At 42.0% G+C, this 114430-nt stretch overlaps 2 protein-coding genes across 3 annotated transcripts; one reads left to right on the top strand and one right to left on the bottom strand.

Annotated features, from left to right (window-relative positions):
- Positions 1-3337: 3337 nt before the first annotated feature.
- Positions 3338-84067, bottom strand: snx17 (sorting nexin 17). 2 transcript variants are annotated; one of them, XM_060917661.1, is made up of 16 exons: positions 83363-84067; positions 55465-55539; positions 48473-48590; positions 45281-45345; positions 43703-43813; positions 40594-40684; positions 25435-25557; positions 23506-23593; positions 14455-14524; positions 13850-13942; positions 13514-13717; positions 11134-11262; positions 7042-7119; positions 5835-5903; positions 5705-5746; positions 3338-5626 (listed from the first exon to the last, which is right to left on the bottom strand). In XM_060917661.1, the coding sequence occupies exons 1-16, from the start codon at positions 83420-83422 to the stop codon at positions 5507-5509; spliced, it is 1536 nt and encodes a 511-aa protein (XP_060773644.1). In that variant the 5' UTR covers positions 83423-84067; the 3' UTR covers positions 3338-5506. The 2 variants fall into 2 exon arrangements, with proteins under 2 accessions (XP_060773644.1, XP_060773645.1); XM_060917662.1 differs by lacking the exon at positions 25435-25557.
- Positions 84068-89713: 5646 nt separating this feature from the next.
- Positions 89714-107138, top strand: atraid (all-trans retinoic acid-induced differentiation factor). Its single transcript, XM_060917663.1, has 7 exons — positions 89714-89847; positions 89946-90067; positions 90150-90218; positions 100408-100479; positions 100559-100680; positions 100801-100901; positions 104164-107138. The coding sequence occupies exons 1-7, from the start codon at positions 89743-89745 to the stop codon at positions 104293-104295; spliced, it is 723 nt and encodes a 240-aa protein (XP_060773646.1). The 5' UTR covers positions 89714-89742; the 3' UTR covers positions 104296-107138.
- Positions 107139-114430: the final 7292 nt, after the last annotated feature.

Here is a 114430-nt window from a genome sequence, read left to right on the forward strand (position 1 = left end):
GCATTTTTGATGTCACCCCACAAGTTTTCTATCGGATTAAGGTCCGGGGATTGGGCTGGCCACTCCATAACTTTCATTTTGTTGGTCTTGAACCCTGATGCTGCTCGCTTACTGGTGTGTTTGGGGTCGTTGTCTTGTTGAAACACCCATTTCAAGGGCATTTCCTCTTCAGCATAAGGCAACATGACCTCCTCAAGTATTTTGATATATGCAAACTGATCCATGATCCCTGGTATGCGATAAATGGGCCCGACACCATAGTAAGAGAAACATCCCCATATCATGATGCTTGCACCACCATGCTTCACTGTCTTCAGAGTGTACTGTGGCTTGAATTCAGTGTTTGGGGGTCGTCTGAAAAACTGTCTGCGGCTCTTGGACCCAAAAAGAACAATTTTACTTTCATCAGTCCACAAAATGTTTTTCCATTTCTCTTTAGGCCAGTCGATGTGTTCTTTGGCAAATTGTATCCTCTTCAGCATGTCTTTTTTTTTTAAACAGTGGAACTTTGCGGGAGCTTCTTACCGATAGATTAGCTTCACACAGGCATCTTCTAATTGTCACAGTACTCACAGGTAACTTCAGACGGTCTTTGATCACCCTGGAGCTGATCATTGGCTGAGTCTTTGCCATTCTGGCTATTCTTCGATCCATTCGAATGGTAGTCTTCTGTTTTCTTCCACGTCTCTCTGGCTTTGCTGTCCATTTTAAAGCACTGGAGATCATTTTAGCCGAGCAGCCCATCATTTTCTGCACTTCTTTACAGTATACGTTTTACCTCTCCAATCAACATTTTAATCAAAGCACGCTGTTCTTCTGAACAATGTCTGGAACGACCCATGTTTCTCAGGTTTTCAGAGAGAAATGCATGTACAACATGTGCTGGCTTCATCCTTAAATTAGGGCCACCTGATTGACATCTGTTTTTTCACAGAATGAATGATCTCACTAATTGAACTCCACACTGCTATTATTTTGAACACGTCCCTTTCACTTAATTATTCGATTACACAGACTCAGGAGCATGCATATCATGAATGTTGGGTCTGTTGGTTTTCTATGACTCTACTACACCTACTGGTAAATTATTTGCCATGTAGTAATATAATTTCCACCAAAAACAGTGATTGATCTGGTTAGTCGTGTTGGACTGCTATTATTTTGAACACAAGTGTAGCTGTCCGTGTTTTAGTTTCTGGAGCATAACTCAAGCCGTTGCGATTTTTCATGAAACCTGACCGTTAAGTGACTAAAGGAGTTTTGACATTGTGTGACATGATTTATTTATTTTTTTCCATGGCAACCAGTTCAACTTAAAATTTGAAGTGGGGGCCGGGCAGGGACGTGTCATCATCTGATGACTTTTTGGTTTTAGTATTAAGAGTCAAGTTTTTGAACCATTCTGCATTACAAACCAATGCGCGGCCTTGTGGAAAAAAAATTTGAACCTGTCCAGGGTTTACAGATTTATTCTGTGCGGCTCATGGCCGAAAGGCATTCTTCTTCAACAAGAACCTGTCACTACAGTGGGGCAAAAAAGTATTTAGTCAGTCACCAATTGTGCAAGTTCTCCCACTTAAAAAGATGAGAGAGGCCTGTAATTTTCATCATAGGTACACTTCAACTATGAGAGACAAAATGAGAGAAAAAAATCCAGAAAATCACATTGTCTGATTTTTAAAGAATTTATTTGCAAATTATGGTGGAAAATAAGTATTTGGTCAATAACAAAAGTTCATCTCAATACTTTGTTATATACCCTTTGTTGGCAATGACAGAGGTCAAACGTTTTCTGTAAGTCTTCACAAGGTTTTCACACACTGTTGCTGGTATTTTGGCCCATTCCTCCATGCAGATCTCCTCTAGAGCAGTGATGTTTTGGGGCTGTCGCTGGGCAACACGGACTTTCAACTCCCTCCAAAGATTTTCTATGGGGTTGAGATCTGGAGACTGGCTAGGCCACTCCAGGACCTTGAAATGCTTCTTACGAAGCCACTCTTTCGTTGCCCGGGCGGTGTGTTTGGGATCATTGTCATGCTGAAAGACCCAGCCACGTTTCATCTTCAATGCCTTTGCTGATGGAAGGAGGTTTTCACTCAAAATCTCACGATACATGGCCCCATTCATTCTTTCCTTTACATGGATCAGTCGTCCTGGTCCCTTTGCAGAAAAACAGCCCCAAAGCATGATGTTTCCACCCCCATGCTTCACAGTAGGTATGGTGTTCTTTGGATGCAACTCAGCATTCTTTCTCCTCCAAACACGACAAGTTGAGTTTTTACCAAAAAGTTCTATTTTGGTTTCATCTGACCATATGACATTCTCCCAGTCCTCTTCTGGATTATCCAAATGCTCTCTAGCAAACTTCAGACAGGCCTGGACATGTACTGGCTTAAGCAGGGGGACATGTCTGGCACTGCAGGATTTGAGTCCCTGGCGGCGTAGTGTGTTACTGATGGTAGCCTTTGTTACTTTGGTCCCAGCTCTCTGCAGGTCATTCACTAGGTCCCCCCATGTGGTTCTGGGATTTTTGCTCACCGTTCTTGTGATCATTTTGACCCCACAGGGTGAGATCTTGCGTGGAGCCTCAGATCGAGGGAGATTATCAGTGGTCTTGTATGTCTTCCATTTTCTAATAATTGCTCCCACAGTTGATTTCTTTACACCAAGCTGCTTACCTATTACAGATTCAGTCTTCCCAGCCTGATGCAGGTCTGCAATTGTGTTTCTGGTGTCCTTTGACAGCTCTTTGGTCTTGGCCATAGTGGAGTTTGGAGTGTGACTGTTTGAGGTTGTGGACAGGTGTCTTTTATACTGATAATGAGTTCAAACAGGTGCCATTAATACAGGTAACACGTGGAGGACAGAGGAACCTCTTAAAGAAGAAGTTACAGGTCTGTGAGAGCCAGAAATCTTGCTTGTTTGTAGGTGACCAAATACTTATTTTACCGAGGAATTTACCAATTAATTCATTAAAAATCCTACAATGTGATTTCCTGGATTCTTTCCCCCCATTCTGTCTCTCATAGTTGAAGTGTACCTATGATGAAAATTACAGGCCTCTCTCATCTTTTTAAGTGGGAGAACTTGCACAATTGGTGGCTGACTAAATACTTTTTTGCCCCACTGTAAATCTTTTCTCTGCTCCACCGCCTTCATTCCCACACAGGAAGGGCTGTTTATTGGCAGAGTTTGTGAAGACTGTGTTAGAGCAGGAGGAAACATGAAGTACAGCCCCACACACCCCTTATTTAAGCGGTGTGATATGACTGTAAGTGACACTTATCAAATTATACATGACTTGTGAACATTACATAAATGCGCACACACACGGAAATGATTTTTGGCACCTACATTTATTGAAATCCATGACATTGCTTTTAAATGTTTAAAGAACGGCTAGGCTCTGTGCGACATTAAGAATATATACCATTAACCCCTTGTAGATATGCTGGTGAACATACTGAAGTTGACACACACATCATAATAGGGCAGCGAACACATTCGCTCTTTACAATTAAGATGAGGATGAGCTTTTCACACCTCCAGACCTAGACAAATCTCACAACTTGGGTGATTGGGTAAACAACTCCCACCGGAGTACACGGCTCTGGAATGAAGCTTCTCATTTGCTCAGATTGACTTTATTGGCCATACAAGGATTTAAAAAAAAAAAAAACCCGACCAGGCTGAAAAATAAAATAAAATAACCCCCCCCACCTCCTTTTCCACCTGGTCCTCTGAGATGATTGCTACAACATATTTTATAAAGCACAAACTGGTCTAGGATTTAATTTAAAAAAAAAAAATTTCAAATGTGGAATTTGTAAACACTTTCAAATTCTACTCGATTTTCTACAGTTCTGTAAACAGCGGTATGTTTTTATTTACTCATTTTTACACAGCTTAGATATAGTTGGTCTACTGCATTTGATTAGAATATACTAAATGATAATACATAATTAGTAAAACGAATACTTTTTATTTGCATGTACACATTCATAAAAGTGACTACCATGATTTTTAAATGTTTTTGTGCAAAATGCTTTTAGTAAACTAGAATTTTGGCATTTATGAGAAACCTTGTACAAAATATTGGTTGCAAAGATGAGAGAAGGGGGGAAAAAAACAACAATACGCTTCAACACCATGCGCATATGGTTCTGAAATGTTTTCCATGATGAATCACGCCATCTGTCTAGAATATTGTGCAAAGTCATGGGTTCAGCATGTGCAAGCGGTTCGGACCGACACCAACAGAATTTTCTAAAAATTCTGCAAGATTTCTCACCAGCGCTTACGTTGACGAGGACCTATCACTGAAATTACTTTAAAACGGACGAGCTTGAAATGTAAGGCGGTTCAGTCACTAAGGCAAAGGAGTCGGCGCAAAACAAACAAACAAACAAAAAAACGGCTATGCTATGGCTTTGTGTGAAGATCTAATTAAATTTATATTCAGAACCCGTATAACAATTTCTACTCGCTACTTATGAAGCCGTGACGAGTTTGGAAAGCTCTGAAACGCCCCTGTTCGATAATGGCAGGCCCAAAGGGGGGGAAAAATAAAATAAAATAACCCCAGGCGAGGATTGCACACTGCAGATGAAGGCTGTGATTTGTTCTGAACTCTGTAACGGATGAAATACAGAGTAGACTTAAACCGAAATCTGCATGTACAGCTTTAGGCAGCTGAATTGATCAGGTTTGTACTTCTTCGAATCAGTGTTCTCAGATCTACTTTCATTGCAGCCATCTTGAGACAACATGAAGCTCGTTAATGCTTAATCATTGGTTACAGCATAGAGGATGAGAAAGCACAGCTTTGAGTCTCGAAAAACGAAGTACTGTTCAGTAGAGGTTAATGTTAGGAAGCAGCTTTTGTTGCAGCCAATAAATATTTCTTCGAGACACTTCTTTCACGGATGCAGGAAATGATTTGACACTCAGACTATGCAGCTCTGCGTTTGATTAAAGGGTGCAACAGGTAAAAATACTGAATGTAGTTTGGTTTTTTTTCCCTGGAATGTATGGATTCAACACTGAGGCTGATGAACTGTAATGGATTTGGATTGGATTTTGCAGTCTGATTCACTCATGGACAAAATGTATTACCGTGAACGCACGCGCGACCTTGATTGACGGCCGATCCTGGCAACAGAAGCTAACGGAGACACCAGAGGATGTCAGTAGGATTACCATCACACTATGACTTTTAATATAGCTTATGTCAGTCAGTGCATCTTTGATATCTCGATTTTGCTTACATCATACTGTGTATACGGCGTCGGGTACAATGTATTGTGGTTGTGGTACGCCTATTTAAAATTGACCTCGCATTACATGCAGACCCTTAGCCTTAATTTGTGGCGTGTAAGGATGTTTTGGACCGTTGGAGAAATGCTGTAAGTAAGTGTGTTCGAATCTTGCAGAATCGGAAGCGTCCCCTCCACTCGAACCTGCTCGGCTTGGCTCAGCTGTCCTGTGCTTCAGTCCGAGAGGAGCGTCACAGGTCATCGTCCCCAATGCCCTCGAAGGCATAGTTTCCGTGAAAATCGCTGCCACTGAGATCGTTGGCCGAGTTTGAGGCGCTGATCCCGCGCAGGGAGACAGAACTCAGCTTGGTCTGAAGCGTAAAAGATTAAAGGAGAACACAATCATCATGCCAAAAAAAAAAAAAGTTAGATGTGCACGTTGAACTCACCGAGAGCTTGACCACTTGCTCCCGATTCGCATCAGGAGAATCCTGGAGACAAGACCAAAAAAAAAAAAAGTTAAAAGCAGCCCTTGTTTTGACAATCAAAAAGCATGCTGTAATTAACAAGCTCTTTCACCAGTAATGGAGGAGATTTCACAGCTTGCTGGCTGTTGGATCGATGGATGGAGCCATTAAGACGTTTCTTCTGCATGTGATGAATACATAACCACGTTAGTGCAAGTGTCTAAGAGACCATACTTGCCTGCACCACCTTAGACCAAGACAGAGTCTAAACTCTATTGATGAGAGAGGATTAGAACAACGAGGTCCTTTAAATAAACGCAGTGCTTTTTCAAGCGTGTGTGAAATCCCTGCTGTACACTAGCTGTGCAGAGACTTGTAGTTTCTGCCTGATGACAGTTTATTGCTAGTCTGGCTATCACCAGACCATATCACAAGTGAAATATGGTCTGGAATCCGCCTATTGAATTTCTCGTAGGGGAGGTGTGGTTTACGATTGTCAACGGCCGTTTATTGGACATTGCGAATGTCTATCATTTGGCGTATACGTAGCCCATGGCCAATCATGGCAGTTGTACCTGGTGACGTAGTTAGAGCGACGAAGAGAAGGAAAGAGAAAGAAAAACAAAAATAGGAAAACAATGGCACCGAACGATTACTGCTCTAAACTATTCAGAACAGTGTCTAAAGCTTGATCGAAAGTTGGGTTCGTATCGCTCGCCGCCATGTTAAATGTGATCCGTAAACAGTCCCAAATAAACTTCAAGCTTCCGTTTGTCGAGTAGTACACGTCACCGTCTTTCCACCCCTCCCCACTCTCTGATTGGCTCCCTAACTCAGGCGAGCCTTTCCAGGGGTCTTCAATCCTATCCACAAAGGGCCAGTGTGGCTGCAGGCTTTCATTCCAACCAAGCAGGAGCTACACCTGATTTCACTTGTTTAATCATTTCACCCTCGTCTCCAGTCAACAATCAAGTGAGCCTCCAATTTGGCTGTAATGAAAGCCTGCAGCTACACCGGCCCTTTGCGGATAGGATTGAAGACCCCTGCTTTAGACCATAGTTTCCATGCTGTCTTTTCAGATCGGAACAGTTGTGCAAAGCAGCATGGGATTTCCCAGGCTAGTTTACTGCAAGAAAAGAATGATTAAACACAATGAATTAGATATTTAGGGTTGAATACGCGCTTCAGTCCAGAATAATCGCTCGAGTTTGAGTGTACACACAGTTATGCACAAACACCACATGCATTAAATCAAAACACAAGGATCTTTTAGAGATTTGGCAGAGAGACAAGCAGTTACAAAAAAAAGAAAGACTGACTTTCTTAATGCTTCCCCCAGACTTCTTCACCATCAGTTCATCCACCATGGACTGGAGACAGATGCTCATCATGATTGCCTAAAAACATGAACCATGTGAGTTTATTTAAAAACGCCACATGCACAAAAAAAGCTAAGGGTTACCTTGTTACAGTTTGGGTTTGGTATTAAAGGTTTTTTTGGACTATCGAACAGCACAGCTCATCAACAAAGCCAAACTCATGTTTGCTTTAATGCCAGTAAGTGCAACCGAATGAACAGCCAATGACCCTGGTGCCACTACAACAGTTATATGGGGGGGGGGGACACTGAGTAATGCAACTGCTCTGGGAAAGAACCAGTTCCTCAGTCTGGTTACAGTGGTGCTCGAGTTTGTGAACCCTTTAGAATTTTCTATATTTCTGCATAAATATGACTTAAAACATCATCAGATTTTCACACAAGTCCTAAAAGTAGATAAAGAGAACCCAGTTAAACAAATGAGAAAAATATTATACTTGGTCATTTATTTATTGAGGAAAATGATCTCAAAAGTATGTGAACCCTTGCTTTCAGTATCTGGTGTGACCCCCTTGTGCAGCAATAACTGCAACTAAACGTTTGCGGTAACTGTTGATCAGTCCTGCACACCGGCTTGGAGGAATTTTAGCCCATTCCTCCGTACAGAACAGCTTCAACTCTGGAATGTTGGTGGGTTTCCTCACATGAACTGCTCGCTTCAGGTCCTTCCACAACATTTCAATTGGATTAAGGTCAGGACTTTGACTTGGCCATTCCAAAACATTAACTTTATTCTTCTTTAACCATTCTTTGGTAGAACGACTTGTGTGCTTAGGGTCGTTGTCTTGCTGCATGACCCACCTTCTCTCGAGATTCAGCTCATGGACAGATGTCCTGACATTTTCCTTTAGAATTCGCTGGTATAATTCAGAATTCATTGTTCCATCAATGATGGCAAGCCATCCTGGCCCAGATGCAGCAAAACAGGCTCAAACCATGATACCACCACCACCACCATGTTTCACAGATGGGATAAGGTTCTTATGCTGGAATGCAGTGTTTTCCTTTCTCCAAACATAACGCTTCTCATTTAAACCAAAAAGTTCTATTTTGGTCTCATCTGTCCACAAAACATTTTTCCAATAGCCTTCTGGCTTGTCCACGTGATCTTTAGCAAACTGCAGACAAGCAGCAATGTTCTTTTTGGAGAGTAGTGGCTTTCTCCTTGGAACCCTGCCATGCACACCATTATTGTTCAGTGTTCTCCTGATGGTGGACTCATGAACATTAACATTAGCCAATGTGAGAGAGGCCTTCAGTTGCTTAGAAGTTACCCTGGGGTCCTTTGTGACTTTGCCGACTATTACACGCCTTGCTCTTGGAGTGATCTTTGTTGGTCGACCACTCCTGGGGAGGGTAACAATGGTCTAGAATTTCCTCCATTTGTACACAATCTGTCTGACTGTGGATTGGTGGAGTCCAAACTCTTTAGAGATGGTTTTGTAACCTTTTCCAGTCTGATGAGCATCAACAATTTTTCTGAAGTCCTCAGAAATCTCCTTTGTTCGTGCCATGATACACTTCCACAAACATGTGTTGTGAAGAACATGCTTTGATAGATCCCTGTTCTTTAAATAAAACAGGGTGCCCACTCACACCTGATTGTCATCCCACTGATTGAAAACACCTGACTAATTTCACCTTCAAATTAACTGCTAATCCTAGAGGTTCACATACTTTTACCACTCACAGATATGTAATATTAGATCATTTTCCTCAATAAATGACCAAGTATAATATTTGTGTCTCATTCGTTTAACTGGGTTCTCTTTATCTACTTTTAGGACTTGTGTGAAAATCTGATGTTTTGGGTCATATTTATGCAGAAATATAGAAAATTCTAAAGGGCTTACAAACTTTCAAGCACCACTGTATGTGGGTGTACAGGGTCCTGTACTGTCCTCCTGAAGGCAGACAGGTGAACGTTATAGCTGGGGTGGGTTGGGTTGGATTGGATATTTGGAAAACGTTAGCGGGCGAACGGGTGCAGCAAATTCTGCAGATTTTTTCCAACGTGGAATCTCTGATCCGGTGTTTCTTTGTGGCGTTTTGAAGAAGCGTTGGAATGCTTTCCTTTCCTTGGAGGTGCAGCATGTGTATTGTTATACAGAATGAGATCAACTCAAATGGTGCACTGGTGGCTGTTCAGGAGGAGCTGCGATTTTCCTTAGCCTTCTTGGATTCCCCCCCCAACTATTGCTGTTAAAACAAAGAAACACCCATCAACTGCCTCAACCTTTTCACCACTGGTGCTGATAAGATGGTGAATACTTTTGAGTCCAGGATCAGTTCTTTGCCTTTTTGGAGTTGAGACAAGTTATTGAGACCCCACAAGGGGAGTTGAATGAATGAACGAACGAACAGCACTTTAAAGGAACAGTCCACCGTACTTCCATAATGAAATATGCTCTTATCTGAATTGAGACGAGCTGCTCCGTACCTCTCCGAGCTTTGCGCGACCTCCCAGGCAGTCAGACGCGCTGTCACTCCTGTTAGCAATGTAGCTAGGCTCAGTATGGCCAGTGGTATTTTTTGGGGCTGTAGTTAGATGCGACCAAACTCTTCCGCGTTTTTCCTGTTTACATAGGTTTATATGACCAGCGATATGAAACAAGTTCAGTTACACAAATTGAAACGTAGCGATTTTCTATGCTATGGAAAATCCGCACTATAATGACAGGCGTACTAACACCTTCTGCGCGCTTCGGCAGCGCATTGATACGGAGCTCAGATATCAATGCGCTGCCGAAGCGCGCAGAAGGTGTTAGTACGCCTGTCATTATAGTGCGGACTTTCCATAGCATAGAAAATCGCCACGTTTCAATTTGTGTAACTGAACTTGTTTCATATCACTGGTCATATAAACCTATGTAAACAGGAAAAACGCGGAAGAGTTTGGTCGCGTCTAACTACAGCCCAAAAAAATACCATTGGCCATACTGAGCCTAGCTACATTGCTAACAGGAGTGACAGCGCGTCTGACTGACTGGGAGGTCGCGCAAAGCTCGGAGAGGTACGGAGCAGCTCGTCTCAATTCAGATAAGAGCATATTTCATTACGGAAGTACGGTGGACTGTTCCTTTAAGGGACGTCATTGCGAAATGGCTGGTTAGAGAACCAGCTCTGGGACCAAAAGGTTGCTGTTTTGATTCCCTGAACCAACAGGACTGGCTCAAGTACCCGAGTAAGGCAGCTAACCTCCGGACTGCTCTGGCGAGAATGGTGGCGGCACACCTTGTGTCTGATTAGCCAAAGAAAAACTGATGATGCGATTATTAGTTCGGACAAGAACCTGGCCATAACAGCAGCACTTTCCCTTCCCTCTGTATCATGGCTGAAGCGCTCTTGAGCAAGGCACCAGTGTGTTCACTGCTTCAGATGGGTTAAATGCAGAGGAGGAATTTCTACATGTGACAACGGCTTCTTCTTCTTCATGATGGTATAATCTGTGAACTTGATGTTGGACTTCTGGATGGGTTTGCAGTTCTCCAGTGTTTGGTGTAATGGGGAAGATGAACAATTTTCCCCACACTCCCCGTTTGTGGTCTGCTGGTTTAAAAGTCCAAGTCCACGATGGTTTATTGGATCAAGTGGAAAGAATAAAGCATCAAGTTAAACAACAAAGAAAATCACTGGCTATAAAGGAATAAAAGTGAATCAAACATTTAAACCACCGTTTAAAACTGACTCGCCTCGTAATTCTTGCAGAATAATAGGGGCTTTAAAGAGTAAGAAATTTCTGGCAGACGATCACCACGCAATATTTCTATGCCAGTAGAAGAAAAAGTCATTGCATTCGGAGATGTTAATCACGATGACTGTATTAGAACAATCATTGGTTTGTGCCATTCTTTAGCTCCACCCATATGACCTGGCTCAACTCATCCAGTGGAAAGGCTCCAGTCTTTTTTTTTTTTGGGTGTTGTACATTTAGTTTGAAGCACTAACATGGAAGGCACCTCCTTAAATTAACTCTAGATTAAATAATTTAAAACATTGCTCCAAAACGAGCTGGCTGAGATAACGTTCTAACCTGTGGACTTGTGATGGTGACCCACTGCAGACGGTCTTTGCTCATCAGGTACTCGAAAGCCAGCTCCAGTTTGATCTCGCACTTGCTCGAGGTGCAGGGATTGGCGGTGCCGTTGGCCACTGGGACTTGCTACAGAGGGAAAGCAGAACCACCACCACTATTATCCTGCTTATCATCATTATCATCATGGTCCTTTACATGTTAATTAGCATCAAATCCTAGAATCACCATCCTCGGTATCTCCACTAGGGATAGCATTTTAAAAAGGGGGGGGGTGCAGGTTTGGTTTTATTTTACCCCCATTTTCCAAAACTGTTTCAAGCTGCAAATATCAGAATTCTCCCAAAACAAACTAACACCTAATAAGGTTCTGCTCCCAAGAGGGTTCCCCCCCACAGCTCTCTGATGAGCGGAGGCTGCTTCATTTCGAACTTCCCTTCAGCTAATGGAATGCCTGACCAGAAGATAAATATACCAAGTGTTTTTGCATCCGTTTCTGAAAACCTCAGAGTAATAACGGGAGCCAGGCTCTGCGTAGGAGGTCACTGTCTGAAAATACTTCCTTCGAAAAGATAAAATGAGTACTGCAATAGTTTTCATCTAGAAAAGCAAGACCGGGGGACACGTCCACACAACAAGATCAACTGTGAGCTACTGCTCACTTACGCATCACCCCACTCTCACTTGTATCAAAATGCGAGCAATTGAAGGAAGAGGACACTTATGAACGTTGACTTCAACAAATAATTAACCCTGAAACAAGTAAAGAGCAGTGTCTCTCCCCAGGGATTTCAAATAGCATCCTGGTGAACTGTCATTTTGAAATGGTGTCAAAATCCACGCTATGCGTTTCATAAATACATTGTCGGTAAACAGGAAGTTGATGTGCGACAGACCTGAAAACGGTACACGTGGTATAGAACCCCAAGCTGAAGCTCGGTACCAAATATCAAGCGGTTGTGATTTGTAGTTGCTGAGAAAAATGTTACGTAAATTTTCTAAATCCACTCCATAGGTTTCGTAAATACATTGTCGGTAAAAAGGAAGTTGATGCGCGACAGAGCTGAAAACGGTATACAACCCCAACCTGAAGCTCGGTACCAAATATTGAGCAGTTGTGATTTGTAATTGTTGAGAAAAATGCGACGAAAATTTTGTAAAGCCACCTCGTGTTTCGTAAATACATTCAGTCAGTAAACAGGAAGTCGATATGCGACAGACCTGAAAACGGTACACATGGTATAGAACCCCAAACGGCTATGATTTGTGGTTGCTGAGAAAAATGGCGTTTCGGATGGACGGAGATACGGACAGACAGAGGTAAACCAGTATACGCCTCCAAGGAACAGGGGTATTTAATTTAAAAAAAAAAAAAGCTTGCATAGATGGTATCGAACCCGGCGGCACGGTGGTGTAGTGGTTAGCGCTGTCGCCTCACAGCAAGAAGGTCCGGGTTCGAGCCCCGTGGCCGGCAAGGGCCTTTCTGTGCGGAGTTTGCATGTTCTCCCCATGTCCGCGTGGGTTTCCTCCGGGTGCTCCGGTTTCCTCCACAGTCCAAAGACATGCAGGTTAGGTTAACTGGTGACTCTAAATTGACCGTAGGTGTGAATGTGAGTGTGAATGGTTGTCTGTGTCTATGTGTCAGCCCTGTGATGACCTGGCGACTTGTCCAGGGTGTACCCCGCCTTTCGCCCGTAGTCAGCTGGGATAGGCTCCAGCTTGCCTGCGACCCTGTAGAACAGGATAAAGCGGCTAGAGATAATGGATGGATCATATCGAACCCAATCCAACCTGAAAAAAAAAAAAAGTATGAGAAACAATCTCCAATTTGTTCAACGTGGCTGTGAGATGAGTAATATAATCCACAGTGACGTGCCAATACGCTGAGAGTGTATTGGAAGGCAGAAGCGTTGTGTTGAATAGAACAGCAGTGAGGCAGATGGAGGATTGCCTAAATGCCAGGACTAAGATGGATGGATAGCAGACTCACGTGGGTGTTTACTCCTTAACGAGAGACACTGCTTTAACCAGCACCTATTTTGATGCAGACTGTCCTCTCAGCCTGGCAGAACAGAAATATTTGCACCACTGCCACCTAAAGCGAGTCACACACTCATTATAACTGCAGAAAAATATGATGGAAACTGATAGAAAGCCACTTTACATGCCTCACGTCAAGGCGAGTTTTCTAATTTTACCATTCTGCTATCTTGGAGGAGTCAGCTTTCAGAACATGATTCAACAACAATAAGCTAACACGCATTCGAGCTCAAACTGAACAACACGATGCACGAATTAATGGTTATTTTTAGAACCCTTTAACACAAAGCTGGTCCTGTTAGACAACCAACCCTTCGCCGTCGACAAAGCTGACACTTACAGATGAAGTGACTCGCCAGCACCTCATGCGTGTGACTTTAAAGCTGCCTTCCTTCATGTGGTTGTTGGGTAGTTTGACGTGAAAGTTGAGCTCGTTGTTGCCGGCGCTGACGATGACGTGGCAACCTTTTTCGGGAAAATCCGTGATGCAGGGATCAAACTTTATATAGCCAAAGTACTTCAGGGTCTGAGCCAGTCTGATGAACTATGAAAGCAACATGGATTAAAAATAAATAAATAAACAAACGACAGCCACTAGCTTAGATGAAGTTTCTAGACCAGGGATATAAAAATGCTGGAGATCAGACACATCTGTGCTGAGCAGTCTTGCTCTCACCTCTTTCTTCGAGCCTTTCTCCTGCAGTGATTTCAGCTGCCTGTGCTGGTCTTTGTTGGCAAGAATCCAGCCTCGCTCAATGTCAGACACCGTCTAAAGACAAGCTTTACTTTAGTGTCCAAATAGTAATACTGTGTATAAATGTGCCTACACACAGAGGACTACACATCAGCTCAAAATCAACAACAGTACAGATGTGCAGGCAGACTAAAAGGATACTTGCTCAGAGTACGTCAACCATATTCATGAAGGGTTTTTTTTTTGTTTTGTTTTTAAAGACCGTGTCAGCGTCTGGCTTTCAAACAGGCTGAATCACATAAAGGCATTTTACTTTGACCCAACATAACCTTAAATGCCTGCAATATTTTGGGCTCTGTGTGTGTGTGTGTGTGTGTGTGTGTGTATTTTAATAAACCTCAGGTCTTCGATAACGTCAAAATGAGCAATACTGTTGTGGCGACGGGAAAAAAAGATTTAACATCTCAAACACATTTAAAGCACATGTATGCATCTTCAAAATCAATATTAGCTATAAAACAGCAGAAACCATCATCGAGGGAAAAAAAAAAAGTTTAATTTCAAAAAGGGATAAAAACATACCATACCTGAGAATATAACAAGTTAAGACCCACACTATCCTCCATTACATCACTGTCGTATGCCATGTCCCAATAACTGTAGAAGAAAACAAGACAGTCATCTACATCCCCCGCCCTGTATACCAACTATATACCAAGCTTCAAAATATTATTAGTCACATTTTTCAAGTTCTGCTGCAGGAAACCAACCCTACCTCTTTACCCTGACCTCAGCAGCCCATGGCATAAACCCACCGGACCTTTGGTCCAGGTGAGCTAAAAATTAAAATCTCACATTTTCTAGTATCAAAAGGCACATATACATTACTTAATCAACACATATACCAACTTTCAAGACCATACCACTCAGTTTTCAAGTTCTGCTCCGGAAACAAAACCTACTCCTAAGACTAACCTGAGAGACGAAGTCTGAAATTGTTTCCATGGAAACATGAACATTTTAAATTTCTCAAATTTCTTAGGATGAAAAGGCACAGCTACATCACCTTGTTAACATGTATACCAAGTTTCAAATCCGTATCATGAATAGTTTTGGATATATGCTCCGGAAACGAACATGGCTCTTAGATTTTGACTTTGCTTCTACAACCCCGATTCCAAAAAAGTTGGGACAAAGTACAAATTGTAAATAAAAACGGAATGCAATAATTTACAAATCTCAAAAACTGATATTGTATTCACAATAGAAGATAGACAACATATCAAATGTCAAAAGTGAGACATTTTGAAATTTCATGCCAAATATTGGCTCATTTGAAATTTCATGACAGCAACACATCTCAAAAAAGTTGGGACAGGGGCAATAAGAGGCTGGAAAAGTTAAAGGTACAAAAAAGGAACAGCTGGAGGACCAAATTGCAACTCATTAGGTCAATTGGCAATAGGTCATTAACATGACTGGCTACAAAAAGAGCATCTTGGAGTGGCAGCGGCTCTCAGAAGTAAAGATGGGAAGAGGATCACCAATCCCCCTAATTCTGCGCCGACAAATAGTGGAGAAATATCAGAAAGGAGTTCGACAGTGTAAAATTGCAAAGAGTTTGAACATATCATCATCTACAGCGCATATCATCATCAAAAGATTCAGAGAATCTGGAAGAATCTCTGTGCGTAAGGGTCAAGGCCGGAAAACCATACTGGGTGCCCGTGATCTTCGGGCCCTTAGACGGCACTGCATCACATACAGGCATGCTTCTGTATTGGAAATCACAAAATGGGCTCAGGAATATTTCCAGAGAACATTATCTGTGAACACAATTCACCGTGCCATCCGCCGTTGCCAGCTAAAACTCTATAGTTCAAAGAAGAAGCCGTATCTAAACACGATCCAGAAGCGCAGACGTCTTCTCTGGGCCAAGGCTCATTTAAAATGGACTGTGGCAAAGTGGAAAACTGTTCTGTGGTCAGACGAATCAAAATTTGAAGTTCTTTATGGAAATCAGGGACGCCGTGTCATTTGGACTAAAGAGGAGAAGGACGACCCGAGTTGTTATCAGCGCTCAGTTCAGAAGCCTGCATCTCTGATGGTATGGGGTTGTATTAGTGTGTGTGGCATGGGCAGCTTACACATCTGGAAAGACATCATCAATGTTGAAAGGTATATCCAGGTTCTAGAGCAACATATGCTCCCATCCAGACGACGTCTCTTTCAGGGAAGACCTTGCATTTTCCAACATGACAATGCCAAACCACATACTGCATCAATTACAGCATCATGGCTGCGTAGAAGAAGGGTCCGGGTACTGAACTGGCCAGCCTGCAGTCCAGATCTTTCACCCATAGAAAACATTTGGCGCATCATAAAACGGAAGATACGACAAAAAAGACCTAAGACAGTTGAGCAACTAGAATCCTACATTAGACAAGAATGGGTTAACATTCCTCTCCCTAAACTTGAGCAACTTGTCTCCTCAGTCCCCAGACGTTTACAGACTGTTGTAAAGAGAAAAGGGGATGTCTCACAGTGGGAAACATGGCCTTGTCCCAACTTTTTTGAGATGTGTTGTTGTCATGAAATTTAAAATCACCTCATTTTTCTCTTTAAATGATACATTTTCTCAGTTTAAACATTTGATATGTCATCTATGTTCTATTCTGAATAAAATATGGAAATTTGAAACTTCCACATCATTGCATTCCGTTTTTATTTACAATTTGTACTTTGTCCCAACTTTTTTGGAATCGGGGTTGTATTTTCTATGTAAAAATTTGAAAATTTTTCCAAAATAGCAAAAGGCACCAGTTCACATGTTGCTTGATATGTACAGTGGGGCAAAAAAGTATTTAGTCAGCCACCAACTGTGCAAGTTCTCCCACTTAAAAAGATGAGAGGCCTGTAATTTTCATCATAGGTACACTTCAACTATGAGAGACAGAATGGGGGGAAAGAATCCAGGAAATCACATTGTAGAATTTTTAATGAATTAATTGGTAAATTCCTCAGTAAAATAAGTATTTGGTCACCTACAAACAAGCAAGATTTCTGGCTCTCACAGACCTGTAACAACTTCTTTAAGAGGCTCCTCTATCCTCCACTCGTTACCTGTATTAATGGCACCTGTTTGAACTCGTTATCAGTATAAAAAAAAGACCTGTCCACAACCTCAAACAGTCACACTCCAAACTCCACTATGGCCAAGACCAAAGAGCTGTCAAAGGACACCAGAAACAAAATTGTAGACCTGCACCAGGCTGGGAAGACTGAATCTGCAATAGGTAAGCAGCTTGGTGTGAAGAAATCAGCTGTGGGAGCAATTATTAGAAAATGGAAGACATACAAGACCACTGATAATCTCCCTCGATCTGGGGCTCCACGCAAGATCTCACCCCGTGGGGTCAAAATGATCACAAGAACGGTGAGCAAAAATCCCAGAACCACACGGGGGGACCTAGTGAATGGCCTGCAGAGAGCTGGGACCAAAGTAACAAAGGCTACCATCAGTAACACACTACGCCGCCAGGGACTCAAATCCTGCAGTGCCAGACGTGTCCCCCTGCTTAAGCCAGTACATGTCCAGGCCCGTCTGAAGTTTGCTAGAGAGCATTTGGATGATCCAGAAGAGGATTGGGAGAATGTCATATGGTCAGATGAAACCAAAATAGAACTTTTTGGTAAAAACTCAACTTGTCGTGTTTGGAGGAGAAAGAATGCTGAGTTGCATCCAAAGAACACCATACCTACTGTGAAGCATGGGGGTGGAAACATCATGCTTTGGGGCTGTTTTTCTGCAAAGGGACCAGGACGACTGATCCGTGTAAAGGAAAGAATGAATGGGGCCATGTATCGTGAGATTTTGAGTGAAAACCTCCTTCCTTCAGCAAGGGCATTGAAGATGAAACGTGGCTCGGTCTTTCAGCATGACAATGATCCCAAACACACCGCCCGGGCAACGAAGGAGTGGCTTTGTAAGAAGCATTTCAAGGTCCTGGAGTGGCCTAGCCAGTCTCCAGATCTCAACCCCATAGAAAATCTTTGGAGGGAGTTGAAAGTCCGTGTTGCCCAGCGACAGCCCCAAAACATCACTGCTCTAGAGGAGATCTGCATGGAGGAATGGGCCAAAATACAAGCAACAGTGTGTGAAAACCTTGTGAAGACTTACAGAAAATGTTTGACCTCTGTCATTGCCAACAAAGGGTATATAAAAGTATTGAGATGAACTTTTGTTACTGACCAAATACTTATTTTCCACCATAATTTGCAAATAAATTCTTTAAAAAAAATCAGACAAATGTGGTTTTCTGGATTTTTTTTTCTCATTTTGTCTCTCATAGTTGAAGTGTACCTATGATGAAAATTACAGGCCTCTCTCATCTTTTTAAGTGGGAGAACTTGCACAATTGGTGACTGACTAAATACTTTTTTGCCCCACTGTATACAAAGTTTCATAAAGATATCTTCAGTAGTTTTAAAGATATGGTTCGGAAACGAAAACTTGACCAGACAGACGGAACCCGTTTCGATCTATATCCCCAACCACACTTAGTCTTAACAATATACCTTGGAAATTTAGCCCTATGGAAAGAGAACCCTCTAAAACAGTGCTTTGTTTATATTTAACCTAAAATATTTCACTATTTCAATGGAGTACATGGGGATGAAATTATAGAAGACTAATGCTGTCTGAAATCACTTACTACATAGTGAGCTCGCCATTTTGTAACGCTGCCCGAATGTATAGTGAGAATTATTACACCCTACAGGATATAGTGGACTTGTAGTATCCCACAATGCACCATGAAAAGTAGTGTACAACTGATGGTGACTCACCAAGCAATATACTGTATACACCATCATGCATTGCGGTCATATGAGACAAATTTATAAAATTGTGGCATGAAAATGGCAATAATCTTGTAGTGTGGAGGAAGAAACACATAAAAGGGGTATTGAAGTACAATTAAAACATTTTAAGAGAATAGAAAATAAGCTAAAATAAAAAGTTGAGTTAATAAAAGGCAGCGGCAAAGAAGAAAGTATTCAGCCTTGATTTAAGAGAACTGAAAGATGCAGCAGACAAAGACCTTTGTATTTATTAAAGGTGGACTGCATTTCAGATTTTAAGTGCAGGTCATAAAAAAATAAATAAATTAAAATAATTCCCTGACACCCAATTATTTGTTTAGTGGACCGAAAGCTACTGAATTCGAGCCACAGACTCAATTTTTTTTAAAACTAGAACAATTAATGAATTTACGGCCACGTGGCCCTAAATTCTCCGTGATGCAATACAAGAGACTACATCACGCATCACCTGGTGGGCTTTCCCCATTTGTGCAAGGCACTGTGGGATACAAGAGAGGAAAATGGAGGACGAGTGTGCAAATGAAACGTGAAAGACCGACTACAGTAACGGAAAACAAGAAGAAAAAGACGTTGTGCTGCGGAGGAAAGGAAACGCAGGACCAAACTAATAAAATATCGGCGGTCAGTGATCAGCTGTTCGTTTAGCGACAGAATGATGTAACGGTCAGTGCACGGTCAAGGTAAACCTGCGCATGTGCAAATGGACTTCCTGACTGCATTAAGCGAGCGATTTCACGCACATTATTTGCTAGGGAATCCTCTCAAATTAAAATCACTTCCCAGCCACAGAATGGCTGGGTTTTTTTTTAAAGATATTACATAAACAAACATGCATCGCAATGACCAAATTTCAGAGGGAACCAAATTTGACCAATTTTATGAACTTGAAAGGCCATCTACTTTTAACGTCGGAAATACGCTCAGTATAATATGTATTTAATCACAAAAATACATGCATCATTCTGAAAACCCACCAGCCGACTGATCTGGCACGTTTTAATTGTGCGACAGTAATGATGTGCCGGAGTAGTATCCATAAGTGTTTTTTCATTTTCCTCAATGAGCTCACTATATAGAATTCCCTAGATAGTGAGTAGGGAGTAGTGAATGAGAGTGATTTCAGACACAGCATAAAAGTTGTTTTAGTAGAAGAGTATCAAGTAGGGCTGTCGAAGTTAACGCGTTATTAGTGCGTTAACGCAATTTAATTTGATCGCGATTTTAAAAAATGACGGCGTTATTGGAGGGTACAGTGAATTGGGCTCATCTTGGTAAGGAACAATGCAGATTTTCGCAGGTGACTAGCATGCAAAATAAAGCTAGTTATAACATTAACTTTGTGGTAAAACGTAGCTCTACAGCTTGTCAAATAAACCCGCAACATGGTCAGTTAAATTGTAGCCTGCATATGCGATGCGGCGCGAGTTCCGTTTACTTTTCACTTTACCGGGTGAAACGTGTTGATATCTGATGGGCTACGATCGGGAAAGCGCACATTCCCTTTTCTCCACCTGTAGATTGTAGGTAGCCTAGCGATTTCCAAATAGCCTACTGCTTCACTTGAATGAACTTGCAGGAGTCAAACTACTTCCTCTTTACTCTTCGAAGTGTAGCTTGCAGCCATTACAGTTGAAAAAGAAAATATATATATATCTTTTGCACATAGCCTACAGTATGCCCAACAGATGTCTGATAGGCTACATTGGAAAGAATATGCTGCATGCCTAGATCTAATATCAAAACCCGAATGCCAAATATTTGTGCATTAGGCCTATATATTGTCTATCATAGAGAAGATGAGCCTTATAATTGACATGGAGCATCAGAGCATATATTCAAATGTTTGCTCTGATGTAGAAAAGTACAGTACAACCCCGATTCCAAAAAAGTTGGGACAAAGTACAAATTGTAAATAAAAACGGAATGCAATGATGTGGAAGTTTCAAAATTCCATATTTTATTCAGAATAGAACATAGATGACATATCAAATGTTTAAACTGAGAAAATGTGTCATTTAAAGAGAAAAATTAGGTGATTTTAAATTTCATGACAACACCACATCTCAAAAAAGTTGGGACAAGGCCATGTTTCCCACTGTGAGACATCCCCTTTTCTCTTTACAACAGTCTGTAAACATCTGGGGACTGAGGAGACAAGTTGCTCAAGTTTAGGGATAGGAATGTTAACCCATTCTTGCCTAAGGTAGGATTCTAGTTGCTCAACTCTCTTAGGTTTTTTTGTCGTATCTTCCATTTTTTTCTATGGGTGAAAGATCTGGACTGCAGGCTGGCCAGTTCAGTACCCGGACCCTTCTTCTACACAACCATGATGCTGTAATTGATGCAGTATGTGGTTTGGCATTGTCATGTTGGAAAATGCAAGGTCTTCCCTGAAAGAGACGTCGTCTGGATGGGAGCATATGTTCCTCTCGAACCTGGATATACCTTTCAGCATTGATGGGGTCTTTCCAGATGTGTAAGCTGCCCATGCCACACGCACTAATGCAACCCCATACCATCAGAGATGCAGGCTTCTGAACTGAGCGCTGATAACAACTTGGGTCGTCCTTCTCCTCTTTAGTCCGAATGACACGGCATCCCTGATTTCCATAAAGAACTTCACATTTTGATTCGTTTGACCACAGAACAGTTTTCCACTTTGCCACAGTCCATTTTAAATGAGCCTTGGCCCAGAGAAGACGTCTGCGCTTCTGGATCATGTTTAGATACGGCTTCTTCTTTGAACTATAGAGTTTTAGCTGGCAACGGCGGATGGCACGGTGAATTGTGTTCACAGATAATGTTCTCTGGAAATATTCCTGAGCCCATTTTGTGGTTTCCAATACAGAAGCATGCCTGTATGTGATGCAGTGCCGTCTAAGGGCCCGAAGATCATGGGCACCCAGTATGGTTTTCCGGCCTTGACCCTTACGCACAGAGATTCTTCCAGATTCTCTGAATCTTTTGATGATATTATGCACTGTAGATGATGATATGTTCAAACTCTTTGCAATTTTACACTGTCGAACTCCTTTCTGATATTGCTCCACTATTTGTTGGCACAGAATTAGGGGGATTGGTGATCCTCTTCCCATCTTTACTTCTGAGAGCCGCTGCCACTCCAAGATGCTCTTTTTATACCCAGTCATGTTAATGACCTATTGCTTAGTTGACCTAATGAGTTGCAATTTAGTCCTCCAGCTGTTCCTTTTTTGTACCTTTAACTTTTCCAGCCTCTTATTGCCCCTGTCCCAACTTTTTTGAGATGTGTTGCTGCCATGAAATTTCAAAATGTCTCACTTTCGACATTTGATATGTTGTCTATGTTCTATTGTGAATACAATATCAGTTTTTGAGATGTGTAAAATTATTGCATTCCGTTTTTATTTACAATTTGTACTTTGTCCCAACTTTTTTGGAATCAGGGTTGTATTTGAGTACAATTTAAACAGATGTTTAAAGATTTTTTTTTTTGCAATTAATCGCGATTAACTACATAATTTTATGAGATTAATCGCGATTAAAAATTTTAATCGTTTGACAGCCCTAGTATCAAGTAAAACAAACTACGAAGCAATTTCAGAATGCAAACGTAGGAGAACCTGATTTCCATCACAGGAGGTTTTTATAATTAAATCTTTTTCCATTTTAACGGCCAAAAATTAATGGCAAACCTAGGAACTTGACCCATGATCAGAGCTGATAAGACCAAACAAGCCTAGTTTATTCAGGCTGTACGGTACATACAGGCCAGGAAAGTACAGCGCATCAGAACGAATTTACACACTGCCAGCAAGCTCACAGTAATAAAACGAGAACACGGCCAGTATTGTGTTAATTAGAAGGCTTTACACGCATAGTCTCTTGAAATGCTCGGCTGGAACGCATTGTAATCGTTAAGAAATATTGTTGAAACTGCAGCTTTGGTCTGTACGTTTCAAAAATGGGCAGGTTCAAACATTCTGCACTGGAAACTTGGTCAGTCAGACTAAGCTACTTCTACACGGTTAAACAGGGGGAAGGAAAAAAAAGTCGCCGTTTCTCTCTTTCAGGAGGATTCTTTGGGGAAAGTGGTGTGTGTGTGTGCGTGTAGACAATGAGTATTGTGCAATGGTGAGAGGAAATGAGTATAAAACTATTTCACAATACAGATGAAGCCTGCCAGAGGGCAAAGTGTCAGCACACCAATATTTAAACTAATGTAAATATTTATCGTCTGGGATAACTTGCTGAAAGAGGACACCCAAAAAAAAAAAAAAGCCACACATTATCCTACAGGCTTGATGTGAGCAAGTTTTCCTATGCTAATGCAGTGTTAAGTTTCAGAAGGAATGCTTAAGTCATGCTGCTTCAAACTCAAAACCCTTTTGGACGCATGCTTTGAGAAGCAAGCTGGGCTAATGGAGTTGGAAAGTAAGCGTACATACCAAGTTTAAGAAATTTAGAGGAAAGGAAAACCAGACAGCAAAACAACAACTTGGTTATTCTTGTGAAGAAAGACCTCAAGGGAGTCTCACTCTGGTTCCACTACTCTGTTCTTTCAATTTGTGTGCACGAGTACAAAGGAAGGCCACAACGTTCAATATGGAACTGAAAGAGTCTTCTTGAACTTCCTGAACCACAATTGAACTTGCAGGGAGTGAGGATTCAGCATGTCCTTGTGACTGCAACATGGGAGAAACAACAACCTGGAAAAATGATTTACTAAACCAGAAGTAATGTGTGCTGCGAGTAAACGCTGAGGTCGTGTGTACCTTTTGCGGAGGACGATGTGGTAGTCGGGATTGTGCAAACTGGTGACCGACACGTAGGGCAGCTCAAACTCCTGCAGCTTTCTCACAACTGTGGTGCAGTGGGAGAGACAGACAAGAGAGAGAGAGAAAATGAATAGCCTCAAGGACATTCTGATTGTAAAAACAAAACAATGAGAAATCCATCTGACCAAATGACAGCTTTATTAGTTGGCAAGCTGAGGATATAAGAGAAGGTGTTTAAGGTTTCCTTTTCTCTGGAGGTCAGAAGACGAGCGCAACTGAAGGATAGAAATAATCAAAGTGAACTTCAGGATCGAAGAAGCTAATGTGAGAAACAGCAGACCAAAACAACACTGGGTGGGGAGGAAGGAGAGTGTTGCAAGTCTACAAGAGTCTAGTTTAAAAATCCCACAAACATACAGCAATTTCCTGGACCAGCTTTCTATTTCAGGGCTAGCTTGTTTACTGGCAAGTTACTCAATGCGTCAGCACAAACATTTCCATTTACACTTAGTCATCTGTGTCAAGCCTCAATGCCAAGCATTGCATGAATGCCCTGTCTGCCCGACCAAGACGCTTGGGCAGAAATATTTTGGCGAGTTAGGCCTGTTCGGGCACACCTACGGTCCGCTTCTTTAAGCACAAAAATGATTCGAGCAAGTACGTTAGACTTAAAGGACATGGGACATGGATTTTTTTCTGGGTATACCGTATTTTCTGGACTATAAGCCGCTACTTTTTTCCTAGGTTTTGAACCATGCGGCTTATACAAAGGTGCGGCTATTCTGTGGATTTTTCTTCCACCGCTAGGGGCGCTCTAACCGGAAGTAGAATCAAAAATAAGATAGACGAAAAATCAATGCAAAGAAGAATTATCAGATCTTTAGCAGATAGAACACGCACGACAAATTACTAACTGGTAATTATTTTCAAATTCAGCGAAGATGATTAAAGTGACTTGTGGTTTCAAACACAGGAGAAATGAAGGTAAATAAATACCGATTATTTTCTCTTGGTTCTGTTCCGTTTTAATCAGCAAAGTTGCTGCCGTGTTAAAAGGCACTGTTCGGAAAGAATCTGTTCAGGTACATACATGTACATTTACAGTACAAAATCGTTCTGTACATGCAGTAAATATCTAATTTTTCAACATAGATATCTGCGGCTTATAGCCCGGTGCGGCTTGTATATCTTTTTTTAAATTTTTTTTTTAAAAATAGAGCGGATGCGGCTTATATACAGGTGCGCTCTATAGTCCAGAAAATACGGTAATTATGTATAAAGGACATAAGAAATGCCATCTAAATCACTGCAGGGCGTCAAAAATGTGAAAATCACCACATTATTCAACTTTTTTTATACATCAACGTAAAACAATGATTCGTTAATTAGCTAAGCGGTCACGTGACCCGTGACGTCACAAAAACTTTTCAAGGAGCCAGCGCTTGGGTATCTAATGTAAACAGGTTACCGAAATGGACACCATCGACAGTGATATTCCCGATGTTTCACAGAGATGTGAAGTTAGACCCTATCAATTCGAACCGATAGCTGGAAATTCACATGAACATGGATCTTGTCTTTACTCTGACGGGTCAGATGATTCTGAGAGTGAGAGTTCATTCAATCCCCATGAAACCTGAAAGCGGTCGGCTCGATAACACTTCCTGGCAAGTTAAAAACAATTCTGCTCAAAGGCTAATGATCTGTTGAAAGACGTATTATTTTTGTATCATACATTGAAAGTTCATCATAGATCTAGCTAAAGTCCGTTGCAAGCTAGTTTTTTTTTTTTTGCTGATATTTTTCGAGATTGATTGAGATACAATGCTTCCAGAGTCCGAGATGAAAACATTCAAAATGGCGAAACGAGTCAGAATTATGATAATCAATAATTGATACACCCAAAATTATAATACTAATCCTTACCGCATGAGGCCCATGGTAAAACCACACTTCCAGGAGGGGCTGCCGTCTGCCTCCCAAGCCGGCCGAGAGCGTTCCTCGTCGGGCACGGCCAGGCGGGCGAATGCCCTGGTCCGTCCGCCCTGTCTAAAAAATAATGGTACAACTCCGAGTGAAGGTATCAATGCGCTGTCGAAGCGCGCAGAAGGTGTTAGTACGCCTGTCATTATACTGCGGACTTTCCATAGCATAGAAAATTGCCACGTTTCAATATGTGTAACTGAACTTGTTTCATATCACTGGTCATATAAACCTATGTAAACAGGAAAAACGCGGAAGAGTTTGGTCGCATCTAACTACAGCCCCAAAAAATACCATTGGCCATGCTGAGCCTAGCTACATTGCTAACAGGAGTGACAGCGCGTCTGACTGACTGGGAGGTCGCAATACACCATGATGTTCAATGTACGTTAAACACTCTAAAAACAAAACAATTTTCTTGTCATCCAAGACACAAACTATTTTGTCGCATTCGTCATCACGATTCACACTTCTCCATATTCATCTACCCGCTTGTGCTGTACCCGAAAGTTTGTGTGACGTATGATCACGTGACAGCGGCTCTTCCGGTTGTAAAATATGCATATCGGAGCTCGAGCAGAAATGCCATATAATCATCACGAATATAACGATTTTGCTGAATTTAATAGACAATTTTGTATTTGTTGATGCAATTATTTCATATTTTTAATGGAAAGAAACTGATATAGCGTGCATTTATGTTTCATGTCCCATGTCCTTTAACCAGCATCCTTGCCTCCCCTGTAAACCACTGGGTTGTCCCCCCCTTCCCGATTTGTAACGGCGATCCTGATTGGCTCACTTCAGGCATAAATGCACATTTGTGCCTTTCATCACTACGAGTGGTCGCTGGTGCCCTCGACGTTTTCCCAGGTTGACTTCGGGTACATTCAATGAACAGAAGGACATGCTTGTGTGTCTCAAATAATAAACCACACCCTCTACAGTAAATCATTTACATAGTGAATTATCCCACAGATAAATCTCTCTGGGCGGCACGGTGGTGTAGTGGTTAGCGCTGTCGCCTCACAGCAAGAAGGTCCTGGGTTCGAGCCCCGGGGCCGGCGAGGGCTTTTCTGTGTGGAGTTTGCATGTTCTCCCCGTGTCCGCGTGGGTTTCCTCCGGGTGCTCCGGTTTCCCCCACAGTCCAAAGACATGCAGGTTAGGTTAACTGGTGACTCTAAATTGACCGTAGGTGTGAATGTGAGTGTGAATGGTTGTCTGTGTCTATGTGTCAGCCCTGTGATGACCTGGCGACTTGTCCAGGGTGTACCCCGCCTTTCGCCCGTAGTCAGCTGGGATAGGCTCCAGCTTGCCTGTGACCCTGTAGAAGGATAAAGCGGCTAAAGATAATGAGATGAGATGAGATAAATCTCTCTTACTTGACGTGACCAGACGTCCTGGTTTGACCGGGACAGTCCCGATTTTGAGTTGCGTGTCCCCGGTCCCGACAAAGGTCCGTTGGGACGCTGAAATGTCCCAGTTTACACCAAACACTAACAAACTGCCCCAGTTACAGCGATCATATATAGCCAACGAGATGTCAATAAAGCTTCTAGCAATTCAGCATCAATGAGCGTGTGTGCGCAGTCAACCTTACAATGTATCTATTTGTACAATGTTGCAATATAGAGGCCGCGTTATAACTTTTTTTTTCGCTAGCGGCTGTCAACTACTGCGCGACAATGCCGAAAGGATGAGCGCTGGGCGGAGATGTTCGCGCACTTCAAGAGTGGGGAGATTCCTTACAGCAATGTCAGCCAGCTTTGCCAGTTTGCCATGTGCCTACCTGGCACCAATGCTCCAGCTGAGCGAATATTTTCACTCATGAGCAACACCTGGACTGACGAGAGGAATCGCATGACCGTGTCTACTCTCGAAGCCTTGCTCATTACCCGGGCCAATTTCGACAATACTTGCTCGCAGTTTCACAACAGGCTCTCGGGCAATAAAGCGCTACTGGAGCAAATTCACTCATCATGTAAATATAGGCAATAAAATGGCATCTTCTTTAGGGTGGGTGGGTTGGGTGGCTGCGTTTCTGAAACATTTTTTTTGTTGCCTTTCATCTGTATCACAGATTGTCTTGACTTATTAGATGCTGTTGTCAACTCAGGGTTCACGTTTTCAAAATAGTTAATAGCCGACACTGGTTAAGATTAAACGGAGGCATTTTGGGTAAAGGTTCGGAGGTGACAACGATTAGGCTCACGCGCTCGTACCAGTTACAATGCATAGCCTATAGAGATCTTGCAGTCACGTGACCGGAAAGTACACAACCGCCATCTTGTCGGTCAAAAACACCGCTGAATACTGCTGCACTCGTGTACAGAATGGATCAATTTCAACCGACGGACTACACGGCTCATTTTTCTAATGAACAGATAACTAGATATATGTCTAAAATAAACGATCTACAGATTTGTGACCCTTATGGCTTTCCGGACGGAGTTTTCACGACCGGATTTTGAACTGCCAGCGGAATACCCGGACATGTATAATTACCTCATTAACTTTCCCTCGCTGTTCAGTGGTGAAGCACTGCGTGCTTATAAATCTCTGGACAGTTTTCTTTACAGAAATTCAGGATTTGTCAGCGACTCAGATGTGGCATCTTGTAAACAAGAATCCTCATTGGATGGGTAAGTCACTTAAGTATTGAGTATAGCACTGACCAGCCGATTATAGAATAGAATAAGGTAATTCCAGCTGTAATTCCAAATCGTCCGTCTTGTTTACATGGATCTGGCGTTGGAGAGGTAGAGGCTTGGCAGTGGAGATTTGAGTGGCTGTTTTCTGAGCTTAGTCAACAAGCCGGCTCTGCAGCCTCGCTTTTGCTTCCGCTCCCGGCGCCGCCTCCTTCGCTTTGCTTCCGATAACAATCCACGGAGACCCCGCTGGTCTCGCTATCTCGTCCGGAATTTTTTTTTTTTTCTCGTCCGGAATGTTGTGCATGCGATGGAAATCGCTACAAACAGTCATTTTCTGCTGGAAACCAATGTCCAGTAAGTCCATACGGTTGTAGTGGATATTGAAGTCCGGTACAGACGAACAACACGCAAAAATACACACAAAAAACATAAAAAACGTGCACAGGTAGGGAGAGCTTGTAGCCGCAGCCGTTGTAGTAGAATTGTATATAGTAGGGTTTTCCAGAAGAAAAGGTAGAAGTAAAAGCAGAAGTAGAACCAGAAGTAGAAGGCGGAATATGGCGTTTGACCGACAAGATGGCGTCTGTCACAATCTGGATCGGCTGTGACGTCACATGCAAGTGCTCCATTGTTTAAAAAAAAAAAAAAGTTGATCGCACAAAATATTGATGTTAATATAGAAGCAATGCATTTTCTTGGCGTTTTCACAAAGGTGAAATAAAATCAGTTGAAATTTAGACTATTGGTCTATTCCCCATCACATCTGTTGTCTGATTTTCTTACTTTAACTGAATTGTGAGAGAAGTACATGTAGATAAGAAAATACTTGATTATTCTCTGAAATGTTGATAAAAGTGAGCTTCTACAAAATGATAAAAGCACCTGTCTGAGCCATGGTTTGAGCCGGCGCATGTTTACATCAAAACGCGTGTGCGTGCACGAGTATCACGGTCACGCGCAAAAGTGTCCCAATTTTAGACTCAGGAAATCTGGTCACCCTACTCTTACTCCATTTATCATTGGCCGATCATGCATGTGTAGATGGAGGACAGGTTGTTTAATTTCCTCCCAAATGCAGTGGCAAACTGAATGATAAGACAGCACTGCAGTACAGACTCCTGTTTTATAATTCATCTTTGCAATATTGCTAGTCATTGTTAGGCAGCACAAAGTGTGTTCTGGGTCCTAAACTCTACATAAAGCGATATTATGTACTAGCACCGTACGCAAGTCTTACATATATGATCTCAATTTATGTTTCATGTTTTCAGGGCTTGTCTTGTTCTTCTGTTACAGAAATAAAAGGTTTTTTTTTTTTAAAAACACGTACTTTTATCTAAACTCAATTATACCCCTAGAAAACATCAGTATTGCCTTGAACCGTGCACTTGAAAACTTGCCGAAATGCCGCAAAATTTTTTTGAGGCCATTTAAGGTGTCAAAAAAGTTAACGTTGAGGTCTGTGTATGTCAAATACTTTGCTCTGCTTAAAGCCTTTTACACTTCTTGACTTTCCAACAGCCCATATGCTGCCGCTGAGGACACTACAGCTGCTTTGGGCTCCTATAGAGCAGCGTTGTCTCATCTGACAGAATCTTGACTGTGCTCCCAAAGCACTGTTTGGCAAACAGATGAGTGGGAGAAAGAAAGGGAGAGAAAATAAAAAGAGAGATAAGAAGAAGAAAGTATGAGAGAGAACAAATTCCCCCGAGGAAATGTGCTCAACACTGCATGGCGGACACAGCTTGCAAAGTGGCCATCAGACTTGCATTTATTAAAAAAACAAAACAAAAAAAGGACAGGCTGGCAAAGTCAAAAAGGAAAACTCAAAACTGGCAAGAATGGAAATCTGACTTTGCTACTAGTATACAGACATGAAGAGATAGGAGAGAAAGAGAGAGAGAGAGAGAGAGAGAGAAACTAAAAATCAAAAGAAGACGTGCAGAAATAAATATATTAATCCAAGAGAAAGCAAGTGAAACTATATGAACTGGCTCACAGCTTGCAATTCCTGCACTACAACTATTTAAAAAAAAAAAAGTTATACATAAGAACTGTCCACTGTAGCATCAGAACCCTGTTCTTGGTTGACAGAAGTGGAACCCGATGTGGTCTTCTGCAGTTTGACATGCAGAAGAGATGCTTTTCTGCTCAGCATGGCTGTAGAGAGTAGTTGTTTGAAGTAAAATAAAAAGCATCAGACTTTGAATGCAGTTCCCCCCCCAAAAAAAAAAAAAAAAATTTGGAAGTTATACGTAAGGGAAGTGAGAAAGGCCAAAAGACAATAGATCTAATCAGTCAATACACTTTGCTGTGCGTATTTTTGAGTTTCAGTCACCTGACTTTCACTTCTGCTAAAACAGCTGGTGGTCAAACAAACCAAAGCGGCTGCTGTAGTGCAAACAACTAGCAATAACTTAGAGTATGCTTGTAATCTTGAAGCCACTGCTCGCTTTAGATATATTCAGAAGATTGCTATGTGCAATGGAATCGACCCCTACAGTCTGGGAAAGGAGGATTTGTCATACGATCTCGAAAACTACCCTTCAGTCGAGTTCCCCGACATCTCCAACTATCTGGTGTTGCAGACGTCCTTCTACACCGCAAAACACATGAAAGCGTGGAAGAGCATGGAGGCTTACTACTTTTTTTTTGTATGTGGCTGGGTAAAGGACCTCGGGATCAAGTAGCTGCTGAATGAATCCTGGATTGTTTTTACCCGTATAAGTATGTTTGGGTTTTTTTTTTAAGCTTTTCGTTCACGTCTTTACAACGAAACGCTGCAAGTTGAAGTGTAAAGAAACAGTTTGCTTGATTCTCACTTGTGCTGGCTTTTATCTCTCAGGTAAATCATCCACAAAGATCAGAAACCCCTTTAAAAGACCTGGATCTTACAACCCCGATTCCAAAAAAGTTGGGACAAAGTACAAATTGTAAATAAAAACGGAATGCAATGATGTGGAAGTTTCAAAATTCCATATTTTATTCAGAATAGAACATAGATGACATCAAATGTTTAAACTGAGAAAATGTATCATTTAAAGAGAAAAATTAGGTGATTTTAAATTTCATGACAACAACACATCTCAAAAAAGTTGGGACAAGGCCATGTTTACCACTGTGAGACATCCCCTTTTCTCTTTACAACAGTCTGTAAACGTCTGGGGACTGAGGAGACAAGTTGCTCAAGTTTAGGGATAGGAATGTTAACCCATTCTTGTCTAATGTAGGATTCTAGTTGCTCAACTGTCTTAGGTCTTTTTTGTCGTATCTTCCATTTTACGATGCGCCAAATGTTTTCTATGGGTGAAAGATCTGGACTGCAGGCTGGCCAGTTCAGTACCCGGACCCTTCTTCTACGCAGCCATGATGCTGTAATTGATGCAGTATGTGGTTTGGCATTGTCATGTTGGAAAATGCAAGGTCTTCCCTGAAAGAGACGTCGTCTGGATGGGAGCATATGTTGCTCTAGAACCTGGATATACCTTTCAGCATTGATGGTGTCTTTCCAGATGTGTAAGCTGCCCATGCCACATGCACTAATGCAACCCCATACCATCAGAGATGCAGGCTTCTGAACTGAGCGCTGATAAGTTGGGTCGTCCTTCTCCTCTTTAGTCCGAATGACACGACGTCCCTGATTTCCATAAAGGACTTCAAATTTTGATTCGTCTGGCCACAGAACAGTTTTCCACTTTGCCACAGTCCATTTTAAATGAGCCTTGGCCCAGAGAAACCGTCTGCGCTTCTGGATCATGTTTAGATACGGCTTCTTTGAACTATAGAGTTTTAGCTGGCAACGGCGGATGGCACGGTGAATTGTGTTCACAGATAATGTTCTCTGGAAATATTCCTGAGCCCATTTTGTGGTTTCCAATACAGAAGCATGCCTGTATGTGATGCAGTGCCGTCTAAGGGCCCGAAGATCACGGGCACCCAGTATGGTTTTCCGGCCTTGACCCTTACACACAGAGATTCTTCCAGATTCTCTGAATCTTTTGATGATATTATGCACTGTAGATGATGATACATTCAAACTCTTTGCAATTTTACACTGTCGAACTCCTTTCTGATATTGCCCCACTATTTGTCGGCGCAGAATTGGGGTGATCCTCTTCCCATCTTTACTTCTGAGAGCTGCTGCCACTCCAAGATGCTCTTTTTATACCCAGTCATGTTAATGACCTATTGGCAATCAGGCACGGTTTTAAGGGGTGGCAAAAGGTGGCAGTTGCCACTGTAAAAATGTGTCTTGCCACCACAGTTGCCCCCCTATTTTAAAAAGAATTATTTATTAAAACACATTTTTGAAATTCAATTATCTATCTACAGAGATACTAAGCCCTCATCTCATCTCTACCTGCCGTTATTTACGTTATTTCACACCCCACCCCCGGAATTTTGAAATGGTTTCACCCAGAGAGAGATGTTCTTCTGTTATGATTCTTCCTAGCTCGTGTTTTCGCCTGTGTGCTATTCAGTTTAGTGATATACTTAATTTGTTTCTTTTAGTTTTACAGAAATCGAGGATGAACACATCTGTACAAGTCTGAAGTCTTCAGTAAAGATCCACAATCTAAACCGTTCGCTATCTATTTTTTGATACATCGCTAGGGCAGAATAGTTCCATTCATTGCTTGGGAATATACTTTCAGAAAAGATGGTTTAGATGGTTGAAGCCGTTTTCCTTGATGGTACAATAGCTCAATACATATTTGACAAGATGACTTGATTGTGAGCCTTTCTTGAGCACAAGTAAAAATGACTTCTACGATTTGCATAAACTGCTGCATTGACAACCTATGCCCCCCTCCTGGAACCTATGCCCCTCCTTTGCCACCCTAAGGAAAAATCTCTGGAGCCGCCACTGTCGCCAATTGACCTAATGAGTTGCAATTTGGTCCTCCAGCTGTTCCTGTTTTGTACCTTTAACTTTTCCAGCCTCTTATTGCCCCTGTCCCAACTTTTTTGAGATGTGTTGCTGTCATAAAATTTCAAATGAGCCAATATTTGGCATGAAATTTCAAAATGTCTCACTTTCGACATCTGATATGTTGTCTATGTTCTACTGTGAATACAATACCAGTTTTTGAGATTTGTAAATTATTGCATTCCGTTTTTATTTACAATTTGTACTTTGTCCCAACTTTTTTGGAATCGGGGTTGTAGTTAAACAAGACGGAGAAGTGATCACAGCACACTGTAACTGTATGACTGGGTAAGAATTTTGTCGTGACCTTCATGCATATGGACTTGGTGAGGCGTAAACAAAGAAACAGCTGGGGACTTTAGCGCTTCGTGACTAAAAGTACTGTAAAATAACACATAGCAAGAAAAGTACTTGGAAAAAACACTAAGGACAGAGCTGAGAGGGAGATACAAACCTTTCACCAAGTGATCACTGGAAACTCGAGCATGCTTCGACTCGGCTCCCTTCGATTTCAGTGAGCCGTTCAAAAGCCACGTCTTTTGTGAAATCCTGTGTTCGTTCGCCCTTTTTTTTTTTTTTATTAGTTCACAGGGAACCCTGAAGAAACTTCAGTTTCACGGTTTGATCAAGTTGAACAACCTAAAACAACGCAAGCGTAAGGCATTTTTCATGCGAGTAATGCACCTTCTCAATACAAACACTTTGCCAACTGAGCTTTGGTAGACCACCAGCTAAAGTTTTGAATAACTAATGAAGTGGATGTGGCGTCACGTGAAACCCAAGAATTGCCGAGATTGCAGGTTTGGCAGCCAAGAATAGATTTTTAATGTAATGTAGTGACGGGCTCAAGACAAGCAAACCTAAGAAGTCCTGGAATAGAGAACCTTCCTGTCTACAGCCTATCATCCTATAAAGCCTTGGTTCTCAAATGCCCCTTTTCCACCAAAGCAGTTCCAGGGCTGGTTCGGGGCCAGTGCTTAGTTTGGAACCGGGTTTTCTGTTTCTACTGACAAAGAACTGGCTCTGGGGCCAGAAAAACCGGTTCCAGGCTAGCACCAACTCTCTGCTGGGCCAGAGGAAAGAACCGCTTACGTCAGCCGGGGGGGGGCAGAGTTGTTAAGACCAACAACAACAACAAGACCGCGAAAGATCGCCATTTTTAAGCAACGAGAAGCAGCAGCTGTACAAACGCAAAAAGTCATCCATTATTATTATTGTTGTTCTTGCCGCCGCTGCTGCTGCTTCCGTGTTCATGGATTAAAGCGCACAAAAAAAAAAAAAATCACCTGACTGAAAAAAAAAAAAAGCTCCATGTCGTTGGCCCCTACCACGTCAGCGATGCGTCAAATTTTAAACGCCGTGTTGTCCATTATCCCCTCGGCCCCTACTTATAGTACATTTACATAATTTTAACAATGACTAAAGCTAAGGGAAGACTTTACCATTGTCATTACTGGCTATAAATGATGAAACATCAAGTTTTCAGCGCAAAGTGCAAATTTATTTCAACAATACTTTAGTAATGCACAGCAGTGGTTCAGAGAAAAGTGCAAGTGCAGTCGAACTTGAACCATGCTTTCAGAAGAGTGGAACAGAAAGAAAAATAAAATCTGTTGACATAAAACCAGAAAACAAGAAAAAGGAAAGTGAAAGTTCACTTTTTCTGCTTCGCAGTGAAGCCAAAGGCATCTAGTTTTTTGCCATTGCTTCCATAGATTTTTTTTTTTTTTATGGCAAACTACACAAAAGCACACACCTGCCATTTTCATCTTTTTGCAGCATGAACTAAATGGCTTGCCATTATCGCCCATTTCATTTCGCCAAGCCCATCTCCACTTATTCTTTACCGTTTTGTCGATGTCTGACACATCTGTGCCTTCATTTAAAAGAAGCGTGTCCATGCTGGCAAAACCGAAAGTAATTTGACGCACTCCGGCACCCCCCTTCTGAAATAAAAATCTCAAATCATCCCCCTTATAAAACGGCCATCCCCCCCATCCCTTGGAAATGCCTTCAAATTAGCCTACTATTATTTTAACAAATATTACTACTATTTCAACATTAGAGGCTTTGCGCAGTGATAGCCTACATGTAGCCGGATAAAAAAGACGCGCATATATATATTTATTCGGTTGCACCTCTCATTCACACCTATACGGAGGTTTCAGTCACTGAAAACAGCTACTTTTGCAAACTCTGGGCAGAGTGGAGATTTCTGAAAACTCCATCTTCAGACACGCGTGTAAATCGGGAAAACGAAGCAACAGTGGGCGAGAGGGCGCGCATGAATATAATGAGTCATAGGTGTGAATCTTTCACCGAATGCCAATTGTCCCGGTTCTTCATGAAATCGCACGCGCACGCACAAATTCATTAGGTTAACTTTCAAATAACTGTTCTTGTGCACTTGCGACACCGGAGCCACTTTTCTGAATTTTGAGCTTCAGAGTATTGGCTTCTTTATCTATTTAATCAATGAATTTGTCACATACATTAAATTACTAATGTAAAACATTAGTAGCCTATTTAAGCAATCGCTGTTTTCTCCACTGTTTTCTGACCTTTTGTGCTTAGTGAATGAGACACTTCATTACACTCCACTGACTGACTTCCAATTCCGGACTTGTTTGAAAATGTAAAATATATGCCTACGAGATGTTTTTTTGGGACTTAATTCGCGTTGCTCCTTCACTATTAATTTTTGAGACTGACGAGGCACTAAATACTGTGGAATTATTTTCTCCTTACTATGAAGTTTGGCATCTTAAACAAGTGTCGGGAAATCTTGCAGCCCGACTCTGGAGCCTCCAATGTTTAAACGAACTGCTGAAACCATAAATGTTTAAAGATTAAATCGTAGGCTAATCAAACCAAAGAAAAACACAGCCTTTCCAGAACGTTGTCTGCCGAAGCCTGTTTAACCTACAAAAGGCTTAATAGCAAAGGTCTTGCTGCGGCTTCACCTTTTCACCTGATCACCTTTCAATAGGCAAATATCATTATTACTACTACTACAAAAGGCCTAGTATTAGTAGTAGACAAGTAACCTAGTTGCCTAGTAGTAGGACAGCCAAATAGTTTCATCAGTGGCCTACGCTGAGCCTCCCCGGGACTAGACAGTAGCGGAGGCTGTATTTATTTATTTAGGCCTATCTAGCGCAACAACTTATTCCTTTACATATACTCAAACATAGCACAAGAAAGGGTTCAACAACAGGCAATCATAGCAGCTTAGTGAAGTTCTAAATCACATCGGTGTCAGACCTATGGGCCTACCCCCCCTTTTTTTTCTTCCTCGGATCTGCATCACTCATTATTGACCTTTAGCGCTCCCAGTTGACGGAAATCCGTCACAGCGACAGAAAACTTTAATCCATGCATGTTGTTTTTGCTTTGATATTCGCGCCAAGGTTTATGTAAACGTAGCGCCATAACTTCCGTATACAGCGACGTAACTGACGTGGCTCCGCTTAGCACCGCGAGCGATGGAAAAGCAAACTGGTTCTCAGCTGGCTCGCAAGTTGAACGAGTTGTGAACCAGCACCGGCCCCGAACCAGCCCTGGAACTGATTTGGTGGAAAAGGGGTAAAAGTGACTTTTTGATCGTGTTACAGGGTGGAAATCACAATCCATCATAATCATGTCCACTGAAATTTAATGACAATTTTAGACAAGTTCAGAAAATAAAACACCTCTTGGGCTCCAATAAAAACAAACTATTATTGTACACATTTAAATAATATACCTTTAAATTGTTTCTTTGAAAACATAACTGAGGCAGTCAAGGATTTTCAAGGTTAAAGGGGTCCCTGACTGTTTAAAATGTGTTTTTTTTTTTTATTTTACGAACACAAAATTAGTGCCTTCATCATCAAGGTAAAGTACATTAGCTCGTTAAACAGTCAGTAATTAGGTGATGAGCCAGCAGCAAGGTTGTTCATGTCATACTAACACGAGCTTATTATAACTACTCCTCTGGAACGCTCATCTGGGAATAAACAGCTTTGTTCAGACGCCAGTCTCCCAACTCCGTATAAACATGGCACAAGTTCAAATCTCTCCTATATTATATGAACTTGTTTCAGAAAATAAACTGGGGGGGGGGGGGGACGGGGGGGGACATGCTGCAGATGAATTGGAAGTAGAATGTATCACCACTGTATGCACATATTAATATGAGGTCATCTGACGATCATATTCCAATTTACCAACCTAACACACTATGCAAAAGTATAGAATATAGATGGATAAACAGACGTTGGTCATTACACAGTACAGGTACTCAGCAATAAAATGCAGTTTAGCATCTAGCAGAAGGGCAAATGAGAAGTACATTATGCAAAGTTAAATACGTGTACAATAAAATCGCCTCATTTTTATGTGCTATATGTGCAGTAGCTTGTTGAGCAGATATGTATGGTATTACATTAGGTTAAAAATGTGTTCCATTTCTATCTCTACTATAGATTATAATATAACCAATTTTTCATCAAAATACACTGCCTGGATTTAAAGTCACTGCTTGGATTTAAATAAGCAAAGAGTTAAAGGAGAACTGAAGGCAATTTTTTTTAATCAAAATTCTATTTCTCATTTTATTAAATATAGGAATGCATTTTGATCGCTATTTTGTCACTGCAATGGCAAGTTATGAGTGTTTGAAATATGCTATGGAATATATCAGTCCATATGTCAAAGCAATGGCCGTAAACAAGATTCGTTGAGACCTGTGCGAGACATCGTAGGACGGAAGTAAAACGTACAGCGGAAATCAAAGTGACCAACATCTGCCAACGTTGTCAAAAGACGCGCGCGCCCTCTTTCGAATGCTGATGTAATCAAGCCGGAAGTTGTGTTTGTTTTGATAGCAATCAGGAAAGTTTGAAAAAAAAAAGTAGGCAGTAATCGTCATTTAAACTCGTTTTTTTGCATTTGGAAAACAGTTTTCAAAATGGTGGCACTGACACCTGGCTGACACTTCACGTTTCGAAGTCTCGCACAAGCCTTGTGAAGCTCGTGCGGATAAGCGACGCCTGCCGTGGACCAAACGAGCTAAATTCAACACGGCTAAAAACCGAATAGGCCGATAAGTATAATATTTAATTGCAATTAGTTGCCAATATGAGACACGATATAAGGTTACTAAAACCGAAAACGCAATTGAATAACACGTTAATTAAGAAATAAGGCAAGTTTAAAATGACCTCAGTTCCCTTTTAAAGGAGTCTTTGATTGGATAATTACTGCAGCGATGAATACGTTTCAGCTGGCGACTATTCTTTTTACCCTAACTGATGCAGTGAGTAGCTTCTCATTTCTTAAACAACCATGTTGGAAGATGCATCCTGTGGCCGTGGAAAAGATGTTCCTGTGTTTCATCTCATCTCATTATCTGTAGCCGCTTTATCCTGTTCTACAGGGTCGCAGGCAAGCTGGAGCCTATCCCAGCTGACTATGGGCGAAAGGCGGGGTACACCCTGGACAAGTCGCCAGGTCATCACAGGGCTGACAGACACAGACCACCATTCACACTCACATTCACACCTACGCTCAATTTAGAGTCACCAGTTAACCTAACCTGCATGTCTTTGGACTGTGGGGGAAACCGGAGCACCCGGAGGAAACCCACGCCGACACGGGGAGAACATGCAAACTCCGCACAGAAAGGCCCTCGCCGGCCACGGGGCTCGAACCCGGACCTTCTTGCTGTGAGGCGACAGCGCTAACCACTACACCACCGTGCCGCTTCCTGTGTTTCAGATGAGTCAAATTATTGACCTGCATTAAGCAAACAACTACAGAGATTACTGCAATGACTGGCCAACTCATGATCAAAACATGGAAGGATGGTGAAGAACTTCACGGAAGAAATGTGGTCCAAAAAAAAAACCTCCCCACAGTGATGTTTTAATAGTGAAAATAAGAGCTTTTCCACATGCACAGTACAGCAGGGGGAGGGGGAGGGGAAAAAAAAAAAACTTCACAGGACTGGGACTAAATAGCTGCATGTCCATCAGAAAACCACGTTAGAGAGACTAATCAGAAGAAAAGGCTCCAGTTTGCTAGGGAGCATAAAGATTAGACTCTGGAGTAATGGGAAAAAAAAAAAAAAAAAAAGTCATGTGGTCTGAGGAGTCCAGATTTACTCTATTCCTGAGTGATGGGCATGTCAGGGTAAGAAGGGAAGCACATGAACTGATGCACCCATCATGCATAGTGGCCACTGTACAAGCCTCTGGAGGCAGTGTTATGATCTGCGGTTGCTTCAGTTGGTCAGGTCAAAGCTCAACATTACGTAGCAATAAAATGAAGTCAGCTGACTATCTGAAACGTACTGAATGACCAGGTTATCACATCAATGGATTTTTTCCACCTCCCTGATGCCACAAATGGTGAAAGAGTGGTTCAGAACGTGAGGAATCACTTTCACACATGAATTGGCCACCACAGAGCCCGGACCTTAAAGGAACAGTCCACCGTACTTCCATAATGAAATATGCTCTTATCTGAATTGAGACGAGCTGCTCCGTACCTCTCCGAGCTTTGCGCGACCTCCCAGTCAGTCAGACGCGCTGTCACTCCTGTTAGCAATGTAGCTAGGCTCAGTATGGCCAACGGTATTTTTGGGGGCTGTAGTTAGACGCGACCAAACTCTTCCGCGTTTTTCCTGTTGACATAGGTTTATATGACCAGTGACATGAAACAAGTTCAGTTACACAAATTGAAACGTAGCGATTTTCTATGCTACGGAAAGTCCGCACTATAATGACAGGCGTACTAACACCTTCTGCGCGCTTCGACAGCACATTGATGCGGAGCTCAGATATCAATGCGCTGCCGAAGCGCGCAGAAGGTGTTAGTACGCCTGTCATTATAGTGCGGACTTTCCGTAGCATAGAAAATCGCTACGTTTCAATTTGTGTAACTGAACTTGTTTCATGTCACTGGTCATATAAACCTATGTCAACAGGAAAAACGCGGAAGAGTTTGGTCGCATCTAACTACAGCCCCAAAAAATACCATTGGCCATACTGAGCCTAGCTACATTGCTAACAGGAGTGACAGCGCGTCTGACTGACTGGGAGGTCGCGCAAAGCTCGGAGAGGTACGGAGCAGCTCGTCTCAATTCAGAGAAGAACATATTTCATTATGGAAGTACGGTGGACTGTTCCTTTAACCCCATTGAAAGTCTTTGGGATGTGCTGGAGAAGATTTTACAGTGGGGTTCGACTCCCCCATCCTCAATACAAAATCTCAGTGAAAAATTAATGCAACTCTGGATGGAAATAAATATGCCACAGTGAATGTGCACCATAATCAACGCTAAAGGCGGTCCAACAAAATATTAGCATGTCCAACTTTTTTTTTCCCCCTCTGAGCAGTTTATATGCAAGAGATGTGTACACTGTATACACAACGGTATGCAGATAATCCAGCACATGATGAGCTTTTACAAATGAAAACATCTGGTGTACTAATTTTTTTGTAAAAACACACACCAAATGAAGGTTGTGTACTCACATGTGCAGCCACCGTTCACCCCATTCTGAACCAGGAAGAGGCTGAAATAGCCCACCAACTCGTCGGGCAGCTCCAGTTTCGATGCGACTGCCTATTGAGGGGGGGAAAGGCACAAGAGAGAATTAATCTTGTTGAACACCACGACAAACATCTCACGGTGTTTCGAAGATATAAGCCTAACAAACGTGGATCAAAAAGCATGACAACCCGCCTGTTGGAAATATTCTGGATTTTATAACAAGTCTCACATAATCATGAAGTTGAACATTCAAAACAAAAGTATACATGAACTCATTAAATTGAAAAGGCGTGACCGTTTCGCTAGCAACTCTAACATGACTAAAGTCCAGACACGGTCCACTACATAAAAGACTAGGCACAGAAAAAACAACCTGCTTCACAAGTAAGAATTGTGAAACATCAAAAGATCACAACAAGACGACCTCATGATTAAGTCACCTATCCATATGTTTACGCAGAAAGCCACTTGGATGCATCTACCAGCTGCCGACCATCAACTACCTTGACATTTTGTCCTTTTCGCTCAGAATGCGAGCTTGCGAAATTCATCTGCAGGGTCAAATGTGCTTTAATGGAGGACTGAGCATGACTGAGACAGCTGGGACTCAATAGCACAAGGCCACAGGAGAGACATGAAGAAGGTCCTGCATAATAACACCCCCTCGCCCTGCAATGCATCATAGCAAGTGTCAATCGGAAAAGGCCAAAGATTTTTCACTCGAACGTTGATTAATAGCGGGAACGTGTGGGTCACCTACATGCTTTCTGACAACCAGAAATGCTTCAAATGACTACATCCATTCTGAAAGCATTGTATATGGTGTAACATTAAAACTGTAATTGGTTTGCTGACTCAGTCTGGCAGCTACGCCAACTCCAATCTTCCCAACTCAGCTGTATAAAAGGAATACTTTTTTTTTTTTTTTTGCTGAAAGTGCAACTCTCCTAGGCTGCATGCCAAGTCTGAATCATTCAATCACTCTAGAAACCCTTAAATAAGCACAAATTTAACACACAAGACATACGTGGACAAATTCAGGAAATATCCCATTTTTATTGAAAAAAAAGGTCTGAAAAGGAACAGTATACAGGAAATAGGCTGTACTCTAAACTCTAATCAAGAGGAAGAAACTTAGCATCTGCAATGCAACTGAAAGTGCGCGAGCAAAGAGAGAAGACGTGTAACACGTTTTCTCCAGAGAGCACTCCGCTGTGCTCTGTGCCTCCCAGTTAGAAATAAACTGAAACAGAAATGAACAAGCGCCAGTCTGAAAACACGACGCTCCCAGAAATTAATCTTGTTTTTCTGGATTATAGGTTTGGCAGGAATCTTAAGCCCTCAGCAAGAAGTCCTTTTGTGTGAACAACTAATTTGGAGTACATTCTGTCCAAGAGACAGTTTCTTTCCAAAGACATGTGGCAATGGAGTGAAAGTGACGTCTGGTAGGATATTCTCAGCAGGCTTTGAACGTGCCATTATGGTTATTTAAATTTAGGTCGGCCTCATTACTGGCAAAATCGTAAGCTTGCTATCAATTTCTGTGCAACAAATCACTCAAGCCTAGGTCACAACCGGACATACGATTTTTTGGCCGTGCGATTTTTGGCGTTTCCCAAATCGCTGGGGTTTTTTGTTCGTGGAGAAAGACGCACGTTGGCCGTAAGTTCGTCTTGCAACCTGAAAAAAAACGTAAGCGCCCGTAGAGTTTGTTTGACATGACAAAGAACCTCTGCGGCCGGTCTGCGGCCAGTCTACGGCTCGAAAATCAGCATGTCACACGCGCGCCCTCTGTGCGTTTCTTGCGTTTTTTGCACGTAGACCAGCTGTAGGAGCACGTACAGCCGGTTGTGACCGAGGCTTTAAAGAATCCCCAATGGAATAGAACAAACCTAGTCAGCTATCAGAATGCCTTCAGGTGAAACTGTCTGCCAACTTTAGCTAAACTTCCAGCTCGAGTACTAAAACGGCATAATGGATCCAGTTCGGAGCACAGCGGTTTGGCCGCACAGTAGAGCCCTGCACTCCCGCGGGAGTCCCGCGGGACCCACCGCAAAGCAGTGCGGCGCGGGACAAATTTTGAAAGCTCATTACAGGCGTGGGCGGGACCGGAAGTGCACATATGCGCGCGCGGGCGGGAGCGGTGATAAGCTACAGTCCCACTAACTAAAAATGTGTTTGAAATAAAATGCATAAGTTATTAATTTATGTCTACGATATATAATTTGTGCTGGATATTTTATTTGGCATTAATAAAAACATTTTAAGATGCCTAAATTTGCAGAGAGAGTTAAATTTGCTATAACGGGAAATCCTTTGATCACTCTAATGACTCGCAGTTCACACCCAGCTAGCAAGAGAACCATGAGTGAAGTGATTTATGGCTTGCGTTAGTCTACAACTTTAATCAGAGAGACAGGTTACACAGTGACGGTAGGCTTGACTCAATGCTATCCCAGAAATCCTTCCTGTAATATGCAAATTTGGCTGTCCAATCAGAGGCGGCCAAATTTGCATATTACAGGAAGGATTTCTGGGATAGCATTGAGTCAAGCCTACAGTCACTGTGTAACATGTCTCTCTGACTAAAGTTGTAGACTAACGCAAGCAGTAAATCAATTCACTTCTCTTACTAGCTCTGCTTTGCGGTTAAAAAAAAAAAAAAAACAAAACCCACCACTGGTACAAAGCAAGCCCATTCACTTTATGCTGATCAGAGAATTACAATGGTTTCTCATATGATAAAAATGTGTGATTCACGATTAAATATTTCAATTGTTTGACAACACTAAATATTATTATTGGAGACAGTACATGCTGAATTCCGAAACAAGGTAAATAATAACAACGTGAGCTGTAGATATTTATGCTGAAATCCATTCAAAGTAGGGGGCGGGGCACCATCACGCTGTGTCAAGACAAGAACTTTCCTGAGAAATAACGCGAACGTCTGCATCATGCAGGATTTGCGGGCGGGAGCGGGACTGAAAATCATAATTCTTTGCGGGCGCGGGCGGGACTGCACAATGCGGGCGCGGGCGGGACTGAAAAATCCGACCCGCGCAGACCTCTACCGCACAGCGCCTTTACCTCAAGGACATCTTCAGTTTGGTCAGACGTCAAAATGTTGACTTTGACCTTCTGGCTGTTGGATAAGTGCACCTCCAGCTGGACCTCTTCAGTGGGGATCTGTTGTGTCTCCTGTGGTAAAAAAGAAGGGGGGGGGAAAGCAGGTGTCCGAACAGCGTGGTTTTGGAAAGCTGCAGATAAATGCATCAAACATTGAGGAGACACAGACATCTTACAAATATTTGAAAAGAGGATCAAAAAAGGGAAGAGACTGAGGCCAGAGTAAAGCCAAATATCAACTGCACTTCTTTCTAGCCTCTAAAGTCCTTCATATGAGGATAATACCCACGACCAGGTGTCCTGAAACACTTTTTTTTTTTTTAAATAAAAATGTCAGGAATGCCTTGGTGGAGGAACAAAACCCAACGCAACCCGTGAGTACAGATACATTTTAGAAACCACTAAAAATTAAGCTGTTAAACGTAAACAATTACAGTTTAGCTATTTAAAATGGAAGTTGAGCGGTCCCCCCCCCCAAACAGAACACATTTTTATTAATAATTAATTAAAACGCACATCAAACTTCGATTCCAGTTGACACAAATTATAGTCATAACCAAAGCGTCAGCAGCTCACACGGACATATAATGAGAAACCAGACTCGTTTATAATTAGCCAAGTTGCTCTTCATGAAAACAATTTGATCTAGACAAAACGATCAGAATCAAAATCCAGTGAAAGCTCAGGAAGGAGTAGCGATTTTCCTGAATGTTTGTTAATCTGCCTAATTAGCAACTTGCTAATGAGAAAATTCACATAGTGCTCTGAGAGCACAATATCCCCCGCTACAATATACTGCAAACAAAATTGCAGTATGCGCATTACTGTTAACACAATGCCTTTTACCAAGTTTCGTGAAATTCGTCCAAAAATTGTGAGGAGTGGATTTCAGAAGGCGAGAACCTTATCTGGGACGGACAAACAGACAGACGGACGGACTTCAGCCAGCGGGGGGGATAAAAACCAGGAAGTAAACTTTTGTGCAGACTGATTAGATCTTCCAAACAAAATCAAAAATCCAGTGAAAACTCAAGAAGCAGGAGCAATTTTTGTGAATGGACAGACTGAAGGACGACAGACGTCATGTGATGGCGATAGCTCACCAGCCTATGGCCGTGTGAGCTACGACTAATAACTTTGACACTCTGGGGGTCCACAGACCCCCACGATGAGAACCGAATCTTTTGCCGAATACTACAGCTTATATTGAAGGCATAAACGGTTTCTTCTGCTAATGTGGGCGGGTGTTAAAATAGCCGCTGCTCTCTGTGAATCAGATGAAATGACAAAAGCAAAGCCTGACTAAGCCATCATTCTGTTCCTCATGCAGAAGTGCTAAGAAGCACAAGAAAACTGGTCTAAAATAAGACATAATGAAGCGGAGAAACCCGTGACCTCACACCTACAGAGAGGCACAAAAGTAACAAGAGGAAGCAAAACCAAATCCGCTCAACAGAGCAGAGCAGTCTTAAAAACGCCTCGCTTTCATGTGCATAATATTCAAAAAAAGACATTACAGCGCAGAATGACAGTTTGTACCTGTTGAGCTTTTCGTAAAAAGCTGTTGAACATTTCGCTGGCTCCCAGCAGAGGATCCTGACGCACTGCAAGAGGGGAAATTTTATTTATTTATTTTAAAAAAGTGTCAGATTCTGACAGGAACATTGTAATACCGCATCTAAAACCGTACGCACAGATTTAACGACATTAAACAGGTTCAACATCTAGCAAAACACCTTCAGAACAGATTTCAGGGGAAAAAAAAAAAAAAAAAGGACATCTGGACAATATCACAAATTAGTTTATACATACATTTCAAACAAATCCTGCATCTTTTACTTTATATTTAGTGACAATTTATAATGTGGTTGCATTTATGTTGATCGTATTGCCTGATAAAGTCAGCTGATATGATGATTCATGGATTTAATTACCTTGACAAAGCACTATAAAGTTGTACAGGAACACATTAATAAACGCGAGGCTATCCTGTACAATGAACAAATATAGTCAAAGAAACGGGTATAAATAAAGCCCCATTTCACTAATGCTGTGTTCACACTTATACCGGTACGATAGTGGTATAACTGTATCGATACAAAGTATACCGGTACAGTTTAGTGCATCTGTCCACACTAGCGAGAAATGTTTGCGGTTTTCTTTCACGGTAGTTGAAATGCGCGTGCGTGAAATGTTTCCGTGGTTACCAAGTAACTTCCTTCCGAGAATATATGGCAGCCGTTATTTCAAGATCTCGAGAAAACAAAATTATTCTGTGATCTCGAGGAAACAAAATTATTTCATGATCTCAGCTGGATCTAGTCTGGCTAACGCGACTTCAAAGCTCTGCGAGCATTTGGTCTGGCAAAGATATTAAGCCCAACCGTTTCCCAAAGCGCATGGTTGACCCGCCTCCCTGAAATGCCTCAGTTTGCTACTGGTCGAAGCCAGAAAAGGCTGTGACGAAGCTTAAACCAATCACATCACTCTTTCCTCTGACGTATGTGACGTGACGGAAACTGCTTGAGTAACAGGAAGAAGATAAATACCTCCAGGGCTGCTCTTTGCTCCGTTTTCAATGAGAACTTCCCGTTGAATGCTTTCAATACAGCATCTACCGCTGTGTCAAAGGCTTGCCGCTGCTCCATGTTCATAATGTTTCTAGTGAATGAAGCGCTTCCGGCATAGATTCTGTAAACAATCTATGGCTTCCGGTCGCAGTTCTACTACGTCGCTGCCTTGAACACGCCTCTACCCAGGGCCGTTGGAGATGCTCAAAGTTGATTGGCTCCCGATTTTTCGGGAGCTTGGAAGAGCTGGAGATAGCTTGCCTTGCCAGACTAAGCTCGCAACAGGCCCTCGTGTTGCGTCACACTTAGGATGGGCGGGCCCAGGCTAAACTGGATCACTGTATCTCCGTCGGTAGAGACGAAGCCGGGCCAGTCTTCTGCGGAGGTGCCGCGGACTAATTTTGAAATTATCCCTTATTAAAAGACTTAATGCAATCTCTCCCTGTGTCAACCCCTGATCAAAATATTGCCTTATTAGGTAATCGATTATTCCAGACATTCTAATGACCAAAGTTGCGTCTATACAGAATGAGAAATAGCCCCAAAGTCAGCATATCACAAGTCTCTTGGCACACCGGAATGAACCATTTTCTCAGCTGTTTACTCGAGATCATGAAATAATTGTTTTGTTTTCTCGAGATCATGGAATAATTGTTTTGTTTTCTTGAGATCTCGAATTAGTTGTGTTGTTTTCTCGAGATCCTGAATTAATTATGTCGTTATCTCGGGATAACAAGGTGAATTTAAAAAAAAAAAAAAGGAGGATTATATGAAGGGCCTCTCTCGGCTTCCGTACGGATGAAACAACGCATGTGTGCTTTTTGTTGTCAATGTACAGTCTGTATTTCTGGTGGTCATTTATTCAGTCGAATTGTATAAAACGCGCGAGGCAGTTCAGAAAGAAACAAATGAATCTCCGTTCTTCACCATTTTATTCAGCAAAGACATCGATTGAGGTGTGTGACTTTGCACATGCGCATTATATTTGTATCGATACAGCGAAGCGCTACAGTACCGATACTGTACCGGTACGAAACCCATACATTTGTGGGTTTCGTACCGATACAGTTATACCGCTACAGTACCGGTATAGTTGCTAGCGTGGACAGGTGTTGTGGTACGAAAGTAGTTTCATATCTGTACAAAATCCCTAGTGTGGACAGGGCATAAAACTACTGGTGTCCATTTTATTTGCCTCAAAAATAAGCAATTTTTTTTTTTTAAACAGCAGCTCCTTATTCTTAAAATCAGTACGGCGATCTAAAAAAAAAAAAAAAATTCTGATGAACACATGGGTCCTTTTTAGAGAAATAATGATGCATAAAATTAATTGTCTTTAAAAAATAATTTAAAATTTTATGCATCATTATTTCTCTAAAATGGACCCATGTGCTCATCAGAATTTTTTTTTTTTTTGAGGAACTAGAAAAAGTTTTGGCTGGAACTAAGCGTTGGATAAAACCCAAATGCTTCCTCATTTACAGCACTCTGGCCATCAGCAACCCTCAAAGACAAAATATCTGCATAAACAAACGTGCGCTCTGAAAAGACGGTGTGCACGCAGTGGTTAAGTTTCCATAACTGCTTTAAACCATGATGTAACGGTGCAAGTGGCCAGCCAAGAACATCCTGTGTGCTCTCAGGCTACGAGCAAATACACTCAAACAAGGCTCGGCTTGTTCGGCTGCATGTGCCAGGACCGAAATGGATTAGAACAAACGGTTCATGGTGTTGCCATGCACCAGTGATTTGCCTTTACATGCACAGAATGTCACCCCTGGCTGACTCAATCCAATGACTACGTCCCACCCTCCTAAAGGTGGTTTGGGAGCGAAGTTGAAAAATACAAACGACATCAGAAAAGTATTTCTGTACAACGTTAAACCTAATAGCACTCTGAGCCATGATGGCAGAACACTTGTTGCCACGTTAAATAAACAAACTCGCTCAAACATCGTCCTGCCAGTTTTGGTTAAACCACAAGCCTAGAAATATCCAAAAAACAGTACAGGTATCCATGCAGTACTTGAAATATACACGGTAAACAGGATCAGCACAAGTAAGGGACTTGAAACTCCTTTAGAGATTTTCTGAGAGTGCAATTTGACTCTCTGCATGGAGGACAGAGATTAAGAAGAGATTGTCATTACGTCAGACTCACCAGCTTGCATGTACTTTTCCAGCTGCTCTCTACGCTGCTCCACCTCTGCTGGCGTGAGTGTGAAGATCTTCTTTGGGGGAAAGGCAGGTACCACATTGTTTCCATACTCTTTTTTGATCTGTCCCAAAAGTAAATACAATAAACCATAAAGCAGTCGTTATTCTAAACATGCCACGGAAAAATGCAGGCAGAAACGCACCAAACTTTCGAAGCAACACTGACCAGCAAACCTCACCGAATCCATTACATTATAAACGTATGTGGACCATGACCTCCATAAAGTCACTTGGAAGACATGTAGTTACTGTCAAAGCATTTAATATAGCAGCAGCAAATCTTATTGCAGCTGGGCAGACAGTTTAAGACGCATCTGAAGCTGCCTCCTTTTCACTGGGTTCAAGGAAATTTGAGCTTTTCAATGTAGCAGCCACCTTCAGCATAAAACTACTGAAACTGAGAAACAGGAAGTTGTCTGAACTGTGACACAAATCAACTCCTCGTGTCATACACGGTGAGCAGACATACTTGCTATATAGACATATTTGCTATATAGTAAATATCATTTCGTCTGATCTCGTCGTCCTCCTCGTACAAGTGAAACGTTCATATTTGTTTTAGCAAGAAGTCTCAGAAAGACATACAATCCACAACATTCCCAATTTTATACACAACTATGAGGCAATATACTGATACAATGCACGAATGTTTCTCCAGATTTATATATTTAAAAAAAAAAAAAAACTCCACATGCATTTGTGTACACATTGTGCATTTTGCATGTACAACTACAAAACCAGAAAAAGTTGGGATGGGATGGAAAACGCATATAATAACAAAAAAGTGACTTCTAAATAGGGCAATTAATCGAATTTTGATCACGATTTCGATTTGTGTGTCAAACAAACGATCTCAAAATTCATAATCGAGTTGAAACGATTTTGCCATTTGTCAGGGACGCGCACACGCAATACATTTCCTTCCCGCGGGCCCATGCGCAGACTTGCCGACAACACTCACGCGGCGGAAGCAGTGCGTGTGTGTCTCTATTGCCCCTTTTCCACCAAAGCAGTTCCAGGGCTGGTTCGGGTCCAGTGCTTAGTTTGGAACCGGGCTTTCTGTTTCCACTGACAAAGAACTGGCTCTGGGGCCAGAAAAACCGGTTCCAGGCTAGCGCCAACTCTCTGCTGGGCCAGAGGAAAGAACCACTTACATCAGCGGGGGGGGGGCGGAGTTGTTAAGACCAACAACAATAACAAGACCGCGAAAGATCGCCATTTTTAAGCGACGAGAAGCAGCAGCTGTACAAACGCAAAGTCATCCATTATTATTGTTGCTGCTGCTGCTGCTTCTTCTTCTTCTGTGTTGTTTTTGCTTCGTTATTCACGCCAAGGTTTATGCAAACGTAGCGATGTAACTGACGTATACAGCGACGTAATGACGTGGCTTCCCTTAGCACCGCGAGCGATGGAAAAGCAAACTGGTTCTCAGCTGGCTCGCAAGTTGAACGAGTTGTGAACCAGCACCGGCCCCGAACCAGCCCTGGAACTGATTTGGTGGAAAAAGGGTATATGGCTCTCCACTCACGCAGCTGAAAGGAAGACAGATTGTGAATTGTTTGGCGCGAGGTAGGCTTGCAAGATGACAGAAGGAGGGCAGAATCGGTTGGTTGACAAAAAGGGACGAAAAACGTCTGTAATACGGGATCACTTTGGATTCGAAGAATCCGACGTGGAACAGAAGCGCATCGTGTGTAAGATTTGCAATAAGGTAGTATCTGTGCCTCTTGGCAAAACTACAAACCTCTTCAACCACCTGAAACTGAGCCATAAAGTTATTCATGACGAAACAAAAAACAAACAAAAAGATAAAGCCGATGGCAGTTGCTTTGCACCCATGCAATAGTGGGTGTTGTTTACAAAAATGTTTGATTTGGAATTTTGTAGTATTGCACTAAAGTGTACCAAAGTTTATTTTTGGATATTCTTTATATAAATAAGTACATTTATTTTATTTTTTTAAATATAGAGATTGTGGACAACTGGATAGAATATAAATTTGTTTTTCTCTGTCTTATGTCAAAAGAATATTTTTATTTTGTTTTATACATCGCAAACTTAAGTTTTTCTAGACTATATTTTCAGTTTGAAAGAAAGGTGAACGTAAATGATCAATAACAGAGGTTTTTTTGTTTTAGAGAGAAATGCTGAATAAATGCATTGTTTCAAAAAATCGTTTGAATAATCGTGATTATTTTTTCCATAATCGAGCAGCCCTACTTCTAAATTTACTTTATCCTGTATTTCATTGCAGACAATATGACCCCAAGATACTTCATGTTTTGTCTGGTCAACTTTAAACATTTCAGTGAAACGAAAACAAAAACGTTCCTCAAACCCTACAGTGCATATCAAACAACTCAAGGAATCTTGGTGCACATCGAGCCAGGGCACAAGCTGAACACCCGTGATCTCCGATCCCTCAGATGGCACTGCATCAAAGAACCGTCTTCATCTACATGGGCTTGGGATTACTTTGGCAAATGTTTATCAAGCACTACAATACTCAGAGTTATATCCGCAAACGTCAGTTAAAATCTGTGCAAAAAAGGGCGACTTGCGTTAACTGTGTCCAGAAGCACCATCGACTTCTCTGGGCTTGGCGGCATCTGGGATGGACCATCACACCATGGAAACGTGTATTGTGGTCAGATAAATCCGCATTCCAGGTCTTTTTTTTGGAAGAAATGGACACCATGGACGTCAGACCAAAGATGAACAGAACCATCCAGACTGTTACTGGTGACAAGTCCAAAAGCCAGGGTCGGTCATGGTATGGGGTTGTGTCAGTGCCCTCGGCAAAGGTAATTTACACCTCTGTGATGGCGCGTTAATGTAGAAAAGTACATTGAGATTTTGGAGCAACATATCCTGCCTTCAAGACAAAACCTTTCCTGGGGAGATTTCAGCAAGACAATGCAAAACCACATTCTGCACACATTACAAAGGCAGGGCTGTGGAAGAAGAGGGTGTTTGTCGCCCTTGTCCCAACAGAAAACGTGTGGCAAATTCTGAAATGAAAAATGAGAAAAACACCTAAAACGCTGTATCAGTTGGAGTCTTCTAAACATATTTAATTTGCGCTCATGGAAATTGTTACTCTCACTCAGGAATCTTCCTACTTTATTAATCATCTTCCTCCTCCTTACATTTTTCAAATCAAAGTCCTTCCCACGCCATGTGGCACCGATCTCTGTTTCGTAGCCCTCGGCCTCTCGCCTATTACATAGCTAGGGTTACAGTGGGAGGCTAGTCCTCTGGTAACCGTGAGAGTTTGACTCCCCACATGCATCTGTATTGCAGCGTGCCTTGCAATACTGGTACCATTTTTATGATGGTCTTTGGTATGACCCGACCGCGAGTAGAACTCGCGATCTCCCGATCGAGAGGCGGACACACTAACCACTAGGCCAACTCACGGTCTCCTGACTTTTTTTTTTTTAGGATGCTATTTCTCCCAGAGACTCAGATTGTTGGTGCGCCCGCGTCTAAGACGCACCATTTCGAATAATGAACGCATTGTCGAGAGGGGCAGGGGGCCAATATGGACGCGAGCATTTTATACCCTATTTGGAACGTTTCATGGCGTATTACAGAGCCTCCAGGATTTCGCGATGTTGCGATTTGCAACTTCAACGCAAATTCAACCAATCCCCGTGAATTCAGGGCGGTGTTGCAATTATACCCAATCACCACAACTTTCCCGCAAATTTGACCAATCGTTGGTGTCGTCTTCAGGTGACGTCGACAAACTACTTTCCGCCTTACTTCCAGTGTTGCCAGATTGGGCGGTTTCCTGCCCAGTTGGGGGGTTTCAAGTGCATTTTGGCGGGTTTTGAACATATTTTGGGCTGGAAAACGTCAGCAGTATCTGGCAACACTGCTTACTTCCATGTTTCCGTTCAAGAGAAGCAGCATGTGCAAGTCAGTGTTTATATAGGCTTAAATTCTGTTACTGAAAGTGTGTTATGTTTACAGTGAAGGACTGTGTGCACTTTATTTTTTTTACTTAATACAAGAAATTAATGGATGCCAACATTTTTGCCAAAATGGTATTTTATTTATTTTCCATTGTTTAGGCAGCTTCAGCATCATACTGTGAGATTCTGTTCAAATTGTTTTTTTTCTTCTATGAAGCCTGAGCCATTTATTTTATTAGTTTATAATTATTGTTTAATTTAGTCTTCAGGAGAGACTGCCTGCACACAGTACTAGTATTAATAGTTTTTTTTTCTTACATGAAAGCTGAGGCATTTATATTATATTTTAAGGTAACTTCATGTTGTGCTGTGAGGTTCTCTGCACTTTAACTTTTGAACCAACAGGTGCATTTGGATAAGTAAAGCCTATTTTTCTGCATTTTTGTAGTCCTGGTAATATTTTATATTGGTAAAGTTGTTTATAGGACCATTTCTCAGTATCTTTGTTTTTTTTAAATCAATAGTTTTTCAGTAATAACTTAATATTTAACATATCACTCAATTTTAATCACAAAAAGAGAAAATCGCAACAATTTCTCGCAACTTTCACTTCCTCCCGCAATGTGATCGCAACAAAAACCTAAAAAACACCGCAACTTTCATCGCAATTTTTTGGAAAACCCCCTGCAACAGACATTTTAGCCCGCAACAATCACAAAAAAGGCCCGCGGAATCCTGGGGGTTCTGGTATTACTTGATTTCATGGTCTCAATATCGAAAATCTTGCACAAATATGCAACTTCCAACATAATTATCTGGATATTCAACAGATTTCAGCATCGGATGAATTTGTTTTGACCGCCGCCATATTGAATATACTTTGGACCCGTTCGTGTATTTACGCCGCCCCGTTTGTAGTGTCCCAAGCGAGTAAAACCTGATCCAAGTCTTTCGCTAGGTGGCGTCTTACGGTCTATGTACGAATATTCGAAAGAGTCAAGAAAACATGGATAAGAAAAAAAAGAAAAATACATCTATTTTGTCATTCTTCAGCAGAAAGAGTACATTCACCTGAAAAAAATGATACCCCTGATACCCAAGGTAATTAGTCATACTAGATTTACAACTACTACTGCAACATCAACTACTACAACAGCAACCACTACTACTACTACTACTATAGACCTACACCAAACTGAAAACAAGTTAATAAATTATAATTTATAAGGAGGAGATAATATAGATGTGATATATAGTGGCCTGTGGTTGAATTCTAAAATATTGCCACTGATTAAACAATATCTCAATATATTTGGTTGAAGCATTGATTTTTGTCATCTACATTGCTTCATATGGCTTCCAATACCAAAAAAAAAAAAAAAGAATTGAGAAGGGAAAAAAACAGCCCCTGGGCTGTCCCAGCTGTTCATTGGGCTCGCTTCGCTCACTAGGTTCGCTTCAACTGAAGGATAAATCACTGGGCCGCCCATTGTAGAAATGGGCCCCTGTTTTTTCCCCCCAGGAGGGGCCCTGTGGGCCCCTTGACCTGCAAAACAATCCGAGTCTCTGTTCTCCCTCAGTTTTCAACCAGTCATCACCAAATGAAGAATACCTCTGGGCTGAATTAAGTTGCTATGACTTTTGGTGCTAATCTGGATCACCGAACTGGAATGATCCATGAAAAACTGGCTCCCCACCCCACCTTTTACTGTTCTGGATCTACAGGGTACGGCGACCAGACGTCCCGGTTTGTAAGAGCGAGTGCAAATCACTGTAACTCAAGTTCACAGTGACTCTAGTTTGTGTTGTAGAAAGGAATGGTAACATTATAAAGTGGCAAATGGTTTACTGTCCCAACTTTTTTTTTTGAAAAGGTGTTGCAAGAATCAGATTTGAAACAAGTGTTTAATTCATGGAGGTAAAACAACAAAACCACAACTTTGATTTGGGGGTTGTATTTCTGTGTACTGAACCACTACTATTTAGCATTGCACCCTGGTCCTGGGGAAAACGAAATGTTGTTCCAAGGCATACAAGCTATACAGAGGAACAACAACCACTTGACGTGACATGTGAACATGTGCTAATACATCAGCGCGCATTCCAAAAACAGTGTGTCACTAGATTTTACCAATAAAATGCAAAAAGGGAAAAAAAAAAAAAAAAAGTAAGAAAATATCTTCACATTACATGGAGGTCATTAAATTTTGGGCAAATCAGAGCAAGTCGGCTGCACACCTCCACCATGGCAACCTCAATAACCAGGGCACATGTGACTGCACATGCCTGGTTACCTAGCAACAGCAGCAGCCAGAGTACTGAACGTGGCTTTTTTGGCAAAAACACTCACATTCTCGCCATTCATTAACAAATCATAGGACCTTCACATGACTTGGAAGTTCTTTGCAGTAAGCTTATTCAAAAGGTTAAAGAGAGGCATGAGTAGGCTCAGCTTCCCCCCCACTACAAAACACTCAACTGTTCATCTCATATCATCTCTAGCCACTTTATCCTGTTCTACAGGGTCATAGGCAAGCTGGAGCCTATCCCAGCTGACTACGGGCGAAAGGCGGGGTACACCCTGGACAAGTCGCCAGGTCATCACAGGGCTGACACATAGACACAGACAACCATTCACACTCACATTCACACCTACGGTCAATTTAGAGTCACCAGTTAACCTAACCTGCATGTCTTTGGACTGTGGGGGAAACCGGAGCACCCGGAGGAAACCCACGCGGACACGGGGAGAACATGCAAACTCCGCACAGAAAGGCCCTCACCGGCCCCGGGGCTCGAACCCGGACCTTCTTGCTGTGAGGCGACAGCGCTAACCACTACACCACCGTGCCGCCCACACTCAACTGTTTGTAAATGAAATCTTACAATGTTGTAAGGAACTGGATCAGATTCTCCCAAGAGGGTGAAATCATAAAATATCTATCTACTAATCTACACTGGGCATCATTACTCCATTCCAAGATCCCGTCAATAAGGTCCCCGAAGAGTTCTTTACCTGTTCATGCAGGCCTAAGAGCTGGCTGTAGCGCACGCGGCAGTGCAGGACCCCGTTGACATGGATGTTGTAGGCCTGAGTAGGAGAGAAGAGAAAAAAAAATAAATCAGATTCTGGAGAAATACAACTGCACAGCGTAGAGACGGGTGTGACGGCCTCAGCCACACAGGCTAAGATCATCCCACATTCTACCTTTGCATCTTATCAGTCTCCTGCACAGTCTGTCATCTACAGGTAACCACGTGATCAAAATGCGCTACGTCATGAGCGTCCGCCATGATGGCGGATATACAAAGCAACTAGGACGGCAGCCACCGAAAGCGTGTCTGTAAACAATTCTGAATTTTCTCAGTACTACCACGACTTGACCGGCCGAGCGAAGAGTTGATACAAAGAGAAGATAGATGTGTGTGGTTTTGACCCATATTTTAAAAAGTCCGACTTTTCTGAAGATAAGACGCGTCTACCGACCATCAAGTACCCAGATATCGCATTCCATCTGATTTGGCAGCTGAAGAATCAAGTCCGACCTTGGACGAAACATAGCCCATTTTCTGAGTGGGTGCCCAGTCCGGATTGTTTCTATCATATAATTTTGCTGGCGCTCCTAGAAGCGAAATGGTAGCACACACGTTAAAGGAACAGTCCACCGTACTTCCATAATGAAGTATGCTCTTATCTGAATTGAGACGAGCTGCTCCGTACCTCTCCGAGCTTTGCGCGACCTCCCAGTCAGTCAGACGCGCCGTCACTCCTGTTAGCAATGTAGCTAGGCTCAGTATGGCCAATGGTATTTTTTGGGGCTGTAGTTAGATGCGACCAAACTCTTCCGCGTTTTTCCTGTTGACATAGGTTTATATGACCAGCGATATGAAACAAGTTCAGTTACACAAATTGAAACGTAGCGATTTTCTATGCTATGGAAAGTCCGCACTATAATGACAGGCGTACTAACAACTTCTGCGCGCTTCGGCAGCGCATTGATATCTGAGCTCCGTATCAATGCGCTGTCATTATAGTGCGGACTTTCCATAGCATAGAAAATCGCTACGTTTCAATTTGTGTAACAGAACTTGTTTCATATCACTGGTCGTATAAACCTATGTCAACAGGAAAAACGCGGAAGAGTTTGGTCGCATCTAACTACAGCCCCAAAAAATACCATTGGCCATACTGAGCCTAGCTACATTGCTAACAGGAGTGACGGCGCGTCTGACTGCGTCTGACTGACTGGGAGGTCGCGCAAAGCTCGGAGAGGTACGAAGCAGCTCGTCTCAATTCAGATAAGAGCATATTTCATTATGGAAGTACGGTGGACTGTTCCTTTAAAATAACAATGACCGAGTGAACCACGACAAAAGAATGCTCATTTTATAGCAAAATTCTAGCAACACGAAATAAAATTCCTCCATGATATTATCGAGAAAGCTTTTGAATCTCACCCGAGATAAAACAATTACTGCAAGCACGGGCCGTTTTGGTTTTAGCCTCTTAAGATCAGCCCTGCTGATGTTGTTCGGCCGTGCTCGTCTCCTCTCCGTACTAAGCTTCAGACTTTCCTCGCCCTCTTTCCGAATCACGGACGGAATTCTAAATAAATAAATAAAGAACGCGCCACGGTCACAAGTACTGTTGTGACCACAACCATATACAGCACAAAGATATGGTATAGCTAAAAGAACGCTTAAAGCAGTGGAAAAAACAAACAGAGTTGCGCGCGCGACTATGTTTTGTATGGAATGTCGCTTGACCCCGCATTTGTATATCCACCAACATGGCCGACATCTGGGTTTCTATTCTGCTTTGACATCACTTGCAAGTCAAGGATATGATCATACTCCAATAAGACACACGGTTTGTTTGATTTACAGGTTATTTGCTTCAACCTTACATTGTTTTATATGGAGTGCACACATTTCAACACTGTAGGTTTGCGAAAGCTATGTCGGTCACTAATCATGGGGTTTCTTTGTTCAAGTTTTCTTGAGCACTGAGGGCGGTCCCTTCCTGGTTGAGCAAAAGGCTGAGGAGACCTAAATCTTGGCGCCTGCTCATTAGGCCATACCACATCTCACCATGTGTCCAAGGGGGATTTTAACTTTACTTAGTATCCGTTTGTAGTCGGGGTTTATTTTTGTTGACCCCATGTGTGTTATTTGGTTTGGCCAAGCCACTATACAGGTTCCCTTTTGTCTCATTGTGTCAGGTCAGTTTTGTTCAGTGAACGTCATGTCAGATGTTGGTGTCTCGAGTTAAGTTATATTTTATTGATCTCTTTTTATAAGCCTAGTTAATTTTGGTCTTTGTAAACTAACATTTTTGGGTAAATAAAACCTGCCTTTTGAACCAAAAACTCCTGTGTATCCTCTTGCGTTGCTGTTTGGTCCCTTACAATGGGTGGGTATCAAACAAAAGACTGACTTTCTAATCGCATGCCAAGTGAGACATTAAAATGATAGACACCACATGAAGCTCTGGGACACAGCTCCAAGGGCATCCTCACAGCCACAGCTTTGTCCTTTCAGTCTACTATCCATTTAGCACTACATGCATTATTGAAAAAGGTAATCCCACTTTTATAGCTCACTAACCCACCACTGAAAAAGGACGGGCCATGGCAAAAAAGATCTGTGACTGACCTGACGCAAGCAGGACTCGGAGCTCTTCCTATTACCATTACTTCCTATTTCTATAATTACAAGCTAATCATTGACAGTGTCGTGGTAAACTAGGTTTCCAAAAATAGCTTTAAAAAAAAAAGATTAAATTGAGCTAAATAAATCAAAACAAGATGACATTCATCTCTATCCCCTGTCCTATATACCAACTACATTCCAAGTTTCAAGATATAGGAGTCACATTTTTCAAGTTCTGCTGCAGGAAACCAACCCTACCTCTTTACCCTGACCTCAGCAGCCCATGGCATAAACCCACCGGACCTTTGGGCCAGGTGAGCTAAAAATTAAAATTTCTCACATTTCTCAGTATCAAAAGGCACATATACATTACTTAATCAACACATATACCAACTTTCAAGACCATACCACTCATAGTTTTCAAGTTCTGCTCTGGAAACAAAACCTACCCCAAGACTAACCTGAGAGACTAAATATGTAGTGGAAGTTCATTATGTCTGATTATTTAAGTATTTTTAAGTTCGTTTCTTAGACAAGGATTTTAAGATCGTTACCTTGTTAACAGTTTCAGCGTGAATCTTCCGCCTTCCTCAGAACTGTCACCAGATGTTAGGCGGTAACGTGCCTTATCAGCTGATCAACATCTGGTGACAGTTCTGAGGAAGGCGGAAGATTCACGCTGAAACTGTTAACAAGGTAACGATCTTAAAATCCTTGTCTAAGAAACGAACTTAAATACCGAGAGACTAAAGGAGAACTGAAGTTATTTTTAAACTTGCTTTCGGGTCAGCCAAGATCAGATGGACCTTATAGTAGGGCTGGGCGATATGGCTGAAATCTGTATCACGATACAAGTGTTTCATATTGGTCGATATCGATAATTATTGAAACATTTTATGACCTATTTAAAATAAGGACCAGGAGGGAACAATACTAAATTCAAACATTTATTTTAAACTTAAACTTCCTCTGACAGCCAATAAGCAAGGAATGTCAACACGCATGTTCAACGTTACGATCACAACAAAAACTGAGCAATTATCAATAATAAAGTGCTTAAAAAACTCAAGTGTTATAAAAACATGAGCAAAGTGTTAAATGTAAACATAGCAAAACCTGCTATGTGAGAAGGACGGTCACATTTTTCATTTTTTACTGCAAGTTTAGTGCAAAAAAAGTTCACCCTCTGGTGAATAACATTTAAAAACATAAATAAAAATATGCAGTGCTTTATAAACATAAAAGAAATTGAGTGAAACTGAGGTAGACTTAGACTATTCTTAAACTATTCAAGTATATTTTCATTGAAGGTTTAATAAAATATAGTGTTTTGTAAACATAGAAGAAATTAAAGTAAAACTGAGGTAGACTTCAGACTTTACATCTGTAACATCTGACCTTACTGACTTTATCCACAGTTTCCTCGCTCGTTCCGGCACTCATCTTTCTTTTCTTGGCCACGCTGTTTCTGGAAAAAAAATAAACACGACCACGAGACAACGAGATGGCGCAACCAAACGCGATACTGTTACATGATTGGCTATCAGCGTGTCACTCCCTATGCGTTGCTAGGCACCAGAGGACGAGTGCCTTTGCTCATGCAACCAAGCTTGCTTCGCAACAACAGTTGATTGAAAGCGGACCTAAACCAGAGAGGGCTCTGGCTAACGCTTGTTTCTTGAAAAAAAAAAAATTCTATCGAAACGTTCTATCGAACGCATTTTCTATTGATATCGAGTATGTGTCAACATGCGTATCGCGATAATCATTTTATCACCCAGCCCTACCTTATAGGTTCCAAAATAACAAAAAACCCAAGGTTACCCAAAATGGTCAAAACTGTGATATTATGGGCTTGAACATATTGGGGTCCCATACCTAAAATTTCATGTAGCATTCTCTTTCCGTTTTGAAAATATACCTCATTTTATACATGCCCCATTCTGCTAGGTTGTTGACGTTACGGACACTACATTAAAAGGCCACTTTTGGCCGGCAATAGGGGAGGCCACTCAAACGAGGTTCAACTGCACATGAATAGCCGTCTCAAAAACAAAAGTGTTAAAAAGCACATTATGTAAAAAAAATGTGTTATTAACAAGCCAGGGCTGTATCTTGAATGGTCAAAATATGTCTTGGTAACATCTTGATTATAATAATTTAGTGTTCAAATAGTTGGCCTGTGGGGTCTTAATTCAATCAATTACAACTTTGAGAGAAGAATATGATTAATTTGCGTCATTCTCACATGAAGGTTTCATTTAAATTTGTCAAGAAGTCTCAATTAACTGGCTTTACCAAAATATCAATTTGGCGTTACGGACACTACACCCGTTACGGACACGACATATTGCAAATATATCTATTAATATAACAACTAAAGATGTATGAATATGTAACTAGAGCCCTACATGAGGCCAACAGGACCAATGCATGTCATAATCACCAAAAATGGTAAAAAAAAAAATTCTGCAGCATTCTGTTACAGCAAGACCGTTACGGACAGTACAGAAAACAACGGAAATGACGCGCAAAATCTTTGGCATGTGAATTTTGCAAACATATGCCCCCAGCAACAAGGTTTTTGTATCAAATCATATCACATACTACATAAAATGTCTGTATTTAATTTAAAGTGTTTATTAAAATGCATTAAATAAGATTTCTCAGGCCATTTTCAACTTTGCAGTGACAAAGAAAACAAATTAGGTTCAGCACCCCCCATTGACAAAACTATTGTGAAAGATTTCATTTTTATCGGAATTCCGTGATTCAGCTGTCAATTTGTTCCTCAAAAATCTGCTGATTTACTAAAACAGTTAGTGTTTGACAAATTATTGCCAAGTTTAAGCAGCAATGATGCATTCTGGGGTATTAAATCAAATGAACATGTGTTACATGGTGAAAATGTGCAATATGAAGAGTTTGTCTGATAAAAAAAAAAAAAACCAAACATGGATTCAGTGGTGGTAAATTATGATCTGGCTTTGAAATGTCATACATTGGCAATGATAGTCTACCATTACAACATATGAAATAGTTTAATAAACATAAATAGAAGGCTGTTACATATAGGGTTACATGATCTCAAACAAGTAGGTACATCTGATTGTGGCTGACCTGTTTATTTCTTAATTAACGTGTTATTCAATTACGTTTTCGGTTTTAGTAACCTTATATCGCGACTCGTATTGGCAACTAATTGCAATTAAATATTATACTTATCGACCTATTCGGTTTTTAGCCATGTTGAATTTAGTTCGTTTGGTCCACAACAGGCGTCGCTTATCCGCACAATCAAGAGACTTCGAAACGCAAAGTGTCAGTGCCGCCATTTTAAAAACTGTTTTCCAAACGAAATATTGCACAAAAACGAGTTTAAATGACGATTACTGCCTACTTTTTTCAAACTTTCCTGATTGCTATCAAAACAAACAAAACTTCCGGCTTGATTACATCAGCATTCGAAAGGGGGCGCACGCGTCTTTTGACAACGTTGGCAGATGTTGGTCACTTTGATTTCCGCTGTACGTTTTACTTCCGTCCTACGATGTCTCGCACAGGTCTCAACGAATCTCGTTTACGGCCATTGCTTTGACACATGGACTGATATATTACATACCATATTTCAAACACTCATAACTTGCCATTGCAGTGACAAAATAGCTATCAACAATGCATTCCTATATTTAATAAAATGAGAAATAGAATTTTGATTAAAAAAAATAAATTGCCTTCAGTTCTCAAGTCTGAAATAGTTTCCATCGACACTACCTTGTTAACATGTATACCAAGTTTCAAATCCGTATCATGAGTTTTGGATATGCGCGCCGGAAATGAGCATTGCTCTTAGAAACCAAGTCAAAATCTTTTTTTTTTTTTTTAAATGTAAAAATTTGAAAAGTACTTTCTATCAAAAATCCAAAATAGCAAAAGGCACGTTCACATGTTGCTTGATATGTAGACAAAAAGCTTCACGAAGATATCTTCAGTAGTTTTAAAGATATGGCCCAGAAACGAAAACGTGACCAGACGGACGGAACCCGTTTCTATACCCCGATCAAACAAAGAACTGAATCTCATCTAGTTTTAAAGTCACCTGGAACTTTACTGGATGTGCTTTTGCAGGAAAACTAACTTCAGAGCAGGTCAAAGTGTCAAAACCGCTGCAGTTTTTTTAAAAGCTGCTATTAGAAACTGAACCATCTGAATAGTACAGACGTGTCAGTGACGGCAAACACTGTCCAGAGCTCCGATCCTGTGTCTGCATGTCAAATTGCAGACCACAACCTAAAACTTTAAAGCGTTTACTACAAACACCTACTCATCTAGATCAAAAAGAAACGTCTCGGTGAGGTAGGAAAGGTTTGTTGAATTCAAAACACATGTAATTAGAATGATACAGCCAAAGAACATCAACAAGCAGACTATGTAAATCTATGATTTGACAGTTCATTTTTTCCATAAATGTGTTTACACAAAATCAATTCTGTTAGGGACAGCACACAACGGCGTGCTATTGTGGGTGGATCATTTTCAACTAACTGTACAGTCTGGAGTGTGTTATTCTACTTACACCACAGCGATTTACCAAAGATTACAATGTTTAGTTTATTCATGACAGACACACATTCCAAGAAATTATAGTTAAGATTTAATGTTACGGGACATCAACAAGACAAGTAAATTCCAGTTATCGCTCATATTAAAGCAACGATAAGCAGTCGTTCCTTCACCAACATTCCCTTTTCTCGCTCATGAAGTTGGAGACAAAAAAAAAACCACACCACACATTTTTCTGAGAAACTCCTAAACCTTCAGGGATGCAAACGGCGCGCCTTTTGGCGGATGCCGCCTTTTTCACGGCTGAATCACGCAGATCCGATTTTTTTTGGGGGGGGCATTGGACTGTCTGATTATAATTTCAAAGTAAATTCTGTAATAAAATTACTAAATAAGCAAATGCCGTTACAGTCCATGAAACATAGGAAGTATGAGAAGAAAACAGTAAATCAGAAAGCTGCGCACGTTTGCGCAGCTTTCGCGCAAACGTGCGCAGCTTTCTGATTTACTGTTTTCTTCTCATACTTATACTTCCTGTTTCATGGACTGTAACGGCATTTGCTTATATACAGAATTTACTTTGATGAAATTATAATCAGGCACTCCAACGCCCCCCCTAAAAAAATAAATAAATAAAATAAATAAATAAATAAAATTGGATCTGCGCGATTCAGCCGTGAAAAAGGCGGCATCCGCCAAAAGGCACGCCATTTGCATCCCTGAACCTTGAATACTTTCCGGTGCTGTACAACTTTGCAAAGCACGGTGACTGTTACAAAGTGCTGACACCCGACACTCCTTCCATAAAATGTTAAATAAATGTCCTCAGACCAAAATATATATATATATATATATATATATATATATATATATATATATATATATATATATATATATATATATATATATATTTTTTTTTTTTTTTTTTAAATCGGCAACCGCTTCACATCAACGTTTTATCTGTTAAACAAAATATTCTCCCCCCCAACCCCACATATTAGTTTTAGATTATGCAGCACATTCGCAATACAAGTGTATGAGCTGTTACTATAGAAACAATAACATCTTAGAACAAGTGCTCTGATACAAACTTATTGTTCATGTTACAGCTGGAACTACTGTCCAAACCATGCTGTTATATAAAAATGAGACCATCAATGACGGCGTCGTTTACTCTGGCCCTGCCTAGTCCAGGAGAAACGATCTAAAGTGAGCCACCTCGCACAATAAATGTTGCAAGCTATATACACCCTAGGAATACCGACCTATTTGCCAGAAAAAAATCTAAAATGACAAGGAATTGACCGAGAAGAAGCAATTTTTGTTGAACTGCTCATAACTTGGTTAATAATTGTAATTAGGCAAATCTGGGCAAATCCGCCTAGGTGCCCCTACCTTCATGCCAGAAAGAATCAAAATTGGTGAAGAATTGAGGGAGAAGTACTGATGTGTGGAAACTGCTCGTTAGGGCTTAATTACTCCATATCTTCATTATTAATTGCATGTATGCAAATTTGGGTAGAAGCCATATGCACCCCAGGCAGACCTACCTTCCTGCCAAAAAGAATTTAAAAATAATAAATCAGTGAAGAATTGAGAGAGAAAAAGCAATTTTCGTGAAATGTGGACGACACACGATGGGTTAAGCTCATTGCCTGTCGGCCAGATGAGCCAATAACGCACACCTACCGGCCAATCAGATTCAAGAATTCAGTCATGCAATAGTACAAATAATCAAATAGTGAAACGCTCATTTTAACTTATTTACACTAAGGGTTTTTTTTTTTTAACACTCCTGAATGACGAACCATATAGAGTACATTTTTTAAAAATGTGTCAGTTGATTGAGGCTTTTTAAAACTAAATGGACTTTCGATTTCATAAAATCGGTGAAATTTAGTTCCCTCTGAAATTTGGCTATTTGTGATACATGTTTATTTCTGCAATAGCTTTAAAAAAAAACAAAAAAAAAAAACAACACCACTAGCCCATTCTGTGGCTGGGACGTTATTTAATTTGAGGAGATTCCTGAGCAAATAATGTGCATGAAGTCACTCGCTTTGCGCAGTCAGAGCAGACAGAGGAAGTCTGCATGCGCAGGTTTACCTTCTTCTTCTGTGTTTTACGGCAGCTGGCATCCACAGTGTTGCATTACTGCCATCTACAGGTTTACCTTGACCGTGCACTGACAGTTCCATCATTCTGTCGCTAAACGAACAGCTGATCACACCGAGGTGCTCGCTGACATTTATTAGTTCGGTCCTGCATTTCCTTTCCTTCGCAACATAACTTCTTTTCTTCCCGCCTTCTGTTAACGTAGGTCAATCTTTCACGTTTCATTCGCACACTCGCGTCCTCCATTTTTCTCTCCTGTTTCAAATTTGTATCCCACAATGCCTGGCGTGAACGGGGAAAGCTCACCACGTGATGCATGACATAGTATCTTGTATTGCATCATGGTGAAGCAGGGAAAAAAAAAAAAAGAATTTAGGGCCACATGGCCTTAAATTCATTAATTGTCCTATTTTTAAAAAACTAATAAAATTGGAAGTCTGTGATTCGAATTCAGTAGCTTTCACTCCACTAAACAAAAATAATTGGGTGCCGGGGAAAATTCTTTTTCTGACCCACACTTGAAAAATCTGAAAGGCAGTACAGCTTTAAAGTCAAGTTAAAGCAACATGCTGTTATATTTCTGCCTGTGTTTAGGGTTTGTTTGTTTTTTTGCGCAGTAACCTATAACCAAGCATTTTAAAGCAAACTGGCACATGTTCTGCTTCAAACAAGTTCTGAATACAATTTAAAAGCCTTGAATCATGTAGGAGGCTGTAATTTACCATTCGAGTGTTTGGTTCTGCATCACCTTTCTTAGATGAGGCCACAGTTTTATTAAAAAAAAAAAAAAAGTTTATAAACTAACTCCAGTTTCCACAAGGCCATAAACAAAACAGATCCAGAAACCATGAAAACAGACTCCCCAACTGCCTCACCCTAGAAAACAAGGCCCTGGTTTTCATCTCGGCTTGAGCAGAAAGAACAGCTCCAGCTTCATGCTGCTTCCACTGCACCCATGCCAATACACACAACGGGTGGTGACTGGTAATTGCCCTTCTTTTTCTGCTAGCACAACAAGAGCAAGTGTAAAGGATCGCGTGTGGATTTTTTCCCCTATTTTAGGTCATCACCGTGATTTTGTATGCTGGCCAAAAATCATCCTCCTATTAGAAACGAACTGGATATTACAATTTACACGATATTATTTACTCAAAGTTGCTCCATTAACTCATTTTGGCCCGTTTGTGAAAGAACGTACAACTTACTTTTACGCTACGTTCACACTGCAAGGCTTAATGCTCAATTCCGATTTTTTTGTGAAATCCGATTTTTTTGTGAGATCGTTCACATTAACAAATATATGCGACTTGTATGTGATCCTCAGTATGAACGAAAAGCGACCTAAAAGTGTTCCGCATGCGCATTGCAGGATACGACGACGTCACACGCAGTGAGCATGGCCAGTGTTTACGGAAGTAAAACCGCCCGGTTGCGGTATGACCCATCCAATCTAGCTTGAATAGCTGTATCCCCCCAAATGGAAATCAGCTCCCTAACCTCTGCGTCCTTCCATTGAGAAGATTCTGAACCTTCACAGCCAGAAGCGTCCCTCGCATTGATGTCATGCGCAGGGGCGCAGATACGTTTTTTGAACTGGGAGGGACAAAAAAACTGGGGGGGGGGGGACAAAGCTGCCAGCAAACCAACCCCAACCCCGATATGCCTGTCAAACTTGTTAGTAACCATAGCAACCAAGCTCGAGCTCGCAACCTGTGCAGTCTGCGCAGCTCAACCAACCGAATATCAGTCTTTGTTTTATGCGAGTTGTTGCAACTATGTATACACTGCTGTGCACCTCAATAAACCGAATGGTAATTAGTCTTTTGATTTTTCCGTGAGGTTTGCCTTATACAAAGAAAGGCAGCATAGACGTTTTTTCCTCCCTATAAGTGGGGGGGACCGAACGAGGTGAATTTAAATCTGGGTGGGACAAGTCCCCCCCTCTATCTGCGCCCGTGATTATGCGCCATGTTGTTGTAACTTTGAGAGACCCGCCGCCTACTTCAGCACAGAATAGTGACGTTTGTGGCTTGTTGATGACGTGCAAGTCGGATGAATGCGACCTGGCGGTTCAGACTGAAGTCGCATATGAAAAGAGCGGATAGGGATCGGAATTAGGACCACATATCCAAACGGCCTGGGTCGGATTTGGGAAAAAAAAAAAAAATCGGATCTGTGTTGTTCATATTGTCAATAAAAGATCGAATACAGGTCACATATGGGCGAAAAGATCGGATTTGAGTCACTTCAGCCTGCAGTGTGAACGTAGCCTTAGATGCACCAGCCAAAAATACATTTTAGAAAAGTGCATATCCTGGACCAAATTCGTTTTTTTTTTTTTAAATATGAAAAGTACGTCCCTTTACACACTCATCCAGACGGGTAATTTTGCACAAGGCCATCTGTCGACAGCAGAAAAAAATAAAATACAACGCGTCTGGAAAAATCCCAACGGAGTCTGGAGCCAGATTCGTAACGTCACCTGCGGAAGCGCCAGCAGGCTGCGCGAGCTTGTACGGTTTCAGTGCACAGCCTGTGTAGACCAAGTTTAGCAGCTCGCGATTTTGCATTGAAATATGGAATTGTCACGTGAGCACAATGTTCAACCTTTGGCTGAAGAATGTAATGTTGCTACACCCTCCTACGATACAGCTGTTAACCATTTTAATAATTACGTGATAACGTTGAAATTTGCAGAAAACCACCAGGTTGTTTTCTCAAACAAACCAGCGCTGACGTAGGATTCAGAGGGAGGCGTCCCGCACGCGACGTCATGAAAATCAATGTTTGCCGGGAAATCCAAATGCCAAGTTTTTTCAGAGGCGGACCAATTCACCTCAAATGGCTTGAGTTCAACTGAATTTTTCTGGTATTGCGCAAGGAAAAAAATTTGCACAAAATGTGACAGATATTTAACCAAAGTTTAATATAAAATAGGAGAATTGCATTGATCTTGCTCCTGAATTTACCCATGATATGCACTTTAAAGGTTTATATCGGACCTTCTGTACAGAGGAGTTGCAAAAGTAGTCACAAATTTGCTTACATTTAAGCAGTGACCAACAAATCATGCAGAAGTGTGTATACTGAATATTTAAGATTTTGAACACTCATTTCAATTTTTTTTTTGGGGTGGGGTGGGTGGGGGGTGTGTGTGTCAATTTGTCTCCGACTTTTAGCCGCCAGATGTAGCCAAATTTTCTATTCCATTTTAAGAAATTAATTCATTATTTTAATCAACCCTATTGTATAAAGGCTTGCCAATTTGTAGGCCTCCGCCCACCATCCTCCATATCCACAATTCTGTGATTGTGTGCGCGAACATGCATATTCCAGTCTTTGAACTTGGCTGGTAGCACACCATATCGGCCTTGTGAATTTATTTAGGTCACTAGTCCGACGGGCTGGTGCGAAAATAGTCTCCTAGTATAATAATTTGTTCCTGAGCGTAAAATACTTCTGAAAATGCAAATCAATTACAAAAATCAGTATTATTTTTGTCAAAACAAAACTTGACGATCTACTTTGGAAAAGCCAACTGCACTAAACATAGTCACATACATGATGCACTCATGTTTTCCTGGCTGTTTCCACTATTAGAGTCAACCTTTGACATTCCTATTTTTAACCTCATGCGTGATTGATTGGTTCACGGTTAACTCTTTGACCAATGTTAAATTTTTCCGAAAGACTGCGTGTCTTTTTCGTGCCGTATGAATATTGCCGAACTCTGACTTTACTCACTGGCCTCGACTATTTGTACCGGAGAAGTCCAAAGATGAAGAAACAGCTGAAATGTGCATTTAAAGGTTTGAAGATAATGTGGATTCTTCCTACCCGCACCGGAGGCATAAAATGGCTGCCCTGCATGGAGAGGTCACCTAATACGTTTGTTAGTGGATATTGTGCCATCAGGGCTCAACTGGAAAATGCTTCGCACATCAAACGCCAAGGCAGAAGGACTAGCTAAATTAGCCTCTGACGGTGACGTCATCGTGTTCTTGTTACTTTTGAAGGCAAGTAAATAAACAGTCATGAATTTCAACAATAATCTTAATGATTCGAAGTGACCATTATGAATATTAATGCAAGGGGAAATTATAGTTCGTAATTTATTCTCATCTCATTATCTCTAGCCGCTTTATCCTGTTCTACAGGGTCGCAGGCAAGCTGGAGCCTATCCCAGCTGATTACGGGCGAAAGGCGGGGTACACCCTGGACAAGTCGCCAGGTCATCACAGGGCTGACACATAGACACAGACAACCATTCACACTCACATTCACACCTACGGTCAATTTAGAGTCACCAGTTAACCTAACCTGCATGTCTTTGGACTGTGGGGGAAACCGGAGCACCCGGAGGAAACCCACGCGGACAACATGCAAACTCCGCACAGAAAGGCCCTCATCGGCCACGGGGCTCGAACCCGGACCTTCTTGCTGTGAGGCGACAGCGCTAACCACTACACCACCGTGCCGCCTCGTAATTTATTATTAAAACAAAAAATATATACATTTTGCACGAAAGTCAACCTGTGTTTTATGATTTTGTTTTAGTTGATGGATGATCATGCCGCAGGCCAGAACCTACCTGACTTTGATGGATATTCATCAGATGAATTGGACAACGGAATGAGTGAGGATTTTGTGAAGGACATGCTCACTAGATACTTATGAACACTGTCAAACAATCCTTTGACACAAATGAAAGACAAGAGTGCTCTGAGAGCACAATATCTCCCACTGGCAACTATGCCATAACTTTGGTAAAATGCAACCGAATTGAACGAAATTAGAATACGAGTAGTATTGACATAGAATAAAGAATCATGCCAAGTTTCGTGAAATTCCTCCAAAAATCCTGAGAGGAGTTGATTTCAGAAGGCGAGTACCCTTCCCAGGACGGATGGACTGATGGAAGGAAATCGCCAGGACATAATCCCCCTTCGGACCTTTTGGTCAGCGGGGGATAATAAAAATTGTGAGGGAAGTTGATTTCAGAAAGCAAGCACACCTTGATGAAATTGCCAAAGTACAGGTCTGTTAATAATCAAGGGCATAACTGGTAAAATTCGCCCAAATTAGACGAAATTACAATATGCGCATTAAGCCTAGGTCACAACCGGACGTACAAATTTTTGGTGTTTCCCAAATCGCTGCATTTTTTTTTGTTCATGGAGAAAGACGCACATTGGCCGTAAGTTCGTCTTGCAACCTGAAAAAAAAAAACGTAAGCGCCCGTAGAGTGTGTTTGAGATGACAAAGAACCTCTGCGGCCAGTCTACGGCTCGAAAATCAGCACATCACACGTGCGCCCTCCGTGCGTTTCTTGCACGTAGACCGGCCGTAGGAGCACGTACGGCTGGTTGTGACCTAGGCTTTACCGACATAATGCCTTTTGCCAAGTTTGGTGAAATTCCTCCGCAAATTGTGAGCGGAGTTGATTTCAGAAGGAAAACACACTCATGAAATTGTCAAAGTATAACTTTGTTAATCAAGGGCTGTAACTGGTAAAATGTGATTGAATTTGACAAAATTACAATATGCGTATTGCCGACATATAACAAAGAACCCTGCCAAGTTTCATGAAATTCCTCAAAAAAATTGCGAGAGAAGTCGATTTCAGAAGGCGAGTACCCTTCCTGGGACGGACAGACGGAAATCGCCACGACAATCCCCCTTCGGGCCTTTCGGCACAGCGGTGGATTTTAAAAAAAGCGTACCGATTTAACAACAGCTGGCGTTTGTTCAATTATATCAATGTTAAAAATAACATTTGTATCGACAGGTAAAGCTATACAAGGTCATAAGTTTACAAATGACTGATGACCGGTTCGGGCTACTAAAAGTTAACTCGGGCTAGTAAATTCTGGTCTGTTGGTAGTCCGACTGGCTAGTATGCTGAAAAGTTTTTTGTGAAGACTGGTATTCAAGAAGTAGAAAGAATACGTAGTGTTGCCAGTTTCAGTTATCAGCTGAAACGGTAGGAAAAAAAAATCTAATTTTAAGTTAAGTTTCATCTTCTGTAGTATTTGATTTCATGCTTACTTGGTTGGTTATTTGTTGTTGGGTTGGTTTTTTACATAAATTAGTTTTAGATTTTTAGACTACCCCCCCCCCCCACACACACACACACTTAACTAGCCTGGCAAGCCAGACTAAATGTGAATATTTAGTCTGGTCTCGCTCGTAGACATTTCCGAAGGGTGTAGGAGGAACAACCCGCTGTCTTTCAAACTGTATCTGTGCGTATAGGCCAACGCTCTGACCAATCAGCGCAACAGTGACTGTGACGTAGTCAGAGCGACAGAAAGTAGTGGGGGAGGCCTTGAAATAAATAATTTTTCAAAACACGTATTAATTAATAAACATGTTCTAGATATTAAGAAGTTTGGAGATAATGACCACAAGTTTGGAGTCTGTACCACATACTTAATACACTTTTTTTTCCAAGGGTTTTTCAAGGGTTTGCTTAAACTGGTTGAGAGTTTTTATTTTTATTTAGTGATGTTTGGTGAAATAATTTCCCTTAAATTTAAAATAACGGGAAAATAAGAAACAATCAAAAAGTAATGTTTCAAAGCTGTTTATTAATTCTTCGTACTGCACAAACTAGCCCCATCCTTTTGGCTACGAGCAGAGCCAGCTGGTAGATCAGACTTTTGCCATAGCCGGTCGGCAAAACAGCGAAAACGTCCTTCTTGAAAAGGAATGAGCGGAGAGCCTCTTCCTGCTCATGTTTCAACGAAAACTCCAAGTCTAATTCTTCTAAAACTGATTCCAAAGCGGAGTCAAACGAGCGCTGTTCAATAGCCGTAGCCATCTTTCCTGCTGTGCTTTCTCCAGCGTCGCGCAGCTTTGTCGTCACTCCTGCAAAAGCCCGCCCAAAGAATCCAAACAAAAACCTTGCGTTGTGATTGGCGGGCACAATTTGATGCCCGGGGTGTTTTGTTGATATGGTGCGAGGCTAGACCCACTCGTAGGCAAAAATATTTTTGGCCGCTAGGCGGGTGGGTCTAGTTTACTAGGCTAACATTTAACAATAATTAAAAAAAAAAAAAACCACTTATAAACTCTCATATGTTAAGTACAAGTTTACGTGTTATACCGTTCATTCTTTTGACTCAACATGCATCAACACGGCACCTTGGCAATAAAAGTGTCTTGTCTTAACTTGTCAAAACAGATGTGAGCTGTTCAAGCTCCCCTTACTGTAATCTACTCCACACCAGGAAGGAAGGAAAAGCATGCCCTTGATTATCCAGGAAGTGTGAGAGACCATCAAGAAAAGATCATGTGCACAGGAAGTGTGCTATTTGGAGTGCAATGTCTTCCATCTCCCCCTGGAGTTTTTACTGCAGCGTGCACACATTCTGCGAGCAAAGCACACCAGTGACGACTCATCCACATCCAAATGGAGCCAACTTTCGTCAAAGCGTGCAAACATGCTGCTCAAATGAGCACATTCGCAGCCAAACTGTTTAAAACAGAAAGCAGGGGAAGAAGTGAAAAATAACTAAAATGAACCCTGAAAATTCTCAGACGGCAGGAATTTTGGCTGCGTTTCTGCTACACATTCCACACATGCTGCACCTGGATGAAAAGTTTCTGCTGGAAATGACTGGGGGGAGGAAACGAACCACACTGGTGTCCATGCTGTACATTTCAACAGAGGACCAGAAGTGCTGAATAGACGGCACGGGTCAACATCCAGCCATCTTTCCTTCCTCAAACAGGTCTTTCAAGACTGCTAAAGTCTTAATCACTAAAACGTACACCATCATCGAGCATGAAAGGATGTCATACAATAATACTTATTTCACAGCCTTTCAGGTTTTACTCGACTTCAACAGTGATGCCCTGGAAGGCGAATAAAACCCACTTATTGCATACCTGAGATATGGCAGGTGGCGAGCTAGCTCAGACGCTAACTAAAGTCTATAAAGTCAGGAAACTTCACCTTCACTTTACTCTCAGGTGACTTGCCTGAAAATGTCCAGTTAGGGCAAGAATATTAAAAAAAGTGGACACCAACTGGAACTGTTACAAACTTTCCTGGAAGAGGACCCAAGTTTATTTTGCCCCCACGTTCAGTGAGTAATGCCGCTTTTCCACTACCAACGCGGCTGAGTTGGGCTGAGTCGAGCTGAGTGGGGCTGTTGGAGTTGCATTTCGACTACAACCGCGCTGAACCGTGCTGGCTGGAAGTGGGTGGACACATTGGGTGGAGTTAGCGAAAGTGGGTGGACGTCAGGTGATGTCGCAAACAGTGACATCAGTGACTTTTTAAGCGGTAGTCTCACGACCCGGAGAGTAAACAATAAACATGGAGTTGTTAGTGTTGCTGGTCTTGGTGCTGTGGCTTGTTGTCACCGACAACGCCAACAGATACTGGCAAGAGCGTATAGATGAGGCGAGGCGCATAAGGCTTCAGAAATTCTCGTAATTCTTCTTCTTCCGGGTTTACGGTGTTTACAGATCCCAGCGTGCTCGCGGGGCGTGTGTGGGCATGTGAGGACACTCCTCCTCACCAATCAGTGCACAGGGGAGTGTCTGCTCACACCCCTAGCCCCACTCGGCTCGGTTTGGCTCGCTTCAGCCCTACTCCAAAACGGTGCGAGTTTTGGGTGCTGAGCAGGGCTGAAGCGAGCTGAGTCGCGCCGCTCTGAGGTAGTCGAAACGCGAGCCGTGTCAGGCTGAAGTGAGCTGAAAAAGGGTAGTGGAAAAGGGCCATATGATGGTAAGAAAGGCCCAAAACAAATAATCCCCCAAGGATCACGATTGGTGAATTACAACAAAAAGTAAAACCTTGGGGTTTCCAAGTCTCCAAAACCACCATCAGATGCCACCTCCATGCCAACAGATTACTTAGAAGATCTGTCAGCAAAAAGCCTTTGTCAGTTAACCACAAACGCAAGCACCTCAAGCTTGCGAAATGCTACTACAACTCTGACCAGAACCATGTTCTATGGTCTGATGAAACAAAAATTGAGCTTTTTGATAAAACCCAGTGTGTTTGCTGTAAAAAAGGAGGATGGCTATAATGAAAAGAACCCGATCCCAACTGTAAAACATGCTAGAGGTTCTGTGATGTTGTGGGGCTGTTTTCTCCTCCAAAGGCCCTGGAAACCTTGTTAGGGTACATGGCATCATGGACTCCATGAAATACCAGGACATTTAAAATGAGAATCTGGCTCCTCTGCCAGGAAACTAAAACCGGGTCGTCACTGGATCTTCCAGCAGCACAATGATCTGAAGCATATGCCCAAATCAACACAGAAATGATGAAGTGACCATAGAATCAAGCTGAATCAAGACCAAAACCCTGTTGAAAACCAGGGCTGAGGACCCTGGATGATCTGGAGAGATTGCAGAAAGAGGAATGGTCTCAGATGGCCTGCTCTGTATCTCAAACCTTATAAAATGTTAGAGAAGAAACTCAGTGCTGTTTTACTGGCAAAGGAAGGTTATACAAAGTATTAAATGCAGGAGTGTTTATATTGAAAGTTTGCCCTACCCCCCAAAATAGTATTAAACATCATTCTTATTACGCGGTCAACGCAACTTTGTAATACACAGCACTCTCTACAATTAAAACGTCCCAGCATTTCATGGAGTCCATGATGCCAGGTACCCCAACAAGGTTTCCAGGGCCTTTGGAGGAGAAAACAGCCCCATATCATCACAGAACCTCCACCAAGTTTTACAGTTGGGATCGAGTTCTTTTCATTATAGCCATCCTTCTTTTAAAGCTTAATTAAAGGCTAGATTTTTCTGTCCCCCCAGTGTGAGATGAAACTACTTCACCAAAAGGTGGATTTTTTTTTTCTAACCCTTTTTACTAATCTTTACCAGGGGTGCCAGTAATTGTAGAGAGCACTGTGTATCACAAAGTTGCATTGACAGCATAATAAGAGCGATGTTGGGCAAACTAACACACAAAGCTACCCATCTGCTGATTTGTCCTCCATGACACATGAAAGCTATAACCTTTTGTTTAAAACAAAATTACCATTCTGTCATCTGTACGTTTTCAAACTTTGTGCTTCGTACATTATAGAAGCATATAGGAAACCTGTAAAATGCTGCACACTCATCTCATCTCATTATCTCAAGCCGCTTTATCCTTCTACAGGGTCACAGGCAAGCTGGAGCCTATCCCAGCTGACTACGGGCGAAAGGCGGGGTACACCCTGGACAAGTCGCCAGGTCATCACAGGGCTGACACATAGACACAGACAACCATTCACACTCACATTCACACCTACGCTCAATTTAGAGTCACCAGTTAACCTAACCTGCATGTCTTTGGACTGTGGGGGAAACCGGAGCACCCGGAGGAAACCCACGCGGACACGGGGAGAACATGCAAACTCCACACAGAAAGGCCCTCGCCGGCCCCGGGGCTCAAACCCAGGACCTTCTTGCTGTGAGGCGATAGCGCTAACCACTACACCACCGTGCCGCCCATGCTGCACACTATTAGGGATTTTGGATTCATCCAAATTAAAAAGCATCTGTGTACAGTGGTGCTTAAAAAAAAGTTTGTGAACCCTTTAGAATTTTGTATATTTCTGCATGAATATGGCCTAAAATATCAGATTTTCACACAAGTCCTAAAAGTAGATAAAGAGAACCCAGTTAAACAAATTAGACAAAAATATTATACTTGGTCATTTACCTATTTATTGAGGAAAATGATCCAATATTACATATCTGTGAGTGGCAAAAGTATGTGAACCTCTAGGATTAGCAGTTAATTTGAAGGTGAAATTAGAGTCAGGTGTTTTCAATCAGTGGGATGACAATCAGATGTGAGTGGGCACCGTTTTATTTTAAGAACAGGGATCTATCAAAGTCTGATCTTCACGACATGTTTGTGGAAGTGTATCATGGCACGAGCAAAGGAGATTTCTGAGGACCTCAGAAAAAGCGTTGTTGATGCTCATAAGGCTGGAAAAGGTTACAAAACCATCTCTAAAGAGTTTGGACTCCATCAAGCCACAGTCAGACAGATGGAGGAAATTCACAATCACCATGACCCTCCCCAGGAGTGGTCGACCAACAAAGATCACTCCAAGAGCAAGACGTGTAATAGTCGTCGAGGTCGCAAAGGACCTCAGGGTAACTTCTAAGCAACTGAAGGCCTCTCTCACATTGGCTAATGTTAACATTCATGAGTCCACCATCAGGAGAACACTGAACAACAATGGTGTGCATGGCAGGGTTGCAAGGAGAAAGCCACTGCTCTCCAAAAAGAACATTGCCGCTTGTCTGCAGTTTGCTAAAGATCACGTGGACAAGCCAGAAAGCTATTGGAAAAATGTTTTGTGGATGGATGAGACCAAAATAGAACTTTTTGGTTTAAAATGAGAAACGTTATGTTTGGACAAAGGAGAACACTGCATTCCAGCATAAGAACCTCATCCCATCTGTGAAACATGGTGGTGGTAGTATCATGGTTTGGGCCTGTTTTGCTGCATCTGGGCCAGGACGGCTTGCCATCATTGATGGAACAATGAATTCTGAATTATACCAGCGAATTCTAAAGGAAAATGTCAGGACAGCTGTCCATGAACAATCTCAAGAGAAGGTGGGTCATGCAGCAAGACAACGACCCTAAGCACACAAGTCGTTCTACCAAAGAATGGTTAAAGAAGAATAAAGTTAATGTTTTGGAATGGCCAAGTCAAAGTCCTGACCTTAATCCAATCAAAATGTTGTGGAAGGACCTGAAGTGAGCAGTTCATGTGAGGAAACCCACCAACATCCCAGAGTTGAAGCTGTTCTATAGACCCTTTTCAGTCACGTGACCTTCGTAAACGCGACCACCATTTTGGACATGTAGCAGACTTCGGCTCGAATTGGTTTGAATGCGAGGAAGGCGACAAACGGAGAACATACAAGAAAAAGGAGCGAGATGCAGAAAACACCTTCGCTATCCAGCGACGTAGGGCATTTACAGGGCGAGCAGAGGGAGAAATAACAACAGTAACGACACATTAGCAACGCCGTACAGAAATAACGGTTTATGACACAGACCCTTTCGGTTCTCGCTCATCTAGCTGCTACAATGACTGCTTAGACTGCAACAATAATACCTAACACACATTTAAGTATCCGTCGTAAAGACGTGAAACTCGTCGAGTGACGAGTGTGTTCATTGATAAGCTAACACAATCTAAAAGTAGACATACCATCACACTGCCCTGGCGCTGTGTACAGTTTACCTTCTATGGTTTGTGCACTCGCTATTTGCCATTACTTTCTCCAACAGTTGTGACAGATTACAGGGAACAACCTGGATTTAAGAGACAAATACATGTTCCTCTTGTTTTGAACACTTATTTGTAGGCAGTGCTTTAATTTGTAAAGTGGGAGGTCCCGGAGCGCAGAGGATGAGCGGCTCCGGAGCGGAAAAAAAGGGGGCGGGGCGCTGCGCTTCTGGGCATGTTTTGTAATAACACTGCAAATTAAGTTCATCTGCAGATATTTTGTGGATGTCGTTTCATGAGAGAAATCACCAACAAGGCAGATATCAAAATCAGACATTAACACTAAATAAACTTGCATTTTTTAATTTAATTTTTTTTTTTTTTTTGTTACATAGTCAAAAGAGGTGTCGGATCACCGGATCCAGTGTAAATAGCTGCCGGAGCCAACGCCCGAGGTTCCGGAGCGCGCTCCAGCTTCCTCCCCCTCAAATTAAGCGCTGTTTGTAGGACACTGCCCAGGGCTCGAAATTAACTTTTTTTCTTTGTGTCCCCCAGTGGTCCCGAATTCTGTGTTGTATTGTCCCGAATGGAAGCAATAGTGTCCCCATTTTTTTCCTCTCTGAAATAGCCAGTGGTTAATATTATCATATGAAGTCTCATCTCATCTCATTATCTCTAGCCGCTTTATCCTTCTACAGGGTCGCAGGCAAGCCGGAGCCCATCCCAGCTGACCACGGGCGAAAGGCGGGGTACACCCTGGACAAGTCGCCAGGTCATCATAGGGCTGACACATAAACACAGACAACCATTCACACTCACACCTACGGTCAATTTAGAGTCACCAGTTAACCTAACCTGCATGTCTTTGGACTGTGGGGGAAACCGGAGCACCCGGAGGAAACCCACGCGGACATGGGGAGAACATGCAAACTCCACACAGAAAGGCCCTCGCCGGCCCCGGGGCTCGAACCCAGGACCTTCTTGCTGTGAGGCGACAGCGCTAACCACTACACCACCGTGCCGCCCATCATATGAAGTTACTATTATATTTGTAACTATGCGATTTTGAACCCTTTATATCATTTTTACAATAAGTCACAAGACACAAGCGACACATGTCCTATACATCATCTACTTCAAAATTACAGTTATTGCATTTTCAGTTTATTAAACTTTGGCGATCTCACTGTATGAATAGATACCGTTTATTTAAAGGGGCCAACTAGCTCATTCAGAAAATGTTTCAACTCCCTACATCTGCAGTACACTTTAGTTGAAAATAAGACCCCTTTTATGTTCATTTCATCTACTTATACCTTGAATATCTGTTGGCACTTATAAGGCCAACTTATAATTTTCACCATTACCGTTATCCATTTTTATGAACTTTCCGTTATCCATTACCGTTATCCATTTTTATGAACTTTCCGTTATCCATTTTTATGAACTTTCCGTTATCCATTTTTATGAACTTTCCGTTATCCATTTTATGAACTTTCGCTGCCGGGTGCAAATGTTAGCACCATCAGCATAGTGGCAGGTCCGAGCCTAGTTGTGCTGCTGACTGACTAAACTTTCTGAACTAGAAAGACACCAAGAAAACTCACTTATTCTGTTGAACGGTATCTTCCGTCAATATCATCCACATCATTCCTGTTGTATTTTATAACGTGTCTAACAGTGTTGATTAAGTTCATTCAGTTGCTAGCGTTGCCTGCAGACCAGGCGATGACACTTTGGATCCTGAAGGTCCCGGAGACGTTATGTCTGGGCTTTCAGTTTCTTCCCTGCGGTCGGTCCGCTTCAACCACTTCAGCATTTTTGTTCTGGCAAGAGTCGGCGCAGCGTGTGCGGTAGCAATTCCATTCCAAGCCCATATAATGCGGACTCTGGCCGAAGATTCTAGAACAGAATGCGCTGCTCTGTAGCCTACGGATGCAGGTGCATCGAAAGTGTAGCTACTATGTATTTTTCGCTGTTAACGTTTTAAAATTAAAATTGACAAATTAGGTGAATGTCTACGTATGTGTTACGGCTTTGTAAATAATATTAATGTAGAACTTTTTTTCTAGATCTATTTTTTTCCATTGTCCCGGGATTGTCCCAGATATGATAATTTTGTGTCCCGATGACATTTTTTATGGTCCCCGGGACATCGGGACACCGTTAGTTTCGAGCGCTGACACTGCCTATGATCTGTCCTACAGTCTACCAACAGCAAAGGAACACAACGCTAGCTAATGTCGTTAGCTAATAGCTACTACAGAAGAACAAAGAGGTTACAATGGGTTATTTAAGCCTATTTAGTTACACACTCGCCGCCACAGAATGTTAACAGCAATGTAATGCCTTTTCTGGCTAATTTTATTCGTCTTACCTCCAACAAAGTGGTCACTACACAAGCGTTGGTATGCCGAGGGCTGCCAATCTGTTAATGGCCGCTATCCATCTTCTCCGTCGGGATCCGATAAAATGATAAACCTTGCCTTGTTTGTTGATGATTACTACATCCAGGTGCACAACAATATAGTGGCATGATGGAAGTCTTGCTGAAAATAAACACTTTTTTTGCTGCCGTTCCTCAATGCTGGCTGTGGTAAACTACTGGTAGTACACGTCCAAAATGGCGGCCGCGTTTGTCGTGACGTCACGTGAAAAGGGTCCATACAGAGGAATGGGCTAAAATTCCTCCAAGCCGGTGTGCAGGACTGATCAACAGTTACCGGAAACGTTTAGTTGCAGTTATTGCTGCACAAGAGGGTCACACCAGATACTGAAAGCAAAGGTTCACATACTTTTGCCACTCACAGATATGTAATATTGGATCATTTTCCTCAATAAATAAAAATGACCAAGTATAATATTTTTGTCTCAGTTGTTTAACTGGGTTCTCTTTATCTACTTTTAGGACTTGTGTGAAAATCTGATCACGTTTATGCAGAAATATAGAAAATTCTAAAGGGTTCATAAACTCAACCACCACTATAGAAAGCTCGAAATGTAAAGCAGGGGAACAGAAGAGTCCTTGAGGAGCTGTGTGTGTGTGTGTGTGTGTGTTGGACTCCACTGTCAGGACCATGACAGCACACTTTCCAGAAAGGTTGAAATTATTATTCACCTAAAACAGCCATTTCACTACAGGCCAACAACCTTGAGAAAGGATTGCAAAAATGGGCTTCCTGGTCATGATTTTTTCATGTGACTGAAAATGACATACAGCCTGTAAAATAATAATAACCACCCAATGAAATAAGTGGACTGCTCAGGAATGTTCAGGTTATAAAATCTAATAATTAAACTACTTACAAAACAACGTGTGCGCATACTAGGTATGGGATGGAAACACATCCTGTATTGTCAGTATGATGATGATGATGATGATGATGATGATTAATCATCATCATACTGACAATACAGGATGTGTTTCCATCCCATACCTAGTATGCGCACACGTTTTGTAAGTAGTTCAATTATTACATTGGGTGATTATTACTACTACAACCACCCAATGAAATAAGTAGACTGCTCAGGAATGTTCAAGTTGTAAAATCTGTAATAACTGAACTACTTATAAAACAAAATGTGCACAGACTAGGTATGGGATGGAAAAATATAGCCTGGGCCCGCCCATCCTAAGTGTGACGCAACACGGGGGGCTGTTGAGAACTTAGCTTGCCTTGCCAGACTATCTCCAGCTCTTCCAAGCTCCCGAAAAATCGGGAGCCAATCAACTTTGAGCATCTCCAACGGCCCTGGGTAGAGGCGTGTTCAAGGCAGTGACGTAGTAGAACTGCGACCGGAAGCCATAGATTGTTTACAGAATCTATGCCAGAAGCGCTTCATTCACTAGAAACATTACGAACATGGAGCAGCGGCAAGCCTTTGACACAGCGGTAAATGCTGTATTGAAAGCATTCAACGGGAAGTTCTCATTGAAAACGGAGCAAAGAGCAGCCCTGGAGGTATTTATCTTCTTCCTGTTACTCAAGCAGTTTCCGTCGCGTCACATACGTCAGAGGAAAGAGTGATGTGATTGGTTTAAGCTTCGTCACAGCCTTTTCTGGCTTCGACCAGTAGCAAACTGAGGTGGTGTTTACATTAGACCGTATCCGTACCGTTTTCGTTGCGGATGCACTGTCCGTGCACATTAAAACGCCGGGAAACGACTCCACAGGCGGAACAATTTGAATCCGCCAGGGCCCACGTATTCAACCCAGTACGTATCTGATCAGGTGCTGTGTAAACATTGAGGAACGAGGATACGCAGTGCTGAGCTCTAGCTGACGTCGTCATTGGACAACGTCACTGACATCCACCTTCCTGATTCGCTGGCGTTGGTCATGCCACGTTGGTCATGTGACGCGACTGCTGAAAAACGGCGTGGACTTCACTTCCTGCTATGTGTGTGTGTACGCGAATCGTTTTAAAAACGTTAATCTGATGATCCGCTGATTCAAAATAATGTAAACAGGGCCTGAGGCATTTCAGGGAGGCGGGTCAACCACGCGCTTTGGGAAACGGTTGGGCTTAATATCTTTGCCAGACCAAATGCTCGCAGAGCTTTGAAGTTGCGTTTGCCAGACTAGGAAAAATATCCTGTATTGTCAGTATAAGTATAATAATAATAATAAAGTAGACTGCTCAGGAATGTTCAGGTTGTCAGATCTGTAATAATTAAGCTACTTACAAAACAAAATGTGTGCATACTAGGTATGGGCTGGAAAAATATCCTGTATTGTCATAATAATAATAATAATAATAATAATAATGACAATACAGGATATTTTTCCAGCCCATACCTAGTATGCACACATTTTGTTTTGTAAGTAGCTTAATTATTACAGATCTGACAACCTGAACATTCCTGAGCAGTCTACTTATTATTTCATTGGGTGGTTGTTATTATAATAATAATAATAATAATAATAATAATAGGAGCGGCACGGTGGTGTAGTGGTTAGCACTGTCGCCTCACAGCAAGAAGGTCCGGGTTCGAGCCCCGTGGCTGACGAGGGCCTTTCTGTACAGAGCTTGCATGTTCTCCCCGTGTCCGCGTGGGTTTCCTCCAGGTGCTCCAGTTTGCCCCACAGTCCAAAGACATGCAGGTTAGGTTAACTGGTGACTCTAAATTGACCGTAGGTGTGAATGTGAGTGTGAATGGTTGTCTGTGTCTAATGCCGCTTTTCCACTACCAACGCGGGTGAGTTGGGCTGAGTGGGGCTGTTGGAGTTGCATTTCGACTACAACCGCACTTAACCATGCTGGCTGGAAGTGGGTGGACACATTGGGTGGAGTTAGCGAAAGTGGGTGGACGTCACGTGATGTCGTTAGGCAGCGCAAACAGTGACATCAGTGATCTTTTAAGCGGTAGTCTCACGACCCGGATAGTAAACAATAAACATGGAGGACATGGAGTCGTTAGTGTTGCTGGTCTTGGTGCTGTGGCTTGTTGTCACCGACAACACCAACAGATACTGGCAAGAGCGTATAGATGAGGCGAGGCGCATAAGGCTTCAGAAATTCTCGTAATTCGTAATTATTCTTCTTCCGGGTTTACGGTGTTTACAGATCCCAGCGTGCTCGCGGGGCGTGTGTGGACACTCCTCCTCACCAATCAGTGCACAGGGGAGTGTCTGCTCACGCCCCTAACCCCACTCGGCTCGGTTTGGCTCGCTTCAGCCCCACTCCAAAACCGTGCGAGTTTTGGGTGCTGAGTAGGGCTGAAGCGAGCTGAGTCGCGCCGCTCTGAGATAGTCGAAACGAGAGCCGTGTTGGGCTGACGTGAGCTGAAAAAGGGTAGTGGAAAAGGGCCACATGTGTCAGCCCTGTGATGACCTGGCGACTTGTCCAGGGTGTACCCCGCCTTTCGCCCGTAGTCAGCTGGGATAGGCTCCAGCTTGCCTGCGACCCTGTAGAACAGGATAAAGCGGCTAGAGATAATAATAATAATAATAATAATAATAATAATAATAAAAATAAAAATCACCCAATGAAATAAGTAGACTGCTCAGGAATGTTCAGGTTATAAAATCTGTAATAATTGAACTACTTACAAAACAAAATGTGCACAGACTAGGTATGGGATGGAAAAATATCCTCTGTTGTCAGTATAATAATAATAATAATAATAATAATAATAATAATAATAATTAGATATTTTTCCAGCCCATACCTAGTATGTACACATTGTTTTGTAAGCAGCTTAATTATTACAGATCTGACAACCTGAACATTCCTGAGCAGTCTACTTATTATTTCATTGGGTGGCTGTAATAATAATAATAATAATAATAATAATAATAATAATAATAGAGTAGAAAATAAATAAATCAGCACACTCCTAAACAAGTTAGCACCCAGATCACTCACCACATATGTAGATCCATTTTCACAGGAGCGAACCTCAGTCTCAGGGATAGAAAAATGCATTTTTTTTTCTCAATAAAACACAGAGATGAGACAAAAGATCAGATCAGATCAGACGTTACAAGTAACGTAAGGTCTTGCGATCACAGCCACAGATGTTGGATCCAAGTCGCCCTTGGTTGGCTCTTACAATCCAAAGCAATGTCTTAATTCAAACAAGTGCTGAGCTTTGGAGAAAAGATAAACATTAAACAAAACTTGTTGTTGTTGTTGTTATTGTTGTTGTTTTCGCGTTAGGGACTAAACTTCTCCCATAAAGGTCTGGGCAGCAGCAGCCATGTTGCAATTGGAAGTAATTCCGCCTTCATTGTTGGCTCTTTACCAGCCTGTTTATCCAAATCTGCTTATCCAGTGCAAATTACAAACACAGCAGAAATCAACATCAACAACAACGTTTTTGATCGAAGCCCAGAGCAGATCAACTTCTAAACACTACATCACAGCCTGCAATAAAGCCCCCGTTTCAGCCCCAAAGGAAATGAAACAGCAAAAACAAGAAAAATATATCCGTCTGCCACTTGTTCACCAAAACCTACTCTTCCCTACGTTTCATCTTTACCAAACCCGCTAAAGAAAGAGCCTGACTACCATCACAACACCTTCCCTCTGCCCTCACTCCACCGAAGCTCGATAATATATTCAATGTGTGGACTCGCCTTCTCCAGGCATTGCAACAGTCCTTCGGTTCAAACCATTCCAAGCACAAAAGAGGCGGAGCCGAGAACTCGTGTTTGCATCGAATCGCCTCAGAATGTTTTTTCTTATACTATAAATAATTAATTTCTGCTTTTTACGTTAACGTATACCTTTACAAAACCATCCGTGTGACATATTTACTTCGTGCTACAAAAAACCACACGTTTAAACACATTTCTTACACCCTCGGAGAAAAACTTGATGGTATTTCCCGAGTCTGCAGGGTAAATTAGCATGCATTTCATTAAAGGTATGAATTGTGTCTGAGGGGAAATTAGATCTAATTATATTGATTCTTTATTGTCATTGTACATTACTATCTGTTTGAGGGCTCAGATCAAAGCAGCAGATCAATAATAAATAACAAACGATACATAACCTTTTAAGAAAGAAAGCACAACTTTATTCATCACACACTTGTGAAAGTCCTCTCTGCATCTGAAGACACACATGTGAGCAATGAGCACACAGAGATACCCAGAGCAGTGGGCAGCCATGCATGCTAACAGCGCCCGGGGAGGAGTTGGGAGTTAGGCGCATTGCTCAAGGGCACCTCAGCCCAAGGACGTCCCATATTAACTTAACCGCATGTCTTTGGATTGTGGAGGAAACCGGAGCACCCGGAGGAAACCCACGCAGGCACGGCACGGGGAGAACATGCAAACTCCATACAGAAAGGCCCTCACCGGCTGCTGGGCTCGAAATCAGGACCTTCTTGCTGTGAGGCGACCGTGCTAATCACTTACACCACCGACAAAAAAGCAGCATATTGGCATAAGGGTGGCACGGTGGTTAGCACAGTTGCCTTACAGCAAGAAGGTTCCGGATTCGAACCCAGTAGCCGGTGAGGGCCTTTCTGTGTGGAGTTTGCATGTTCTCTCCGTGTCTGCGTGGGTTTCCTCCTGGTGCTCCGGTTTCCCCCACAGTCCAAAGACATGCAGTTAGGTTGAGGTGCTGAGGTGCCCTTGAGCAAGATAACGAACCCCTGACTGCTCCCCGGGTGCTGTGTGTGGCTGCCCACTGCTCTGGGTGTGTGTGCGTGTGTGTTCACTGCTTCAGATGGGTTAAAAGCAGAGGATAAATTTCGCTGTGCTTGAAGTGTGCATGTGACAAATAAAGGTTTCTTCTTATATAAGTAGCAGTATGTAATTATCTCATCATCTCTAGCTGTTTTATCCTGTTCTACAGGGTCGCAGGCAAGCTGGAGCCTATCCCAGCTGACTATGGGCGAAAGGCGGGGTATACCCTGGACAAGTCGCTAGGTCATCACAGGGCTGACACATAGACACAGACAACCACTCACATTCACACCTACGGTCAATTTAGAGTCACCAGAGACACGGGGAGAACATGCAAACTCTGCACAGAAAGGCCCTCGCCGGCCACGGGGCTCGAACCCGGACCTTCTTGCTGTAAGGCGACAGCACTAACCACTACACCACCATGCCGCCCCATATGTAATTATACAATGTAAAATAAGATAACCTTTTATTATCCCACAAGGGGAAATTTCCATTGTTACAACAGCATAATATATAAAGAGAAAGAAAGAAAGAAAGAAAGAAAGAAAGAAAGAAAGAAAGAAAGAAAGAAAGAACAACTTTATTCATCACACACTTGTGAAAGTCCTCTCTGCATTTAACCCATCTGAAGACACACATGAGCAATGAGCACACACATATACTCAGAGCAGTGGGCAGCCATGCTAACAGTGCCCAGGGAGCAGTTGGGAGTTAGGTGCATCACTCAAGGGCACCTCAGCCCAAGGCCGTTCTGTATTAACCTAACCGCATGTCTTTGGACTGTGGGGGAAACCGGAGCACCCAGAGGAAACCCACGCAGACACGGGGAGAACATGCAAACTCCACACAGAAAGGCCCTCGCCGGCCATGGGGCTCGAACCCAGAACCTTCTTGCTGTGAGGTGACCGTGCTAATCACTCACACCACCCACAAAAAAGCAGCATATTGGCATATAAGCAGTAGTATGTAATTATACAATGTAACCAAACATAGTAAGGTGCAGAATGTGAGTCCAAGTCTGGATCAGGCCTCCAGCAGAGCTTCCTGGGGAAGAAGCTATTCTGGTGTCTTGCTGTTTGTGACTTGATGACCCTAAGCCTGCTAGAGGGAAGGGTGTCCAAAAGACATTGTCCAGGGTGAGTGCAGTCAGTCCTAATCTTTGTGGCTCTGTTTCTCTGCCTGGCAGAGTCTCAGTCTCAGTGTTTAAGTCTAGGCTGAAAACATATCTGTTTAGTTAAGCCTTTTGTTAATGGTGTTTATGAGGTAAAGGTGTAGATCTGGAGGGTCCTCAGACAGAGTGTTTTGGTAAACTGGGATGTATGGATGCTGTCAGTCCCCACTCGCTTGCTCACTCGAGTTTGTTGACAGTGTAGCGGCTGCTGCTTTATGTCCCAGGGCTCCCTCATGCCTGTGTTACCTTCTGGCTCTCCACTTTTAGTTATGCTGTCATAGTTAGTTGCCGGAGTCCCTGCTTGTACTCAGTGCAAAATGTATACTGTACCTACTTATTCAGGTGACATTGGGCATACCTAACAACCTGTGTCCCCCCCCCCAATCTGTTCCTCTGAGTTACATGTCAATCCTGGAATTGAGACGCTGACCTCTTCTGCTCCTCGGACCTGCTTGATCCATCCTGATGCCCTGTGTCTGGTTGGAGTCTCATCACATTGCTCCTGTGGAGGACGGCCCCATATGGACAGTTGAAAATCACACTTGGAAGACGCTCTGGACACTTACAGGAATGCTTTTATGGCTGAGGACTGCAGTTGGCTTGCTAACTTTGGGACTGCTGTTGTCATGAACAGTTTTGCACTCAAGTTTCCATAAATGAAGAGTTACAACATCAACGAAACTGACTTCATGTTAAAACTGTTAATGTTATAGTCATGTTGTCTGTTGTTGTCCAGGTGAGGATGGGTTCCCTTTTGGGTCTGGTTCCTCTTGAGGTTTCTTCCTCGTGCCGTCTGGGGGAGTTTTTCCTTGCCACCATCGCCATGGGCTTGCTCATTGGGGATAGATTAGGGATAAAATTGGCTCATGTCTTGGGTCATTCAGATTCTGTAAAGCTGCTTTGGGACAATGCCTATTGTTAAAAGCGCTATACAAACAAACTTGACTTAAGAAGAAGAAGAAACCTTTATTTGTCACATGGACACTTCAAGCACAGTGAGATTCAGCCCCTCCATTTAACCCATCTGAAGCAGTGAACACACACCCAGAGCAGTGGGCACCCATACTTCAGCGCCTGGAGAGCAGTCAAGGGTTAAGTACCTTGCTTAAGGGCACTTTGGCCCAAGGCCACCCCATGTCACCTAACTACATGTCTTTGAACTGTGGGGGGAAACCGGAGCAAACCCACGGAGAACATGCAAACTCCACACAGAAAGGCCCCCACCGGCTGCTGGGCTCGAACCCAGAACCTTCTTGCTGTGAGGCGACAATGCTAACCACTACACCATCATGCCGCCAACTTAAATCTGTTCCAGGGCTTGGAGAGGGGTACCAATGATGTGATTTTAGACCTTGCTGCCAATTTGTGTACTGTTATTAGGAGTAAATCACAACAATTAGATGACAAGTATTCCAAACAGTCTATTATTGCTTGATTTTCTATGTGTCATAATTTATCAAGTAAAGAACCTTTGCACATTTTAAACGCATTCTTATTTAGGCATGGTATGTCGAAAAATCAGTCTACAATATCATTTGCGATGCTTTTTTTTTGAACTAGAGACGCAGTAGTTGTTGTTTTTGTTTGTTGGATTATCCCAGGGCGGCATGGTGGTGTAGTGGTTAGCACTGTCGCCTCACAGCAAGAAGGTTCTGGGTTTGAGCCCAGCAGCTGGCGAGGGCCTTTCTGTGTGGAGTTTGCGTGTTCTCTCCGTGTCTGCGTGGGTTTCCTCCGGGTGCTCCGGTTTCCCCCACAGTCTAAAGACATGCGGTTAGGTTAATATGGTACGGCCTTGGGCTGAGGTGTCCTTGAGCGAGGCACCTAACTCCCAACTGCTCCCCGGGCGCTGTTAGCATGGCTGCCCACTGCTCTGGGTATGTGTGTGTGTGTTCACTGCTTCAGATGGGTTAAATGTAGAGAGGAAATTTCACAAGTGTGTGATGAATAAAGTTGTGCTTTCTTTCTTTCTCACAGCAAGAAGGTTCTGGGTTCGAGCCCAGCAGCTGGTGAGGGCCTTTCTGTATGGAGTTTGCATGTTCTCCCTGTGTCTGCGTGGGTTTCGTCCGGGTGCTCCGGTTTCCCCCACAATCCAAAGGCATGCAGGTTAGATTAATATGGGACGGCCTTGGGCCGAGGTGCCCTTGAGCGAGGCACCTAACTCCCAACTGCTCCCCGGGCGCTGTTAGCATGGCTGCCCACTGCTCTGGGTATGTGTGTGTGTTCACTGCTTCAAATGGGTTAAATGCAGAGAGGAAATTTCACAAGTGTGTGATGAATAAAGTTGTGCTTTCTTTCTTTCTTTCTTTCTTTCTTTCTTTCTTTCTTTCTTTCTTTCTTTCTTTCTCACAGCAAGAAGGTTCTGGGTTCGAGCCCAGCAGCTGGTGAGGGCCTTTCTGTATGGAGTTTGCATGTTCTCCCTGTGTCTGCGTGGGTTTCGTCCGGGTGCTCCGGTTTCCCCCACAATCCAAAGGCATGCAGGTTAGATTAATATGGGACGGCCTTGGGCCGAGGTGCCCTTGAGCGAGGCACCTAACTCCCAACTGCTCCCCGGGCGCTGTTAGCATGGCTGCCCACTGCTCTGGGTATGTGTGCGTGTTCACTGCTTCAGATGGGTTAAATGCAGAGAGGAAATTTCACAAGTGTGTGATGAATAAAGTTGTACTTTCTTTCTTTCTTTCTTTCTCACAGCAAGAAGGTTCTGGGTTCGAGCCCAGCAGCTGGCAAGGGCCTTTCTGTGTGGAGTTTGTGTGTTCTCCCCGTGTCTGCGTGGGTTTCCTCTGGGTGCTCCGGTTTCCCCTACAATCCAAAGGCATGCAGGTTAGATTAATATGGGACGGCCTTGGGCTGAGGTGCCCTTGAGCGAGGCACCTAACTCCCAACTGCTCCCCGGGCGCTGTTAGCATGGCTGCCCACTGCTCTGGGTATGTGTGTGTGTTCACTGCTTCAGATGGGTTAAATGCAGAGAAGAAATTTCACAAGTGTGTGATGAATAAAGTTGTGCTTTCTTTCTTTCTCACAGCAAGAAGGTTCTGGGTTCGAGCCCAGCAGCCGGCGAGGGCCTTTCTGTGTGGAGTTTGCATGTTCTGGGTTTCCTCCGGGTGCTCCGGTTTCCCCTACAGTCCAAAGACATGCAATTAGGTTAACATGGCTGAGGTGCGCTTGAGCAAGGTACCGAACCCCTGACTGCTCCCCGGGCGCTGTAGTATGGCTGCCCACTGCTCTGTGTGTGTGTGTGTGTGTTCACTGCTTCAGATGGGTTAAATACAGAGGATGAATCTGACTGTGCTTGAAGTGTGCATGTGACAAATAAAGGTTTCTTCTGTTGTAAATCAGCGCATACTTCTGTTCTGCGCAAATGCAGCGCCGATTGGTTTGTCATGAATACAAACGTCATGTGATGTAGAGCATGTCACGTGACCTGTGTTTAGGGGAAAATGACAGCGGGGGTCAGCGTTTCTACCGGTTCTATTGTTTATTTATTGAGCATTTTATTGATTTTCTCCCCTGTCTGTATCGACTGTGAGCTCAGGGATGTTCAGGTAGGTTATAATCAGCGAATCTGTGTGTGTGTTTGCTGGTGAATAATAAAAGGAAAAGTGACTGGGGCAGTGATTAGGGGTTTGTGTGATTCCTGTAGTTATGCCACATGTGTGAAGGAAGTGTAGAGAGAAACAGCTCTGTGTGGAGGTTTTGCCTGCCAGTAGGCAGGATTGAGGGTCGGTGCTGTTTGCAGGATGATGAAGAGGAGAGCATTCTGGGGTAGGACGACAGTGCAATAACTTCTCTTTATAGCTGTGACTTCAGATTTTGCAGTTGTGTTTCAGATCTATAATTCTTTCAGGCTGGATTTATCTAATTGTTCTCTGAGTCAAGTGGAGGACCTGCATGGAGCTTCTGCAGCAGTTATCATGTAAGTAATACAACTAGATTTGCATTTCCTGATGGACTACATATAGTGAGGGAAAGAGAAAGGGGTTATAAAGAGTTTAGACACAAAGAAATGAAGAAAAAGATAGAACAGAATGCCTTATCCATTATCCGTAGCCGCTTATCCTGTTCTACAGGATCGCAGGCAAGCTGGAGCCTATCCCAGCTGACTACGGACGAAAGGCGGGGTACACCCTGGACAAGTCGCCAGGTCATCACAGGGCTGACACATAGACACAGACAACCATTCACACTCACATTCACACCTACGGTCAATTTAGAGTCACCAGTTAACCTAACCTGCATGTCTTTGGACTGTGGGGGAAACCGGAGCACCCGGAGGAAACCCACGCGGACACGGGGAGAACATGCAAACTCCGCACAGAAAGGCCCTCGCCGGCCACGGGGCTCGAACCCGGACCTTCTTGCTGTGAGGTGACAGCGCTAACCACTACACCACCCGCAAACATGTACATTATATAGAGATACACATTTTAAGTGTGAATGTGGGCGGCACGGTGGTGTAGTGGTTAGCGCTGTCGCCTCACAGCAAGAAGGTCCGGGTTCGAGCCCCGTGGCCGGCGAGGGCCTTTCTGTGCGGAGTTTGCATGTTCTCCCCGTGTCCGCGTGGGTTTCCTCCGGGTGCTCCGGTTTCCCCTACAGTCCAAAGACATGCAGGTTAGGTTAACTGGTGACTCTAAATTGACCGTAGGTGTGAATGTGAGTGTGAATGGTTGTCTGTGTCTATGTGTCAGCCCTGTGATGACCTGGCGATTTGTCCAGGGTGTACCCCACCTTTCGCCCGTAGTCAGCTGGGATAGGCTCCAGCTTGCCTGCGACCCTGTAGAACAGGATAAAGCAGCTAGAGATAATGAGATGAGATGTACGTGTATGTATGAGAGAGAGAGAGGGGGTGGCTACAATTATCGACACCTTTTCAGCTTTACCAATAAAAACCAATTTCACAAAGGTGAGTTTCAGTTACAACAGTTATTATCGGTTGATTAATCAACCGGAAGACCCGCCTCGCCCTTTGATCTTGTCGTCTGATGATGCAGCTTGTTATCTAAGATGGAATTTTTTTTTTTTTAATCGCGATCAGCAATTTGAGGAAAACCTGGCCGTTATCATCACAGGTCAGCATGGTGGAAAGATCATGGACATGTTTTTACTGATCAAATTCACTGATATTTCATGACCTCCTTGTTGAAACCTACTTTGTTTCTTACTCTTTCATTTGACAGTCGGCATTTTGTATCTAAACGTGCATTTGAGAAGTCACGTGAGGTGTCGATAATAGTGATCACTTTCACCGGTGTCCACCGTTATCGACACGCTGTGGAATTAAGTGACATTTATAACTGTTATGGATTGATCTTTGTGTAACATTGTTGAAGTAGATGAACTACTTTAAAAAAATAAAAGTGCTGTGATTTATATATATATATATTTTTTCTGATTCATAACAGAATGGAATGTTTATAGAGTATTTGGAATCCGATTGCAAAAAATAGAATTAGATCAGAATTAAATTGCTAGCATATAAAAAATTACATGCTTGAAATATTCAGATTTTTCTATTCCATTCAGAATTTTTTTTTTGCAGTTTGTTGTAAATATCGACCACACATTACAATATCAGTCGACATTTTATATTTTGGTTCGAGGAATGACATGCGACCTTTGACCTGGATTTTCATGTGGTTACAATGTCAATTGCCTGTTGATATTTATTGGTAAACTACAAAACTAGAAATTAATACAAACAACAACGAATGATTTAACAAAATGTGATCTACGAAAATACTTTAGAAAGCGGAACAAAAATATTTTCTGACAAGTTCAACATTATCAGTTCATTTGTTTACAAACAGTAGAATTACCTTCTTATTTACGTCAGCACCGACATCGATATATTTATATAAAAGATATTTTGTACTAAATATAAGTCTATGTACAACAAATCTTAAATAAAAACTGTGTCTTGGTAACTTAATACCACATGCTGATGATTTTTTTTTTTAAATAAATAATCATCTGGATGTTGATAACTGTGGACAAAAGGTGTCAATACTTGTGGAACGGTGTCACGTGATCTGATACACTAAGTAATCAGGAATCAACTTTTTTTTTTTTCCCAGTGGATGTTTGAGTAATTATTCATGCACAATTTGCATATTGAAAGGATTTTCTACTTTTGCAATGGCCAAAAGATTGTTAAAGTGTCGATAATTGTAGACATTGCTATCTCTCTTTTTCTCTCTCTCTCTTACATAGCATATAATATTAAACACACAATATATGAAATATAAAGAGGAAGTATTAAGCAGAAATGTAGGTTACACACCCCCAGATATGTGCTGATACCTGCATACAGACATATCTGTAGAAATAAATGGCACTACAGAACAGTAAATGTCAGGGTACTGATAGAGTATATTGCAGAGTTATTTTATGGATGGGGAAGTTGAAGACAGACAGACAGACTGACGAAAAGGTCACTCATGCATACTTCCACCAAACCACATATTAACATCAAAATCAAATACTTGACCCAAGTATAATACTAAAGCTGTACACCAAATTTAATCAAAATCCGTTCACTACTTTGAGTTACATTGGGAACAAACAAACAAAAATATCCTAGATACACATACATAGCTGGGGGCGGCACGGTGGTGTAGTGGTTAGCGCTGTCGCCTCACAGCAAGAAGGTCCGGGTTCGAGCTCCGTAGCCAGCGAGGGCCTTTCTGTGTGGAGTTTGCATGTTCTCCCCGTGTCCGCGTGGGTTTCCTCCGGGTGCTCCGGTTTCCCCCACAGTCCAAAGACATGCAGGTTAGGTTAACTGGTGACTCTAAATTGACCGTAGGTGTGAATGTGAGTGTGAATGGTTGTCTGTGTCTATGTGTCAGCCCTGTGATGACCTGGCGACTTGTCCAGGGTGTACCCCGCCTTTCGCCCGTAGTCAGCTGGGATAGGCTCCAGCTTGCCTGCGACCCTGTAGAACAGGATAAAGCGGCTAGAGATAATGAGATGAGACATACATAGCTGGATCTGCATCAAAATCTAATGAATTGTTCCTTGGCTCATGGCTCACCTTTCCTCAAGATTTCATCAAAATCTGTTTACTACTTTTTGACTTACACTGGGAACAGGGAAACAAACCGAGGCAAAAACATCACCTTCTCCAACAAAGTTGGCGGAGGTACAGTGGTGCTTGAAAGTTTGTGAACCCTTTAGAATTTTCTATATTTCTGCATAAATATGACCTAAAACAACATCAGGTTTTCACACAAGTCCTAAAAGTAGACAAAGAGAACCCAGTTAAACAAATGAGAAAAAAAATTATACTTGGTCATTTATTTATTGAGGAAAATGATCCAATATTACATATCTATGAGTGGCAAAAGTATGTGAACCTTTGCTTTCAGTATCTGGTGTGACCCCCTTGTGCAGCAATAACTGCAACTAAACATTTCCGGTAACTGTTGATCAGTCCTGCATACTGGCTTGGAGGAATTTTAGCCCATTCCTCCGTACAGAACAGCTTCAACTCTGGGATGTTGGTGGGTTTCCTCACATGAACTGCTCACTTCAGGTCCTTCCACAACATTTCAATTGGATTAAGGTCAGGACTTTGACTTGGCCATTCCAAAACATTAACTTTATTCTTCTTTAACCATTCTTTGGTAGAACGACTTGTGTGCTTAGGGTCGTTGTCTTGCTGTATGACCCACCTTCTCTTGAGATTCAGTTCATGAACAGATGTCCTGACATTTTCCTTTAGAATTCACTGCTACAATTCAGAATTCATTGTTCCATCAATGATGGCAAGCCGTCCTGGCCCAGATGCAGCGAAACAGTGAATTTGTACTGTTTGATACCATGATACTACTACCACCATGTTTCACAGATGGGATAAGATTCTTATGCTGGAATGCAGTGTTTTCCTTTCTCCAAACATAACGCTTCTCATTTAAACCAAAAAGTTACATTTTGGTCTCATCCGTCCACAAAACATTTTTCCAATAGCCTTCTGGCTTGTCCACGTGATCTTTAGCAAACTGCAGACGAGCAGCAATGTTCTTTTTGGAGAGCAGTGGCTTTCTCCTTGCAACCCTGCCATGCACACCATTGTTGTTCAGTGTTCTCCTGATAGTGGCCTCATGAACATTAGCATTAGCCAATGTGAGAGAGGCCTTCAATTGCTTAGGGTGGGGTTTACATTAGACCGTATCAGCGGATCATCAGATTAACGTTTTTAAAACGATTAGTGTGCACACAGCAACACCAATACATGATTCGCGTGCACACAGCAATGCCAGTATACGGATACGCTCGGCTCCGCAGGCATCCTGCGCTCCAAATCACTCCACCCTGAACAGCGAGTGCCCTCTGGAGGGTGCGCACTCCGGCCCTGCGCAGCTCACAGAGCGCGCGAGTGAAGTGCACGAGCAATGATTCGGGACTGAGCCGCTGTGTGTGTGATCCCAGCGCATATCACTTACCACTTGCAAGTGGAAGGATGGCAAGCCTAAAGACAATCATAACTACACAATGGGCAGTATTTGCATCAGTATTTGCAGTATTTTCTTTTTTTTTTTTTTTTTTTTTAAAGATATTTTTTTGGGCTTTTTGCACCTTTATTGGATAGGACAGTGTAGAGACAGGAAATGAGCGGGAGAGAGAGACGGGAAGGGATCGGGAAATGACCTCGGGCCGGAATCGAACCCGGGTCGCCCGCATTCATGGTATGGCGCCTTAACCACCTGAGCCACGACGCCCCCGTATTTTCATATTTTTATACTCATTAATGAAAGGTGATACAAGGCGGAAGTCCGCGCCATTTTTCAGCAGTCGCGTCACATGACCAACGCCAGCGAATCAGGAAGGTCAATGTCACAGTGACGTTGTCCAATGACGACGCCAGCTAGAGCTCAGCACAGCGTATCCGCGTATTCTCAATGTTTACACAGCACCGGACCAGACACGATCTAGATTGAATACGTGGACGCTGGCGGATTCCCGTTTCCAGGCGTTTTAATGTAAACGGACAGTGCATCCGCGAAGAAAACGAGACAGATACGGTCTAATGTAAACTTGGCCTAGAAGTTACCCTGGGGTCCTTTGTGACCTCGCCGACTATTACACGCCTTGCTCTTGGAGTGATCTTTGTTGGTCGACCACTCCTGGGGAGGGTCACGGTGATCGTGAATTTCCCCCATCTGTCTGACTGTGGATTGGTGGAGTCCAAACTCTAGACATGGTTTTGTAACCTTTTCCAGTCTGATGAGCATCAACAATGCTTTTTCTGAGGTCCTCAGAAATCTCCTTTGTTCGTGCCATGATACACTTCCACAAACGTGTTGTGAAGATCAGACTTTGATAGATCCCTGTTCTTTAAATAAAACAGGGTGCCCACTTACACCTGATTTCAATCAATGGGATGACAAACACCTGACTCTAATTTCACCTTCAAATTAACTGCTAATCCTAGAGCTTCACATAGTTTTGCCACTCACAGATATGTAATATTGGATCATTTTCCTCAATAAATAAATGACCAAATATAATATTTTTGTCTCCTTTGTTTAACTGGGTTCTCTTTATCTACTTTTAGGACTTGTGTGAAAATCTGATGTTGTTTTAGGCCATATTTATGCAGAAATATAGAAAATTCTAAAGGGTTCACAAATTTTCAAGCACCACTGTAATGAAGAGAGAGCGAGACTGCAGCCATTCTAGTTAAATAATTTTAAAGTCATGAAGATTGTACCACTCATTTCAATGGGAAAAATTTTACTAGTTTTTAATATTTTAAGTATGAAGTGTAGAAAAAATGAAAATAACACAGCTTAAATGACATTTACAAGTCCCATGCAACAAAGATTGAATGAAGTTTCTACGTTAAGCAGTTCTTGAGGAATTATTCGCAAAATATTGGTTATACGGGGGTTGTTGTTGTTGTTATTGTTGTTGTTGTTAATAATAATAATAATAATAATAATAATAAGTAGTCTAGGAAGAACAGTACAGAGCTTTGCTTTGCAATCACGATCATTAAGAAACAACAAATCATCTGGGCATGAGCAAAAGTTATTTATCAGTTGTGCAAGCAAAGAATTTCATCCTGGTTCTTTAGAAACTGTGTTTTATGCTGCAACTTCTACTACTTATACACTTCTTCCTGGAGTGTACTTAAGTAATATGGATCACTCCAAGCACAGCTTCACACACAGCCGACTTGGGAGTGTGTGTGGTGGTGAGCACAGTTTCTTATCACAGCACAACTGGTGGCCCAGTATTGTTGATTGGTGGACTTTTCATAACGCGGTAGCTCCACTGCTCTACCTGATACACTCATATCTGTGCAACGCACACACACACACACACTACCATATACAGTGACATGAATGCCATCTTGGATATGAATGTCATGGCAATATTTGGGCTTTCAGTAATTTCTTTGAACTGTTCTTTTTCTGTGGCAGAATGATTGTACAGCATACATCTTTACTTTAAAAAAACACTAGAATTTGGTGCACAAGTTTGAATTTTCTTTAGGTTTTCTGAAATCAACACCAGGTCAAAATTATACATACAGGATCAAAAATATACATACAGCACACCTAATATTTGGGTAAAATGTCTCTTTGCAAGATTCACCTTGACCAAACATTTCTGTTTGCCATGAACAAGCTTCTGGCAGAATTCTGGTTGGATATTTCACGACTCTTCCTGGTAGAATTGGTAGAGATCAATTAAATTTGGTTTTTTTTCTTGGCATGGACTTGACTTATAAGCACGATCCATATATTTTCAATAGGGTTAAAGTCAGGACTTGTTTTAAGTTTAATGTTAGCCTGCTTTATCCTCCACAACCAGCTCTGATGCGTGTTTGGGTTCATTGTCCTGTTGTAACTCCCAAGTCGTGTTCAAGTTTCTGATGGTTTATGCTGAAGAATTCTGAGGTAGTCCTCCTTCATTATTCCATCCACTTTGTGCAATGAACCAGTTCCACTGATGATCCTACCACCACCACCAGCTGGTACAGTGTCCCTCTGAACATGGTGGTCATTGTGGCCAAACAACTCAATCTTTGTCTCATCTGACCATACAGCTTTCCTCCAGAAGGCGTTTTCTTTGTCCGTGTGGTCAGCTTCAAACTTTAGTTAAGCTTGAAGGTGTCAATTTTGGAGCAGGGGGTTATTTCTTGGATAGTAGCCTCTTAGTCCATGGTGATCTGAACTGTAGACAGTGATCCATCAGCTTCCAGTTCATGGCAGGGCGGTGCCATGGTGGTTCCTAGATTGTTCCTGACCATCCAAACCAATTTCCTTTCAGCTGAGGGTGACCGTTTGGGTTTTCTTGAAGCAAAGTGGCTTGGCAAAGTGACTACACCTCACAATAACTTGGATACAATTGTTTGAACAGATCTTGGAATTTGCAGTTGTTTAGAAATGGCTTCAAGAGACATTCCGGAGTTGTGTACATCTGCGATCCTCTTTCTCAGATCTGCACTGAGCTCCTTGGACTTTCCCATTTTACTGTGTTGGTCAATCCAATGAGTGCTGTAAACAAACCCTTTTTATGAAGGCACAGGGAAGCTACCAGCTGTAGTCAATCATGATCACGAACAGGAAGTTAAGAGATCTCGGCCTTGGCAAGATAAGAGACATTTTGGAAGTTTCAGCACCTCTGAATTAATAATCTAAGTGAGTGTATGTAAATTTTTGACCATGCATGTATAATTTTGACCCTGTGTTTGATTTCAGAAAACCCAAAGAAAATTAAAACTTGTGCACCAAATTCTAGTGTTTTTTTAATTAAAGATGTATGCTGTACAATCATTCTGCCACAGAAAAAGAACAGTTCAAAGAAATTACTGAAAGCCCAAATATTGCCATGACATTCATATCCAAGATGACATTCATGTCACTGTATGTAAACTTCTGACCACAACTGTAAGAAGAGTCATCACCCTAAGGAGGGATCGCTGTCCACTGAGTGGTGTAGAGTTTGTGAGAGAAAGGTGTCAAATCTAAAAACCTGTTAGATTTGCTAACAAACTCCAAAAAGTAGACCGCATCACTTGACAGGAGGAGAGGATTTATTCATGGCTGATCAACAGTCTAAATATTCAACGTTTAGACAGAAAAAAAATGCTGGAATGTTGAATATTTAGACTCCGTCTACGCAGGATATTCTCAGGCTTCAGGAAAGTGTTGCAAAAGTAATGGAAATCTGCAAATCCTCACAAATCCTGGTTAGCATTTTTTTTTTTCTAAACCTAAAAAAAAAAACCTTACAAAAATAAATCGGAGGTATTAGTCCTTGTGAGCCATGCAAAAAGGAATGGAACAAAAGCGTCATAAGTACGTACATGTGGTCTGTACAGGATTATTAAGCAGAGGTGGACATTGTACCCAACTTCATTACTTAAGTCAAAGTACAGATCCCACTGGTCAAATGTTACTCCGATACAAGTGAAAGTGCTCCAGTCAAATTTTTACTTCAGTTAAAGTACTGAAGTACTGGCTTTTAAAAGTACTTAAGTATTAAAAGTACATTTTCTGTCAATGCATCGTTGTATTAGTGCCACAACGCTTACAAAACCTAATGCTGTTACCAAAGACAGAAATGTGAATTCACAAAATGAACACATGCTGTGCCATCATGGTGGATTAACATTAAGCTAGCTAGTCAGTGAAGCTCCACCTGACATGCTAGCAAACTCTTTTCAAACTCGAAATCATATTGGGTAGCTAACGCTACTAGAAAAGAAATATTTCAACATTCTATTTATTTGGCAAGATTATGCTAAAACATATTTCTGAAAGCACTTCGGATAAGTTAACATTATTCATATTAGCGTAACTCCGTTTTTACATGCTAACTAACAGTGTCCAAGTTAACTAGCTATGTGTTAACGTTATCCGTGGACAAGGCTATGGCAACTTGGTGGGAAAATCCATAGAAAGTCATTTGACTAACCAGACTGCATAGCTATTGCAATGTTATCGCTAGCTCTAAAAGCACAGACAACTTCGTTGCAAGCTTTCTCTTGGAATAAAATGTTTATATCCCTCAATATGCTTCTGCAGGTTGGATGGTGAGTTTTTGTAGGCCATGACGTACTCCCTTTTCGGCAAACAAAGCAAACATTTAAAACAAAATGAATCCTTAATCCTTTCAGAAAACTGAAACATGGGTTCTAGGTATGGCCATGGGTGTGTGTGCATTCTCCAGAAGAACCGCCTCCTTCCATTCTGCCATCAACTGATCGTGTTCCAATAAAGCTGCTGAGAAATCACTGATCTTGATTTTATCCAGTCTATGGACGAGACGTGACCCTAGTGATTACTGATGGGCTGTCTCAGTGTCACCTGCGAAAAAACCAATCACGTTTTAGAAAAGAAAAGAGAAAAACATCCACTTTCAAAGCTGCTTCATAGTAACGAGGACCTTGATGGAAATGTAGTGGAGTGAAAAGTACGATATTTACCTTTCAAATGTAGTGAAAAAGTTATAAGTTTCCAAAAATGTAATAAAGTACAGGGGCGGCACGGTGGTGTAGTGGTTAGTGCTGTCGCCTCACAGCAAGAAGGTCCGGGTTCGAGCCCTGTGGCCGGCGAGGGCCTTTCTGTGCGGAGTTTGCATGTTCTCCCCGTGTCCGCGTGGGTTTCCTCCGGGTGCTCCGGTTTCCCCCACAGTCCAAAGACATGCAGGTTAGGTTAACTGGTGACTCTAAATTGACCGTAGGTGTGAATGTGAGTGTGAATGGTTGTCTGTGTCTATGTGTCAGCCCTGTGATGACCTGGCGACTTGTCCAGGGTGTACCCCGCCTTTCACCCGTAGTCAGCTGGGATAGGCTCCAGCTTGCCTGCGACCCTGTAGAACAGGATAAAGCAGTTAGAGATGATGAGATGAGATAATAAAGTACAGATACTTAAAGTGTACTTAAGTACAGTAACTCAAGTAAATGCACTTCGTTACTGTCCACCTCTGTTATTCAGGTGATCACACTTTCATTACAGTGAGATGGGGGTGATGGGAGTTGAGCAACAGACAGGCTACAGTCAGTAACTGGATGCATGTAAAAGGGCCAGTGAGTGTAACTACAAAGTATAAGCACCATATAAGTCTAAATTTTTTTTCTTCCCCCCTCACAGAGACCTCTCCAGCAACCCTATTTCCAATATGAGTGATTTTATATTCCAAGGTTTTAATCATCTCAGCCAACTGTAAGTAAGATAATTGAATACTCACATTTCAGACCATAATTATACAGATGTGTTTAATCTAACATTAACTTTCACTCAGTATACTGCCTGTAAAACTGGACTGTCCTGGTGGCAACACGTCCTGGGACAGAGTGGACGTTAAACAGGATACTCGGCTCTGTGAAGGACAGAGGAATACCTGTAATCAAACTGGGCAGATGTGTAAGTCAAGCACACCTTCAGACAATTTTTTTTTTTTTTTTTTTAAAGAGCATTAACATAATCACTGCTCTTGTTTAGTTTTAAGATTATACAAAAGCCTTTTCACCATTCTAACTTTAGCCTTGGATTGCCCTGAGAACTCTGTCTGCATGCCTTATGGGCCAGGATTCTTTCAGTGCAGCTGTGCCCACAATTTCCTTGGATACAAGTGCCTAAGACAGGTAACAATTTCAGCTTGAAGTAGAGCGGCGGCTACAATTATCGACATTTTGACGATCTTTCGGCCGTTGCAAAAGTAGAAAAGACTTTCAGTACGTAAATTGTACATGAATAATTACTCAAACTTCCACTGGGAAAAAAAATTGATTTCTGATTACTTAGTGTATCAGATCATGTGACTCTGTCCCACAATTATTGACACCTTTGTCCACAGTTAGACACCGTTCCACAATTATCGACATCCAGATGATTATTTATTTAAAAAAAAATAGGTATGTGGCATTAAGTTAACAAAACATAGTTTTTATTTAAAATTTGTTTTACATACTTGTATTTAGTACAAAATATCTTGATGTCGGTGCTTTACGGAAATGAGTTCAAGTTAACTTTATTATCAGTAATGCCATATGTGCTGGACATACAGAGAATTGAAATTGCGTTTCCTTCTTATCTGCGGTGCAAACAGTAATAAACTTGAAATATAAAATATAGGTAAAAGATATAAACTTTTAAAAAAGTGTGTGTGTGTGTGTGTATATATATATATATATATATATATATATATATATATATATATATATATACACACACACACACAAACTAAAGCTATCTAAGAAAAGACAGTGGCAATCCAGAAAGTACAACCCCAATTCCAAAAAAGTTGGGACAAAGTACAAATTGTAAATAAAAACGGAATGCAATGATGTGGAAGTTTCAAAATTCCATATTTTATTCAGAATAGAACATAGATGACATATCATGTTTAAACTGAGAAAATGTATCATTTAAAGAGAAAAATTAGGTGATTTTTAAATTTCATGACAACACATCTCAAAAAAGTTGGGACAAGGCCATGTTTACCACTGTGAGACATCCCCTTTTCTCTTTACAACAGTCTGTAAACGTCTGGGGACTGAGGAGACAAGTTGCTCAAGTTTAGGGATAGGAATGTTAACCCATTCTTGTCTAATGTAGGATTCTAGTTGCTCAACTGTCTTAGGTCTTTTTTGTCGTATCTTCCGTTTTATGATGCACCAAATGTTTTCTATGGGTGAAAGATCTGGACTGCAGGCTGGCCAGTTCAGTACCCGGACCCTTCTTCTACGCAGCCATGATGCTGTAATTGATGCAGTATGTGGTTTGGCATTGTCATATTGGAAAATGCAAGGTCTTCCCTGAAAGAGACGTCGTCTGGATGGGAGCATATGCTGCTCTAGAACCTGGATATACCTTTCAGCATTGATGGTGTCTTTCCAGATGTGTAAGCTGCCCATGCCACACGCACTAATGCAACCCCATACCATCAGAGATGCAGGCTTCTGAACTGAGCACTGATAACAACTTGGGTCGTCCTTCTCCTCTTTAGTCCGAATGACACGGCGTCCCTGATTTCCATAAAGAACTTCTTCACATTTTGATTCGTCTGACCACAGAACAGTTTTCCACTTTGCCACAGTCCATTTTAAATGAGCCTTGGCCCAGAGAAGACGTCTGCGCTTCTGGATCATGTTTAGATACGGCTTCTTCTTTGAACTATAGAGTTTTAGCTGGCAACGACGGATGGCACGGTGAATTGTGTTCACAGATAATGTTCTCTGAAAATATTCCTGAGCCCATTTTGTGATTTCCAATACAGAAGCATGCCTGTATGTGATGCAGTGCCGTCTAAGGGCCCAAAGATCACAGGCACCCAGTATGGTTTCCCGGCCTTGACCCTTACGCACAGAGATTCTTCCAGATTCTCTGAATCTTTTGATTATATTATGCACTGTAGATGATGATATGTTCAAACTCTTTGCAATTTTACACTGTCGAACTCCTTTCTGATATTGCTCCACTATTTGTCGGTGCAGAATTAGGGGGATTGGTGATCCTCTTCCCATCTTTACTTCTGAGAGCCGCTGCCACTCCAAGATGCTCTTTTTATACCCAGTCATGTTAATGACCTATTGCCAATTGACCTAATGAGTTGCAATTTGGTCCTCCAGCTGTTCCTTTTTTGTACCTTTAACTTTTCCAGCCTCTTATTGCCCCTGTCCCAACTTTTTTGAGATGTGTTGCTGTCATGAAATTTCAAATGAGCCAATATTTGGCATGAAATTTCAAAATGTCTCACTTTCGACATTTGATATGTTGTCTATGTTCTATTGTGAATACAATATCAGTTTTTGAGATTTGTAAATTATTGCATTCCGTTTTTATTTACAATTTGTACTTTGTCCCAACTTTTTTGGAATCGGGGTTGTATTTTTAGAGATCACATTTTGTTAATCATTCGTTGTTGTTTGTTTTAATTTCTAGTTTTGTAGTTTACCAATAAATATCAACAGGTACAGTAATTGACACTGTAACCACATGGAAATCCAGGTCCAAGGTCGCATGTCATTCCTCAAACCAAAATATTACAATATCAATAGATATTTTATATGTGGTAGATATTTACAACAAACTAGAAAAAAAAATCTGAATGGAATAGAAAAATCTGAATATTTCAAGCATGTAATTTTTTATATGCTAGGAATTTAATTCTGGTCTAATTCTATTTATTGCAATCGGATTCCAAATACTCTATAAACATTCCATTCTGTTATGAATCAGAAAAAAAAATTATAAAATCACAGCACGTTTTAAATTTTTTTTTTAAAAAGTATTTCATCTACTTCAAAAATGTTACACAAAGATCGATCCATAACAGTTGTAAATGTCACTTAATTCCACAGCGTGTCAATAACGGTGGACACCGGTAAAAGCGATCACTATTATCGACACCTCACGTGATTCTCAAATGCGCGTTTAGATACAAAATGGCGACTGTCAAACGAAAGAGTAAGAAACAAAGTAGGTTTCGACAAGGAGATCATGAAATATCAGTGAATTTGATCAGTAAGAACATGTCCATGATCTTTCCACCATGCTGACCTGTGATGATAACGTCCGGGTTTTCCTCAAATTGCTGATCGTGATTTAAAAAAAAAAAAAATCCATCTCAGGTAACGAGCTGTGCCATCAGACGGCAAGATCAAAGGGTGAGGCGGGTCTTCCGGTTGATTAATTAACCAATAATAACTGTTGTAACTGAAACTCACCTTTGTGAAATTGGTTTTTATTGGTAAAGCTGAAAAGGTGTCGATAATTGTAGCTGCTGCTCTAGTCCATCTTGACTGATAACAACAAAACACTGATTTTCAGTGACTGAAACTGTTCATAAGATTAGACGAAAAATGGTGCAGATGATGTTAATGATGTTTCTTCTCTGAACTGCAGGGCTATTTTCCAATGGTGGAAGTCATGGCAATATTAGGTGGGTCCACAGTTGTCGTTTCGATGTTACTATGGATCACTCAAAGGCGAAAAGTAAAAAGCACCCAAGTTCATGAGACACCTAGCAGCTGGTAGAAAGCACTGAACAAAAGACGTGTCAAAGTGATAGTGTCTGAATAGAGAAATGTGGTGGGTTTTTTTTTTTTTTGGATTTTTACATATTTAAGATGGATCTGTTTTCAACAAAACAGATTTTGCTCTAAGGACATGATCAGGCTCAGGCTACATCCACACGACAACGGCAACGAGATTTTTTTTTTTTTTAAATATCGCGTCCACATGGGCAACGGATCAGTAAAATATCAGGTTCATATGGCAACGCAACGCTTGCTGAAAACGATGCAATACACATGCCACACCTCTACGTGCGCTGTAAGACGGTCCCATCGGAGACACCAGAACAATAGAAGTAGACGCATGCGCATAACTGCGCATGCGCACAGTGACTGTCACTGTCACACGCACACACTTTCTCACTCCATATCCTATAGTCCCTTTAAATCACGTGCTCGTTTTTTGAATGGAGACGCGGAAAGAGGAATGAACGGGGGTAGATGGAAGGACATCGCCAACTTTCTGATATCCTCCAGAATTCTTTAATGGTCCGGAATAAATTGAATGCTACACGTTGATGGATTACTTTGTTCTTCTACGCCCTTTTTGAGGAATGTATTGTCGGACTTAAACCAACATCTGAAGAGGTCAGATCGCTCCTTTTTTTTCCCTATTTTTGCTGGCGGGATTGACTCTGCCCTAAGGGCTATTCTCTCTCTCTCTCTCTCTCTCTCTCTTTGCACCATTACACAATAAATATTCACAGTGAAAATATTTTGTAAGCGCGTTTCATGAACCAAGTTACAGGATTTGTTGACAACTCGCATCGAGTTCGTTACACTTCTACCCGGCGTGAAGCACATGTGGTTGTGACGTCATCGTAAACAAATCCGTTCTACTCATCCAGACGACTTCGCAACGGCGCCGTTGCCAGATTTTTTCACTCTGGAACCTGTTCTCAAAAGATTTCGTTTTGGGGCACCCAAAATGCCGGTGCTGTGTGGACGCCAGGCCGAAACGCTAAACAATTTTATCAGATTCACCTGAATCCGTTGCCGTGTGGACAGGGCCTCAGTTATGCATCTTTTAGATGCTGCTTCTTGCCTCAGAGTTGCCAGTCTTCACTGAATAACAGACACTTTTTTTAATAAACTGCATGATGATACAGGTATGCCGAACACTGGAAGGCAGCGCCCTTTGGATTGCAGGTGTAAACTGTGGCATGTAGTAAATAGTAGCCGAGGGTTTTAAGTCAAACTGACTACGCTTCATGTGAGGCTCTTCATCAGTTCTACTGAATAATGCAAATTAAGTTATTGGCCAGAGCTGCAAATCAGTGTTGCGGATTACTAGAATGGTGTAATATATACGTGGCATGTGGTGTGTGAAGCTCAGTGTGTCTCCTTCATGTGATTTTTCAAGCAATTGTCTAATCTGTCCAATATATAATATATAAAATGTGTCAGTCCACCAGATTTTCATACCAGATGCTCAGATTATGGATTTTGAGTTATACCTGCTGCATTAAACTACCAAGCCTCCGTATGCAGGAAATACAAACCAAAATGAAATGACACTGCGTGCACAATTATTAGGCGAATGAGTACTCTGACCCTACCATTATTTCTATGCATATTTTCCAACCCCAAGCTATATACACTTGAATGCTAATTGGATTTAAGCATTCTCAACTGGTATTTATTTGTGTACTGAGGGAGGGTGTGGCCTAAAGTCATTAACCCCCGATATTAAGGTGTGCATAATTATTAGGCAGCATCTTTATCTCAAGCAAAATGGGCCAAAAAAGAGATTTAACAGACACTGGAAAGACAAAAATTTTAAAATGCCTATCAGAGGGATGCAGCAGTCTTGAAATAGCCAAGCTATTGTAACGTGACCACAGAACAATCAAACATTTTGTTGCAAATAGTCAACAGGGTTGCGAAAAATGTGTGGAGAAGAAAAGACGCAAATTAACCACAAAAGACTTGAGAAGGATTAAACATGAAGCTACCAGGAACCCATCATCCTCCAGTGCCACCATATTCCAGAACTGCAACCTACCTGGAGTGTCCAGAAGTACAAGGTGCTCAGAGACATGGCCAAGGTAAGGAAGGCTGAAACACGGCCACCACTAAACAAGACTCGCAAGTTGAAACGTCAAGATTGGGCCAAGAAATATCCGAAGACAGATTTTTCAAAGGTTTTATGGATGAGGGTGACTCTTGATGGACCAGATGGATGGATCCGTGGCTGGATAACTAATGGACACAGCACCACTTTGACTCCGACGCCAGCAAGGTGGAGGAGGGGTACTGGTATGAGCTGCTATTATTAAGGATGAGCTAGTTGGACCATTTCAGGTTGAAGATGGACTTAAAAATCAACTCCCAAACCTACTGCCAGTTTCTAGAAGATACATTCTTCAAGCAGTTGTACAGGAAGATGTCTGCATCATTCAAGAAGGCCATGATTTTTATGCAGGACAACGCACCATCACATGCATCCAACTATCACTGCTTGGCGAGCCAGCAAAGGCCTTAAAGATGACGGAGTAATGACACGGCCCCCTTTCTCACCTGACTTAAACCCTATTGAAAACTTGTGGGCCCTTCTTAAACGTGAGATTTACAGTGAGGGACGACAATACACCACTCTGAACAGCATTTGGGAGGCTGCGGTTGCTGCTGCACAAAACGTTAATCGTCACTAAATCAAAAAACTAACAGACTCCATGGATGGAAGGCTCATGGAAGTTATTGAAAAGAAGGGTGGCTATATTGGTCACTGAATATTTTTGAAATGCCAAAAGTGTTTGTTACACTTACTCAAAAAATTTAAAATAAACAAGTGAGATGGGAAAATTTTAGCTTTTCATTTAGTTGCAGAATAATTGTACGTGCACACATTCCCCCGAGAAAGTGTAAACCCCCCTTTTCCTTTGTTAAACATTCAAGCAGGCCCGCCGACAGGGGGGGACAAACGGGTATGTTGTCCCGGGCCCAGGAATGGGGAGGGCCCAGAACTGGGCTCTCATGAAGTTGCAATTAAATTATTTTATTTCATTTCAAAATGTGTTGATTTGGGGGAGAAATGTGCTATATTTGCATTCAATAAATGATTTCTAGATCTTTTGCCTTTATTGTCTTTGAAAAAGGCGTCAAGAACCCCCTACCACCCCTACTGCAAAAATGGTTTGGTCTGACTCTTTGATTAAGGGGAAAAAACGACATCGTTCGATCATAGCGCTTCGACAATCAGCGTGCGTGCCATTTACCAACATGCACAAGTCAGGAGCACAGAAAAGAAAAGAAAAGAGAGGAAGAAACCAAGAGACTCAGGGGCTCACTGCATAAATATTTTAAAAAAGATTCGGATGATGCAGCAGGTACAAGCAAAAGCAGTGGGGCAGCTGAGCCAGGTAAGACACAGCCAACTTTTTCCAGCCCCGTAAAGTAACCCCAACCAAGGCACGCGCGGCACGCAATTTATGTTACAAACGAGGGGAGAGCAAGTCACACTGAACACCATATCAAACGCACAGGGCATTGAATCATTTCATAACCACAACGGCTTAATAACATTGTGTTTCATATATCTGATTGAAGCTAAGAATATTCACATTAGCCCGCAATCATATCCCGCCGTTTCTCGAGCGGTGTGTTCTTCTCTGCTTTTCACACTGGACAGTATGCACGCACAGTATACCATGTTCGCCCCCAGCCCTGCCCGAAATCCCCCGTCCATCGCTGCTCCTTCAAGAGCACCCCAATCGCGTGATTATAGTAGACTATCCACGAGTTTAGGAAGGCATTGCGGGGGCTGTCGCATGCAGGCTTGGGGCGTAACGGAATACATTTAATGGCGTTCGGTTAAAGGATACAAAATAACAGTAACCGCTTATTCCGTTACAGTACGGGGGGAAAGATTCAGTGAAATTGGGGATTACTTCACAGGATCACAATGTGTGTGAGGTTGCTGATTTTGGGCTTTTTTTTTTTTGGTTAAAATGTTAAAACTGTAAAAATGTTGAAATGCTAAAATGAAATGGTTGTTGACCGATTGAATGGTTTTTGAATACCTGTCATTTAAGGGTTGGAGTGAGTAGAGACTGGGATAAGAGAGGTGGGTGTGTGTGTGTGGGTTGGCCCAGGGGGTGTTAGGGGGGGCCCATTCAGAGCATTTTGTCCCGGGCCCAGCCAAAGCTGTCAGCGGCCCTGCACTCAGGTTTTAGGTTTAACAATTTGGATTGACCGATATTTGTTCAATAAAATTAATCCTCAGGAATACAACTTGCTTAATAATTGTGCACACAGTGTAGACTAAAGGAAGTTACTGTAAATCCGAGATGAAATCATGTCCACGCGACCCAAAAATGGTCCATTTTCCAGGCACTGACTACAGAGGATACAGAACCTTGTGAATCCATCAGGAGGCAATCTTGACTGTAGATTATTGGCGAATTTCCTTGAGCGACAGACCACAAAATGCTGCTTGGAAGGTCAAGAAAACACATGGTGAACTACTATTAGCGCTGCACAAAAACTGCACTCGCATTGATCCATGCATTTTCACTACAAATCAAAATGTCATTCACAGATTTTATTTTATTTTTTAAATGCCAGAAGGAAGATCTATATTTATCTCAGTCATGTGGTAAATGTATCACATGGGGCGCTATTGAGGTGATTATTTGTTGATAGTTACTGGATCAGGTGGCACAGTGGTGTAGTGGTTAGCCCTGTCGCCTCACAGCAAGAAGGTCCGGGTTCGAGCCCCGTGGCCGGCGATGACCTTTCTGTGCGGAGTTTGCATGTTCTCCCCGTGTCCGCGTGGGTTTCCTCCGGGTGCTCCGGTTTCCCCCACAGTCCAAAGACATGCAGGTTAGGTTAACTGGTGACTCTAAATTGACCGTAGGTGTGAATGTGAGTGTGAATGGTTGTCTATGTGTCAGCCCTGTGATGACCTGGCGACTTGTCCAGGGTGTACCCCGCCTTTCGCCCGTAGTCAGCTGGGATAGGCTCCAGCTTGCCTGCGACCCTGTAGGACAGGATAAAGCGGCTAGAGATGATATGAGTTGAGTTACTGGATCAGCCAGCGAAAACGGTGCAAAATATTGCACGCTTTTCAATGCTGTTTCTACACATTGTGTAAACCGAGCATCTGGTACAAAAATCACACTGAAAAGGCATTGATTAAAGGGACGGAATCTTGTCCAGTCAGCTAAACTTAATGCTACAAGACCCAGATAACCGAAAACAGTTGGGCATTTTTTTACATACATTTTCTCTCACTTTGTTTTGGTTATTGATTGTGAAATATACATGAATATATTTTTACTCAGTACATATTACTGCACAAATTATTTCATTAGTGCCAAATATGTTTACATTGGACTTGGTCACTTTAAAATATGCATCAAAATCTTCAAGAGCCTCGAAAAGACAGAAGTCCTAAAACCTAGAATGTTACACTTGCAAATAATAGTAATCACTTTTTTTTCCTCTAGTCCTAGTGTTGTATGCACTAATATATTATATGTGTCTTCACAAATAATAGCAATTACTGTTATACTCAAGATATGGAATGTACAAAAGCTGATGCCATGTTAAAAATAAATGGTGTAAGAAATTACAAAACTAAAATTCATGAGTACATTTTGTCTTTACTTTCTCCCAGCCAGTATAAATAAGTGCAAACAAATTTACAAGAAGACCTGTATCATGTATGCAGCTTAATCAAAAGGGGTTTACTTACCAAAGTTTTTTTTTTTTTTAAAGTTATCCGTTCCAGATAACACAAAGACAGACATACACTGAATATATGTAAGACTTTTAAAGCTGTACTGCCTTTCAGATTTTAAGTGTAGGTCATAAAAAGAGTTTTCCCTGACACCTAATTAGTCTTGTTTAGTGGACCGAAAGATACTGAATTCGAATCACAGACTTCCAATTTTATTAGGTTTTTTTTTTTCATAGAACAATTAATGAACTTAGGGCCACATGGCCCTAAATTCTATGCTATTTTTTCCTGCTTCACCATACACGATAGTACGTCATGCATCACGTGGTGGGTTTTCCCTGTTCACACGAGGTATTGTGGGATACAAGTTTCAAAAAGGAGAACGAATGAAACGTGAAAGACCGACTATAGTAACGGAAAGCAAGAAGAAAAGACGTTATATTGTGAAGGAAAGGAAATGCAGGACCAAACTAATGCATATCGGCAGTCAGCGAGCACCTCGGTGTGATCAGCTGTTCGTTTAGCGACAGAATGATGTAACTGTCAGTGCATGGCAGGTTTGTAGTACTCGAGTCCAGGATTCGTGCCCTACAGGTAAATTCAGGAGCAAGATCAATGTAATTCTCCTATTTTATATTAAACTTTGGTCAAATATCTGTCACATTTTGCACATTTAGTGGCACGGTGGTGTAGTGGTTAGCGCTGTCGCCTCACAGCAAGAAGGTCCGGGTTCAAGCCCCGTGGCCGGCGAGGGCCTTTCTGGGCGGAGTTTGCATGTTCTCCCCGTGGGTTTCCTCCGGGTGCTCCGGTTTCTCCCACAGTCCAAAGACATGCAGGTTAGGTTAACTGGTGACTCTAAATTGACCGTAGGTGTGAATGTGAGTGTGAATGGTTGTCCGTGTCGGCCCTGTGATGACCTGGTGACTTGTCCAGGGTGTACCCCGCCTTTCGCCTGTAGTCAGCTGGGATAGGCTCCAGCTTGCCTGCGACCCTGTAGAACAGGATAAAGCAGCTAGAGATAATGAGAGATGAGATTTTGCACATTTTTTTTTTACCTTGTGCAATACCAGAAAAATTTAGTTGAAATCAAGCCATTTGAGGCGAATTGGTCCGCCTCTGAAAAACTTGGCATTTGGATTTCCCGGCAAACATTGATTTTCGTGATGTCACGGGCGGGACACCTCCCTCTGGATCCTACGTCAGCGCTGGTTTGTTTATGAGGAAACGACCTGGTGGTTTTCAGCGAATTTCTTCAACGTTATCACGTAATTATTAAAATGGTTAACAGATGTATCGTAGGAGGGTGTAGCAACACCAATCTTGATGGGATTAGTACTCATCGTTTTCCAAAAGACCAGACAACGAGAGAGAAATGGGAGTGCTTGCCGAGGACCAAAGCAGAGCCGAGAAAAAGACCAAGAAAATCGGCGATTCACAAGTTGACTGTTTCCAGGGTAAGAAATAATTCTGACATCTCATTACAATCTTCATCCAAAGGTGAAGTAACATTGCGCTCAGGTGACAATTCCATATTTCAATGCAAAATCGCTAGCTGCTAAACTTGGTCTACACAGGCTGTGCACTGAAACCGTGCAAGCTCTCGCAGCCTGCTGGTGCTTCCGCAGGTGACATCACGAATCTGGCTCCAGACTCCCTTGGGATTTTTCCAGAAGCATTTTATTTTTTTCTGCTGTAGACAGATGGCCTTGTGCAAAATTACCCTTCTGGATGAGTGTGTAAAGGGACATTCTTTCATATATACACTACCGTTCAAAAGTTTGGGGTCACTTTGAAATGTCCTTATTTTTGAAAGAAAAGCACTGTTCTTTTCAATGAAGATCACTTTATACTAATCAGAAATGCACTCTATACATTGCTAATGTGGTAAATGACTATTCTAGCTGCAAATGTCTGGTTTTTGGTGCAATATCTCCATAGGTGTATAGAGGCCCATTTCCAGCAACTCTCACTCCAGTGTTCTAATGGTACAATGTGTTTGCTCATTGCCTCAGAAGGCTAATGGATGATTAGAAAACCCTTGTACAATCATGTTAGCACAGCTGAAAACAGTTGAGCTCTTTAGAGAAGCTATAAAACTGACCTTCCTTTGAGCAGATTGAGTTTCTGGAGCATCACGTTATTTTGTGGGATCGATTTAAATGCTCAAAATGGCCAGAAAAATGTCTTGACTATATTTTCTATTCATTTTACAACTTATGGTGGTAAATAAAAGTGTGACTTTTCATGGAAAACACAAAATTGTCTGGGTGACCCCAAACTTTTGAACGGTTGTGTGTGTATATTATTTAATATATATGAAAGAAATTGGTCCAGGATATGCACTTTAAGGACCTGTGACTTGACTCAGATTTGTGCATTAGGATTCGTAAACTGGAGACGAGGACTCATTTTTTTTATTTTTTGGTAACATGCCATAATTTGGCATAAAACTTGTCTACATTAATTTTCGTGTATGATTGTCACGCCTTGGCGCCTGCATCAGAAAGACACTCGAGCACGCGCAAGAGTCTGCTGTAAACGCCTTGCACCTGCACAGGATTAAGGCGCAATCATTGCACCTAGATAAAAACTGTGAAAATACACTGACTTTGCAAAGTATTGAGTTACGTTGCTGACACATTACTGAGCTTTATTTCCTTGTTTGGTTCCCTGATCCCCAATTTCCTGTTTCTCGTCTTTGATTCTGCCGAGTCGATGATAGCCTGTTTGTGTCTTGCTCGAAATATTGCCCGTTTCACGATTTTGCCTGCCATTCTGGATTGTTTACCTGTCTTCACTTCTATTAATAAACACACCTTCTGCACTTGCATCCGTCTCCCAACCATCTCTGACAAAGAGAATGCACATTCACCTGTTCATACGTCACGTTCAGGAACAAACTAATGTTAATGGCGCTGAAACAGCCACCGTCAAACGGTGCGGTTGGAGTCTGGTTCTCGGACTCTACTTTTTTTTTTTGTAAATGACTTGGACTCTACTCAGACTGGAACACTGGGGACTTGAGACTGGACTCGGGGTTTAGTGACTCGGCTACAACACTGGTGCACAGTCGAGGTAAACCCATAGATGGCAGTAATGCAACACTGTGGATGCTAGCTACTGTAAAACCTGAAAGAAAGAAAGGGAAAAAAAAGGACAACGACGAAGGTAAGTGTACCCATGTGCACACGGACTTCCTCTGTCTGCTTGACTGCGTGAAGTGAGTGATTTCATGCACAGAAAGTCCCAGCAAAAGTGAAAGGTAAGATGTATAAGACAGTAGTGAGACCAGCTGTGATGTATGGATTGGAGACCGTACCCTTAACAAAGAGACAGGAGGCAAAGTTGGAGGTGGCGGAGTTGAGGATGTTAAGGTTTGCGATGGGAGGTTGGACAGGATAAGGAACGAGCACATCAGAGGGACAGCACATGTGGAGAGCTTGGGAATTAAGCTAAGAGAGATGAGACTGAGATGCAGAGCATGTTGGAAGGAGAATGCTGAGGATGGAGCTACCAGGCAAACGAAAATGAGGAAGGCCAAAGAGGAGATACATGAAAGTGGCAGGTGTGGTAGAGAAGGACGCAGAAGACAGGGAGTAATGGAGACGAAAGATCCGCTGTGGCAACTCCTAATCAGGAGCAGCCAAAAGAAGATGATTTGCCTGGGAATCCCCTCAAATTAAATAACTTCCAGCAGCAGAATGGTGCTGTTTTTTTTAAAGATATATTTCTGTAATATCACAATGACCAAATTTCAGAGGGAACTAAATTTCACCGATTTTATGAAATCGGAAAGCCGTTTAGTTTTAAAGGAGTTGACTGAAGTCCAGTGCCTTGGCCTGAGTGATCCACTACAGCTCCCAACCCTGGTCATTAATGTAATGTAAACTACAGCATGCTTTCACATTTCACAGACCTTTCTAGTGCTGCATTTGATGTCACCGAAGATGCTTTGGTGAAAATCTAGGGCTTAAAGTTGGTCCATGGAACTTTTTATACCAATGAATGGAGTCACCTGTTTCTAGTGGTTGCAGTTTAATGAGTGGACAAACAGAAAAGCACCAGACCAACACATTTTCCCCTCAAACGCGTCTGCTCTACACGGACTTATTCTATATTGGACTGGTACCAAAATCCAGAATTGTGACACCCAAAGGCATTTTTGAGGCAAAGTTGGCAAACAGTCTTATTTTGTCAATTTGGGTGTGCCGAATTCAAATCTGCAATATGCCGAGCTCTATCTGACCTCTGTTGACCTCTAGAGGTCACTGAACTTTGGGCCTGTAAACGTCTCAGCTGAACCCAGTTTCTCAGCTTTCTAAGGAATGAAATGTACTAAAATGATTAATGAAGTTAGCAAATGGCCTTGTTTGTTAAATGTTTGGGTGCTGAATTCATTTTTCATTTGTAAAAC

This window comes from Neoarius graeffei, chromosome 3 (genome assembly GCF_027579695.1).
Source record: "Neoarius graeffei isolate fNeoGra1 chromosome 3, fNeoGra1.pri, whole genome shotgun sequence".
NCBI lineage: Eukaryota > Metazoa > Chordata > Actinopteri > Siluriformes > Ariidae > Neoarius > Neoarius graeffei.

Excerpts from the sequence above, each read along its gene's own strand:
- atraid (XM_060917663.1), top strand. The coding sequence starts at position 89,743 with ATGACAGCGGGGGTCAGCGTTTCTACCGGTTCTATTGTTTATTTATTG. Across the intron at positions 90,068-90,149 it reads GAAGAGGAGAGCATTCTGGG|GCTGGATTTATCTAATTGTT; the intron begins GTAGGACGACAG and ends TAATTCTTTCAG. Across the intron at positions 100,681-100,800 it reads TAATCAAACTGGGCAGATGT|CCTTGGATTGCCCTGAGAAC; the intron begins GTAAGTCAAGCA and ends TTCTAACTTTAG.
- snx17 (XM_060917661.1), bottom strand. The coding sequence starts at position 83,422 with ATGCATTTTTCTATCCCTGAGACTGAGGTTCGCTCCTGTGAAAATGGA. Across the intron at positions 40,685-43,702 it reads AAACTGAAGATGTCCTTGAG|GCAGTCGCATCGAAACTGGA; the intron begins GTAAAGGCGCTG and ends CCCCCTCAATAG. Across the intron at positions 23,594-25,434 it reads TTTACCATGGGCCTCATGCG|TTGTGAGAAAGCTGCAGGAG; the intron begins GTAAGGATTAGT and ends ACTGCACCACAG.